Here is a 144,179-nt window from a genome sequence, read left to right on the forward strand (position 1 = left end):
GAGGTCTAGATGTATTTGGCTGAAGGAAGGAGATAAGAATACTAGATTCTTCCATATGTCGACAATCAAACATAAAGAGGCTAATAGGATCAACAAACTGATGGTTGACAATGTGGAGCTGGTTAAGGAGGAGGAGATAATAAATAAGGCCAAAAGTTTGTTCACTGATCTTCTTTGTAGGGATCAAAGCCTGGATGATGATGTTCAAAATTCCTTCCTTCAAAACATTCCTTGCCTTATATCAGTAGAAGAATGCCTTCCTAACTTCAATCCCTTCGAATTTGGAGATCAAACTTTTCTTTTGAAGGTAACAAAGCCCCTAGACCTGATGGCTTCCCTATGTTCTTTTTCCAGGAGTTCTAGGATATTGTTGGGAAAGATGTCTCTAGTGGGGTTAAAGAATTTTTTGGGGCCAGAAAACTTCTAAAAGAAATTAATGGCACCTTCATTGCTTTAATCCCCAAAATTCAAGGTGCTGACTCCATGGATAAGTTCAGGCCAATCAACTTATGCAACTCTTTTTATAAGATAATTTCCAAGGTCCTAATCTCCAAACTCTTGAAAGTCCTTCCATCTTTGATCAGTCATCAACAAAATGGTTTTGTGCGAGGAAGGAAAATTCTTGATTTCATCATAACTATCCATGAGAATATCCATTCCCTTGTTATGTCTAAGAAACAGGGTTTTATTCTCAAGCTTGATCTAAGGCCTATGACCGGGTTGATTGGTCTTTCCTCATGAAGGTCCTTTTGGCTTTTGTCTTCTCTAAAAAATGTGTGGGCCTCTTCAAGCATCTTATCTCCTCTTCCTCCTTTGTTGTTCTTGTTAACGGATCTCCCTCCTCCTTCTTTAAAGCCTCCAGAGGACTGAGGCAAGGGGATCCCATCTCCCCTATCCTCTTCATAATTATGGCTGAATGTTTTGGTAGGTCCATGGAAAGCATGGTGACTAGAGGTATTTTTAAAGATCTCCAACCCTCCTCTGTAGATCATACTTGCTCCCACCAGCAATTTGTGGATGACACCATCGTTATGAGGGACAAGCATTTCGGAAGCCAAAATCCTTAAGGACACCCTTTGTAAGTTTGCATCTACTTCTGTCCAACTTATCAACTGGGTTAAAAGTGAAGTGTCTTTCATCAACACTCCTGAGAGAAGACAACATAGAATCAGGAGAATTTTGGAATGTCAGATTGCTGATCTCCCTGCTACCTACCTAGGCCTCCCCCTGGGCATTGCTCCACCTGATCCTTATGAAGTTCTTTGGCGGATAAATTTCAAAGAAAGCTTGCTGGTTGGAAAGGTGCTCTCTTAAGTCAGGCTGGCAAGCTACAACTTCTTAAAGCATCCCTTCAAATTATTCCTATTTATGCCCTCAGCCTCTTTAGAATTCCAGTTAAGTATGTTGATGCTATTGAAAAAATTCAACAAAAAATTATGTGGTTTGGGGTATAGGAAAAGAAAAGAATGGCTTTAGTGGCTTGGGACAAGGTTTGTAGATCAAAAATTAAGGTGATCTAGGCCTGAGGAGAATCTAGACCCTCAATGAAGCTCTTTTGTCTAAACAAGTTTGGAGATTGTTCTACTCTAACAATGAGGTGTGTAAAATTTGGAAAAGTAAGTATCCTCTTCTCTTTTCTTCTTTTTTCTCTTTCATCAATTCTGATTTCAGTATTAATGGGTTTCACATTTGGAATCATGCCTCTAAGTGTAAAGACAAAATTTCTAAATGGGTGAACTGGAGAGCTGGTAATGGTAGGAAAGTTAGATTTTGGGAGGATCCCTGGTTGCTTGATAAGCCTTTGATGGAAATCCCTTATTGGGCCCCTTTTGCTGCCCCCTGTAAAAGAGTCTTCAGCTCCTTGGTTGAGGGGTATTGGATAGGTGATAAATGGCAGAACATTGAAGGTATTCACCTTGACCTCATCAATCTCAAGAAACACATGTCTTCTGCTTGGTTGAATAATGAGGAAGATACTCTTATTTGGAAATTTGAACCCAAAGGCAACATTATTGTTTCTTCAATGTATTGTATTCTATCTCCAGCCCCCTTAGAGAACCCCTTCTGGTCTAAAGCTTAGATAAAGGGTCTTATCCCAAAGATCAATATCTTCTACTGGACTATCCTCCAAAACAAAATTTTGACCTTAGACAATCTAAAGGTTAGAGGTTTTATCTTCCCAAGTAGGTGTGCTTTATGTCTTGAGGAGGAAGAGTCTATGGACCATTTGGCTATCCACTATTTCTTCACTGCTTCAATTTGGGAAAGTTTTCTTAAGAATTTTTGTATGGAATGGGTGTTTCCTAACTCTATCCAAGATTTGTTCCATTCTTGGAGTTATCATTGGTCTAACCCCACTTTGAGATCTTTGTGGCAGCTCTCACTCCCTCACATCCTGTGGGGGATCTGGAAAGAAAGAAACAACCACATCTTCAGGGACACTTCTCTCACCCAGGCTATTGTTTTTCAAAAAATTCAAAGGGCTATTGTGGAGAACATTAGGATCATTGGAGAACCATGCAATTTTGTCAACCCCATGGAAACTCACGTTCTCAACTCCTAGAATCTAAAAAGTGTTGTTAGTACTGATTCTAAACAAAGCCAGAGACTTGAAGCTAGATGGCACTCTCCCCCTCATGGTTGGATCAAAACCAACTTCAACAGAGCTGCCAAAGGCAATCCTGGCCCAACGGGATGTGGTGCAATTCTCAGAGATGAAAATGGCAGCTGTAAGGAAATGATTGTTGTTCCTATAGGTTCCCAAACTAACCACATGGCGGAAGCTATGACTGCTCTCCAAGGCATTCTCCTGGCTAAAAGATGGAATTGTCCCTATCTATGGATTGAGGGGGACTCTAACAACATCATCAAATGCCTAAAAGGAATTTCTAAGCCTTCATGGACTATCAACAACTTTATAAAGGCTGCTAGAGATCTCATCAACACCTTCGATAAATGTTTTATTTCCCACATTTATCGTGAAGCAAACGGCCCTGCTGATTGGGAAGCCAACATGGCATCACTCACAAGAATATGGCTACCTGGAAGGGTGAGGAGGGTCTCCTCAATGACGTCAAATCGATCATTTTCATGGATCGATATAACTGCACCCCAAAGATCATAAATGGACAAAATAATGATTAAAAGTATTAATTAGAGGGCTATTACTAATTATCATTGTGTCAGTACCATTAATGACAAGATGATTGCCACCTTTTCCCATGCTTTCTGGGTATTTGGGGTTGCTTCAAGAAATTTCTTTCCTGTAGCAACTCTTAGCTTTCTATTTTGAATAACAAAACTATGGGAGGAAACAGGTGTCGCTATGAGCCCAACAACTGTAAGGAGTGGAAACAAAAGGAGGAAATTTGGAGCATCTTGCAGAAGGGTGGGTTTACGAAGTATATGGAGAGACTCCATGGGAGGGATGCCAAAATCACTAATTTTTACAGCAAAAATTGGAGGAAGGGCACCCTGAAGATGGGAGATCAAACTATCTCCATTACTGAAGACCTCATTGCTTAGGTTATGGGTCTTCGTAGGGAAGGAAGCAATTTCTACAGGGACAAAAAACTTAGCAAGGAGGCCATTGAGTGATACCCTGAAATGGCAAAGGAGAAGAAGCACCTGGTTAAGCTAAGCAAGACCTACTACGCTCCTAGGGCATTTGTTAATCCGTGGAGGGAGGTTCTATTTGCTATTATGCGATACATAACCTTGGATGGCAGATTCACCAAGGTGTATGGCTACCATTTTGTATTGCTCAACCATTTCAAGTATGATGAAAAAGTTAACATACCATATGTCTTGATATGTTCAATGAATGCTATCATTAAAGCCCATAGAGAGAACCCTAAGGGAGATACAACCATGCACCAAGGTCTTATTGTTTTAATTTTTGACCATTTAAAAGCTAACCAAATTGCTCGTCCACAGCCTTCTATCTCTGAGTCTAAGGAGGAAGGGTCAGATTTTGATTTTTCTATGGGTGATGAGTTTGAAAGTGATTCAATAAGTGAGTCAGAGGAGAGTCTAGAAGACTTTGAAGCTGAACTTGGTAAGAAAATAAAATAGGTGAGTACTAAGCCATCCTCTTCTAAGGGTAAGAATAAAACTAAAGAAAAGGTTTTCCAGATTCACTCCTCCTCCTCCTCAGAGGTCTCTGAGGACTCTGAGAAAGACGAACCCCAGTCCCCTTGGAAAAAGAAAACTAAAACTTCCATTCAGATAAGGAACAAACAGAAAAGGCAGGACAATTTGGAATTGGAGGATAAAGTGTAGAGAAAGGATCTTGATGTCGACCAAAAAGTGGAGGAGGAGATCATAGGGGAAGGTTTTGATCAAAGGGTTGGTGGAAATGTCGAACAGATCACTAGTGGAGATGTTCCCAATAATGAACAAGAAAATGCTGGTGAGAAAAGCCCCCCTTCAAATCCTCCTATAGAGGGTTTGAAAGGGTTTGCGAACACCCTCGACTGGTTAATTAATAGTCACAAGAAAGTTGTGGAGGATAATAAGAAGCTGAGCCATAGGGTTCAAATTCTGGAGACAATCAGTATTGGTTAAGGTAAATCTATGGCTGAATATGTTGAGGATTTGAGTAAAACTGTTCCTAGACATAAAGAGATTAGAGACGCCTTCAACCCTATGTTTGAGAAAATTGAGAAGGCCCTGGCAGAGAAAAAAACCAATGACAATGCTACGGACCAGAGAATGGCGAAAACTGACAACAAATTAAACAAAATTGAAAAATGCCTTAAAAGCATTGCTAAACAAAGCCATAACATTCTGAAGGCCTCAGCTAACAATACCAAAATTCTTATCAACAAACTGGAGAACAAGAAGGATTCCCTGGAGCTAGAACCTGACACTAAAGGTATGGGAGAGGTGCAAGGACCTAGAACGAGGACCAGAGGCAAGAAGAAGGAGAAGAAGCCAAACAAGGAAATTGAAGAACTCAAAGTTGCTTGGCAAACTATGACTTGCTAGTCAATAAGGCGGCTGATATTCTTAAGTATTTGTAGTTTTTGTTTGTTATTTAGGTCTTTTATCTAGTTTTTCGCTTTGTTGTTCCTTTCTTTTGTTGTCCATTTGGTTTACTGGACTTTTGCCAGTCTTTTGTAAGTTGTTTCTATGCTGGTCTGGATGCTCTATGTTGAACTATCTTATGCTCCTATGTTAAAGGTTTCGGGTCCTTAAACCTATTTTTCATATTAATCAAAACATATGGACCTTTAAAAGTACCCCTAACCTAGCCTTAGGAGTTAGTTTGACCCTCTAGAAACTCACCTAAAGTTTACCTACAGGTCAAACTTGAGTTGACCATTCTAAAGGCTCTCTATCCAAGACTCTTTGGGACCGCACTAAGATATTTTGAAAAATGCATTGGTTATAAAAATTCTCTCCAAGAGACATGTCACTGCCAACTCACTTCACAACACAAGTGTCAAGTGACACCATAAAAATACATAATACTTAAATACACATGGCGACATTCCTTTTTGGAATTAACAAATTTAACAAATTCAATTTAACACACATTCAAGAATTCACATTTACAAATAACACACATTACACACGAGGTGTTGTCTCTCCAAATAGACAACCCTTGGCTTCACAAATGCACATAGGTTTAGCTTGATTCTCCAAATATTTTCTGTCGTGCCTATGAAGTGTGATACCTGTAGCTGCAACACAAAATACTCAATAGATCATTACAAGCATGGTTAGAAAATAAGAAGCAAATGAAAGATGAGCCATGACAAAGTGACCTATCACCTCCTAAGAGATGCGAGTATGAATTTTCTCTGAGATCTGGATAAGCAATCCCATTGACTTGACTACACAAAGATGGAGGATTTGAAATGATAATGATATGCAAAGATGAGATTGATTATGCTAGATCTATCCAAGAGACTAATTAATCTTATGATATTCATGATTAAGATATGATGATTATGCAATTAAGCTAGAAAATATATTGATTAAGCTACACGATTCAACAACTATGCTAGAAAATGATCAAATTAAGCTAAATCTAAGATGTAATTCCTTATAACAATAATGCTCAAATGATATGCCTATAGTAACAATGCCTAAATTGATAATGAGATGGGATCCTTTGTGCTAAAAAATGAGGGATATTTATAGGATTTCCAAGGCCAAGGGTGAGGTGGCAAGAATCAACGGTCAAGATTGAGTTTGAAGATATCAAGGGTGAAATTGGAGGAGGTTGGAGAAGAGGTTGGAAGAAGAGACACTTGTCATCTTTGTGGTGACAAGTGTCAAGGAGCCTTTCTCATAAAAGGGAAAGTGTCCAAGAGAGGAGACATGTGGCCAAAGTGGCATGTGTCTCAAGAAGAAAATATCCACACCATAGGAGGTTAGAAAGACTAATTAATTGTCAACAACTCATAAATTGATTTGTTTTAATTAATTAGGGGATTAGAAGAATTGATAGAAACGGGGGAAGATTAATTAATTTGAATTAATTAATCAAAGGGGACTATGGAATGAACCTATTAAATAAATCCTTAGATTTATTAATAAGTAGATGAAAGGGAGAATTTAATCAAATTGCCTAATGAATTTTATTAAATTAGGAAGGGATATTAATAAAATAATTGCTTATTTAATTAATTCTGCCCCTCTTTGAAGGGAGGTGTGATGATGCATTGATTCAAAGAATAATCTCATTTTGATGATGTTGATATTGGTTCGATAGGATGCCCCAGCTATTGATTGATAAATCTGGATACGATGATGCCCCCTCGGGAGATCAATTGAGATAATTGACCTTTGGAGTTTGTGAATTTTTGCGAAATTGATATCCCGATTAGAAATGATTTGATATCCCGATATAAGATTTTTGTTGGGTCAATAATATCTGGAGAGAGATGAGTCATCAGTTTGATTGCGTATACACTCATGATGATGCCTTGATGATTCCTGCAATAGATTTAACCTTGGATAAAATGAGCATGTGGGATCCCATGCAAGAATGAAATGCAAGCTAAATGCAAATGAAATGCAAAGCTACAACTAGACCAGTCACTGGGTTATTGCATTTTGTCATCATTGAGCTTTTTCAATGTAGGAATAAGTGCAAACATCGATGGTATAATTAAACCATGATGACCTGAGCATGACTTTCTTGGATTTTGATTTTGCAAGCTAGCACAAGCATCGAGGTATATTTGAACCGAGATGACCTGAGTGTTGCTTGTGTAAAACATGCAGTATTAATCATTTCAATACACAAATCAAAAATGTCTTCGATGATACTCTGATGATCATGTCCCAAGACAAATTTGCACATGCTAATGATTAATTTATAGAAAGCAGACAAGAAAAATATCATGTTCCTTCCTTGTTCCTCTAGTCAAAGACATCCTTGAGTCACTTAGAAATCATGATAGCAAAAATCAAGATAGAAAAGTTGAACAATCATACTAAAATCATTATCAAAAAGATACCATCCATTGAAAAGTGTGTGAATGTACTTAGACTGACATGGGATAGGTTGATGGTTGATAATTTGATCTCGTGTTCAATGCTGGATGTGTCTCAATTTTTGCTTGATAAGTGTTGCCTGACTATTGTTCTACCTGTTTGATTAAGCTCAAAATGATTGAAAATTTTGCCCCCAACTAGGTGTAGGATTTTGCCCCAAGCCTAGAAACAAATTTATTATGATATACCCAATGATCCAAACCATGGCAAGGAGCCACCCGGGATGCCTGCGTATGTACAAAGGCTTTATTATGGATATGAACAATGCTGATGGAATGCAAGCAGAAGGATGCATGAACTAATAGATGGAGGAGATAGTGGACAGATAGCGTAGTTTGGCCAGGTTTTCACCATCTGTTTTTATTGCACTTTTTCTCATATTTGATTTTTTTTCTTGATTTTCTGCTTTTTCACTATTTTTGGATTTTTCTGCTTTTTCAGTGTTTTTGGATTTTCTGCTTTTTCAAACATAAAATTTCTTCAGATGCATGCTATTGATGGGTTCCTCAAGCTGATCCCCATCTTGTGTTGATAGGTGATATGCTCCTGACCCAAATACTGTTGTGACAACAAATGGACCTAACCAGTTTGGTTCAAACTTTCCTTTGTTTTCTCGATCTACCTAGTTGTGTGGATTTTCTTTTAGTACTAGTTCCCCAACTTAAAATGTTCTTGGCTTGACCTTATGATTATAATTGTGGCACATTCTTTGTTGATATACCTTTAAATGATCAAAGGCATTTTTTCTTCGTTCATGGATCAATTCTAACTCCTGCAATCTAGATACTCGCTATTCTTCATCTGGGATAAGACTTTTTAATGATACTCATAGAGAAGCTATCTCTACTTCTATTGGTAGTATTGCTTCTGATCCATAAACAAGAGAGAAAGGTGTGGCACCTATTGATGTGTGGATACTAGTATGGTAGGCCCATAGAGCAGGGTTCAATTGAATATGCCAATCTCTACCAACATCATTCACTATCTTTTTGAGGATTTTTAGAATAGTTTTGTTTGATGCTTCTTCTTGCCCATTCCCTTGTGGATAGTTGGGTGTGGAAAATTTGTGTTGGATTTTGAATTTCTCACATAGCTCTTGTACATCTTGATTCTTGAATGGTTGGCCATTATCTGTGATAATGGCCATGGGTATTCCATAGCGACAGATGATGTAGTTCAAGATAAATGAAACAATTTGTTTTCTTGTGATATTTGTGAGAGGTACTGCCTCAATCCATTTTTTGAAATATTCTATAGTGACCAAGATGAATTTGTGACCATTAGATGAAGAAGGATTTATCTTTCCTACTAGATCAAGACCCCATTGACAAAAAGGCCAAGATGTTTCCAAAGCATGAAGTTCTTGTGCTGGTGCATGAATTAAATTCCCATGGATCTGACATTGTTTGCATGTTCTAGCTATCTGAAAAGAATCTCATTCCATAGTTGCCCAATAATAGCCCAAGCCTATGAGTTTTTTCAAAAGGGTAAGGCCACTTGAATGAGTGCCACAAATGCTATTATGGACTTAATGTAAGGCCTTCTCAGATTCTTCTTGTTCAAGACATCTTAAAAGAGTACCGTCTAGACCTCATTTAAATAGGGTATCTATAATGAGAGTATAACAGGAGGATTGATGAATAAAGTTTCTCTTTTGATTTTTTGATAAGTTAGGAGGGAGGATATTATCTTTCAGGTATGTGTAAGTTTGGCCATAATAGGAGGAATCATGCCCAATGAGGTGACAGATAGTTTGGGAATCATGACAATTATGAGCAGGGTAAAACAACTCTTCCACCAGGAATTCATAATGTTGTTGATTTTCCTGTGTCTGAAGGAGGGAAGCAAGTGTAGCCATGGAGTCTGTTGCTTTGTTGTCATTCCTTGGAATTTTCTGAAAAGTTATTTCTACAAAGTATTTCTTTATATCATCAACCATCTTTTTATAAGGCATTAACTTTTAATCCTTTGTTTGATAATCATCATTTATTTGATTGATGACAAGCTGAGAGTCTCCAAAGACCTGAAGTTGTGTAATGGTCCATTCTATAGCCATTTTGATACCTGTAACCAAAGCTTCATATTATGTTTTATTGTTGGTGTATGGAAAGCTTAATTTGTAGGCTTTTAGAATTGTATGACCTTGTGCTGTAATGAATAGAATACCTGCTCCTAATCCATGCTGTGTATATGAACCATCAAAGTATAATTGCCATGTTTTTGTTGTGACTGTTAGGATATCAACATCGGGAAATTCAATCTGCAAAGGATGATTATCCTAAAGCGGTGTCTCAGCTAGTTGGTCTGCAATGACTTGTCCCTTTAAATCTTTTCTGTCAACATACTCAATATCAAACTCACTCAAGATCATGATCCATTTTGCTAGTTGTTTCATTAATGTTGCCTTGCTGAGTAAATACTTCAACAGATCGATTTTAGCTATCAACTTGATGGAGTGAGATAGTAGATGTTAGGTCCCGGAGACAACTGAGAGGGGGTGGATGAATCAATTGTCTAATAAATTCAACCAAAATTAACTTAACCAAAACTTAATGCTTAATGCCGGTAAACCAAACTTTATGCCAGTAGATAGTTTTATCAGTTAATTGTAGTACTGGTAAAGATTAATGCATGAAATAGAAAGACAATAACATCAACAACACATAACATAAATATTTGTACGTGGAAACCCTATAAGGGGAAAAACCATGGTGGGAAGCCTTACAGACAATCAAATGATACTACTGCAGATAGTATGTGTGTACAATATGGATTTTGCACATGCAGAAAGGCCAGCTGCCTAGAGCTCACTGCTCAATCACAAGATGAGAGTCACACTGACTACAATTGGATGGTTAAATCCAATGATAATGTACTGCATAAAATAGCATCTTCATATGCTGGATTTAGTACCGATTTAGTTCTGATTGCCTTCACAAAAACCTTCCTTCTACCTTCAAATGATGTCTATGTGTATAGCTCTTCTTATTTTTGCATATACCTTATTATAATTCTTTTTCCCAATCGCATATCAATCTCACAAATGAGATCTTACATTTATACCATAACCTAAGACTAATTGAATAGGCCGGCTCACTAAAAGAAATGAAAATACAGATATAGAGAGTAATCAATCTCTCCAATATTCTCTCCCCAAAGTAACAATCTCTCCCCCAAGGGATAATGTGTTTTTCCATATCAATCTCTCCCCCTTTGACATCAAATTCCAAAGCATTACAAAAACCAGTTTCAAATACAAAATACCAACTACTCCCCCTAAGAAGTATCTCTCCTCATCAAAGCCAGAATAAAAGATTTCTCTATTAATTCTGTTGGTTGATGACAAAAATAAATTGTCTAAGTCTTTACCGGTGGGGGTAGGACTCCAAGTTTCTCTTTGAGATATTCAAAAGTCTCCTTAGGCAAAGGCTTTGTAAAAATATCTGCAATCTGCTCTTTAGTATTCACATAAACCAATTTCACTTCTTTTGCTTAAACTTTCTCTTTTATAAAATTGAATTTGATAGAAACATGTTTAGTCTTAGAGTGAAATATCGGGTTCTTTGATAAATTAATTGCTGCCATATTATCACAATAAATAGTTATAGGCTCCTTGTATTTTACCTTTATGTCCTTCAACATTTGTTTGATCCATAATACCTATGTATAGTTAATTGCTGCTGCAACATATTCTGATTCTACTATTGATAGACTTGTACAACTTTGTTTCTTGCTCAATCATGAAATTAGTCTGCTACCAAGAAAAAATGCTCCGTCGGTGGTGCTTTTTCTGTCATCCACATCTGCTACCCAATTAGCATCTGTGTATGCACATAAGTCAAAATTTTGATCTCTAGGATACCATAAATCAAGATTTGTAGTGCCTTGTAGGTACTAGAAAATCCTTTTCATTGCTGATTCATGATTTTCTTTAGGATTATTCTAAAATCTTGAAACAATACATACTACATTCATAATATCAGGTCTTGTTTGTGTTAAATACAGTAAACCTCCTATCATAGACTTGTATCTAGTTGGATTAACAAGTGTTGATTCATCCTTCAAAGATAATTTAGTAGTTGTAGCCATAGGTGTGCTTACCGGTTCACAGTTTTCCATGCCAAATTTCTTTAGTAATTCCTTCAAGTACTCAGATTGACATAGGAATATAGCTTTATCAGTTTGTAAAATCTGCAATCCTAAAAGATTTTTCTCTCTCCAATCATAGACATTTCAAATTCTTGCTGCATTTTGTTAGAAAAGTCTTTACATAATCCATCTTCTCCTACAAAGATTATATCATCAACAAAAACTTCAATAACCAAGATTTCATCATTAGTCACTTTGTAGTATAGATTGTTGTCAGCATTACCTTTAGTGTATCCAAGCTTCAAAAGATATTTGTCCAATCTAGCATACCAAGCTCTAGGAGCTTGTTTTAATCCATATAAAGCTTTCCTTAACCTGCAAACCATCTCTTTGTTATCTGTCAAATAAAATCCATTAGGTTGTTCAATATAAACTTCTTCTTCAAGATCTCCATTCAGAAATCCACATTTAACATCCATTTGATATACTTTATAGTTCTTGTGAGCTGCAAAAGCCAATAAAAGTCTGACTGCCTCAATTCTAGCTACCGGTGCAAGGTTTCATTGTAATCAATTCCTTCTTTCTGTGAATATCCATTACACACTAATCTTACTTTGTTTTTTATTACCTTACCATCTTCATTAAGTTTATTTCTAAAACCCATTTAGTTCCAATCACATTTTTGTCTTTAGGCTGGGGAACTAATGACCAAGTGTTATTCCTTTCAATTTGTTCCAATTCATCTTCCATAGCTTTAATCCAATATTTATCTTCACATGCCTCATTAATTGATGTAGGTTCAATTTGAGAAATAAGACATACCTCTTCATTTTCCAATCTTCCTCTAGTCATAACTCCTTGAAATTTGTTTCCAATTATCTGATCTTTAGAATGATTCAATCTTACATACCAGGGTGTTTTTGCTTGTTGTTGTTCTTCAGCGACTGCTGAGTCTCCAGATGATGTCGGTGTAACTAGATCACCATTACGTACCAGTGTATTCACAGTAGGTTCATTTGTGATTATCTTTATTGTCAGTTCAGAGTCTATGTACCTTGAATTTCCTCTAAACTATTCATCAATCTTCACATTTGCACTCTCAACAATTTTCTGCAATCTCTTGTTAAAACATCTATATGCCTTTCTCTTAGATGAATAACCAAGAAATATTCCTTCATCACTTCTAGGATCAAATTTATCAATATACTTATCTCTTCTAATATAGGATTACTTCTAAATATTCAAAAATATTTAAGAGTAGGAGTATTACCAAACCATAGTTCATGAGGAGTAATATCGGTTTCACCTTTGATGTGAACTTTGTTGAATGTATAAAATGTTGTATTGACTACTTCTCTCCAGTATATATGAGGTAGATTTTCTTCTGATATCATACTTCTGACTACATCCAAGATAGTTTTGTTTTTCCTTTCCACAACTCCATTTTGTTGGGGTGTCTAGGGTGTTGATAACCATCTTCTGATCCCATTCACTTCACAAAATGTATTAAATTCCTTATATGTGAATTCACCTCCTTGATCTGATCTCAAACATTTGATTTTCTTGCCAGTTTCATTTTCTACCATCACCTTGAATAGTTTGAATTTCCCAAGTGCTTCAGATTTCTCCCTGAGAAAAGTAACCCAACATATTCTAGAATAGTCATCAATGATTAGCATAAAATACCTATCTCCTTGTATACTTCTAGTTCTTGTTGGACCACATAAATCGGTATGAATTAAATCAAGAACATTGTTAGACTTCTCTAGAATACTCTTGAAATTTGCTCTAACTTGCTTTCCAAATTGACATTCCTTACATACCGGATTGTGAGGTTTAACAATCTTAGGTAAATCTCTTACCGCCTTAGTAGTACTGATTTTCACAATGCAATCAAAATTTACATGAAAAAGTCTCTTATGCCATCACCAACTTTCATCAATATGTGCAATCAAACATGCTTTGTCAATGTTGTTCAAATGAGAGATATTACATCTAGTCTGATTACCGGTTGCAATTACTAAACCAGTTCTATTTAAGATTTTGCATTTACCATTCTTGAATTGTAACTGAAATCCTTTCTCAACTAATTGACCAACACTCAAAAGATTACGCTTCAAACCTTCAACATAGTAAACATTATCAGTATTGTGCTTACCATCAAAAAGTATAGTGCCTTTTCCTTTGATCAAACAAGATTTATCATCTCCAAATCTTACTAGACCTCCATTGTAATCCTGAAAGTTTAAGAATTTACTCTTATCACTAGTCATGTGATGTGAACATCCTGAATCAATAATCCATTCATCCTTATCTTCAACTTTAGCTGCCAGGGCCTGCTCTATCGGTTGAATAGTAGGTGCTAGTTGATCTTCTGTTATAGCAACAAAATTCCATCCATTGTCTACTGGTTCTTCATCATAATCATCAGTAACTCCTTCATCAGCATAATAACAAGATTTGTCTCTATTTTTCTTAAACTTGTATTTTTGATAATCAGGGTTAGGCTTATATGTTCTTTTAGCTTCTTCTCTTAATCTTGCATGTCTATCAAGACACCTAGAAACCATATGACCAATCTTATTACAATTAAAACATTTAAAGGGTGCTTTACCTTCATACTTACTTCCAATTGGACCTTTAGGCATTTTCCTTGCAAATAGTGCTTCAAGTTCTTCATTTTCTCTCCCGCTTTCTTCAAGTTCTCTTGCATAGAAGGCTTTCCAATCAGATTTATGAGATGATGATGATGATGTTGCAGTTGATGATGATGCCTTGAAAGCTAGATCTGTCTTAATAGTAGTAACAGGACCAAATTCGTCAAGTTCAAAAGCTGAAAGTTTTCCAACCAAAGTGTCCCTACATACTGATGCATTAGGAATTGTTCTCAATTCATTTATAATAGTAACTTTCATTTTATATGTCGATGGAAAATCTCTTAAAACTTTAGAAATAATCTCATCTTTCACTTAAGGTTCCTCTACAACATTGTATACCCAAAACAATTTCATTTCCTCTTTCCATAAAAGCAAAAATTCTTTCTTCTTCTTCTTCCATTTTCAAACTTTCATACCTGACCCGGAAGCATTCAAGTTTTGCAATTTTGACTGTGGAATCTCCTTCATTCAATGTTTCTAGTTTGTCCCAAATAGCTTTAGCAATAGATCTATCTGATAATCCCATGACTTGCTGATCTGATAATCCCATGACTTGCTGATCTGATAATGCGCTCAAAAGTGCTTCTGTTTCTTTGCAATCATTTTCTTCATCTTTAGCCAAGGTTGGTCGATTAGGTTGACCTTGAGTAGAAGCAGTATAGCCATTCTTTGTAACATCCCATATGTCCTTTCCAATGTAATTCAAATGTTTCTTCATCTTCATCTTCCATATGCCATAGTTAGTTCCATCAAGTTTTAGACTGTCTCTCCTGAAATAGTTAGAAGACATTGGATCTCCTCAAGCTGTTAAACTTCTGCAAAAAGAGGACTAGGCTCTGATACCAACTATTAGGTCCCGGAGACAACTAAGAGGGGGCGGGGGTGAATCAGTTGTCTAATAAATTCAACCAAAATTAACTTAACCAAAACTTAATTCTTAATGTCGGTAAACCAAACTTTATGCTGGTAGATAGTTTTATCAGTTAATTGCAGTATCGGTAAAGATTAATACATGAAATAGAAAGACAATAACATCCACAACATATAACATAAATATTTGTACGTGGAAACCCTGTAAGGGGAAAAACCATGGTGGGAAGCCTTACCCACAATCAAATGATACTACTGTAGATAGTATGTGTGTACAATATGGATTTTGCACATGCAGAAAGGCCAGCTGCCTAGAGCTCACTGCTCAATCACAAGATGAGAGTCACACTGACTACAATTGGATGGTTAAATCCAATGATAATGTACTACATAAAATAGCATCTTCATGTGCTAGATTCAGTACCGGTTTGGTTCTGATTGCCTTCACAAAAACCTTCCTTCTACCTTCAAATGATGTCTATGTGTATAGCTCTGCTTATTTTCGCATATACCGTATTATAATTATTTTTCCCAATCGCATATCAATCTCACAAATGAGATCTTACATTTATACCATAACCTAAGACCAATTGAATAGGTCAGCTCACTAAAAGATATTACAATAAAACTAATTACAAATTAATCAATATCTGATGCATGATGTCGTCTCAATGTATTTACAATAATAATAGATCATCTTCATAACATGTCATGCTGATCTGGAATAGATATGCCTGTCGGTGCATATCCTGGACCTATTTGCCGGTAACAACAAATATGCAAACCTGAATAAACAAATAACCAAATTGCCAAAACCAAGTGATCGAATAATGTCTTCGACATAACCAAGTAGTCTCCAAGTCATTCCAAGTGTCGGTGAACAATATAATCTGTCGGTGAACCAAATATTGGTGATTGTGCATAAGTCTTTGACTTGCCGGTGAACATAACCAAAGATCTCCAAGTGATGATAAGTGTTGATAAGTGATGATAGGTGTTGACATCAATGACAAAACCATATCAACATATCCAAAATACCAATAGTAGATAGTGTCTTAATTTTTGAGAAGCAAAAAATATTGCCAAGCATGCTTTTTCTATTGGTGAATAGTTGATCTCATATCCAACTAATGTTCTGCTGATGTAGTAGATGACTCGTTCTTTTTCTTCATTATCATGTTGAGCAAGCAGAACTCCTAATGATACTTCAGTGGTTGATAAATAGAGTAACAACAACTTTCCTGGAATTGGTGACATTAGGACGGGTGGTTTCATGAGATATGCCTTGATCTTGTTGAATGCATCCTCACATTGATGGTCCCACTTGAAATGAACATTTTTGTGTAATAGGTGAGTAAATGGTTGACATTTATCTACTAGTTGAGCAATAAATCTTCTGATTGACTGGAGTCTTCCTTGGAGTGATCTGAGTTGACCGATATTCCTGGGAGAGGCCATTTCCATGATTGATTTGACCTTAGCTGGATCTACTTTGATACCTCTAACTGAAACAATGTATCCCAATAGCTTGCCTGAAGTGACACCAAAGGCACATTTCTTAGGATTTAGTCATAGCTTATACTATTCTAACCCATCAAAGATCTTTTCTAGTATTCCTATACGGTCTTCTCTATTGTATGATTTTGCCAAGATGTCATCCACATAATCTTCCATGAATGTATGCATCATGTCATGGAATATCATTGTCATAGCTTTTTGATATGTAGCACCTGCATTTTTTAGTCCAAAAGGCATGCCGTTCCAGCAGAAAGTACCCCACGAACATGTGAAAGCTGTCTTTTCTTGATCTTCAGGTGCTATTTTAATTTGATTGTATCTGGAGAAACCATCCATTAGAGAAAACATAGAGTGTCCAATAGTTAAATCTACAATGATGTCAATGTTAGGAAAAGGAAAGTCATCCTTTGGACATGCATTATTAAGATCTTTGAAGTCTATGCATACTCTGATACAATTGTCTAGTTTTGAAACAGGAATGATGTTTGATACCCATTGAGGACATGCTACAGGTATGATGAATCCTACATCCAGTAATTTCTTTAGTTCTTCTTTGACCAGGAGAGCGATATGCAGATTCATTTTCCTTAATTTCTATTTAACTGGTTTGGCTCCTGGACTGACATTTAAGTGGTGCATAATAAGCTCTGGATCTTGTAATACCCTAAAAATGGTCATCCAAACCATGGGCCCCTAATCTCGACAAAATCACCAAGGTCCCAACCAAAGGCAATTAAATCAATCTTGAGCACATTATTAATTCTTTAATCATCAAATGTTACATAGCAAATTAATTACTCAATATTAATTAAATATTTATTTAATTAATTGAATCATTCCAAGAATATCATTTTGATCAATTATCCTGTTTAATTTATTAAATATCCTAGCATATATAATTAATTAATAAATTTGCTATTTAATCATGCAAAAAAGGAATTAATTTATTACAAAAGAGGAATTAATCACAAAGCAAGAGTTAAATTGAAAATAAAATAAAAGAATTGAATTGAATGAGAAATCAAACTTGAGATATTATTTCTTCTTCTAAATTGAGAACTTGAAATCTGAAAAGCAATTAAAAGGAATTTAATCATTCTCTAAAATTAGAACTCAAAGCTTTTAAGAAAAGAAGTTCAGTTACATTGAAAAGACTCTTTTCTTGAATAAATCAAAGAATTACCTATTTTTATCTCAAGTGCATGGAATTAATTGAATTTTATCTCCAATGCAAACTCGAACCTATAATCTGAATGCATTTCAATTAAACTATAATTGGAATCTATCTCAAGGTTAATTGATTCTAATTTCTCAATTATTTTAATTATCCTAAATTGTGCTTTTTCTTGATCTCTCTTGTGATTCTCTATAAATTCAGCCTTCATCTCTAATTCAAAACACCCTGGAGATTTATTATTATACACTTTTTGCTCTAGAGTCATTGAATATATTATGCTTGCTTTTTGAGATTATTGCATCTTAGTTTAGCTTTTTGCATATTTAGTTTACTCATGATTGCTTGAATCCATTATTGCTTGAATTCATATTGCTTGACTCTTTCATCCATCTTGCATCCATTTAGTTTAATTACATGCTCATATAGATTAAATCCTTCATCTTGGTGTAGTCTAGTCACTGGTATTGCTTATACAAATTTGAGAGCAATCTTATACTCTCATCTTTTAGAAGACAATTGGTCAATTTGTTATGGTTTTATTATTCATGATTATATCTGTCTAACCATACATGTAATGACTTAATTGAAGTGTTGTGCCTGCAGCTTACAAACTTATTTCACTTATTCACACACACAGATCTAACCCCGACATGTCTGCATATGACCAGGCGAAATTGATTTGCCGTCATTTGAAGAATTCCATATATTGTTGAATTTCTTCATCTGATAGAGAAGTTGTTGGATGTAGGATCTTTGGTTGCTCTGTTGCCCCAATGTTAACTGCCTCTATTGGCTAGATCAAAATAGATGACCTTTCTTGATGGTGTGCAGGTAAAGTGTCAAATCTCCCATCTTCCGGCACTTCGAGGAGGTTTTCATCGTTAGATGTGTCCTTTCTTTTTACTTTTGCCTGATCTAATGTTGCCAAGAAATGGTTTTCAGCATTAGACCTGATATTATTTTCTTTATTTTCCTTTTTGCGACTAGGATATTTGGCACCCACTTGACTGGAAGATGCGTTGCTAAAATTCTTGGTGAAAGTTGTTGTGGGTTCAATTGCATTAAGATATATGGATATGGAGTGGTCATTTGGAAAGGTATCAATGGTAGTATGTCCTTCATTTTCCCAATCAATAAGTTCGGGGTGGATTAGAGGTAGGGGGTCCTTAGGTTGAAATGTTTCGAGGGTATCAAGGGTCATGATAGATATGTCAAAGTTTTTGATATGTATGTAAATGTCTAGAATGGTACCCTCATCAGAATGACCTCGGACAAGAAGCTCCTTATCGTCCTCAATTAAGTCCAAGTCAGTCGAATGTGAATCTAATTCAAGTGGGCTAGTTCTTAATGTTTTCCCTACATACGTGTGAACTACATTGATTCCTACATCTTCTTAAAATAAATTTTCTTCAGTTAATTCTTTAGAGTGATAGAAATCCCATTCCCATTCATTAGAATTTGTATCACTTGTAGTTTGCAATCTACATATTTGTTCATATAGTATTTGGTTTGTTTCTTCAGCTTTTCTTGTTATATCTTTTCTTATTTCATATTCAACCTCTTTGGGACTGAGATTGAGTTTTGTCAACCTTTCTATGAGCTTTCATTAATTAGTACCAGGTTTATACTTGTTTTGATTGAGATTTAAGGCTTCTTGAGAGGTGTTTTAGTTTGTTTTTCATGTTGATTTGAAGCTTGCTTCTTTTCCCATTTCATGTTTGCTTGTGTTTGTTGCTTAGCTGATGTTTCTTCTCTTTTAATTGCCAGTTGTTCTTGTTTGTTTTCATATTCCTCTTGTTGTTGGATAAAAGATGTGTCTTCTGGTAGAGTAACTTGTTCATACCCTAAACCTATTTTGTTTGTAGCCTGTTGAGTATGAGGTTGGATAGGTTCTGATATACCTTTTTTTCTTTTCCCTATAGGACCTGTTCCAGTGTATCCCATCTTTCTGAGAATGTTGAATCCTTTTCCATACTTTTCTATAGGTATGCATACATTGTTGATCTTTCGTTGAACTTCTTTGTCCTTGTATAGCCACTGTAGTACATCTTTGTCTTTTGTTTCCTCTGATAAGGTCCCAACACTAACAAATGCTCCATCAAATATCAGAAGATGTTTCACAAATGGTTGTTGTTTAGAGTTTGATGGTTTTCCAAAGGACTTAGGAGAAAGTGGTAATTGGGATATTGAATATTCTCCATTCCCTCGATCTCTAAGCTGCATTTGTTTTTCCATACTTGACAAAATTGAGGCAAATGGTTTTTCTTTAGATTGTGTGTTTGAAGATGATGCCTCCCTATTATGAGGAACAATGACTTCTTGAGCTGGTTTGAGATTACTACAATACTGAAATGGATTGGAATCTACTGAGATCATGATTGCCTACCCATTCTAGGGAAATTTTAGGCACTGATGATATGTTGATGGCACAACTTGTATGTCATGTATCTAGGGTCTTCCCAAGAGTATGTTGTATGATAAATCCAAGTCTAGAACTTGGCATGCTATGTCTTTCTATAAAGGTCCCACTCTAATGGGTAACATCACAAACTCCTGTAGAGGAATGTTCTTCTTCATCATATGCTTTAATGGTGATCTTTTTTCGAGGATCAACTGCATCTTCTAAATAACCTAGAGCACAAACTAGACTCAAAGAGAAAATGTTTAAGCCAACTCCTCCATCTATTAGGACACGTTTAACTCATGTCTTGTGAATGATGACTTCTATATGCAAGGGAACATTATGGGGATGTTGCAAGGACATGTCATCTTCTTTGGTAAATGATAAGCAGTGAGGGGTTGTGAGGTGTCCCACCATGGTTTGGAATTGATCTATAGCTAGATCTTTAGACACTGTTGTATCGACTAATTCTCTTTCTAGAATTTCTTTGTGTGCAAGTGAAAGCTTTAAAATTTCTAAGATGGATATTTGTGCGGGCATTTTCTGCAATTGCTCCACTAGATTATATTATTTTGTAGGGAATGATGTATTTATTGTAGGACCCGGCAAAAAAACTTTAGCTTTGCTTCTTGTAATAGCATGAGCAGGTTCTTGATTTTGTTTTCCTTTAACTACAATCACATTTACCACATTATCATACGTATGAGCATAGTTTACCTTCGCTTTACCCTTACCATTATTTGTTGTTGATGATTCACCCTTCTCATAGTTTGGAAGCAGAGTTTTAAAAGCCGTATGAGATTCATTTGTTGTATGTCCATCCACAGTTATTACTCCATTATCAATCAACTCTTGGATGACATGTTTCAACCGCTGACAATTATCTGTGTGATGTCCCTTATTTCGATAGAAATCACAATAATGGTTATCATTCCACCAAGGGGGTTTTACTTGAGGTTCATAGTTCCTTTCTTCTGGAAAAGTAATCAATTTGTTTGCGAGAAGTGTCTTTAGCGCTGACCCAAGGGGTTCACCAATGTTTGTAAATTGCCTTCGAAAGAAATTTTTGATAGTTGCTTTTTGGTGATGGTTGTTTTGCTGAGCCACTATTGAGTGATTGGATAAATTAAAAATCGGTTGTTTTGGCTTCACATTGTTGTTATCCACTATTCCATCATTGATGACATTATGATTTCTATTCCAGAACTTTGGATTAGCATTGTGATTGTTGTTATTGTTGTTAGGAGGATGAACTCCTTCTTTGTATATTTTCAACTCACCCTTCTTTATCATGGCTTCCTCCATTTTGATTCCATTATCAATCATCTTTTCAAAACTTTGATTTCCTTGCATTTTTAGATGATAACCCATTTTATCATTTAGGTTGTCGATGAATATGTCCATTTTTTCATACTCTGGCACTGTACAAGGATATCATGAAGCTAACCATCTCCATCACTGTAAAAATGTCATGAAAGGTTCTCCACTCTTTTGTTTGGCATTACATAGGTCTAGCATTGTTACATCATGTTGTATGTTATAAGAGTATTGTGAAACAAACTTATCCACCAATTTTGAGAATGATATAATTCCAAGTGTAAGTTTGGAGAACCATTCCATAGCTAGTTCAGTTAAACTTTTCAGAAATAATCTCATCAAGTAGGTATCCTCATGTGCAAACTCCACACTCATTGTGCAAAATTCTCGTATATGATCTTGAGGGTCAGTGCTTCCATCATATTTTTTGTATCTAGGAGTTTCACAACCTATAGGAAATTATATCATATTTAGATTTATGTCGAATGGATAAGGACAAATTTCTTGAAGTGAGTATCTTCTAACATTTCCTCTCTGCATATCTTGAATTTGTGTTTGCGGTGTTTGTATTTTTTGTGTGAGAGTTGTGATAGGATTATCAACATGATTTGTTCTTGCATAACCATGATTTTGCATTCTAGGAGGATCTTGATCTCTTCTTGTATCATCTCTAACCCTTCTTGTATCTTCATTGGATTGAACGTTATTTAGAATTTCTACGTCATCCCTTTTGGGAATGTAAGTTTCCTCATTGGTTCTAGTGTTACTAGGAATTGACATATCATTAGTTTTGAGACAAAAAATATCCTCATATTGTTCATTATTAGGGGGAGGGTCACTTCTCTTTTGTGTTAATTTGTTTACATCAAAATCGTGGGGGAGTGTAGCACCAGATTTTACTAACATTAGGAAATATTTTTCTTTTTCTCCTTCCAATAATTTTTGCATAAATTTATCGAATTGAGGATATTTTTTTATATCTCTGATATGTTGTTCTATTATTTCCTCTTCAACTTGTATTTCATCTTTGTGTTCCATGGTTCTGTGCACTTCAGTTATTTCCAATGTTTCTATTTTTATTTCTGCAATCTTTCGTCTCTAGGCCTTGGTTAAAACGAGCATACATGTGTGTTAGATATTGTGCTAGGATTGGATTGTCCAAAAGTTGTTTTGATAAGTGATCAACTGTCAATGTAAATGCAATAGATTGATATGACACAAAAAGTTGATTCAAGTGTTTAAAAGTTTGCAAGTTTTTGATCTTCGGTTTTGGAGTGCAATGATGATGATTTTGATAAAAAACAAGTCCAATAGGAACAATATATCCTATGATGTGGGACAAGATTATCCTGACCAAATGTTGTAGTTTCATGATAGAGGATGATAGATCCTGATGAGAAACTATGTTTTGAGTGATTAGTTTATCAAAGAGAGTGATAATGCACTTTGAGATGTTAAATACTGAACTTGTTGAAGGTGAATACTTGAAAATCTTGAGGTGTTTATTTCTAGAATCTAATTTGACAGATGATAACTCGACCAAACAAACAAAGGAGACAATCTAAGCACAAAATGACAGATAATGGGTGTTTATGCTCACTGTAAACTAACCAAGCAAATATGATAGATCTGAAAAAGACATGCAAGAAGAAAGTTTTGGGCAGACAGAGACATAAATTCGTATGACAGATTACACAACATCGAATGACAATTTAGATAAGCTAATATGAAAAACCAAAAATTTTGCACGACAAAAGACATAAACTCATACGAGATTTCTCATAGAACCAGACGACAAATGCTAACACAAAATTCTTTGCTAAACTGGCTCGTACGACAATTCCCACTGGACCAAATGATGAAACATAATACAAATGTTTCTGCTAGACTAGCTCGTACAAAAATTCTCACTAGACCGGATGATAAACTAGATGCCTTGTATGAAAAACTAACAAGCTCATACGACAGACGACAAAACAGAGACAAAAACTTTGTTTGGACAGATTTTTGATTAATGAAGTTTGATGTTTTGCTTCTATTTTCTAGTTTCTTACATGTCTAATTTTCTATTTTAGGGATGAAGACACAACAAACACATGATATGTTAAGTGACCTCAAGCATAATATGCTACCTAAGGAAGATGGTTGAGAGAGAAAACCTTTGCTTGCAAACTTAGGTACACACCCAATAGCTAATCAAAATATGGGCCGCTGAGTCTCACGCATTGGATTCTCAATGTCGTATTATCCAAGTCCAAACACTAATGGGGGCACAATATGGCAAGTGTCTTGGGAGAGTTACTATCTCTCTTGCACAAATATTATCCCCCTTTTGAAGGTGAATCAGGTAGCTTCTAATTTAATCAGAACTAGTAAAGGATTCATTCAGCGGGTTAGGGTATAAACTCAATTAAGAGGTCTCCCAGCCTTGAAAACCAAGGTTTGATATACCCAAAGGTATGGAGGTGAGCTATTCCCGAGCACTACTATTGACATGATTTTCATCAAATAGCGTTTATTTTATAGTGGGTTGGAGTACTTGGCATTAACCATTCCCACTTGGGTTGTTCCCCTCTCACCAACCCTAATGGCTTTGGCCTTATAGGCTCCTCGGGAGGGCAGGCCCGCTAAAGATATGCACTAATGAAAGAAAAGGACGAGTCTGGATTTCTGATCACCTAAGAAAGGTGAGAGCATACTCGCCTATCATCAAAGCACAATACATGTTTGTTGATTTCCTTTAGCAAAATTAAGTGTGCCTAGAAATTTTAAAGAAGACATAAAGTTTGGTTGAGTCCTCCTCGGCAACCTGCAAAATAGATACATTAGTAGTCATGATGTTTGGATGAAATGAAGCTTTGACAAGCGTAATCTTTGACAATTGTCCTGTAAAAACCAGTTAGGCTGCCGAAAAACTCACAAATAGACCAGGGCTAGCATTAGTAATAATCAAATTGAAGCATGAAAATCCTAAAATGCAATCTGCTTTGAAAACACAAAAATAGAATTTCGTACGACAATTCTCATCTGATCGTATGACAATTCTCCCTTCTCGTATGAGGACACAAAGGAACTCGTATGAGGCAGAAAGGGAACTTGTATGAAATTTTGAATCAGACCCGGCCAGAAACCTGCTAAATTGGAAATTTGATGATGTTTAGAGGCCAAAAATGAGCTTTCCTACCCCATGGTGGGCGCCAAAATGTCATGCTTGTGAAGTGTGATACCTGCAGCTACAACATAAAACACTCAATAGATCATTACAAGCATGGTTAAAAAATAAGAAGCAAATGAAAGATGAACCATGACAAAGTGACCTATCACCTCCTAAGAGATGTGAGTATGGATTTGCTCTCAAATCTGGACAAGCAATCCTAGTGACTTGACTACACCTAGATGGAGGATTTGAAATGATAATGTTATGCAAAGATGAGATTGATTATTCTAGATTGATCTAAGAGACTAATTAAGATAATGATATACATGATTAAGCTATGATGATGATGCAATTAAGCTAGAAAAGAGATTGATTAAGCTACATGACTCAACAATTATGCTAGAAAATGATCAAATTAAGCTAAATCTAAGATGCAATTGCTTATAAGAATAATGCTCAAATGATATGCCTATAGTAACAATTCCTAAATTGATAATGAGATGGGATCCTTTGTGCTAAAAAATGAGGGATATTTATAGGATTTCCAAGGCCAGGGGTGAGGTGGCAAGAATCAACGGTCAAGATTGAGTCTGAATATATCAAGGGTGAAATTGGAGGAGGTTGGAGAAGAGGTTGGAAGAAGAGACACTTGTCATCTCTGTGGTGACAACTGTCAAGGAGCCTTGCTCATAACAGGGCAAGTGTCCAAGAGAGGAGACATGTGGCCAAAGTGCCAGGTGTCTCAAGAAGAAAATATCCACACCATAGGAGGTAAAGATAAGGAGGTTAGAATGTACAAGATAGGATAGGGTTGGTTAAACCCTGGGTTAGGTGAAATGGGTTAGGTTAGATGGTTAGAAGTTAGGAGGCATGTGGGTAATTTGAATTTAAAAATTCAAATAATAGGAAAAGACTAATTAATTCTCAACAACTCATAAATTGATTTGTTTTAATTAATTAGGGAATTAGAAGAATTGATAGAAGTTGGGGGGGAGATTAATTAATTAGAATTAATTAATCAAAGGGGACTATGGAATGAACCTATTAAATAAATCCTTAGATTTATTAATAAGTAGATGAAAGGGAGAATTTAATCAAATTTCCTAATGAATTCAATTAAATTAGGAAGGGGGATTAATCAAATAATTGCTTATTTAATTAATTATCTTCAGGTCATTTTTAGGTGTATACAGTTTCCATGGTCACGTGGTAGTTTTCCTGCACAACTCACTTTGCACATTAGTAATCCAAAATAATCATAAGAAATATTAATATATGAAAATAATACAAATCAAACACTTTGCATACACCTTAAATCATAACAATCAAATTATGAACTTATCCATTAAAATCCACATGAAATAATATACTCAATGACATCATCATAATCATCATAAAATTCAATATCCATAAGGCATGCATCCATGTTTTCTAACATCATAATGTGGTACTGCAAATTCAGAGATAAATGGCATACATCATATCAAGGTTATCAACTCAGTGGATCGTATAGGATCTAAATCCATAACACATCAAAATATGCATTGCAAGGTAAAATGATTCCATAACATGGTTCAATTACTTTTCTCACTAATTTATCCATCTAACATAGCCCATCCTATTGAATTATAACATCTATTAATAAGGTCAACCATGGTCAAACTAGGTTAACCAGAGCTTGATCGGGGAGGGGCTCTACATCCTCCCCCCCTAGGGTTCGACTTACTCCTAGAAGTCGCATAACTAGGATACGAAATATGGACATAATATTTCCCACAATTTCACTAAATTACTAAAAATCTTGTTTTGCCTACAAGAAAGATGCAATACTAAAATCAACCTACTATCGTAACAGTTATTTCCTCCATAAGGTACTTATCTAGCATTTTTATTACATTTTCCTAAGTTCTACTTTACACATTCCATAATTACTTTGAGTTAATGCACCATCCAAATCATATCAATACAACACATTATTATCTTCCATTATCTAGGTTACACATATTAGTTTACTTATTAAATTTCTAGGAGTCATAGTTTGTTAAGGATTTGTTTAAAACATGTTTATCCCACTGCAATTCTCATCCATTGTATGTTACTAATAAAATTTGACATCATACTTTATCCAAAATGAATCTACTTATTTTTCATCAAGGTGCCTCATAAGGGGGTTAATTACATATTTATTAAACCACCTTAGGTGCATGATTTCTTCCCACATCATAAGGCAACAAGGTATATTCAAGTTTAAGTTCTTCAAATCCACCCATAAATAGGGTAGTTTTCTACCTCTAGGGTTTACAATGTTTAGACATTTAGGCACAAAGGTTTAAGTTACCTAGGTCACATTATTCACAACCCCAAATATTAAGGTACATAACAATCCCATTCTAAGGGAGTGATGAAAATAAATACACTTAATTTAGATAGTATCCGTGTAATCAACTCCATGCATGTGCCAACACATGAGTCTGCATCTTATTAACACTTTCACAATTTATTAGGTCTAGGTCACACTTTTTGTTATTAATTTTTTTCTTGCTTAAATTAATCATAAAAGAATTTCATCTAAGAGGTGTGTGTGTGAAAAAGTGAAATAAGAATCTGATAGTTGCAAGATACAACACTTCAATTAAGTCATTACATTTATGGTTAGATAGATATAAGCATGAATAATAAAAACCATAACAAATCGACCAATTTCCTTCTAATAGATGCAAGTATAAGATTACTCTCAGATTTGCATAAGCAATACCAGTGACTAGAATACACCAAGATGAAGGATTTAATCTATATGAGCATGAGATTAAGCTAAATGGATGCAATATGGATGAAAGATTCAAGCAATATGGATTCAAGCAATCATGAATTCAAGCAATCATGAGTAAAATAATATGCAAAAAGCTAAACTAAGATGCAAATAATCTCAAAAACCAAGCACAATATATTCAATGACTCCAGAGAAAAAATTGTATAATAATAAATCTCCAAGGTGATTTGAATGAGAGATGAAGGCTGAATTTATAGAGAATCGCAAGAGAGATCAAGAAAAAGCACAATTTAGGATTAATTGAAATAATTGAGAAATCAAATTCAGTTAGCCTTGAGATAGATTCCAATTATAGTTTAATTGAAATGCATTCAGATAAGAAGTTCAAGTTGCATTAGAAATAAGATTTAATTAATTCCATGCATTTATGATAAAAATAGGTAATTCTTTGATTTATTCAAGAAAAGAGTCTTTTCAATGCAACTGAACTTCTTTTTCTCAAAAGCTTTGAGTTCTAATTTTAGAGAATGATTAATGATTCATTTTAATTGCTTTTATGATTTCAAGTTAATCTCAATTTAGAAGAAAGAAATAATATCTCAAGTTTGATTTCTCTCTCAATTCAATTCTTTTATTTTATTTCAATTTAACCCTTGCTTTGCATATTGATTCCTCTTTTATGATAAATTAATTCCCTTTTTTACGATTAATGGAAAATTTATTAATTAATTAAATATGCTAAGATATTTAATAAATTAAATAGGATTATTTATCAAAACGATTTTCTTGGAATGATTCAATTAATTAAATAAATATTTAATTAATATTGAGTAATTGATTTGCCATGTGACATGTGATGATTAAAGAATTAATTAATTGTGTGCTCAAGATTGATTTAATTACCTTTGGTTAGAACCTTGGTGATGTTGTCAAGATTAGGGGTCCATGGTTTAGATGACCATTTTTAGGGTATTACAGTTGTCCCTCTTTGAATTAATGTGCGATTAGAGCGTTGGTTCAAAGAATAGTTGATGTCTAGGAGATGTCAGTTCTGAACTTGATTGATCACGAACCAGATGAAGAACGAGGTGTTTAGCTTGATTTGAAGCGATGAAGCTGAACAAAGTTGATTAAAGTGATACCGATCCCAAACTTGGGAACGATAGAGAGAAAAGATATCGAACTTAAACTTGATAGATCAAGAAGTGGATCTTACTGATCTAGAACTTGATTGAACTAGACATAGTGAGTGAAGATAAAATTGATCTTGAACTTGATGGATCAAGAAACGATGAGTGAAGATAAACTATCCAGCTTGTTTTGAAGTGATGAAACTGAACACCTCCTTAAATTGAGTGTGTGATCAAAGATACTCTTTAAACTTTTGATTGAGTTTAAATGAATAATCAGCTTGATGAAAAGTGATGAAACTGATTAATGTTAAGAGACTGATTCAGATGAAGACAAATATTAGCTTGATTTGAAGCAATGAAACTAATATGCCCCTAGCGATTGATTCAATTCAGATGATCAAGAGATGTCAACTTGATATGAAGTGATGAAGCTGAGATGCCCCTTAGTGATAAGAATTTGATATTCGTTAGTTGAAAAATATTTTCACTCGACTTTTGATGAAGATTTGAAAAATTTCTCCACTTTGAAGATGTGAGGTTATGAGGTCATGAGTATGCCCCCTCGGGAGTGAAATCGAAAGATAGCGGGGGTACATGGTGATTATAGGTAATTATTGGCGATGATGAGTTATTTGAGCCCGAATGATTCAGAGGATCATTTGAAGATTTAGCGATGATTGGTGAGAAATTGAGCGCGAATTGGAGAAATAATGAGCTTTTGATGAAAAGTGCTAAGTGGTCCAAATTGTATTGAAATTGACTAGGAGAATGATCTCGGATTTCGATTTCGATCCCAAAAATGGAATCAGGACAGGCAAATTAGCTAAGGGTACGATTTTCATGTCCATTGGAGCAAGTTGAAAAATTAGGGTTTTGGCTATATATGGGGTCAAAGTGTCATTTTCAATTCATTTTAACCTCCCAAGTTTGAAAATTCAAAAAGACTTCTGTGAAGAAAAATGGTGGTTCCCACACATGAGCATCAATTCAAGTGCTAGAGATGACATAATCGACCTTGAAATTATAAGCCAGTGGTAAGTGACCGATCTTAAGCATGTTAATCATTTCAAAATTGAATTTTTTGGTTGAGTTTTTCATTTTTTTGGCATGTTGAAGTCGAGCATTATCATTTTGGCATGCAAGATAGGATTCTGTCTTGTACGAAAAACTGATTGAATGGTTTTTATCATTTAAAGTTACTAGTTTTGTCGTACTGCAACTACCCTTCTATTGTACGAGTACCTTCAAAAGAGCCCATTTTGTCATCCTAGGGCTAGTCATGTGTCATATCAGACTGTTTTGTCATACTAGACCAATTCCTGACTCGTACGAGTTGTTGTCTCTAAGATGTTTTGTTGTTTGAAAATCAGTGAGTCTTTTTGAAGGTGCAAACTTGAAATTTTGATTTTCTAGTTGATGCAGTTGGATTTGCATGATGTTTTACTTCTCTTATAGGCTAATTTGAAATGTTTCCTGATGATCTTTTGTTTGATTTTGCAGGTTCGATTGCCCCATGTGTTGTTGAGATGTGTATATCCACCTATGATGACATTAGTTCATCAATTATCTGATGTTGATCGAGCACATATAGATTTGTGTGGATTGACTCATCTTCTCGAGTTGCCTGATATCCATGTGAATCATGGTATGCTCACTACATTAGTTGAGAGATTCCATTCAGAGCATAACATGTTTCATTTACCAGTTGGGGAGATGACAATCACTCCCGAGGACGTATACAGGATTCTCCATATCCCTTTTGTTGGGGGTAAAGTAGATTATGATGCAGCACAGTGTCCTGGGCTACTAGCTGTGAGATAGGTATTTAGGGATGCAAACATTCTGACATGTTCTATCAGTTGGGACGTGATGATGACCAGGTACAGTGAGGACTTTCCACTAGCTTGCATCTTGGCAGGTTTCGTCGGCTACTTTCTTATACCGGACAGGGGACAATAGGAGTTTTTATGTGGATGGGGTAGGATGTTAGAGAGACTTGTGGAGAACCCAGAGAGGTTAGGATGGGGTTCATGTATATTGGCACACATGTATCGCGAGATGCATGAGATTGTATATAGGGATGGGAAGAGTATGGCTGTAGGAGTTTTGATTTTATAGATATGGGCATGGGAGCATCTCCCAATATGTAAGACTGATTGTGGATGATGCCAGAGATCCACAACAACCTATTGTTTATAGATATTGTGGATACATTACAAAGCCCCATCTGGGCAAGACAGATTATTGGAGGTGACAAGAGGACAACTTGATAGTCATGACATGGAGACCGTACAGGGGTCTAGAGCCATGGGATGATTGAAGAGCTATATGCAGGGACTTATTCATGACCCGACCTCTTATCGATAGATCACAGATAGTTATTGAGTGCTTTGTTGTATCTCGGGTGATGAGGCAGTATGGTAGACCTTAGGGGATCTCGCAGGAGTTTACTGCATACGCGTGTTATGTAGATGAGGAGAGGCGGGGATGGGTGTCAAGGCTATCATACGCCATAGGCATGTAGGAGTTGACTGGGTTACAATGACTTAGATGGATTACATGGATGATACTGCAGATGCGGGAGTATTGCCCTAGTACAGGGATTGGTTCCAGCAACATTCATTCCCTAGGTTTACGGATCCAACAAAGCAGGAACCTTTGATAGAGGAGGTTGAAGATGATGCCTCGTGCAAGCATAGGGATAGGGATAGAGGTAGGGACTGAGATTCGAGGCTCCGAGGTGGATAGGTGGCAATCCTGCCACTAGCAGCAGCAAGGTGCCAGTTGGTGGTAGGCAGCAGCAAAGAGGAGAGGGTGGATCCCTAGGGGTTGTTGGGCTGAGACTGGGTGGAGCTAGGGTGATAGAGGGTGGAGGAGAGGAGGAGAGAGAAGCTCCCAGATAGGTCAAATAGAGGAGAGATGATTAGGGTGGAGCTGGAGGTGGAGATGGAGGCAGAGAGCCTATGAGGGAGCAAGGAGTAGCTGATGCAACACGCTCGATGAGAGCACGCTTGGCGGGTCTGCAGTCACAGTTGATAGTGGCATAGACTCAGCTGGTAGAGCGAGACCAACAGCTAGCAACAATGAGGGCAGAGTGAGACACTTTGCGGCAAGAGGTACTCCATCAGACGAGTCAGGCAGCCTACTATGTTGCAGTGTATAGTGTAGCAGTTCCAGTAGTGCAGCAAGTTGTATCTTATTCTCAGTATATGGCTCGATCTGAGGGATCTTGGGTACCTAGGTAGGATCTAGGTCAGTAGGCTCCACCTCCTCCACCACCTGGCGATGAGGGAGAGGCAAAGAGCTAGATTTTCTATGTAGCTCTTATATTTTTTGTAGACACACCCATTTTTTGTAGCCCTTACAATTCTTGCTCCGATGAGAGTTTGTATATGATCAGTTGACATTATTTTGTACCCTGAGACTTTATCATTATATATATGAGACCTTGATTTGACTTCATTGTACGTGTCAATTGATTTATGAGATCTTTTTCTTCTATATGCTTTATTCTATATGAATGCATATCTGTTCAGTATGGATGTATGTAATGCAAATGAATATGGATGTTTGTTTTTGTTTCTTTTGATATGCAAATAAAATAAATGAAAATGAGTAATGAGTAATGCATTTTTTATTTTATTTTATTATGCAGTAAGATGAATGCAAATGAATGATAATAAAATGTACGAATCTATATAAAATGCGTATGTATGCAGCTAACATCTCAATACACAAGTACTCGATCGAAGAAATGATGAAAAAGATACCACTTAGCTAAGAAATGGTGATGCTTCGAACTCTCATTCAGAAGATAAAGAGATCATTGTTACCATACCGAAATCACTCTAAATTCACAAAATGCAGAATGAAATGCAAAATGGGATGCAAAATGAAATGCAACCTAAACATAGTCACTGGATTTGAAATTCTTAAGTTTCATCACTGAGTGTTAACAAACATAGCAGGCATATTAGAGTTCCTTTCTTTTCATGTTCAATATTAATTATCTTGTCTGCAATGACCCTTTTTTCGTTCATATCCTTGGATAGATTTCGTAGGGACTCAGATTGCATGATAAAGAAATTCCCTCAAAACAGACAAAGAAATGATGTGAACCTCCCTATAGCATACAAATAAGAGGATTTGAGGTATGTGTGGCAATTTCACCTTAATGTGAAGGTTCTTATCACAGACACCCAACTAATTAGATGTTTCTAGATCATCAGAATCATTCCTACAAGCAAAAAACAAAGAAAATATTATGCCCCCAATCCTTGCTCCTCTTAGTCAAGATAGACTTCCTCAAGTTAGTCAGAGGGATAATAATCGAAAACCAATATAAAAGATAGCACATAAAGAAAGTTTTCATTCATAGCTCAAACTGTTTAGTGATTGTTTTCAGTTATGTTGTTTTTCTTGTGTACTCAGTGATAAAACTTTTCAGTACTCAGGAGACAGGTGACTGACTCGAATTGGACGACAAAATTTCACTGACATAAAGTTGACTTGGTTGATACCGCTTAGGACATGTAATGTGCTCTGTCGATTAACCTTAGCCTGGGACATTAATCAGTTTCAAGCCATGAGGGTCCCAAAGAACCAAGATGTCACAAAAGTGACTGAAATATGTACAAGCAAAAGCAATTATGCATGAAAGTGGTAAATGCCAACGTTGCGTTGATAGATGGAGCGCTTGAGTACAAGAGGCGCCTGTTTGCCAGGTTTTCACCTGCTTGGCAGAGATTCTTTTTTTTTTTACCAAGGTAGAGTTTACCAGGTTTTCATCGGGGCATTTTCTCTCTTTTTTATTTTTTTTTCTTTTTTTTCCAAGACTTTTTATGATTTTTATGATTTTTCTCAGGTATTTTTAGCTATACAAGTTGCTAGAGCAGAGAATGCTAAGTAAATAATTTCTTCAAATGGATGGTGTTAATCGGTTCACAAAGTTGTTCTCCTTTGGATGTTGAGAGTCGATAGGCACCAGAGCCAAAGACCACACTAACGATGTAGGGACCCAACTAGTTGGGTTCAAACTTCCCTTTGTTGTCTCGAAACTGTTGATTTTTAGGATTTTCTCTCAGAACTAGGTCACCAACCTAAAATTCTCATTGTCAAACCTTCTTGTTATATCCTCTAGAAATTCTCTTTTGATACACTCTTAGATGATCATATGCCACTTGTCGACATTCATCTAGCAATTCGAGTTCTTGCAATCTAGATATTGTGTAGTCTTCATCAGTAACAAGACCTTGCAAAGAAACTCTTAGAGTTGGTATTTCCACTTCAATAGGTAATACTGTTTCAGACCCATACACCAAAGAAAAAGGTCTAGCCCTAGTAGGTGTTTTGATACTTGTTCTATAAGCACATAATGCAGGATTGAGCTACAGATGCCAATCCTTCCTAGATTTGTTCACTGTTCTCTGTAAGATAGTCAACAGGTTTTTGTTAGATGCCTCAGCTTGTCCATTACCTTGAGGGTAATATACGGATGACCAGTGCTGTTTAATTTTGAATTTCTCATAGAGCTCATCTAGATCTTTATTCTTGAATTGTCCTCCATTGTTAGTCACGATGGATGAAGGTATCCCATACTTGCAAATGATATGGTTTAGGATGAACATAGCTACTTGTTTACCGATTGCTTTGATGAGCGGAACCGCTTCTACCCACTTAGTGAAATAATCAGTTGTAGTTATGATAAACTTGTGTACATTGGATGATGCAGGATATATTTGACCAATGAGATCAAAGGCCCATTGCTGAAAAGGCCAATGTGTAATGAAGGGTATGAGATCCCTAGCTAGAGCATGTCTAAGATTCCCATGTAGTTGACACTTCTCACAAGTTTTAGAAAACTTTATAGCATCTTTCTCCATGTCTGGCTAGTAGTAGCGAGCCCATACTAGTTTCCAAGCTAAAGTAAGACCATTTGAATGAGATCCACAAATACCTTCATGAACTTTTGATAATGCACGTTTAGACTCTTTAGTTTCTAGACACCTAAGCAATGTACTATCCAAACCTCACCTAAATAAATCATTAAAAATGATGACGTACCATGAAGTGTTTTGGGTTAGGTTCCTTTCTCATTGTGGGTAAGATTTTTTGGGATAATTTGGTCATGCAGATAAGAGTAAATGTGGTTGTAGCGGGATGAGTCATGTCCGATAATAGAACAGACTATCTGGGACTCGAGAGAATCATAGGCAGGGTAATATAACTCTTCCACGAGGAATTCAAAGCAAAAATTAGACTCTTGAAACTCTGGTATGGATGCCAAGGTGGCCATAGCATCTGTTGCTCTATTTGCTGATCTGGGAATCTACTGGAATGATACAAAAAAAAAACTTCTTGAGATCATGAATTGTTCTCTTATAAGGCATCAGTTTCTCATCTCGAGTCTAATATTTATCATTTATTTGATTGATGATTAGCTAAGAATCTCCATAGATGTGTAATTCAACAACCTTCCATTCGATAGCTAGTTTAATCCCATTTACCAAAGCTTCATACTCTACAATGTTGTTTGTACAAGGGAAAAGAATCTTATAAGCCTTTGGGATTGAATACTTTTGAGGAGTAATAAAAACTATTCCAGCACCAGAACCATTTTGAGTGAAAGACCCATCAAAGAACATCTTCCGGGATTGTTGAGTAAGGTGCATTATTAATTCATCTGGAAATTCTATATGCAGCGGTTGAGTGTCTTCAAGTGGAGCTTCAAAAATTTGATCTACAATTACATATGCCTTGATGGATTTGCATTCCACATATTCAATATCAAACTTTGTAAGGACCATGACCCATTTTTCCAATCTTCCGATAAGTGTTGCTTTGTTGAGAAGATATTTGAGCGGATCAACCTTAGCTACTAGCTTGATGGAATGTGCTAACATGTAGTGTCTCAATTTTTGTGATGCAAAGAACAATGCCAAGCATGCTTTTTGGCTCCCAATGTTCACTGGCTGAGTTGGCTCAATCAATATGGAAGACCTTTCCTAAAAAAAGACTTGGCAGTATATCAATTATCTCACCTTCAGGTGCCTCAGAGAGGTTTTCACCCTTATGTATATCCTTTATTTTCTCTTTTTTAGATTCTGACACCACCACAATGTGGTTTTTGCCATTAGATCTTTTATTTTTATTTTTCTGATTTTTTTGACTAAGATAGTTGATATCTATTTCAGTCATGTTTTCACTTTGTTTTCTCGTGGAAGAGTCCATGGGTTTAACTACGTTGAGGTAATAGGCTAGCATGTAGTCATTGGCAAAATTAGGTACATTCATGGGTTGGTCTTGTAGACTACAGTCAATTAATTTAGGATGTACCAAGGATAGAGTGTGGATAGGGTCGAGGGAGTTCATGGTATTGTCATAACTATGAATCAAAAAGTCGAGTTCTATAAGACTACCTTGCGTAAATTGTTAGGGTTCCCACAGATACTGAGAGGGGGGGTGAATCAGTATCTGACCGGTAATGTAATTTTCTTAAAACTGAATATGCAGAAGATAAAGTAACAGTATATCGGTATGCAAGAATTAATGTAAATAACAGAATCAAAAACATCCACATGAAAAGAACACCATAACACAGGATGTTTAACGAGGAAACCCGGTGTGGGAAAAACCTCGGTGGGATTTGTGACCCACAATATTCACTTATTGGCCAATAAGAGAATATTACTTACAATAGGGGCCTGCACATGCAGGAAGGCCAACTGCGTAGAGCTCACTACTCAATAAGAAGTCACACTGACTTACAATGAGGATTATGCAAATCCAATGATCTGTACTGCTTTACAATAGCATCTTCAATGCCAGATTCAGTATCGGTTCTTGCTCTATTCTTTACATATACCCTTGACCTACAATTCGCACATTAGGTCTACCTTATAATTTATTTATGCTTTCTATCCATATCCTACAAAAGTCTACAATGATCTCTTTTATATACAAGAGTCATTTTACAATTTGTCAAGTCGGCTTACAATAATAAACAAAATATTACATATCAAAAATCCTATCGGCCTCTGTGTCGATATACATATTTCCTTCTGTGCTGGTGTACATCTTCTATGTTGATGTCGGTGTAGATTGATCTTGCTGATGTCGGTGCACTGTCTTGTTTGAATAATGCTTTGCCGGTATAATGTCTTGTCGGTGCCATAGGATTGCAAGGTTGCCTGTGTAATGCTTTTGCCAGTATAATGTCTTGGCGGTGCCATAGGATTGCAAGGTTGCCTATGTAATGCTTTTGCCAGTATAATGTCTTGCCGGTGCCATAGGATTGCAAGGTTTCCTATGTAATGATTTTGTCGGTATAATGTCTTGCTGGTGCCATAGGATTGCAATGTTGCCATCAATGACAAAACCTTCAATCACACACAATGTCTCATTGGAGTGCCCATATGCCAACATAAATGTCTCGAGACCAGGAAAAGTCAGAACATGATTATTAAAGTGCACATTAATATTTAGTTGACCTAATCCAATAGACCTACTTGTAGCATCATTCTCTATGCCAGACTGGACTTCATATCATGGTTTGATAGTAATAAGATCAATAGATAGATTCTCATCAATTACATCAGAGGATTCAGAGTTTGATGCTGAGTAAACATTATCATAAATAGGACTATTGTCAGAGTCATCAGAGTCATCGGATGAAGTTTTTGAGTCTTCTTCAAGTGGTTGAGTGAACGTTTGTATGGTATCAACACCTACATCTTTAGTGCTACAAGTTCCTTCAAGATTTGGCTCATTTATCATTTGTATCTGACATACCTGTTGACATGACCTTGATGGTTCTATGAGTCCCTGTCATCTACTCCATTTAGCTTCCTCTGGACTAATGAATGGTTCTTCTTTTGTAGATTCTAATTCTTCTTGTGTAGTCCCATACTTGATTTGTTCTGTTTTATTAGAGGAGTATATAATAGATGAAAAATTTTCTGGTATTCTTCCTTCTTTTAGCTTTTGTTCATAGTCTGCTTGTCTTTTTAGTCTGATTTCCTGTATCTCCTTTTCTATCTTTAAGTGCATCATCTCTTGAGTGTCATCTGTGATATCACTGGACTCTTCTAGAGTTTCTGTAATGGATGTATCCGAGATGTGGTCTGGACCCCATTCATACTCATTTGAGTCAGTCTCTGAATCATCTACTTGTTGCCTACTAGTGTATGTGACTAGAAATTTCAGTGGTGCAAACAATTCTCTGATTCTTTCTACTTTGTCTCTCATATCTTTTGGAACTTCAACTCCCTGTAGTGTTGTAGCTGATACCATTGGAACTTGAGTACTAACTATTTTTTCTCTCTTGATTGGTAGTTTCTCTTTTTCTTTTCCACACTCTGCTTGAGTTTGTTGAGCGTTGACCTCTTGTGATGTTGAAGGCGATATTCTTTTCTTCCACTTAGACTTAGAAGCATGTTTTTGGTCTGATGTCTTTTTTGGACTGTACCCCAGTTCAGCCTTATCATTTGTAGATTTTGTTTGCAGCTGAATCAGCTCAATAATACCATCTTGATGTTTGCCTAGGGGACTAGTACCTGAATATCCCATGCATTGGATCATTTTGTAGCCGGGACCATATTGGGTTGGAGAAATATCACAATGTTGTACTTCCTTGTTTTGACTATCTTCCTTGAAAAGCCACTCAAGAACAACATCCTCTTCTATTTCATCTGCCAAGGAAGTAGAAGACTGTACAAAAAGACCATCATATATGATATTCGGAGTTGAAGTCTGTTTTCTCATAGCCTCTGATGGTTTGCCCAACTGTTTCGGTGATGGAGGGAGAGAGACTAATGAAAGTACTAGTTCTATCTTGTAGCCATCCATGCCAGTATTTGTAATCTTCAATTTCTTCAAAGCTTCTGGATTTTCATTTGTAGAGGCTGCCCTATTATGAGGCACAAAGGTATCAGCACCTTTTGTCAATGCATTGCAAGGGAGATTTGTATCAGCAGGAATACTGACTTCAACTCTATTATAAGGGAACTTTAAGAATTGATGGTATGTAGATGGAACTACCTTCATTTCATGAATCCATGGCCTGCCTAGTAAGATATTGTATGACAAAGGAAGATCAAGTACCTAGAAAATGACATCTCTTTCTACAGGTCCCACCCTGATTGGTAATGATACCAAACCTTTAGAGGTCCTTTCTTCTTCATCATAGGCTTTAATTGTTATTTTCTTGGCCAGATCAATGACATTTTCTGAAAATCCTAGTCGTGTAAACAGACTGTAAGTATAGATATTCAACCAAGTGCCTTCATCTATCAATACACATTTAAATCTGTGTTTATGGATCATGGCTTCAATATGCAATGGTTGGTTATGTGGATGATTTAGCGAGTTGTCATCTTCTTCAGAGAAGATAAGATAGTGAGGTAAAGTCAGATGACCCACCATAGACTAAAACCGATCAATATCTAAATCTTTTGGAACATTAGTTGTTAGCAACGCTTTATCGAAGATCTCTTTGTGAGTAGAATATATTTTGAGCAATTCAAAGATGGAGATTTGAGCATTTATCCTTTTCAACTATTCAACAACGCTATATCCAAAGGATGATGATGAAGTTAGTTGTTTAAATCTGTCAAATGTTGATTCTTTTTGTTTGTTTGATGAGGTTGGTAGGTTTGATGTTGTTTGAGCAGGAGTTGAAGAACTAGCTCCTTGGAGAGTGACTTTCTTTTGAGAACGGGTCATAGCCTTTGCATATTGTGATTCATTTTGTTTGTCTTTGATTATAATTGCATTGTAATATTCAGATTGGGAAGACTCAATCATGTTGATGATGTTGTCATTGCTGGTATAAGTGTAATTTACTTTGGCACCTCCTTTTGTTTTTGAGGAATCACCTTGTTCGTAAACATGTAAAGGATCTTTAAATGCTTTGTGATCAGCATTTGTCGAGTGATTCTCGACAACAATTTTACCAGCGTCTATGAGATCTTGAATCTCATGCTTGAGCTTCATGCAGTTGTTTGTGTTATGACCTTTGTTTTGATGGTAGTCGCAATATTCATTTTCTCTCCACCATTTTGGTTTGACTTCTGGATCATATGGCCTAGAATTATTTGGTAATGTTATCAGGTTTTTTGCTAACAAAGTTTTGAAAGCGGATTCGTATGATTCTTCCAGAGGAGTGAATTCGCATCTAGGTTTTGAAAGCCAAGGTTTCTATTTAAACCACTCTTTTACTTTCTTTGAAGCATTTTTTGTTGCGGTTTCAGCTGCTTTGAGTGCTTGTGTGTCACTAGCCAAGTTAAATATCATGGGCTTTGAGTTGGTTTTAATAGTGTCTACCACTCTATCATTAACAACGTTCTTGTTGTTTTCTTTGCCATACTTTCAATACTTGTTCTTCTCTTTAGAGATAGATCCTAATTGTGTTTCTTTCTAAGGTGAGATATCTCCTTTCTTTATAAGCACATCTTCCATTCAGATAGCATTATCTACCATTTTGTTAAATGATGGGTGCACTTGCATTTGGATACTATATTTCAATTCAGGGATTAGATTGTTGATGAATATATCCATTTTCTCAGAATCTAGAATAGGTCATGAATATCTAGAGAACATCTTTCTCCAATGTTGGAGGAAAGTGAGAAAAGGCTCCCCTATTTTCTGTTTGATATTGCAAAGCTCAATCATAGTAACGGGGTGTCAAATGTTATAGGAGTATTGTTGTAGAAATAGTTGGATTAATTCTTCAAAAAAAATTATTCCTTTAGGTAGACTTGAGAACCATTCCATAGCTTTCCCTCCCAAACTTCTTGGGAAAAGGCACATGAGATACGTTTGGTCATGCAAGAACTCCATACATAAAGTACAAAATTCTCTGATATGGTCTTGGGGATCTGAGTTACCATCATATTTGTCAAATTTTGGGATCTCAACTCATGAAGGAAATGGAGGCATGTATAGGTTTTTGTCAAAGGGAAATGGGCATATTGTCTCCAGAGAATATTATTTTGGGGATTTATCCTTGTTTTTCAGTTCTGTGATCTTAGTCCATAAGGCTTGTAATTGTATGTGTACCATTATTATAGGTGATTCTTCCTTCTTAGTGATGAGAGTCTGAACATCATATCCAATAAGAAGTTTGGCGCCTTGTTTTGCTAGTTCTAGAAAATAGTCTTCTTTTTCTCTAGCCATGATAACCTTCATCATTTTTTGGAAATCTTTATCCTTCTGATATCTATGAATATCTTTTTCTGGAGGTTCAGAGTCTTCAGATTCACTTGATGAGGAATCATTGTTGGTATCATGAATACTGAGGTTGTCTTTGTTATTTTGTTATGTTCTAAGTATAGTGGGAGATATAGGTTCATCATAAACTCGTATATTTGATGATGAATGTTTATCACTAAGCGGGTCCTTTACATAAAATGGGTTATCTTGATATGAAAAGGATTCCCCTTTGCCTTTGGCATATTTCTTACGAGAACTTCTGGTTTGAATAAGCATTTTTATTGACTGATGTGAGCTAAAGTTGTTTGTGATGCAAAAGTCAAGATCAAATTCAGAGCTAGTTGCTCGGTTAACGTATTGATTGAGAGAAGCAACTAAGATTTATTCTGGTTTCAAGAAAGATCTATCCTATGTAAGACATTTATCTAATATGATTCGAGAAAAGTGACTATGACTCAGTCTGGTTTTAGGAACGATCTATCATGTATAAGAAGTTATCTAAGTGACTTAAGTTTGATAAGTAGTTGATTGAACTAGCTAAAAGATGATCAATAAATCATGCAACACAAATGGCAGAGGTACATTGGTTTGATCTGTTTATGCTCAGGATGATGATAACCAGTTTTATGCTTGCTGTAGACTGTTTTAGGAAAGTTTGACTGTTCTGGATTGACAAAATCAGAGATTCGTACGACAAGTTTTACAAGACCAGACGATAGTTTAAAAGCTTTAGGATGATGAAAATAGTGTTTCGTAAGAGTTTTTGCCTAGTACCGTACAATAGATGGGTATGTTTGGAATGACAGACTAATCAGTAAAAAGGTTTATCATACAACACAAAATTTAGGATAAAACAAAAATTCTCAGAACCGGACGATAGACAATCAGGGCTCGTACGACACAGAATTCAGGATGAAATGACAATTCTTAGGACCAAACAATAGACAAATAGGACTTGTACAACACATGATGGAGGCTCAAATAACAGACTATCAGGACTGATGAAATTTTGTACAAGACAGAATATGAAGCAGCATGATAAATCAGAGGACTCACATGACAGTGTCTGGACAGAGGTTAAATTCTGAGTTTTCAATGATTGAGTATGACAACTGAGTATGACCAGTTTTTATGTGGACTGAGTTTTGACTAGGATAGACTAGCTTTGACATAGACAGAGTTTCAACTAGGATAGACTAGTTTTGACATGGACAAAGTTTTGACTAGGATGGACTAGTTTTGACACGGACAGGGTTTCGATCACTGAGTTGTTTCTTGTTTTCTCCAGTTTTGGTATTCTAGTTTTAGTTTTAGGGATGAAAACACAGAAAACACGTAATATGAATAATAACTCCAATCACAACATGCAAACCCTACAGAAATAGGTGAGAGAAGGAAACCTTTGCTTGTAGACTCAGGTACACACCCAATAGCTAATCAGAATATGCCCGCTGAGTCTCACACAATGGATTCTCAACGTCATATTAGCCAACTCCAAACACTAATGGGGGCACGAAATGACAAGTATCTTGGGAGAGTTACTATCTCTCTTACACAAAGATTATCCCCCTTTCAGAGGTGAATCGAGTAGCTTCTAATTTGAATTAGAATTAGTAAGGGGTATGTTCGACGCGTTGAGGTATAAACTCAATTAAGAGGTCTCCCAACCTTGAAAACCAAGCTTTAATATACCCGAACATATAGAGGAGAGTTATTCCTGAGCATTGTCATTGACTTTATTTTCATCAAATCATGTTTGTTTTATAGTGGGTTAGAGTACTTGGCGTTTAGTCATTCCCACTTGGTTCGTTCCCCTCTCACCGGTCGTAATGGCTATAGAGTTATTAGCTCCTCGGGAGGGTAGGCCCACTAAAGATAATACAAATCTCAAACTTAAAGAAAACACCTCAAGGGTCTAGATTTGTGATTGTCTATAAAGACAAGAGGATACTCTCCTACCTCTTAGAATTTTCTTAAAACACAAAATACAAATTTGTTCTTTAACTAGATAGCAAGTTAGGTGCCTAAAAAATGAATTTAATGAATACAAAATGTTTGCTCGAATCTCCTCAGGCAACCTGCAAAGACAACGAATCAATAGTCATATTGTCTTTGTGTGACAAGCATAGTCTTCAACAAACGTTCTGCAAAAAACTGATTAGGCTGTAAAAAATTCTTAGATAGACAGATAACAAGCCAGGGTCAACGTCAGTATAATCAAAATTGAATGAGAAAACTTGACAAAAAAAAATTACTTTTTAACCCAAAAATACATATTCGTACGACAATTCTCACCGACTCATACGATAATTCATACAGGATCGTATGATAATTGCAGTTTGTTGTTCTGGCATGTGGGATATGTCGTACGACACTTCGTAGAAACTGTACAGACGAAAATCCAAAAAAAATAAAAACCTGAAAAATAAATAAAAAATTAAAAAAAAAGTTAGTCTCTGAGGCTGAAAAAAAATGTAGTCTTCTGCCCTATGGTGGGCGCTAGAAATGGTGGAGAAAAAGTGAAATAAGAATCTGATAGTTGCGAGACACAACACTTCAATTAAGCCATTACATTTATGGTTAGATAGATGTAAGCATGAATAATAAAAAACCATAACAAATCGACCAATTGCCTTCTAAAAGATGTGAGTATAAGATTGCTCTCAGATTTGTATAAGTAACACCAGTGACTAGACTACACCAAGACAAATGATTTAATCTATATGAGCATGAGATTAAGCTAAATGGATGCAAGATGGATGAAAGATTCAAGCAATATGGATTCCAGCAATCATGAATTCAAGCAATCATGTGTAAAACAAATATGCAAAAAGCTAAACTAAGATGCAAATAATCTCAAAAAGCAAGAACAATATATTCAATGACTCCAAAGCAAAAAGTATATAATAATAAATCTCCAAGGTGATTTGAATGAGAGATTTAGGCTGAATTTATAGAGAATCACAAGAGAGATCAATAAAAAGCACAATTTAGGATTAATTGAAATAATTGAGAAAACAGATTTAGTTAACCTTGAGATAGATTCCAATTATAGTTTAATTGAAATGCATTCAGATAAGAAGTTCAAGTTGCATTAGAAATAAGATTTAATTAATTCCATGCATTTATGATAAAAATAGGTAATTCTTTTATTTATTCAAGAAAAGAGTCTTTTCAATGCAACTGAACTTCTTTTTCTCAAAAACTTTGAGTTCTAATTTTAGAGAATGATTAATAATTCATTTTAATTGCTTTTCTGATTTCAAGTTAATCTCAATTTAGAAGAAAGAAATAATATCTCGAGTTTGATTTCTCTCAATTCAATTCTTTTATATTATTTTCAATTTAACTCTTGCTTTTCATATTGATTCCTCTTTTATGATAAATTAATTCCTTTTTTTATGATTAATGGAAAATTAATTAATTAATTAAATATGCTAAGATATTTAATAAATTAAACAGGATAATTGATCAAAATGATTTTCTTGGAATGATTCAATTAATTAAATAAATATTTAATTAATATTGAGTAATTGATTTGCCATGTGACATTTGATGATTATAGAATTAATTAATTGTGTGCTCAATATTGATTTAATTGCCTTTGGTTATAACCTTGTTGATGTTGTCAAGATTAGGGGTCCATGGTTTAGATGACCATTTATAGGGTATTACAAGAGGATATTCCTTCTATTATCTTAATTTGATATAATACTTTTTATTTATTCCGTGTGCCTAATTTCACTCCTCGCGGTATTCTCCCTTGACACACTATCAGTGGTTCAACAAACATGATAGACATTACACTAATCACATTACTAGGGCTAGCTAAATCAAACATTCAAAATGACCACTTGACTCCTTAAAATATAGAAGTAAAAAGTAAAAACTGCTAAGTCCAATCAGAAAGAAGAAAAATGCCGACAATCAAAAAATATTAAAATTAGCAACATGGCAAGCGCCATAGCTCAAATGAAAAGAAACATAAATTTAGTGGTCCTTCCATCATAATAAAAAAAATATAAAAGAAATTACTAGCCCCAAGGTCACAATATACTATTCAAAAGACAGTCGAAACACCATCAAAATCAAAACTCAAACAAGGTGACCATTTTAGCCACACTATAGGGAGTAACCGCAACACATCACCCAAGATCACATGTCTTGAGTGCGTTAGGAAGTGATGAGTAGACTCTTAAGGTTATTAGATCATTTATATTGCTTTATTATCATGAAATATCTTATACACAAGAGATTACAATCATTATATAGATCATTATTCATGTGATTACTATTACAAGCAACACTTTTTGATATAATCCGCTATCCACTTAGGATTATCAACAACCATAGTTATATTCTAATGGATGGATGCACTAATTATATCATCCTTCATCCATTCTTCTTGGATTTCCATTAAATATCTTAATATGTCAAATCTTGGTTCAATGATACGTGGTAACTCATGCATCGACACTTTTATGTCTCACTTACTAACAGGGTAGATAGTTGAGTACAAAATTGATACTTGTATACTTAGAACCACTTAGGATTTGTATAATGCAATCATATAATTTTTACTAGGGACATCATCTGTTCTCTTAGCACCTTTTTGCTAGCTCCTTGTATTTTCATCTCTAATCATCCATTTGTTCCCGTCAAGTAGGAGCATGTTGCCAAATTACTGATAATTATGGTTAAGAACAACCAAGGGTGGAATAATTTGTCAAGTACAATCAATAACAGTTGACAACTAATTCCTACTCCACACATACTATGACAACAAGGGGGTGCGCACTCTAGAAGTGACAAGCATAGAAACCAACACCCTCCTTTTAATTAAAATACAACTAAAAGAAATTATCATTTCCCATATTACTTATTTTATATTTACTTGCTAGTCGATCGTGACATATCACAACTTTCGATTACCTTCAATCTAATAAAATCACCTTATTACCATAATATCAAGTTACCCCATTACGACATAACATAAAGGTGTACAATAATTACCAATGTCTTAAGACTCCCATAATTTTCAAGTTATCCCTTAGCTAACCACATAAATAGGCTTCTTAGCATTGTACTCATAAATCCTTGTATTAGAACAACATATTACACAACCAACTAATTCTCATTAAAACTTTGGTATTAAATATACTGTCATACTATCTCCTTCCATATGCCTTATCCAAATTTGCATGTTGACTCATCCATACCTAATGTTTCTCATACTTTCACACTTAAGTGCCATAATTTTTCAAACCTCCTTCGGTTGTGCCAAAGTAATAAAAATGTATTCCAAACTGTCTTGTATCTAGTTACTAGTCATGATTGGGTTGCACTTTTCTCCTTAGGTTTTGAATGCACGTAAGTTACTTTATTAACTGATTATCTGATCATGATTCTTCTACACTCCTTGTACTTTAGATAGGATTTTGCATGATTCCTAAACCATCTCTACTCTCTTCACCATTTACTTAGTCCTTTCAAGATTATTCATCACTAGCTTCTTGCATTGATACGAGAATTCCCTAATAGATGATCTCAATAGAGTAACCTAGCATGACCACATGCTTAAGGTACCTATCCATTAGGATAGGTTAATGCTTCTTCCTGAGATTTGTAAGAGTACCTCTTAACTCTTCTTCATTGGTGCCTCAAATGGCAGTCATGGTTTTCAAACCACCACAATTTTGCATAGTTTTAACTTTAATTATGAAATATCGAGAATATTTTTATATATACAAATATATTTTAGAGATTGCATACTCTTAGGGGTCTTATTATGCCATAACCATTATGACTAATAAGTTTCAAATTTTAGGGCTTTTGGTGACCCTTGGAACCCCTTGAATTGATGTATGTTTTGATTAAGTAAAAGAAGGTTTTTGAAAGGAACCCGAACCTTTTACAAAGTAGAAAATATAGAAAGAGCTAGAAAACACCGTGCCTGATCACTTCAAAAACTAAAACAGATCCCAACCGAACAAAAAGGGATCACAACCCAAAAAACATAACATTACATTAATAAACTAGGAAAAGATAGCATCCAAAAAGAAGAACAACAACAAAAAGACAGAAAATAAGACAATTGCCAAGACAAAGACAGAGACAATTATATACTCTTCATGATATCCTCAGCTTGGACAACCATCAGCTTCATGTTGTCTGCCAAGGTCTTTAACTCCTCTAGCTTATGACCTTTGATGTCACCCTTGATCCTAGTATTGGCTCTGGTCCTCTTCTCATGGCCTTTTTTGTCCGGTTGTTCCTTGTCAACATCCTTCTCAGTGTTGTTCTCAAATCTATTGATCAAGATGTTCATGTTATCCACCGAAGTTTTGAGGATCTGGAAGTTTTGTTTTGCAATCTTCTTAACAGTGAGTTCCATCTTATCAATTATGCTACCCAGATTGTTCATAATAGTGTTCATTCCTTTTCCCTCCTTGGTTTCTTCCATCTCTTTAACCTTTTTTTCAGTGGCAATAATTTTGCCCACCATGCTTTCAATGGCTTCCGCATTATTAATTGCAACTGCCAACTCTTTAACATTTTCCGTCAGGGGTTTCTTTCCAACCGTAGCTCTTTTGACAGTCAGCATATCTTTCTCCAAGCTACCTATATCCTTCACCATTGTACCAACAGTCTCACATAAACCCTTTATAGTCGCATTCTCACCAACAGAGTCACTAAGTTTACCGCTTTTGTCTTCTTGCTCCTCTTGAATTGATGTATGTTGATCCTTTGGTTAAAAATAATTTTCACTTATGTTTCACTTCGTTATTTCACAAGTTTTCACCTAGGTGTTATATTCTAAAGTCATAGTTTGGTTCAACTAAGTTATGAATGTAGCCCATGTTCTCCAATGTATGAACCTAGTGCTCTGATACCAAAATGTCATGCCCAAACTTTTTGGGCAAAAAAACAACAACAAATTTTGTTACTTTTTATTTTTTTATACACTTAATTACTTGCGACCTACGTTTAATTAGTTGCGACAACTTATCAAGTTGTACTAAAATAAACCTTAATTGGCATTAATAATGGGTTTGTAAAGTGAGTGATGAATTAAAATTTAACTAGAAGACTTAGGTCTTATCTCTAACTCCTAAGTGATCAAATTTTTATTCTATGTAATAATTACAATAATCACCTTTACTTAAATTGCTTCATTTAAGCCTTTAAATTCACCACAACTTTCTTAGTTAATTGATTCGCTCGATTAAATTACTTCAATTTTAATTACATTATGAATTATCATTAATCCCATACATTTTTAAATAACCCAAAAGTTCTTTAAATTCATTAATACAAATTAATTGTATTAATATTAATTAATTAAATAAGCAAATGAATACAAAGTTTCCAAATCATCATTACATTAACTAATCTATTAAATTAATATTTAATACAAATTTGTTGTTTCAATGCTTGTTAAAAAAATAAATAAAAGCAAAATACCATACACCATTTATTTAGCTAAATCATAAATAAAGTTGCCTAGAAGTTAAATCTTCCCTTAGATGAGCATTAATAATTAAATCAACCCCTTAGAAATATAAATTAGTCATATCCAATTAAATTACCCCCTTAGGGGATTAAATAAACATTATAATTGAAATACCCATTAATAAATGATAATCAAAATTATATATATATCCGTGTGTGTGTGTGTGATCATCTACCCAAAAAAATATAACTTCAATTATACTCTTGTAAAAGTCAATTAACCTATAATATAAAATAAAAAAACCCCTCTACATTAAAAAAATCTTACTTTATTTAAAATGAGGACTTTCCCCATTCTCTTTAATTCAAATTTCAAAATCTCCCTTAATATAATGTTGTTGTTTATTTATTTATTTTTATTTAACCCTATTTAGGGTTTTCTCTCTTTTCCAAACATATTCAACTTTACTCTTACCCTATTTTCCTAATATCATAACCCTAACCCGAAATTGGGTTAGGGTCTTCTTTTATTTTACTTACTCTTACTCACCCTAACCCTAAGTCAGGTTAGGGTTTTCTTTACTCAAAGAAATTTATGATTATGCTTCCATATTTCCATGGAAGCTTGCATGCAGGGCTGAATGAAGGGTGGAGATTAACTGTGAAGCCCAAGGTGAAGGGCGTACCCCTGAGGGTCGCATCATGGGGTGGCCGAAGCATCCCCTATGGGGCTTGGCCCACAGTGGCAGCCGAAGCTGCCTCTGTGGGTCATGGCCCACAGTGGCAGCCGAAGCTGCCTCTGTGGGTCATGGCCCACAGTGGAAGCCGAGGCCATCCTTGCGGGCCGCCGCCCACAGCACGGTCGAGCCACCCCCTGTGGGTGGCTTTGCAGCCCACAATGGCCGACGGCGTGATACAACAGTAGGGTTTCATTTAAATATTTTCTTTATTGTATATTTATTAAGGCGTTTATTTCCTCTAATATATATATATATATATATATATATATTTCAATGTTTATAAAATATTGTGCAAGCTACATTGGGATATTCATATTAATATATTTATGTATATTTATATATTATATATATAATATTTATATAAATTTTATATATAAATACACATCAAATATAGGGGCAAGGATGGAGATAAAATCTGATGTATTTATCAGATACACAACACAACTATTCTTTTTGTTTAAATCACTTTATTTATACTAACCAGTAACACTAGTTTTATGTTAATGAATAAATAGGTATAGATATATGGTTTGATGAAATACATATATTCACTGTTTTAAACACAATGTTCTATTGCAGATTGGTTGAGTTTAGCAGCACAATAATAATCTACTTATAATGCTTATATATATATATATATATATATATATATATATATATATATAGAGAGAGAGAGAGAGAGAGAGAGAGAGAGAGAGAGAGAAGTTAAAATCATTGCATTCTCATAGGGGTATGCTCACTGCTATTTTCCAGATTAATAAATGAAAGAAATTAATTGAATGCTACAATGTATTTTTATTTTCAGATTTAGGATATTACTAGTTAGTTTCATGAGTAATAACTGAACTTAATAACCAGATTTAAATACTAATCAAAATATAGGCAAAATGAATAACTATAAAGCTTCAAATGAATACTCTTAGATTTAACATTTCTAGCATAAAAAATTTCAATGAATCCTAATGTGGGAAAAAAAATATGAACTTTTAACTAGGAAATAACCAGAATGGTATATTATAACAGTAATGATTTTTATTTTCTTTAAGACTAACCCACAATATAACTTAGTGTACATAATGAATGAATCACTAGATTTAAATATAAACTTTAACTTGCTGATTTTACATTCTGCTAAATATTTATGTTCTACTGCAGATTTACTACTAACAACTTTTAACATGAGGAATATAAATAAATGCTTACAAATATTTTTACTCAACACCGCATATTCAGAACTTGTACTAAATTAGTTTACAACATTAAAACTGAGTAAAGAGATAAACTGCATTTTATTTAAATGTTTATTTACCCTTTTTATTTTTTTCTATGCATTTCTTTCTTTCAATAGACATTAAGGCAGAAATATGCTTACACTTCCTACTCCATTTCAAGATAATAAATAACAATTTATTGACACTATCTAAATGCTCCTTTGATTTCTTTATAATGAAATACAACAAAGGGTAAATATACATTTTCATTTTTAATCTACTTTACAATAATAAAAAAATTACATCCTCAAGCCTCTTACATTTCTACAAGAATGAGGGCTTGTTACAAAACATATTTCTAAAATTCTAAATAAGTCCAATAGGAGACCATTCACATGATCTTGACTTTTCTTCATCCTCTATTCCCAAAGAAAACTTGCAATTAAAACTTGTAGGTTGTGACCATGGAGGTTCACCTCCCAACCTAGGCTTACATGAAGCCACCTTGAGTTAGGATAACCAAGGCTAAACAGGTTACAAACAAACTCAACTACAAAAGCAAGAAGAACTCATCATCATATGAAATCCCAACCCAAGGATTTACAAAGTCACCAAATGACTACTTTTGTGGGGTGAAGGTGGACCAAGTACCTAGAGGATATTTGCAAGAAGAGGAACAATACCTTCACAAGGCTACCAAAATATAAATAACTTAGGTCACATACTTGACCCAAAACAACCTTATGTCCCCCATGGCTTAAAATCCCATAACTCCCCTTATGACCCCCTTTTGCATAAGCATAAAAATAATGTAGCAAAGGTCCCATAACCCTTGTGTATATCTCTCTTCCAAGAAGACAGTCTCTACATTCATAGGTTGTCAAGCAACCCTTTGCCCCCAAGGCTACTCTACCCTCCCAAGGCTGAGTATGGCCTTGAAACACCCAAAACACAAAATCATACAACTCACAAAACAAATGCAAGAAAAGAACTCCAACAATCAACTACACATATCACATAAACAACAAAAGCTAAATTCACAACCTTTTTTCCTTCACATTAACAATAGATATTTATTATGGTTGGAAGAATGCTACCAACCTTGAACCTGCAAATGGAATGAGGAAAAAAATTGAAGGAGATATTCCCAATCCACTAATCTCTTTCTTCAGAAAATAAAAATGCAAACTTTTACGATCCTCAAATTTTCAACAACTTTCTAAGTCTCTAAGATGGAGAGTGGGTGATCAAAATCCTAAGTTTGAATCCCTTCCCTAAGTAGACTCTTCTCACACTTTCCAATCTCTTGGAAAGGGTGTGAGATCTCATAGGTTGGTCTTCCCAACCTCTTATAAGATTTCTAAAAATGGCAACTGAAAAAGGTGAGAAAAGGTGGGGAAGAACAACTATCACTCAAAAGGAAGGTTGTCTAACCAAGGAGAAATCCTCAAAAGTTGGATTTCTTCCATCTTGGAAAACTCAACTTTTGAGGTGACTTGGCAGTCACATGTGAGTGGTCACATGGCTAAAATTGACCTTTATCCATAGGTATAACATATGGACCTTTAAAAATACCCCTAACCTAATCTTAGGAGTTAGTTTGACCCTCTAGAAACTCACCTGAAGTTTACCTACGGGTCAAATTTGAGTTGACCATTCTAAAGATCTCTATCCAAGACTCTTTTGGGACCACACTAAGATATTTTGAAAAATGCATTGTTTATACAAATTCCCTCCAAGAGACATGTCACTTCCAACTCACTTCACAACACAAGTGTCAAGTGACACCATAAAATACACAATACTTAAATACACATGGCAATGTCCCTTTTGGAATTAACAAATTTAACACACATTCAAGAATTCACATTTACAAATAACACACATTACACACGAGGTGTTGTCTCTCCAAGTAGACAACCCTTGGCTTCACAAACACACATAGGTTTAGCTTGATTCTCCAAATAGTTTCCATGGTCACATGGATTAGTTTTCCTGCACAACTCACTTTGCACATTAGTAATCCCAAATAACCATATGAAATGCTAATATATGAAAATAATAAATATCAAACACCTTAAATCATAACAATCAAATTATCAATTTATCCAATAAAATCAACATGAAATAATACATTCAATGGAATCATCATAATCATCATAAAATTCAATCATACATAAGGCATGCATCCATGTTTTCTAACATCATAATGTAGTACTGCAAATTTAGAGATAAATGAAATACATCATATCAAGGTTATCAACTCAGTGGATCATATAGGATCTAAATCCATAACACATCAAAATGTGCACCGCAAGGTAAAATGATTCCATAACATGGTTCAATTACTTTTCTCACTAATTTATCCATCTAACATAGCCCATCCTATTGAATTATACAATCTATTAATAAGGTCAACCATGGTCAAACTAGGTTAACTAGATCTTGATCGAGGAGGGGCTCTACATCCTCCCCCCTAGGGTTTGACTTACTCCTGGAAGTCGCATAACTAGGATACGAAATAGGGACATAACATTTCCCACAATTTCACTAAATTACTCTAAATATTGTTTTGCCTACAAGAAAGATGCAATACTAAAATCAACCTACTATCGTAACAGTTATTTCCTCCATAAGGTACTTATCTAGCATTTTATTACATTTTTCTAAGTTCTACTTTACACACTCCGTAATTACTTTGAGTTAATGCACCATCCAAACCATATCAATACAACACATCATCATCTTCCATTATCTAGGTTACACATATTAGTTTATTTATTAAATTTCTAGGAGTAATATTTTGTTAAGGATTTGTTTAAAACATGTTTATCCCATTGCAATTCTCATCCATTGTATGTTACTAACAAAATTTGACATCATACTTTATCCAAAATGAATCTACTTATTTTTCATCAAGGTGCCTCATAAGGGGGTTAATTACATATTCTTTAAACCACCCTAGGTGCATTATTTCTTCCCAAATCCTAAGGAAACAAGGTATATTCAAGTTTAAGTTCTTCAAATCCGCCCATAAATAGGGTAGTTTTCTACCTCTAGGGTTTACAATTTTTAGACATTGTGAGGCCCTACCCCGATTCAGTTTGACATTTTCAGTTATTTGCATATTGAGACTATTATGGATGCTTTATTTTATGCTTTATGGACTTAGAACTTATATGATTCCATGATTTGGATCACACTGACATATGTTGATGCTTTATTTCATGCATGATGAATATGAAACTTTAGATATGTTACTAGAATAGAGTTACATTGTGATGGTGAATGTCATTATTGGAAATTTGCAGGACTTCATTTTGATGATAGAAAAATGATGCTTATTTATGAATGGTTCAATTTTGGGAAATTATGTTAATTGCTTATGTGAAATTGAATTTGAAACAAATGAGATATTGAATTATTGTTGCCTAATGTATGAGTGTTTGATGTGCAATGGAATCCATGTATTTGATTATGTATAAATGTGATTATTTGGAATTACTAATGTGTTAATTGAGATGCGCAGGAAAATTATCCATGTGACCATGGAATTTATATGGAGAACCAAGCCTAGACCAATGTACGTTTGTTAAGCCGGGAGTTGTCTATTTGGAGAGACAACACCCCATTTGTAATGTATTTTATTTGTGAAGTGTATGATGCTTGAGTGTTAAAATTAATATATATGTCTATGTGTAATCCTACAAGAGACAAATTCCATGTGTGATTTTTATATTGTATTTTTATTGTGTCACTTGACACATGTGCTGATTAGTGTCATTAATTTGTGACTTGTCTCTTGGAGGGAGTTTTGTTTCTACCAAAGCCATTCAAAAACATGAGTGTGGTCCCAAATTTGCCTTGGGTAGGGAGTCTTGGGAGTGGTCAACTCAAGTTTGACCCGTAGGTAAACTTCAGTTGGGTTTCCCAAGGGTTTAATGGACTCCTAGGGTAAGTTTTAAGGCTTTTCCAAAGGTCCAAAGGGTATACCTATGGGTTAGGGGTATTTTGAAACATGTGGCTTCTCCCATGTGACTATGTAGTCACTTCAAAAAGTGGTATTTCCAAGATGAACGAAAATTCAACTTAGAAGGTTCCTCCTAGGATAGACAACCTTCCCTTTAGATGTCAAACTCTCTTCCCCATCTTCTTCCACCTTTTCCCTTTCCAATTTTGGTAATGTGTAAGAGTTTGGGAAGGGCAACCAATGGGAACTCACACCTCACCCAAGGGGTTGGGAAGTGTGTGAGAGGCCTTCTTAGGCAAGAATTGGAGACTTAGTGAGTAATCACCCACTCTCCATTCTTGGAGATTATGCTTGATTTGAAAAGTTAGTAGGAGAATAGAATTTTTGGTGGAATTTGGAGAAAGTTAGTGTGGAATTGGGCAGCTCATCCCCAACTAATTTTAGCATACCTTTTGGCAGAATAAGGTTGGTTACTTCTTACCTCCTCTTGTTTATGTTGTATGTGTTAGTTATGTTGTTTTGTTGTAGAAAAGAGAAGCTTGTAAAGAAAGTGTTTTATGAAGTTTTTGTGCAAGTAAAGAATGTGTAGTTTTCTTTTCTATGTGTTTTGTTATGTGTTCTTGTTGTTTTTGGGAGTGTCCAAGATCTCCTACTCTTGGGAGGGTAGGAAGATCTTGGGGTGGAAGGAGTATGACAACCTTGGGTGAGAGGCTCTCCTTATGGGGAGTGATCTCAAGGGTGTCCTTTGTGGCCCTTGTTGCATAGCCTTGTGTATGAATTTGGGGGTCATAAGGGGAGTAAATATGGCCTTGAGCCTTTTTGGGGGGGCATAAGGATTGTGGAAGTATTCTGTTGCATTTGTATTGCCATGAGGTGGCTTGTATTGTTTTTGGCTTGCAAATCTCCCCATTGGTACTTGGTCCACTTCCACCCATGGAAGAGTCACCATGAATGTGGTGAAAGTGTAGCTTGGGATGGGAAACTTGTATGTGAGTGTCTTCCTATGTTTGTTGTAGAGTTGCTTGTTTGTAACCCGTCTAGTGCTTGGTTCTCCAAGCTCGGGGGTGGCTTCTAGTAAGCCTAGGCTGGGAGGTGAGCTCTCCATGGTCAAAATGTGTTTTATTGCAGGTTGCATGGGAATGGGAAAAGAAGGATCAAAGGACTATGTTGTTGTTTTATGTGCAGAAAAAAAGTTAATATGTCAATGTATTCTCTTTTGGAGTTGTAAAGGAAAAGAAAAAAAAGAGCTAGATTGTGTTTATTTACAAGGAAAGAAGAATTTTATGTATTCGATATTAGCTTGCAAAAGAAAGAGAAAGTCATTGTTGTGTTTATTTTCCAAAAAGTAAAGCAATGTATTTCTATTATCATGGAAAGGAAAATGTAGTTGTTTTAATTTCAAAAAAAAATCCCTTTGTAACCATGCTCATTTGTATTTACATCTGTTAATGAAATACATAGTATTTTTCCCTACTTTGGTAGTATTGCAAAAAGAGAAAGAAAGGTGTTAGTTGCATTTAAATCTTCATGTTTTTCATTAAAAAAAAAAGAGAATAATATATATAGATGCACTTTTGTGTAATCTGAAATTAATATTAGTTGTAAATCCATATTTCTTTAGGTTGAACATGCTGCTGTAGATTTATTTAAAAACAGTCATTTATTTCCCATTTGTTGCAGAAAATGGAATTCTTACTATTTTGTAATCTATTTCTTTTAAAAAGGTTAACATTTAGTCTTAGTTATTGGCTTACAAAACAAGATATATTTCCCCTCATTATTAATTCTGCAAATCACATTAGTAAAACCCTTGAATGCATTTTAGGGATACACAAAATAATAATAAACTTAAAAGGAAAGCCTAAATGGATCTTAGTTTTAAAGAGTAGCAAAAAAATATATATATATATTTATTTATTTTCATTTATCTCCTTGCATGCTATTCTGTTATTCTGTTATATAACAGATAAAGAAACAAAAAAGTGCTTTACTAAATCTATTTCCACATTTTATATATATATATATATATATATATATATATATATATATATATATATATATATATATGTATATATATATATATGTATATATATATATATATATGTATATATGTATATATATATATATATATGTATATATGTATATATATATATATATAAAATAAACTGGATCATGCCTGATAAAAAAGTTTATTGCATATAAATCTGTTGAACATAAAGAAAACCCCATGAAATATTCATAAATACATATATATATATATATATATATATAATGATTGATTTTCAACCCTGTATTCATATTAATCACCTTATTAACATATTGCTAAACCCCGAAGGATTGAAAAAGAACCAACGTTTGAATAAACAAACGAAAAAAAAAAAACGTTTAACAAATATCTGCGCTAGGTTAACGCGGGGCCGCAGCACCCGGGCGGCGGCGGCCACAGCCTGCGGCACCCGCAGACTGCGGGCGGCGGAGGCACCGTCCACAGCCGGCAGTGCCGCAGCTGCGGTGGCCGTTCCCCGCTCTGCCTCCCCTATACTCCCCCCCTCTACGCTGCGTTGAAGATTAAGCACTCAGCCGCTAGCGTGGTAAACAAAGCAAAAAAAAACGCCCGGGTTCTTCCCCTTCCGCCATGAAACACGCATAACAAAAGAGAAGGGGTCGGCCCTAAAAGCCGATACCCCTCTCTGCCCCTTCACCTGCACACACTCACGAAATAAAAAAAAAGAAGGGTTTTCAAACATACCTAACTCACACACGCAAAAAATAGGGAAATAATTGATATCATCCCATTTGCCCTAACCCTAATTTCGGGTTAGGGCAAACACACACCTAGATTTTAAAATAAAATGGGTGTGGTGGGAAGCATGTTTAAAAAGGGGGAATTATTTTATCCCTCTCCTTTTGGGTATATAATCATAAACACATATATGTGAGGTCATAAGTAAATATATAAATAATTATATAAATATATGTATATATATATAAAATATATATATATATATATATATATATATATATATATATATATATATATATATATATATATATATATATATATATATATATATATATATATATAAGTAGAGATTTAATTGGTATTGAATTGGAATCAAATTGGTTAGTTGTGGAACTAAGTCTTAAAATTTTCTTGCAATATTTGACCAATGTAGAAGAAATTTTATAAGAAGGATTTTAATACTTAGGCAGATTAGATTTAAAATAAAGCGGTGTAAACACTAAGTTCCTTGTAGGGCCAAGAGGGCCAATTAAGTCTAAGGTTATAAAGTATTTTAAATAACGGGGGATTTATTTTAATAAGGAGTTTTAATAACGGGGATAATTAAACTTAGAACCCGAGTGGATTAAGGAAGATAAGATAAATTTTAAAACGTTTATATTCGAGATTAATCGCTATACTTGAGATTCTATTTATTTATTAATGAAGATTAGTGTTAAACCTTTTGGGAGAAAATTTAGCTCATAGATGATTTAGTTAACCTTATCGCTAAATTGAATTTAACTACCTGAATTACACAAATGTAGTTAAGACCAAACCAAAGTTGCAATATTTTAATTAAGAAAGTCGTTAATTAGTCAAGCGTTTTAAAAAAAAAAAAATTTCCGTTCGTGCCCAAAAGTTGGGCATGACAGACATCTAGACACAAAGGTTTAAGTTACCTAGGTCACATTATTCACAACCCCAGATATTAAGGTACATAACAATCCCATTCTAAGAGAGTGATGGAAATAAATACACTTAATTTAGATAGCATCCATGTAATCATCTTCATGCATGTGCCAACACATGAGTCTTTATCCTATTAACACTTTCACAATTTATTAGGTCTACGTCACACTTTTTGGTATTAATTTTTTTCTTGCTTAGATTAATCACAAAAGAATTTCATCTAAGAGGATATTCCTTCTATTATCTTAATTTGATATAATACTTTTTTATTTTTTCCTTGTGCCTAATTTCACTCCTCGCGATATTCTCCCTTGACACACTATCCATGGTTCAATGAACATGATAGACATTACACTAATCACATTATTAGGGCTAGCTAAATTAAACATTCAAAATGACCACTTGACTCCTGAAAAGATAGAAGTAAAAAGTTAAAATTGCTAAGTCCAATCAGAAAGAAGAAAAATGCCGACAATCAAAAAATATTAAAATTAGCAACATGGGAATCGCCATAGTTTAAATGAAAAGAAATAGAAATTTAGTGGTCCTTCCATCATAATAAAAAAATATATAAAAGAAAGTACTAACCCCAAGGTCATAATATACTATTCAAAAGACAGTTGAAACACCATCGAAATCAAAACTCAAATAAGGTTACCATTTTAGCCACACTATAGGGAGTAACTGCAACACATCACCCAAGATCAGATGCCCCTAGTTCCTTGTCCTTTTCACCTCCCTAGAGTCCAAAATGGCTTCAAGTTGTAATGGTTAAGATGGGGGTAAATATTTTACCCAATCTTCATCAACATTAGCACTTGTACCTGCATCCAAATATCCCTTAAAGCGGTACAAGTCAACAACATTAAATATAGGTGAGATAGCAACCCCTGGAGGGAGTTCTATCTCATAGGAATTTGGACCAAACTTGTGGACCACTTTCCAAGGTCCAATCTTCTTCATCTGTAGCTTGGTGTATTTTCCCTTAGGCAGCCTTTCCTTCTTCAATTGTGCAAACATCAAATCCCCCACTTTAAACTGAACATTTCTCCTCTTTAAATCTGCATGTGCTATGTATTTTTCAACACTCTTCTTGAGATTTGTTCTCACTTTCTCATGAATGTCTTTCATAGGTGCTGCAAACTCCTCTCCTTCAGCACTTTTTGTCTCCATACTTTTCATATCTCTAAGTTAAAATGCCCCTCTTGGGATCATTCCATAGACCACCTCAAATGCACTCTTCGCTCTACTCCTATTCATGGAGTCATTATATGCATACTCGGCTTGAGGAAGTGCCAAGTCCCATTGTTTCCCATGTTCTTTTGTGAGACATCTTAATAGGTTTCCAAGTGACCTATTAACCACCTCTATTTGTCCATCTATTTGGGGATGGTAGGAACAACTATATGACAAATTTGTCCCCAACTTCTTCCACAAGGTCCTACAAAAGTGGCCTATAAATTTGGAGTCTCTATCTGATACAATGGTCAAAGGAAGACCATGGATCCTTACAATCTCTTTGAAAAACAAACTTGCAATGTTAGATGAATCATTTGTACATTTGGAAGGAATAAAATTTTCTATTTTGCTAAATCTATCTACCACAACAAAGACACTATCAAATCCTCTTTGTATCCTAGGAAACCCTAAGACAAAATCTATTCTTATACTCTCCCAAGGTCTATTTGGTATGGGTAGTGGCTGATAGAGGCCTGCATTTGAAGTAGTTCCCTTTTCTCTCTGACATATGGCACAAATCTCCTTACTTCCACCTACATTTTGAGCCAAAAGTAAAATCTTCTAACCTGCTCCAAAGTTTTGTCAAGCTCAAAGTGTCCATCAAGACTCCCACAGTCCTTCTCCCTTATCAAATTGGCTCTCATAGAGAACCACACAACTAAGCCCCTTTGAAAATAAAACCATCTTGTAATATTAAATTAAAAAACTCATTGTGGAGAGTTTTGATCACTAAAAATGCTCCTAGGAAAATATCCTTATGGGAGACTCAGTGATGGGTGACCTGCACGTTTTCACTGAGTAACCTCCAAAATTTTAGAAGTCGATTCTCCATTCATTAGGGATGAAAAAGGGGAAGAAAGAAACATAAAAAAAAATCTACTCTAAAGTGATACGCTGAATTGGTTTCCCTATCAAATTAAAAAAGCATAGAGAACTTCACATGTATGTCATTCTGAGGCCCATTCAACAATCTACATGCCCTGAACACAAATCAAGATACATCCAAATATTTTCTCAACATAAAGCAACATACACCACACATCTACTAGATAAAGAGTATAAAAAATGATTTAATCAGTAGAATCTTAAGAATACATTACTAAAGTCATACAAGAATGTGAAAATACACAAAAAACTATCAATGTGCACTGAATAAAGTAATCTAAGAGGCCACAAGCATAGTCGATTATCTTAGTACAAGAAACAATAATAGATTTAAGGTTAAAATCCCATACAAATTAAAACCGTATGCTTCTTATAGAGTCAGGGCATAACAATCCAGTACTGGAAAACAAGAAAAAGCATCATGACAATGTGTTGCTGGCATCTCCAACATTAGCCATGAGAACAACAAGGAGAATGAGAGAAACACCACTATTGACATCTAGCACAAATACCCCCCAAACCACCTATTGATTGGATCAAAATATGGTTCGTAGTTGTTCCTCAACTGTTTGCAGCTTTTAACAAAATGCCCCTCTCTACCAAACACCCACAGGGGATCTCCCAACCGTAAGAACGAAAGACACATGGCAACAAGAGGGAGAGACCTAGGCTTCGGCAAGACTACAAAACAAAAACCCCCAAAGAGCTTTCATGTGTCATATTTACTTTATTTAAAACTATGGGCCCAACATTGTGAAGGAAAAGAAAACCATCACCACATGTCAAATAATCATGGCTCCCTGTCACAGAAAAGGGGAGGCTTTGAAGATGAGCACCACACCAACACATGGTGGGCACATGTTAATTGAGTAAAAAATTTATGAGAACAAGGAAAAAGGCCATGTAACTAACAAAATATAAAGGATACCCCCTTTAAGAGTGGCGTGGATAAATAAATCCACAATTTCTTGGTGACTTCTAAGATAATCATTCCTGCGGGATGTCGAGACCCAAAATTTCTAGTTTGGTGACTAGAACTATGCATCCATTGGGTATAGTCGATCAAGGATCTACTGCAAGGGAGTCCAATCTTTCTCTAGTGGATGATTCTTATATTTGAGGATCTGATAGTTCTAATCAAGGCCAATAATCTCATGGAAAGGAAGATCACCTAGATCATTGTGAGTTAACTCAAATAGAGTATGGAGTTGAGCTACGGGATGCAACGATTTTTCAACCTTGCTAGCTGAAGGCAAAATACTTAGAACCTGGGGAAGTGTTTTCCCTCGTTGTTGATGCTCAATCAGGTCCATGATTTTCTCATCTTTCAAAACTAAATTATTGGGGAGGAATGGGGAAAGTAAGTCGAGGTTTACAAAATACCTAAAACACTCCTTTATGTGCGAAGTTGAAGACCAAAGTGTACTCAAAGTGGATGTGGCTTGCGCCACTACTTTGTGATAATTTATAAAGACATTTTCCCTTCCAACCAAATGTTTGTGATCCCCAACACCTATGGTGACCAAATCTTGGTCAGAAGAAATATACAACCAATTAATCAATTTATGAGCATCAGGGATGTTAAGCGTGACAAACTGATTGACCCGGACAATAGTGTCATTTTCTTTGGTGCATAGAGATTGTGCATCTGTCAATAATTTCAAGGTCGGTCGCAGAGAGGGGCAAAAATATTTCACCTTTTCTCAGGAAGAAGAGTAGAGCTCTTGAAAGTTTGAGGCAATAACAGTTATGTGATGCCCTTAGATGTTATGGGCCGCATGCGCGCTACATTGATGCAACCAATGAGTTTTTCTCCCTGCCCTAAAAGGTTCAGGAAATATTGCCAAATTGCATCATGATGGGGATAGACCATTACAATTATTGATCTTAAATAAGGAATTCCTAGTAAGCGCAAGTCATCAGCTTGCATTGACTACGTCCCTGCCCTATGCAAGTCATCTTGAATTAGAGAGGTAAAATTTATAGGGACAACAAAGGGGAGAGAAGATGGCTTTGATAGGAGAGAGATCTCTTCATTTTTTGCCTCAATGGCCTCATGTAACTCTTTCTTTTTGCTTTGCAATAGATTCTTGGTGCTCTAAGGTTAATATTTTTCTACCTTTGTCCTATGCCACCTCCTGCATTTGAATAATTCTTTTGTGCTCGTTATCCAAAGATTGCCTTAAGTCTTGAAGCTCCTTATCGGATTGGACCTTCTTTTTTGGAAAATCCTGCAATGCCTTTTCTCTTTCTTTCTTTCCCTCTGAGAGGATTGTTTGCACGTTACTTAGCTCCTACACATATTTCTCTTAATCCCAAATGGCATCTTGTAGCTGGGCTTTCGGGAAGCTTGCTCGGAGTTGCCTTGACTCCTGCTCCTAATCATGGAGCTTCTTGGTCAATTCACTTTTCACGACCTGTTCTATCTGCAATTGGGCTAGTAGATTATTTAAGGCACTCTAGAGCTTTTCTCTTTCTGCCTTTTCTTGTTGAACATCTGGTTGAAGGTGAGTGATTTCTCCATTCTTTTCCCTTTCTTTGTCCTTTAAGTGATCAACTATAAGTTTGATATGGTTCAATTCCTCCGTGACTTTATCTAAATGTTGGGCACACTTTAGGAAGTTGGATGATACTACCCTATGTGTCTCCTCCATAATTTCAACTTTGTCTTGCAGACAAGCCTTTTTCATATCAATGCCAATAGCATGTATAGAGTAATATTCTGACTACATTTGTCTTGTTGGATGATGTTGGGAAACATGGATGTGAACAACAGGTTCTGATTCTCTACATTATAATGCATCTGTATGTTGGGATCGACATGCTTTTTTTAATCCTTTACTTTTCACTTTTGAGCCCTTTGTGCCCAAGTGAGTTTAGAAGATCTTTCCTATTGCATAAATGGTAATGGCAAAGGAATTGTCTACCCTGCAAAGGTAGCACCAAGCGGAAGAGAGAAAGGAATTGAGACTATAGGAGCTCTCAGCTACATCTGAATTGGTTGGGCTAGGGTGGCAAAAGAGAAAGGGGGCACGCCTATCATATCACTAGTAGAGGGAGATGAAAATGGATTAGAGCTTGACAATGCTAGAGGTGTGGAACTTGGAAATCCTAATACCCGCACCATAGAAGATGTGAACATAGATTGAGCAGGGGTCACGACAGATTGGGGAACATTTGATGTTGTGCTTATAGCAGCGCTACTATGTCATTGAGCATCTAGAAAATTAGAGAAAATAGGGGCTAACTGGGATTGCATTATAGTCATGGACGATGCTACTATAGCAGGGGACTAGCAATAAGAGCCAACAAGGGCAAAGAAATCAAAGATCAAGAAGAGAGAAGAGGGGGAGAGATGAGTACCTGAGCCAGAGATGTTGTCATCATCATTGAACTTTGGGCTACAATGGGTACTTGTGTCTGAGGAACTCCCTAGGGAATCTCCTAGGGTATGTTTCTTTCTTAGGGGAGAAGAACCAACATGCACTGGATTCTGAGACTGAAAAAGTCTCACTGGAAAGCTTATGCAATATTTATGAATGGGGCCTTCTAATAGCTTCACAATCATCAAGAGAGATTGTTGCCTGATGAGTTGGCCTGAGATCAACCTGTTTCCCTTTCTCTATTTTTTGACATTCTTACTGAGGAGTTGGTTCTATAGAATCAGTGCCACCCTCATGAGGCTCATAATCATCCTCTATATCTACATTGTATTTCTCCCATTCTTGCTCAAAAGTACAATCTAAACGACGATTTCCTAATGCCAGTCAGGGTTGTTGAATCTCTTGTCAATATGCCCAAAAATATAATTTCTTCTCCTCTCACCAACCATCTTCATCCATTCTCCTCTGTAAAATGAGAGGGATCTTCTTCACAAGATCTACTTTTCCAATTGTGGTGTAAAAATTTAGCCATGGTAATCGTCTTTTGATAGGGATGCATCTAAGTCTACATACAACCAAGGATCTTCTCTTGGCGGGTTAACCCATGCTTCCCAGGACTCGCGTAGATCATGCACTATATGAATGTTTTTGTTTAGCAGACAACTATCAAGATCATAACTCCATTGGTCATCAATAACCACAAAACCCAATTGCACCAACTTTGAAGTAAGCACGCCTTCAACCTAAAGTCTTTTCATTAGGACAATGGACTCTTAAAAAAATTTGTCATGGGTTATGGCAGCTTCATGTTTACCTGTACCTATGCGAAGTTAAATTATAACGAGTTTCCTAAAAAATTCTAAGGCCAACATTTGCCTAGTTACACAGGCATGGAGATGGGAAGGCTCCTCTACAAAATAGTGGAATCTAATGAAAGAAAAGTATTCTCCTAGGAACTAGTCACAATGGGGTTTGTATGTTGACATCCAACCAATTTTCTCTATCGAGAAGCGAGCAAAGGAATCAAGGTCTTGTCCTGCTAAATCTTGCATGGAAAGAGTGAGGAAGAAGTCAGAGAAAGAATATGCATCATGCATAGCAAATAAGATGGGAGTCCATGTGGTGATAGGCTTTTTCTTCTTTTGATCATCAAACACCAATAAGTTTATGCAATGACTAAAAAAGTCTACATTCTGATGTAGGAACATATGAACTAGAAAAGAGGTGTACTTGAACATAAATTGTGTCAGAAAGTTAATCAACTGGTTTGTCATTTCTTAGACAAGAACATTAGCAAAATCATACCAGAAAGCTTCACATTGCTTACAAAGTTTAAAGAGTAATCATATTTGGAAAGGATAAATGTTTAGGTCATTATTGAGGCCAAAAATATAAGCTAACATTGTGAAAACATCTTTCAAGTCCCCCTACTTCAAATCACTATACATCAATGGGAATTTTCGGAGCTAGGCGAGCTGATCTCCATTGCACCGTTGCAAAAACTTACAACATCTATCCTTTTTTGCCAATATGACTCCAATGCCTCCTGGTGAAAATTTTTTGTTTCACCTATCAGCACGAGAATTCATAACATGTCCCTGATGGCATTTGTGCATATCTCTACTTTTGGTGAACCGCCTAAAAAAATGGTGGGATTTGAATTGAAACCTTTTGCACACACCTCAATAAACTCAGTGAAATGGGGAACCATTGGGACCATATACTACAGAAGGCCGCAATTCTAGAGCTTGATTTTTGTGGAGCCTAAATCATTCTTATTTTTAATCATCCTTTCACAAGAAGCCTCTTGAAGACCCTTCGACTGCTTTTATAATTTGGGGTCATAGACCTCTTCAAATCTGTCTATAACCAAAGAAGGATTTTTTGTCGTAGTTTTCATCTTCAACTTTGTTCTTGGGTAGGTAGGCTTTAGGGGCATGGGATAGAAGTATAAGAGAGCTCTCCATACACATCCACCCAATAATTAGGCACCGAGGAACATAGCGCATCACTTGGACTTTCCATCTTTGTATAAAATTCTCTCTTGCCTCTTGCTTGAAAAAATTACTATCTCAACGTGAATATATATCTCTTGCAAGTTTAAACAAACTCTTCATGCAAACCTTAAAACCATTACTCTTCTTCAAGATGCTTCATTCCTCAATTTTTGTGCTCAATAACATATTAACTATGCATCCTACTTTGTGAATGTGAAACTTAAGATTTTCGTGTGAAATTAATTTCACACAATTCTTGCATAGCTACCACCTTAGCTAGACAGGAAAGGCTATTATGCTTTTTTCCACCATCATTTGAAATGTTTGAATGCTTACCTCAAAAAATGGATGTCCCTCATTTATTTTTGTTTAAAATGATATGCAACAACATATCGATGGAGGGGAAAAGTTCTACGAAAAGACGCATGGAAAATATTCATTCCCTGCACACTCTCTGAAACCCTTCACAGTTAGATTATGAACTTCAATCAATTCATTTCACTTGCTGCAAAATTTATGCCATGGATTAGCTTGCATAGGTTTCTTGATCTCTTAATACATCCTTTCAACCTGAAGTCATTTCTTTGCTATAAATATGGCTCAGACGGGTAGCTATTTCCATATTAGCATTTAGTCTAGTTGTAGAGTAGAGGAGCTATGGATACTCCTATTAGATTAGTTAGCAGTAGGCCATAGATAAATTTCTTAGGGAAAATCTTAGACTGGTGCCTACAATGCATGATTGGGAGGAGTAATATGATCTTAATTGCTGCCATAAAATGGGTGTTGGAAGAAGATTTTGTTGGTGTTGAAGACAGATACCGTGTAAACATGGACAAAAGTTCACGGTTCATAGCATCCTTGTTGGACATTGATATGAATGGATGGCTTGCTGCCCACCTTAGTGAAGTAGTCTTCCCTAAAATGTACCTAGGAGGGTTAGCGGAAGTGGTCAAGGTTGTTGTTCCTTTAGTGGGAATTACAACAGCTTCGGACCTTAGGCTTTTCGTCGATCATGGTGAGGTAGTTTCATGGCTCCCATTTGTCTCTAGTTTTAAAACCATGAATTTGACCCAACATTGGGACTGAGTCAAACAAGCTTTTGACTTTCTATTACAACCACATTTCTTGGTTCCTATTGATGGTGTCACCTAGTACACTGATTTTTAGGATTACATCTTCCTGAGGATCTTGACCCCTAAGGATCCTCCCATTCTCCAAGTAATTATGTTATTCTCTAATTCGGACTTAGATTATATGGAGGAAGACACTGAAGAAGAAGATGATAATGAGGAAGACTGAGAACATGCTATCAGTGCTTCCATTTTGCTTTATGTTTCTATGCTAAGAAAAGGCCTAAGAGCTATTTTGTATATGTATATGTAAATAAAATAATACATAATACAATATAATACTTTTCTTTTTTGTTATTATGGCTCTTTTCTTGATAATGTGTTTGTTTTCTTCTGTTTTGCTCAAGATTCTTAATTTTCAAATAATTAAAAGGGCTCAAGAACTTCAAAAATTCTAGACAAGGACAAAACAACTTCTTGGAAATAGGAAACATGCTGTTTAGAATATTTACAATTAAAAAACTCATAGAGCTTAGTTGAAAGGTTTAAGGTGGATCCCATTAACTGGAATCTTGATCTTTTTGCCTTTCATATCCTCTAGAGTGAAGGAATTGAATTCTTTGCATTTGAGGATACAGAAAGGACCCTCCCACTGGTTGTCAAACTTTGTGTGCTGACCTGGTTTAGCAGATCATTCATTATAATTTAAAACAAGGTCACCACACTTAAAACCTGGGTCCGAACTCTTTTTGTCAAACTACTTCTCAACAATTTGTTGCCTATTATGGAAGGAATTGAAAGATTTCTCCCTCTTTTCTTGTAATTCTAGGAGCTCCGCTAATATCACTTCCATGGGTTTGTTATCTTCTAACTCTAGAGATTTCAAAAGCTATAGAGCATGGATCTCTAGAGAAACTAGGAACTGAGCTTCCTTAACATACACAATTTCATATGGGGAGTTCTTCAAAATCTATTTAGGGGTCACTCAGTCTGCAAATGAGTGCTATCCTTAAGTGTTTGTGCCATTCTTTTTTATGCTTGGCTCCTATCCTTTTGATGAGTTGAATTAGGTTTTTATTCATCAATTTGACTAAACCATTTCCTTGCGAATAAAAATTGGAAGAATGTTTTAGGTAAATACCATTGTTGAGAGAAACTTGAGTAACCCGAGAACTTATGAAAGCTTTGGCATTATCTAAGATGATTATTTTTGGTGGACCAAACCTTGAAACCAATTCCTCTAAGAAACTAAAATTTCACTCTCAGTTGCATTTACTAAGGGAATTGCCTCCGCCTATCTTGTGAAGTAGTCTATCGCGGTGAGGATCCACTTGTGGCTGATCAAAGATGTCAAGTTGATCATCCCTATGAAGTTCAAGCTCGTTTAAATGAACGATTCATCTACCATTATGGGATTGAGTGGCATGACCGCATTTCTATGTTTCCAAACATAGAACTGACATTCCTTACATTTGAGAAAAAGAGCATGCACATCATTGAATAACAAAAGCCAATATATCCTGTTTGGGTTGAGAAATGAATTCCCATAGGGCTATTGTGGAAATCATGTAAAATTCTCTTGGCTTGTTGCTTATCTACACAATAGAATAGCACTCCATCAAAGTTTCTCTTGAGCATGATTCCTTTAAGATAACCATTGTTCTGCAACCTATAAAACCTCCTTTTTTCATAGGGAAGGTATGAAGGAAACATTTTGGTTTACATAAAGTCCTTCCTATCAATAATCCAACACCTTTCATCTTGTTTTGCATGCATTAACACTACTTTGTCTTGTGCCTCTCCTGGAACCTTGGGTTCCTAAGCTAATATTCACAAAGACCCTTCCTCTAGATTACTTTGGTAGGTCTAACATCAATGTCATATTCTAGGATTTTGGTAATCCAAATTGCTCTTTTTCTATTATTTCTCCCTCCATTATGTATTCATGGAAAGTTGAGTGAGAAACATAGACAATTGTCTTATTATAGGCAATGAAATGTCTGAACTTCTTTAAACCTTTCACAATAGCAAAAGCCTACTTTTCCATGAATTTATACTTGATTTCATATTCTTTCAGAGTCTTTGAATAGAAAGCGACTGGATGCTCCCATGTGCCTTCTATATCTTTCTATATAAGCACAATGGAAATACTAAAGTTGTTGGCATTAACATACATTAGAAAATCTTTGGACATGTCCAATTGACTAAGACAGGAGCGGATGAGATAGAGTTCACTTGAAGTGTAGGTACTTTTTCAATATTAAGGTGATGGGTCTAATCATCCTAGAAAAATCAGATATAAAACGAATGACAAAGTTGATTTTTCCCAAGAAAGACTAAACACCTTTCTTGTTCACAGGAAGGGGAAGCTCCTTGATGGCCTTAATGCGGTCTGGATCAATTGACACCCCTTGTATGGACACTACATGTCCTAATAACTTCCTTTAGGGAACTCACAAAAATATCTTTGGATTCAGGGAGACACCAAACTCTAGGTATTTCTGGAATACTAGTTCTAAGTGATCAAAATGGCATTCTGTATTTTTTGAAAATACCATCAAGTCATCTAGGTAGATGAGGATGATCTTATTTATTGGTTCCCAAAAATCTACATCAATGGCTCTTCGGAAAGTATCTCTAGCATTAGACAATCCAAATGGTATTTTATAATAGGAAAATGTTCCCCACTTTGTGGTGAACGTGGTTTTGTGTTAATCTTATGGTTTGACAAGGACCTAGTTATACCCAGAGAAACCATCAATAATGGAGAACATTCTAACCTAGCTACTATGTGTATAATTTTCTCCATTAGCAGGAGAGGATAATGTTCCTTTAGAGATGCTCTATTTAGGTCTCAAAAATCCACACAAAGGTGGTTATCCCCATTCTTCTTATGGACTGGTACCGGGTTGAAAACCCATGTACTAGATTTGATCGGATAGATAATTATGAGAGTCAATTAATTTCCAAAGTTCCTAAGACATTGGGATCTCAATCTTTGGATTAACAAAATGCTTATTTTATCGAACTGGCTTTTCCCCTTTAGTGAACTCAATGGTGTGTTGTATTACATCAGGATTATAACCCTTTAGCTCATCAAATGACCATGCAATCACTCCCATGTATTCATCACAAAAAAGGATCAGTTTGTCCCTATCATGCTGAGGGACATTTTTCCCAACTTTGAGATTTTGTCTGTCTCCAACCTGAAGCTCAATATAATCTTCTTTATTTGTTGTAAATTTTGTTTTGTCATTCCTTGCATCATCATAATCAAAAAGATTTTCCAATGTAATCATCAAATCCTTTGGGAGATAATTTGATTTTAGATGAATCACTTGGTCACCATATGCCTCAGCAACCTTGGGCTATAATTGATCAAAAAATTCACTAGATTAAACATGGCCACGTGTTCATCATTTTCAAAGACTTGCCAATATAAATCGTTATCAGGTATAGTTGGCCTGATGGTCACTAGATTCGAATGCTTATTTTCTAACAATTTTGAATAGGATCAAACTGAGATCCAATCATGGCCATACAATCAGGAGCTTTGTTTTGTTTTCAGGGAACTCTTTGGATGTTGAAAGCTTCAAAACTCTTAATCAAATCCCAAACTCGATGATGGTAGGAACGCATGCAGATTTTTTTCTGCTGATATTCCCCAAACTTGATGGACTACTAGCTCGAAATCTCCCAAGACTCTTAGTTGTTTGATGCCTAAACATTCTGCAAGGCTCAAACCATGGACTAAACCTTCATACTCTTTTTTATTATTTGAACAGGCAAAATTGAAGTTGAAAGATCTTAGGGTTTGTTCTCTGGAAGGAGAAGTAACACAAATGCCCGCTCTGGATCCTGTTTTACATCTTGCTCCATCGAAGTGCAAGGTCGAGAGTTTTGAAGTCAAGTCTTTCTTTTTCTTTTCTATATCTTGCAAGTCTTTTGACACTTTAGGAATTGTCTAATCTTCATCAAAAATCACCTAAGTTCCAATCTTGGTGGCATGATAATTCCCATAGGGGTCCACATCTATAAATTAATTGAGGAAAACCTCTTGATCTTGAGTTCGATCTCCGGTTATTTCTTCATCTTCAAGAAATTCCACACTTTTCATTTCATCTCCTGAAATGGATGTAGGGGTTGCTTCAAAATTGATCATAGCTTCATCAGCTATATGCTCTGAATGTAGAGGTTCAGACACTATTTTTAACTCAGCCCTATGCTTGGTTATGAGGATAAGGTGAGACCAATCTAAAGAGAGATATCCTCCTATTTTTGCAGTGAAATCTTTGGACAGATAAAGGCCGAAGACAAGGGGAATATCAATGGCCTCTGCCACTTGGGAGACAGTGATGCTCAGACAAGCGAACAAAGTGAATGGGAGATTTTTAATCACACTCATGGTTTCGACTTTATTACCATCAAGATGCATGACCCCCTATTTATTGGCTCATATTCTAATTTCAAAACCTTTGCTATTTGTTTGGGCATAACCATAGTGCTAGCACTAGAATCAATCATAAAGTTGTGGAGTAGCTTATTCCCAATAATAAGAGTTAAAAATAAAGGATTGGGCTTTAGTTTACCTTCCTTTATATTGGTAGGAGCTTCCGAGCTTTCATTTGTGAGCATTATTGATGTTCATGTCTGATCTCCTGCCTTAGGTCCTTTGTCCTTTGCATGTGTTATATTTTCCATTTGACTAGTTGAAGGCTTTTTTACTTCAACAAGCGCCTCCCGTAGGCAGTTTTTCTACTCTAGAATGGCAAGAATATCCCATAGGGACATGTTGGTAGGAGATTTCTTCAATTGTTCTACTACGTCAAGAATTGTAGGGATGGGAGATTTTGACTCCTTATCCTTGTAGGGTATGAATTCTTTAGACTTTTGAAAAGTGGAAAACACAACAAGTTTCTCTTGAGGTTTATCTAGGATTATCTTTGGCTACTAGACTATGGGTTCTCCTATGAAGTGACGAATTGAGTGGATATTATAGTTAGACTACACTTGAGGCATCTTTGATGATGTTGCAGAAGCATCATTTGTAAGAATTGTATCTTCTCCCTACATCCATGAAAAGGGGCATGATCTAGGGTGATTTTAGCCTCTTGTTCCATAGACATTCTCTACATTTGATTTGTAAGTGCAGCATATCCATGCTTGAGGAAGTATATACCCTATCATTAGGACTCCTTCCTTGACTTCTTTGATCATTCACTTTCTGCTCCAAGTTTCCCCTTGGGAAATTTCATGGCATATGGGCGTCGTTGTAGGGGAATCACCAAGAATTGGTATCATTTGCTAGGTTGTTCTGACTAGAAACTAACTCATTGTTTTGATTGGGAGGTATGATCTACAAAGGGGTTGGCACAGGTACAATCTAATTGTTAGGCTAACCTTGAGTAGTTCTCACACCTCCTTGGTAACTCCAGAAAGGAGATCTAATAGGAGATGCTTGTTGCCTCTTAAGGTTGATTATTTCATTTAAAAAAGCCTTGAGCAAATTCTTCATATTGTTTACTTTGACAACTAGGGAGGAAGGATCATAAGTGCTTGCTTGTTGGGTATTTGAGTATACGTACATCAACTGTAGAGAAGACATGCTTGGGGGTGATTTCTTAGGTGCCTGGCTTATGAATTCAACAAATACATGCATAGGCAATATTGGAGGGAGCTTTCTACTATTGATCAAGTTATTCTCTACTCGCACCGCAAGCTCATATGCGTCTGGAAGCATGTTTTCACCTAAAGATTGGATCATAATAGATATATCAAAATTTAAAAGCTTTTAGGTAGAACTCTAAAGCTATATCTGTAGGAGGTCAAGCAGATTTAGGTATTCTTTTCCAGGTTTTTTGGAACCTAGAATTAAAATCGGTCACAACCTCTTGAGGAGCCCACTTGATGGTTATCAGCTACTACAGCAGGGAAGATTTGTCTCCCTTTTTGGTTAAATGCTCGAAAAAACCATTCCCCAACTGATCCCAATCTCTTATAGAATTTGGTGTAAGAGATCTATACCAATATTAAGATTTCCCTTTAAAGGAAGCAGCGAGCAGTCTTAATGCCACATTTTGCTATGTGACATCGTGCACCGTTCATACATCGGCTACGTCTTGTAAGTGTTCTCTAGGGGTTTTATAATCCTCCCTGATAAACTTTGGCAACTATTTTAATGTGGAGGTGGGAATAGAATCCATCTAAGTAGGAGGGGCAGGTGGAATGAGGGGGCTATCCCTATTCCATGTAAAAACAATTCTAGGAGGGAATGCCATTGGAATAGGGATCTGGACTAGGATTAATGTTCCTCTTCCTGAACTTCTAGATTGGACTATCACTAGAGGTGGAACTAACAGGATCGGATTTTGAGCAGATTGACTTCTGGTAATAGGTCTATGGCTCATACACCCACTTTGAGTTAAGAGAATTTATGTCCCATCGGGTGTGCCAGAAAAAGAATCGTTGATCGTTAAAAATATTCCTAGGAAAACAACCTTATGGGAGACTCAATGATGGGGGACTTGTGCATTTTCACTAAGTAACCTTTGAAATTTTCAAAGCTGACTCTTCATTCATTAGGGGAGAAAAGGGGGAAGAAGGAAACATAAAAGAAAATCTACTCTAAAGCGATGTGCTGAATTGGTTTTCCTATCAAATTAAAAAAGCACAGAGAACTTCACATACATGTCATTTTGAGGCCCAATCAACAATCTACATGCCTTGAACACGAATCAAGATACATAAGAATATTTCTTAACATAAAGCAACATACACCATGCATCTACTAGATAAAAAGTATAAAACATGATTTAATCAATAGAATCTTAAGAATATATTAGTAAAGTCATACCAAAATTTGAAAATGCATATAAAAATATCAATGAACATTGGATAAAGTAATCTAAGAGGCCACAAGCACAATCGATTATCTTAGTCTAGGAAACAATAATAGATTCAAGGCTAAAATATTTCCTAGAGAACTTTCATTGTATCTCTCTTCAAAATAAGTTCAGAACCCATACAAATTAAAACCTTGCACTTATCATGATGATGCATTACTATCATCTCCAACATTAGCCATGAGAACAACAAGGAGCATGATATAAACACCACTTTTGGCATCTAGCACAACAGCCCCCCAAACTACCTGTTGATTGGATCAAAAAATGGTTCATGGTCATTCCTCATCTACTTGTGGCTTTTAACAAAATACCCCTATCTGGAAAATGCCCATAAGGGATCTCCTAGCCATAAGCATGAAAGACACATGGTTGTAGGAGGGAGAGACCTGGGCTTTGGCAAGGCTGCAAAAAAAAAAAACCTTGGGGAGCTACCATGCATTGTATTTACTTCATTCAAAATTGTGGGCCCAACGTTGTGAAGGAAAAGAAAACCATCAGCACACATCAGCTAATCATGGCTCCCTCTCATAGGAAAAGGGGAGGCTTTGAAGAACCGCCTTGTGCCAACATGTGGCGCATGGGAATTGAGAACAAAATTAATGAGAACAAGCAAAAAGGGCATGAACCTAAAAATATATAAAGGATGCCCCCTCTAAGAGTGGCGTGGATAAATAAATCCACAAAAAAAGTATTAGAAAATTTATTACAAATAGAAAAGGATTCCTTGAAATCATCATCCTCCTGATACATACCTTTCATAGCATCTATTCCAACACTTTGTAGTTGGATCTCTTGAACCATTAGTGACCTACTAAGGGTATCTGCAATCTTGTTTGCTTGCCCCTTCTTTTTTTTTATGGTGAAGATATAGACCTGCAAATACTCCACCCATTTCATGTGCCTATGGTTCAACTTGTCTTGGCTATTCAGGAAACTAAGTGCATGATTTTCTGTGAACACTATGAACTCCTTTGGCAATAAGCAGTGTCTCCATTATTTGAGGGCTTGAACCATGGCATAGAGTTCAAGGTCATATGAGGAATACTTTCTCTTGGCCTCATTCAACTTCTCACTAAAGAAGGCCATTAGTCTCCCTTCTTGACTCAACACTGCACCTATTGCTTGACCATTTGTATCACACTCAATAGTAAATACTTTGTTGAAATTAGGTAAAGTGAGTATTGGTTGTTGAGATACCCTCCTTTTCAAGTATTAAAAACCTTCATTTTCTTCATTAGTCCTTTGGAAACTACCCCTCTTATCTCCTTTAATATTATCAATGATAGGTGCACAAACATGACTGAATTTTTTTATGAATTTTCTATAAAGGCTTAAAAGACCATGAAAGATTCTTACCTCTTCTTCTATTCTAGGTGTTTGCCAGCTAAGGATAGCTTCAAATTTAGAATGATTCATCTTCAAACTTCCCTTTATTATGACAAAGCCAAGATACACAGATTCTTCTTTCATAAACTCACACTTTTGAAGATTGATCATCAATTTCTCTTCATATAGCCTTCTTAGAACCATGTCAAGATGCTTCAAATGATCCTCCTTATACTATCTAAATACAAGGATATCATCCAAATAGACAACAACAAATTTTCCAATAAAAGGTTTCAATACCTCGTTCATTAACCTCATGAATGTGCTAGAGGCATTAGAGAGTCCAAAAGGCATCACCATCCACTCATATAAACCCTCATTGGTCTTAAAAGAATTATTCCATTCATCTCCTTCTCTTATTTGGATCTAATGATACCTATTCTTCAAGTCAATCTTGGAAAATTAGCAAGCACCCCCTAGACAATCCATTAGGTATTTCATTCTAGGTATTGAGAATCTATACCTAATAGTGATCTTATTTATATCCCTAGAGTTAGTGCACATTCTCCAACCACCATCCTCCTTAGGGGCTAACACAGTAGGTATGACACATGGGCTTAGGCTTTCCCTAATGAGGCCTTTCTACAATAGTTCTTGTACTTGTTTCTTGATTTCTTCATTTTGGGCAGGGGTCATTTTATAAGTAGCCTTATTGGGTAAAGTAGCACCAAGGATTAGGTCTATGCGATGATTGATATCTCTGATTAGAGGCAAGTAACTTGGTAATTTATCCACTAAAATGCCCTTATATATGTCCAACAAAGTTGTGACTTCAGTAGGCATGACATCTATCTTGTTTGAGGATAAAATTGATCTATGCTTATGTTTGATAATCAGAGAAAATCCCTACCCCTATTCATCCTTCAAGGTATTCAAAAACTCCTTTTCCCCTACCACACTAGTACATTTGGAGTGGTTTTCCAAAGACTATTCATTGGAACTCAGACAGCTAAACATCAGAATTCTGATGTATTTGTTCGTCGCTATTTTTCCATCAGTGATCTCGACGACATGATTCACGTTGACATTCAGACGACACCACGTTGGAAATTTCTATGTTGCCACGAAATGTTTTTTTGATGAGGAGACATCAAAATTATGACCTCATTGCATCCTTTATCGTTGCAACCTTTACCAATGACCCTATATTTATCGTCGTAACCTTTGCTAATGCATTTTACTTTGGAAATGTCCATCGAGATAAGTCTTATCGATAGCCTCATCGGCTATCGGCAAGACAAGATTTCTCTATTGCCGCTAGGCAGCATATTTGTTTGACGAGGAGACATCAAAATTCCGACCTCGTTGCATCCTTTATTGTCGTAACCTTTGGCAAGACAAGATAAGTGCATGATTTTCTGTGAACACTATGAACTCCTTTGGCAATAAGTAGTGTCTCCATTATTTGAGGGCTTGAACCATGGCATAGAGTTCAAGGTCATATGATCTCAACGACAGGATTCATGTTGACATTCAGACGACACCATGTTGGAAATTTCTATGTTGCCACGAAATGTTTTTTTGATGAGGAGACATCAAAATTATGACCTCGTTGCATCCTTTATCGTCGCAACCTTTACCAATGACCCTTTATTTATCGTCGTAACCTTTGCTGATGCATTTTACTTTGGCAATGTCCATCGAGATAAGTCTTACTGATAGCCTCATCGGCTATCGGCAAGACAAGATTTCTCCATTGCCGCTAGGCAGCATATTTGTTTGACGAGGAGACATCAAAATTCTGACCTCGTTGCATCCTTTATTGTCGTAACCTTTGGCGATGACCCTTTAACATTGTAACCTTTTCCAATGCATTTTACTTTTGCCAGTTTCTATCAAGATAAGTCTTACTGATAGCCTCATCGGCTATCTGCAAGACATGATTTCTCCATTGATGCTAGTGTGTGTTTTGCCGATGGACCATCTTCAAGGAGATATCAAATTTTTGACAATTACAATGATGAACAAGGCTGCATCCTGTGACATTTTTATCGTCGCAGGTATGGCAACATCATCGGTTATCTTGTGGTGTTCATTAGAATTCTGACCTTCCAATGATAGATGAGGCTGCATCTTATGATGTTTTTGTCATCACAAGAATGGAAACATCATCGGTTGTCTTGTGGTGTTCATTGGAATTCTGACCTTCCCCAATATTTAAAAAAAAAAATCTTGACTACTTTTGTCTACATCGATGACCCTTTATCATCGTAACCTTTATCGATGCATTTTACTTTTGGCAGTTTCCATCAGGATAAGTCATACTGATAGCCTCATCAGCTATCGATAAGACAATATTTCTCTATTGTGGCTAGTGTGTGTTATGCGGTCTGTCAATGGACTTAAATAGTGTATGCTATCCCGATCACATGCTTCTACTTGTCGGTGTTAACATTGGGTTGACTTTTGCTAATTACAAAGGATTAATATCAGCAGCATTAATATCAGTGAGCTTACAAAGGATTAAGCGCAGTAGGTACTTCATTATCAGGAAGATAAAGATAAAATAGCTACAAGAATGCATGAAAAGACTTATCATAAGGAATCATAATAGTAAATGCCAAAAATGTCTTGCAGCCAGTACATAAAGCATTCATAAATAGTCATACAGATAGTCATATTGTTGTTTAAAAATACTATCAAAGGAGGATATTATAAAGATAGAGACCTAGAACTTAGTATGCAATCATTGATAACAGTGTAGGGTTAGGTATAGTCCTAGACCTTGTTTAAAGGGCAGCATGTGATAGTGCACGTTCCTAAGGAAAAATCTACAAAATAGTGAGCAGCGAGACTATCAAGAATAATATTTCAGTCTTAGGCATATAAGGATATAATGATTAACAAAGAAAGCACTTACAAAGATATATCTGCTCATAAAAGATAATCATCTAAGTTAAAGACATGAGAATATTGTAGAACACAAAGTAGACAGTGTCATCATAAGGCATAGACTCCATTTCAAGGCTCCAAACTTAAGGGCAATACAAGGAGATTCCATCTGTGCCAATTGTAGTCCATAAAAGCCTTGTCGCAAAGCAAATGAAAGACAAAGTACAGTCATAGAGAGATAAGAAGATCAAGTCTATCAAAGAAAAAAAGAACTCAAAGGCATTAAAAAATGTAATAGTCATAGGGCATGCACATAGGATCAATACAATGGTGATACAATGTTGCAGATGAGTAATGAGGAGTGAAGAATAAGGATTATGATAGAAATCGGGTTCTAAATACAGAGGCACGTGACAGTAAGTTTGAGATTAGACAATGCAACATAGAGATATGATCACCTTCTATGAGAAATCAAAGTGCAGTCATGATAGTATTTTTTAGTAGATTGGACTACCATAAACATGCACATGGAAATGACTAAAGGGTGGGAGTTTCAGTTAAGTGAACTTCAAGTTAGAATGCAAGTTCTTAGTATCATTCATCAATTGAGGCATTAGTTTTAGAGAAAATGTGAATTTCTAAGTTCATCATCAGTTTGAGGCTTGAAAAGGTGGAGTTTTGAGGATAATTTCATTAGTTCTACATCTGTTATAAGCCCCTCATAGGTCATACTTGAGACAAGATGGATTTTAGATAATTTAATAGCTAAGTTACCGATTTGGGTACACATACAGATATAGAATTAGGTACGGATTCATGGAATCGACAAAAAAAAAATCCTTGGGTATGGGTATGGGTACAGGTACGTCCGTACACACACACACATATATATATATGACAAAATCTACTCCAATGATATAAAAGCAACTGAGAGAAAATGTAATCTTGAATTTATTTAGTTTATGATAACTCTTTAGTCCCTTTGGAAGGTGGTCATTAATGCCTGGATGACCTTCACGAGGCATATAATATGTTAAAAAACTTAACAACAATGATCATCATCAATTACATCATTAGTAAACAAAACACAATATAAAAAATATAAATTCCAAACATAAACCATTAGATGGAATGATATTACCTTGACGATTAATTCTATTATATTCCAACTTCCATAGGCGAGGTGTCATTCTTCATGGACTTGATGTAGTCTCTTCTTTCCCATTGAAAAGATGTTTTTTAGTATTTTGATACTTATGATTTTTGCGGAGGAAGTGCCTATACTCATCAAACACCTGCTTTCCTAAACTTTTTGAATAATGAGATTTCATCTTTTGACCACAAAATGGACATGCAAATTTTCCCTTTGTTTGAAGACCTACAAGATCATGTATAATTAGATTAAATATGATGATTTTTTATATTTATAATTATGCGCAAGTTGATCACTATAACATACCACAAAAATGTGTTATCCCTGGGGCATCATGAATTGTCCATACAAGCATTGCATGGAATTAATATTATCTTTGCCCTATTGCTCTAGAGACGTCATACATAGTAACACCATTCCATAAATCCAACAACTCATCGATAAGAGGCTCAATATATGCATTCATATCTTTAACTTGGTACTTACCTAGTTGAATGAACAAAAGAATTACATAATTATTATGACCATTTTGCTGCAATATTTATAATTTAATGTGGATGATTATTAAATGAAAAAATACCTGGAACAATCATTGCCAATATTATGTGCTCCCTCTTTACTAACATCCATGGAGGAATGTTATTGTTGATAACAAAAACAGGCCACACCGAGTAAGTAGATCTCATCTCTCCAAATGGATTGACACCATACGTTGCCAATGAAAGCCTGAGATTATGAGGTTCTTCTTTAAAGTGTGGCCACTTTTCATCTATGTCCATAAATGTAGAACCATCTACAGGCATTCGAATAATGTCATCTCAACTTCTATTGCGTGCATGGTAATCCATAAATTGCACCAAGCTTTCACACCTAAATAATCGTTGCAAACGTGGAATAATGGGAATATAACGAACAACCTTATGAGGCAACTTTTTTGTTAGTTGATTTGTTCGATATCTACTCATATGACATTTAGGGCATTCTGTTGAAAATTCATGTTGTTTATGATATATAATATGATCATTGGGACATGCATCTATTGCTTGATACTCCATTCCAATATCTTTCATAATGGCAAATAATTCTTGGTATGAGCAAGGTAGAATTTTTGATGGTGATAACAAAAACTCACCTATCAATCTACAACCAAAAATATAATTTGTTAATATAAAGAATCTTAATGGTGCATGTTTTACCCTGTATTAACTATAATGACATAACAACAAAAATAGATGAAAAAGATGACATATATGGCATACGTTAACATACGTGAGATTGTTATGTTGGATAAATTGTTCATAACCTTCAAGTTCACCAACAACAATACAGTGGTGAGAAGAGTTGTTTAGGAGCCTTCATAAAGGGGCTTGTATTCCTTCTCAAGTAGAGGTACATCATGAACAACATCAAAGTCATCTTGATATGTAATATCCCTTGGTCTTGTTTGCCTAAAAATATGCTTATGAGACACAAGGAATATCGTCAAACACTACATGATCAACTTTCCAACTTTTTGGTCTTACAATTTCAAACTATTAGATCTTATTAAGGAGACTATTGATGGCTTCAATGCTTAGGAATGAACACCTCAATGCATTAATTGACACTTGGACCTTTAACCAATGCACAAGGATGACTTTACCATATAATATATGCACTTAAAGCTGACTGAAACTGTATCAAACAATTGGCATTAAATTAATTAAAAAACTTCAGACTTCAATGGACACCGAAAAATTCTTATTTTCATAGTAAGAGGACAAGTAAAACATAGTATGAATGATAAGGGATGACCAAAATACTACTTTCCCAATGTAAGATCATATGGCATTTAAAGTGTTCATGAATTAATGGAAAAGCAGTCTGACATAATTACAAACAATTGGAAAACATCTTCAGACAATGACACCAAGTGAGGCAGCCTTCTAATTGTTTATTCATGAGACCAATACATACACTACTGAGACATAAACATTTCTAGATTAATCTAAAGACATATGACTGATATGAATCATTATAATCAGTGAAAATAAACAATGTAAATTGGGTAATGAGAACCTAATGTATAATAGTGATGTTGATAGCTATGACAATAGTCAATGGTCCTTCTAAATGTTTAAACGTGCCTCAAAGGATGTTGTGATGTCTGTTGTAGGTAAATGTCTCAGAACTGATGTTGTAGCTGCATCAAATGTCTCTAGATCTACCTCTAACCTGATCGGATTTCACACCACATATAGAGCTCACCAAACAAGATGTCTCAAGGCTCATACAAGTGAAATTACCCAAATCGATGGGTTTCCCCTATGCACAGGTCCATCTAATCTGAAATAAAATTTTGATATAAAATCAGATTACAAAGCCTTCAACAAGCTAACTACAATGCCCATACAAGCCCATATACTGTAGTGGTATTGTTCACGGTACTGTAGCAGTATTCTTCATGACCACTGTTGACGACCACTATTCATGCCACCTTCAATCTTTGATTTGCCTCCAACAATTATAATAGGTATCTAGGTATTACCTAGATGCTCAAAGGAAATCATTGTCTTGTAATGCCAAAGGGATGCCTACACCATCCCTGAAAAATTGCAAGTCTGAAACCTCCATGATCTGGTATGAATAATTTTCTTAAGCTCAAGTGAAAGGACTAATTTTTCCTTCCCAACTATCATAAATTTGTTATGCATAATGTGGAAAACTAAGTATCTCCCACTCCCAAGAAGAAGCTAGGGTTTCGTCCAGCCCTTCCTCAATCTGCTGAAGGTTTGCGTCCTCAGAGAATCAACTAATGCCACCATGCATCGGTTCTTCAATTTCAAAGTCCAAATCTCCAATCTGCTTGATCCTCTAACATCCTCTTCTATTTATCCTTTTTCATCACCCTTCATGAGGTTCCTTCTAGAAGAGGGTAGGTACACTTTATTATTTAATATTATTTAAGTGACTTTTAATTATTTTTAATTTTTATACTGAAGTCACTTTTTAATTAAATTAATTAAATATAAAGTCACTTTTAATAATTAATTTATTTTAATGACTTATAAGAAATTAATTTAATTAATTCCTCCTTATATCACCTATTAGCCTAGTGGCTGAAATTGGCAACATTACAAATCCGCCCCTACTAAAATTGCTTGACCCCAAGCAATCTTCACTGCACAATCTCAACATTATGAAGAATATCACCTCCTGGATCCCAAATGAAATACTGAGTAATGTCCCTATGATCACTACACATGTCCTACATCATCAACCGAATCAACATAATCAAATCATATGCTGCAATAGGATGAATCTCATAAGAATAAATCAAATCATGTAGTGGATCCCTCTTGCCCTTAAAATTAACTAGAGAGAAGCCATCATTCTTCTTATGTACCCCCAAAAATGTCTCTATAGCAAATCATCAATGTGAGGATAAAATGTGTAACTATGAAGACTCCTCACTATGTACATCTATTAATTATGTGCTATGAAACCCTTAATGAATCTTTTTGACCACCTCATCATGTGTCACAGGAGTGCATGCCTCAGCCCTGATAATACCCAGATCCTAAACCAATCCATCAATCCTACCAAATATGATGAAGATGAGATGACTCCTCAAATTACTATGAATCACCCATCCATGAAGGTTGACAGTCAATGTTATGTGGAAATGAACTCCCACATGCCAATGAAACAACATAAACAACCCCTCAACACCTCTTAGATTATTTAGATCAGCAACATGAATGATGCCATAGAAGTCAACATACCATTGTAAATCAAAGAGATCCATCTCATACTTACTACCCTTCAAATAGGTATGTTTGCACACACTCTTGTGCCAATGAATAGCTGATGTAGTCCATGCCAAATCTGAAAATGCTTTGGAAAACAAATCATGGCAACCACTAACCCATCCATAATCAAGGAAGATTAAATCACCAATCAGAAAATAGATAGCTGCCATATCATAAGAAATAGGTGCACACTTCAAATTTGTAATGTAGGTGTCTTCCTTAACACCCAAAAGTATTTCATGTGTGGCTGATCTCATAAGGTCATTACGCTCATGTTTTATATGGTTGCAGTGTTCCTTGACCTTTTGTAGGTGTTGCTTTGTTTGGGAAGCTAGCAACTTAGCTTTCCTAGCTTTCCTTAACCACACTTCACACAAGCTTTCAGTCCTTTATACATCTTCTATGCTGTGATGCACAAAATCATACCTCTTATTATTAACATCAGCAATCCATGTCTCATTACTACCTTCCCAAACTTGAATGCAAATGTTAGGGAACTCTATATCATTGTCTTCTCCCTGATTATGAGTTGCATTACCTTGAGGATGAAGAGCTATAACAATGTTGTTATAACTATCAGCACAACTGTCATGCACTTGTGTTATGCCTTCAACTTCCATAAGCACTTATTCTTCTTGCTCCACACTTGTAGTCTCATCTTCACAAACTCTTGCAAGTGTAAAGGCTGAAATCTCATGAATATCATGGAACATAATGTTGTTGTCCTCAAATAAATCAGTGATGATATCATGCCATTGCAATGTGTCTCCTTTGTCATGTGTAGTCAAAACACTAGTGGTTGCTCCACTAAGAAGAGGGTCAATTTCCATATTTTTCCAAGTCTGATATATAAAATCAGAATGCTCATGATTTGAATTCATCCCTTCAAGCTCAACTATAATACCCAATTCACTTGACAACACTATAGAACCATCAATCTCATTTGTTGTAATTATTGTCTCATGTTGATGCAAAGGAACCTTACTACTATCATGAAAATCAGAATTGTTGTGGCTCATATTCTTCATGCATTCTTCATGTTTGACACTCATATCTTGTGTGCCAACATTCAAAGCTTCTTCCACAATATTTTATGCACTAACTGTGACATCTAAACCACCGACATGCTCTTCTTCATTTGTTGATACTAGACTGTTGATTGCATTCAAGAAATCAAAAGTATGTTCCCTTTCATCTATGCATTTGTGATTCATCTCTCACAGACCTCTACACGAGAAGCATAGACCTTGTCTTCTCATTTCATTCCTACTCATAGTATGCTCTTATCTAATTGTTTTCCCATTATCACTTGTAGGTTGAGAAATTTACTCCCTTTTCTATTTCCCAAACCTTCTTAGTGTTTTGTTTCTAGATCATTCATCAAAGCTTGCAAGTTCCTTATCAAATCAATAGTGGATTTGTCAAAATCCATCTTCCCTCTATACCTCCCCAACAAGATGGTAGGAAACCACTCTAATACCACTGTAATATCCCATGGTCCTATTTGTCTAAAAATATGCTTATGAGACACAAGGAATATCATAAAACACTTCATGGTCAACTTTCCAACTTGTTGGTCTTAAAATTTCAGACTATTATATCTTATTAAGGAGACTGTTGATGGCTTCAATGCTTAGGAATGAACACCCCAATGCATTAATTGACACTTGGACCTTTAACCAATGCACAAGGATGAACTTACCATATAATATGTGCACTTACAACGAACTAAAATTATATCAAATACTTGGCATTAAACTGATTAAAAAACTTCAGACTTCAATGGACACCAAAAAATTCTTGTTTTTGCAGTAAGAGGACAAGTAAAACATAGTATGAATGATAAGGGATGACCAAACAATACTACTTTCCCAATGTAAGACAATATGGCATTTAAAGTATTCACAAATTAATGGAAAACTAGTTTAACATAATTACAAACAATTGGCAAACATCTTCAAACAATGACACCAAGTGAGCCAACCTTCTAATTGTTTATCCATGAGACCAATGGGCCTTACAACTTAAGCCAATTTATACCAATATATACACTACTGAGACATAAACATTTCTAGATTAATCTGAAGACATATGACTAATATGAATAATTAAAATCATTGAAAATAAACAATGTAAATTGGGTAATGAGAACCTGATGTATAACAGTGTTGTCGATAGCTATAACAATAGTCAATCATCCTTCCAAATGTTGAAACATGCCTCAAAGGATGCTGCCATGTCTGTTGTAGGTGAATGTCTCAGAACTGACGTTGTAGCTACATTAAATGTCTCTAGATTTGCCTCTAACCTGATCAGATCTCACACAACATATAGCGCTCACCAAACAAGATGTCTCAAGGCTCATACAAGTGAAATTACCCCAAATCGATGGGTTTCCCCTATACACAGGTCCATTTGATCTCATATAAAATTTTGATATAAAATCATATTACAAAGCCTTCAACAAGTTGACTACAATGCCCATACAAATGCCCATATACGATAGTGGTATTGTTCATGAAAATGTAGTAGTATTGTTCATGACCACTATAGGGCGACACTATTGATGACCATTGTTCATGTCACCTTCAATATTTGATTCGCCTCCAACAATTACAATAGGTATCTAGGTATCATCTAGATGCTCAAAGGAAATCGATGTCTAGTAATGCCAAAGGGATGCCTACACCATCCCTCAAAATCTGCAAGTCTGAAACCTCCATGATCTGGTATGAATAATCTTCTTAAGCTCACGTGAAATGACTGATTTGTCCTACCCAACTGTCATAAATTTGTTATGCACAATGTGGAAAAATGAATATCTCTCACTCCCAAGAAGAAGCTAGGGTTTCATCCAGCCCTTCTTCAATTTGCTGAAGGTTTGCATCCTCAGAGATTCAACTAATGCTACCATGCATCAGTTCTTCAATTTCAAAGTCCAAATCTCCAATCTGCTTGATCCTCTAACATCCTCTTCTATTTATCCTTTTTCATCACCCTTCACGAGGTTCCTTCTAGAAGAGGGTAGGTACACTTTATTATTTAATATTATTTAAGTGACTTTTAATTATTTTTAATTTTTATACTTAAGTCACTTTTTAATTAATTTAATTAAATATAAAGTCACTTTTAATAATTAATTTATTTTAATGACTTTATAAGAAATTAATTTAATTAATTCCTCCTTATATCACCTATTAGCCTAGCTGCTGAAATTGGGGACATTACATGATCATCATGATCAGATGCGCTAGCACTAAATGTGTCATGGATCAATGTATTTGTACCATCATCTTTAATTATGTTTTTTGGCACATGATCATCTTCTTCCATAGGATCATTATCTTTAGCTTCAATATTCACACCTCCATGTTCCTCCACTTGAAAAACCACATTCTCTAGGTTGTGGTAGTCCATATTATGTGCCCTAGGATTTTCCACCTATATAAAAATGATCGACATAAATAAACCATGATCATGATCATGATCATGATCTCATCATCAAGTGATTTCTTATGTATATAAATTGTTAAAATGATGTACAACCTAAGTTGGCCTAGTGGTAGAGAACTTGTGTTCTTAAAAGAGAGGTCACAAGTTCAAATCCCAAAGGGGTAAGGTATGTACACCTCATCGGCTTTGGCCCATTACCTATCAAAAAAAAATGTTGAAACAATATAATGAACAATTTACCAATGGACAATAATCATGCCCCCCTTCAATGTGACCATGTTGCCTACAATGTTTCTCAGTTGTTGTGATTAGAAGTCTTCTAGTATTTAAGCCCTTACAATTTTTGCAGGGACAATAACATTTTTCATCACCTATTCTTTTCAAGCTAGACCACAATCTAGCAATTGTCTCCTTATTTTGTTCTTTGTTGATATTATCTGGCATGATCTTTCTTCACAGGCAAAAAAAAATGGGCTATGGAAACTTCGGTCTATAACCTTCACAATATAACCTTCACAAACTAAGCAAAATGATGTCACAAGTACATAAGTCTTCTTAGAACTAGTTATAAAGAACTTAAAATGTTTGTTATGAAATGATGTTTTAGTATAATATACCAAATTGAAATAGTTAAACATAGAAAAATTGCAAAACTAACCAAAACCATTGAACATTCAACACAGTAACATCATGAATAATAGTCATTGACATATCACAAAAGAAACAAATATATTACAACAATGTCAAAGAACTCTGATAAGATCAAATAGTTATAAGGTCAGGAAGGTTCACAAAGATTTGAGGGATCCTATAGCCTCTCTGCATCACTAGGATTCTCTAGAGTTTGCAAACTAGGCCAAGCAGTAAGTCAAGAGTATCTACATTTAAAGGAGCTTGAAGGTGACCATCTCCCATCCATCTATGATTTGGCTCCTGTAAACCAACCATCAACTGGGCAGCTTGAAGGTGGCACTAAGATGAGACAAGACAGACAAAGATCCCCTCAAGGTGCAGATTGGAGGATAGAAAGCTTATCAGACATTCCTTGGAGTGATAAAAATGCAAATGTGATTGTGGCTACTTATCAAATGGCTTTCAAGATTCCTTTGAAGCAAAAACATGTGTTGTTATCAGACGGTAGATATGGATGAGCTTTCACTTTGACAAATTTTGCCAAAATGTATGCTTCAAAAGTATCTTAAAGAATAACTAGGAATAGAAGAGTCCATTTTTGTGTTAGAGGTTTTTTTCAGTTTATATTGAACACAATAAGAAAATTATAAACATTTATATTCATAAGGAAAACCAAAAGTTACAAAAAAATTAAAATCTGCACTATCGACAAAAGCCAACCTGATGGTAACACTTAATATAAGTAGAAGCATGTGATTGACATAGAATACACTGATGGATTCCATCGATAGAACACACACAAGCAGCAATGGAGAAATCATGTCTTGTCGATAACCGATGAGGCTATCAGTAAGACCATTCCTGATGAGAATGTTGCCAAAGATTATTTTGAGGAGAAATAACATATTGGAAGGAGCTACACCAAGGGAAAAGATATCAGGGAAATTATGCTCATCAACTAAATACATTTTAAGCTATCTTGATGCTTGATGAGACTAGCGAGATAACTCACACCGATCAACAGGAAGAGAGGTCATCGACTTATATTATCCCGATGAGTAAGAAGAAATTAGGAGGCTGTGAAAATCATCGGACCAACATATATTGATCAATAGGTCATCTCAATGTGTCAAAGAAAGGGAGAGATTTATGCCGATGACGCCAAAATAAAATAACATCGGGGAGACTCGTGCCTATGAGCCATTGTCAAATCAAATTTTAAAACTGAAGCAGAGGACTTATTAAATTCTTGCATCAGGTTCACACGAAGCCAATTTATGGGATGCTAATCATTGTGAGTTTGGTATTGAATAAATTTGTTATATAATTGAAGTTGCCTGACATAAATCTCACACAGTGAAGGAAATTGGCAGGATAAAGACTTCTAATTTGTAAAGGGTAGAGAGAAATTATAGTTGCAGAAATGGAGGTGTCTAGTTCTATAGGGAAAAAGAGATCAGCCAAGAGTTTGAAGTTAGTAGACAAGAAATCCAAAACAAGAGAAGATGCCCCAGTTAGAAAATATAACCAAGATATGATTGATCAAATGCAAGCACCTAGCTCTAAGTCTAGAAGATCAAAACAACATCTACCTAGCCAGGATCAATTGGAAGATAGATACAAGGATGTCGAGGAGTTTTGGACTAGGGTAAGGGGCTATGAATTTTTTTTATTCCATTCCTTGAGGAGAAATAGGGAGGTATCGCTCTGCAACCCCTGGGATACAAAATTAGGTAAGCTAATTTTCCCTAATGTATTTGCAAATTAGAAAGTTTTAGAGATTCTAGTGAGAAATTATAATTTTGTGGGCAGATACATTCAGACTCCAAATGGAGAAACCTTCATAAGGTTTTTAGTAAACACTATAAATTAAGTGTTTAACCTAGATTCTGGTTTGATAAACCTCTATCTTTTGGGGAATTGGAAGAGGAATATCAAAGAATGGACACTAAATACCTTGGGTGGAAACTAGTTGTCCATAAAGAAGAAGTGAGAGAACTTACAAAATAGGACGGCCCACCATTTAACATTGATTTGTTCAGACATTACCTTCAGTACACCTATATGTCTTGTGGGCAGTTAGGAGGTGTTGAGGTTCCAGACCTCATGAGTATTGGGCTATTAGTTTTAACTTCAGACATTCAAATGTATGAACCAAGGTCGTTTGATTATGTGTCATATTTGGTGGAGAGATTACATGAGGGTTTTTTGAACCTCACAGATAATAATTACCCTAATTTTAAGTTTTACTCATTATTGATGCATTTAATCTTATTCTATGGACGTTTTATGGGTATGTGGCCTAAGGAATTGAGGCTTAACATAAAAAACAAGCAAGGGGATGAGCAACCTGTTCAATTATGGACTTCTATTTGGGATTCTCATTACACAACACCAAATTATATCAAATTTGAGGAATAGATAGTAAAGCCAATTTATCGGATGTATGGATTTCCTTGTGATGGATCAATCTCAGATGATATTAAAATATTTTTAAGACCTAAAGATTTGATGATAGGAAGATAGTGAATCATAATTGGGGAGATTGGTATGTCCATAAGGACTTCACATGTTTTAGGATATATGGATTTGAAGTAACTCCCTATATGTTACCAAAATGTGTTCCCGACTGAATAGCATACTTGGAGATTGTAAGACAATTGAGTGTCTCAAATGCTAAAAACTTTGGGGATCTGCGTAAGTAGGATTCCATGCCAGGTACTCTCATCTTTGGAGATTTCATAATTGTTTCAACAAAAGCCTATGATGTAATTGACAAGAAATTAATAGAATAATTTAAGTTATTCAAACATTTTGCAAGAAAGAATTATGATCTGGAAGGATATATCCACTGCTGCAAGAAAAGGCAAAATCTAGGTGATTATTTGCATGAGTCTGGAAGCAGAAGATATATTTAGGAACATGGAAGATGCAGAGGCTCAAGAAGTGATTGATAACCTAAACAAAAAAATTGGAGGAGAAAAGACAGAGGTTAATGGAGATGGAGTCAGAAGAAGAAATGTCAGAAAATGAACCAAAAGACACTGAAGCCATTTCTAGGCCACAGGCAAAAGATGTGGAAGAAGAGTTCAATGAAGATGATCAAATTGTGACTAAAATGGAAATTTATAAAGGATGCAAGATTGGATGGACATGCTACTTTTGTGGCAGATGATGTATTTGTTAGATCCAAAAAATTTAAGTCTTTTCTTTATAATTTCAAATGCAAAAGGCTGAGGGAGTCTATCCCAAATGTGACACCTAAAAATGAGGCAGAATTATTGAAGAAACTAAAAAAGGATATAGAAGAAAAATTGGTGAAAATGACTCCATAGACAGGGAGACAATTACTGATAGTGGCTAGAGTAATTCTTTTTCTAGGATGGGATCTGAGTGCCTCTTTTATTTTTGATAGTTTATTGCACTCTAATAATAAGGAATTCAAATTGGATATTTAGGGAGTTAATGAAATTTTTATTGGGTCAAGGTTTGATCTAGATGAGGAAGATCTAATGCTATGGGAACTATATCCACCAAACATGAGACCAACAATCATTGATGTGGATAGGGATTTTGGACACATGATGAAATTAAAGGTGTGAGAAATTCATCCTATAGTCTCAGTAGATATAGGAGTAGCTATTTCCAAATTCAACAGGGCACAGATGGTTAGAGTGGTAAGGGAAAGGAATCAGTACAAAGCTATGTATGAGGAGGCCATCAAAAGAAGTGGACAGTCTGAACCCATGTTGCTTTCTCCTAAAAAATCAAAATGGAAGAAGAAATGTGAGGAATTACAACAAGAAAATCAAAGAATTCTCAAACATATGCAAAGTGTAAGAATTGATATTGATTTTTTCTTATTGAATAAAAGATTTGAAAAGTTGTAGGGTCACTTGGAAGACTTTTGGGTTGTGTTTCAAAAAATGTGGACAATACGGTATCACATAATAGGATCAAAAATAGACTGAGGGTCAAGCTGCATGATAAGAATTTGGAGGGAGCAGATGCCAAAGAGATTGAGAAAATTGAAAGGCTACTTGCAAAGCATGATAAATTCAATGCAGAATTATAAAATGAAATGATGAGTGTAAAGATGTAATCCAACATGTTATTCCTATGTTAGTTGACCAAAAATGTGAAAATTGTTGGCAATATTGCATTATAACAGACAATGAAAGATTGTTGGCATTTCATAAGGATATTGAGAAGGTTGTTGATGATTATGGATATAACTGATTAAGGATGTTTTACTGTCTTGATATTATTATTTTGTCATTGATGTCAAGAAATTGATTTTCTAATTCAGTATGATGTTGCCATATCATGAGAAGTATGGTATGAAGAGTATAAAGATGTTGGTAAAAGACACAAGAAAGAATATGATGAATAAGGGGATGAATAAGGTATTCAATGGGTAACTAGTACCGAGTCAGACAATAATGAGATCATGATTTTTTAGATTGTTTTAACATCATACATATGTTGTAAAATGTAAAGGTCAATACTATACTATGTTATCAAGCAAAGAACCTAGTCGGTAAACCCTAAGGAACCTAGTCGATAAACCCTAAGGTTATCACTATCGGTTAATGAAAGTGTAATGTCTACCGAGTGAAGTTTAGTATTCATTGAGTTGTTACCGAGTTGTAACCGAGCTATAACAGAATGCATTAAATGTTTACATGCGTTATTTAATGAAGGACGCTGATGAGCTGGAACTAATTAAATGATTGGTGAGCCATGGAAGAAGTTTGTTAATGAATCTAAGGCAAAGGAAAGTCGGCATGAAGATCTATAGCTCAGATTGAACCACAATACCCTGACACAAGTTCCAAGAAATGTATACAAGTTCCAATGTAGGGTAAAATGATTTCAGATCGAAAGATGCATTGAACCTGGACAAGATCAAAGATCTGATGGCTATAATTGATCATGGGAAATGTGATCAAGGAGATGAAGCGGTTACCTAATTGTTTATAAATAGGTAACTGTTGATAAACAATGTATGCGGGCAAGTGTATGCATAGGGATGCTACATAGTGATTACCGAGCATAGAAGCTTGAAGACCTGTTAGAATAATAGAGTATAGAAGCCCAGCAGATAGACAAGATTAGTTCTATGTCTAGATTGTATTGAACAAATAGGAATCTGCTTTAGCATTTTAGATGTGAAGTTGTAGATAGATTTTATTACTATTATTTTGTGAAAGTGACAGAAAATCTCTTAACCGAGTGGACTTAACAGTCTTATTTGTAAAACCCTCTAGCAATTTGACATTTTGATTGAGTGTTTGAAATCCTTTAACAAGGTCACTTCTAACAAGGTGAAGATCCTAACAGATCTGAGGGAAATCCCTTAATCGGGTCACATCTAGCAACGTGTTTGTAATCTTTAACAGGATTTGCTTTTAACCGAGCATACTCTAGAAGAGTATATTTCTTAGTGGGTCCGAAATCCCACAGTGGTTTTTCCCTATTTGGGTTTCCACGTTAAATCTGGTGTTATGAGGTTTATGATGTTTATATGCTTTTGAGTTTGCATGTTTGACAGTTTTGGTTATATCACTGATATATATGTTACCGAGGTTGAATCTGATGTTTTTATGGATGATTAAGTTTGTATGATTCACCGCCCCCCCCTCTCATCTTGTTGGCTATTGGATCTGTACTTATATTAAGTATCAGAACTATCAATTGGTATTAGAGCTTTGGACTCTGGAAGGAAAGTTTAAAGGCACTTGAGTTAAAGATCCAAAGATGTATAAGAGGGATGCACCGAAGGTAAACAAGTCAAGTTTCTCTACATAGCAAAAATGAATGAAGTTACATCTATCAAGAGTTGGAGAATATGTTGTATACTATCTGGAGAATGATTTTGTTACACCGAGCACCTATCCATTAACTATGGAAGAGATAAAGGCAAAGCAAGAACATATTCAAGCAACGTTTGAAATAACATCTGCATTGACTGATTCAGAGTTTAATGATCTAGAAGACTGCAATGATGCAAAGGCAATGTGGAATAAGCTCATATCAGTGTATGGAGGAGATGAACATGTTCAAAGAGAAAAATTAGATAGTCTAAGAGGATAACTTGAATCTATGAGGATGAATGAAGGTGAGAACATAACTCAGTACAATACAAGACTAAAGGAGATTGTCAATCAAATCAAAGGAGCAGGTGGAACTATTGAAGAAAAGGATATAACAAGTAAGTTGTTAAGAACCCTTCTACCAATCCGAGTCTCTGCAATCAATGAATTAAGGTCTGTACCTAATATGCTAGTTTCTTTAGATGCTACTATTGGTAAGCTACATGCATTTGAGTTAAGTAATTTTGATAATAGTGGATCTTTGGTAAATAAAATTGAATCTGCATTTAGTTCTTTTCATCTTGATGAGTCTAATGACTACAATGAAAGAAAGTATAAGTACTCTGAAGGAGATCATAGTGGAGCAAGTGAAAGATTTCAGAAGAACATGGAAGAAGTACACAAACTGTATGAGGAAATCAGAAAGCAAGAAGAGTTTGAAGCACTATTAGCCAAAAGGTTACCGAGAGGCAAAGGTAAGTATAAAGGAAAACTACCTTTGAAATGTTTCAATTGTGATAACATAGGACATATGGCTTCTAACTGTCCTGACAAAGATTTTACTGAAAGGAGACATTACCGAGACTTCAGAAGAAGAGATAGAAAGACATGCTTAATAGCTGATGAGGAATTCAATCATGATAAATCAGATGATACTGATATAGAGGAAGTAGTTTATGTGGCTATCAATGATCCATTAGATGAAGAAAGGTATAAAGAAAAAGCCCTAATATCTCACATAAACACTAATGATTCTTGGATTATAGATAGTGGATGCTCACATCATATGACAGGAGATAAACACAAGTTTGTTATATTAGAAGATTATGATGGAGGCTATGTTAGATCTGGTAATGATGCACCATGTTCGGTAAGAGGTAAAGGATATATAAAACTTCTTGATAATGCAAGATGCAATGATGTTTATTGGGTTGAAGGTTTGAAATAGAATTTGTTGAGTGTAGCATAGCTAAACAACATAGGTTGCCGAATAGAATTTCAGAAAGGAATTGTCAAAGTTCATGACAAGAATGGAAAGTTAGTTGCTACCAGGACACAAACAAAAGGTAACACATTTCACCTTGACTCAACTCAGAATAAGTGTTTGTATGCAAAGATTGATGATACCTAGCTATGGCATAAAAGGTTTTGTCATGTAAATTTTGATAATTTGATCAAAATAACTAAGAAGCACAGAGTAAGAGGTCTACCGAATCTTCAAAAACCTGAGAATGCTATGTGTCGAGGATGCCAGATGGGTAAGATGACAAGATCAAGCTTTACAAGTAAGTCTTACACTTCTATGGGAAATTTAGATCTAGTGCATACTGATCTTTGTGGTCCTATGAAAGTTCAAAGTTATTATGGTGATAAATACTTCATATTATTTGTGGATGACTATTCAAGGATGATGTCAATAATGTTTCTAAAAGAAAAATCAGAAGCTTTTCAAATGTTTAAATGGTACAAGGAAAGACTTGAAAATGAAACAGGAAGACAACTAAAAAGTCTTAGATCAGATAGAGGAGGAGAGTTCACATCTGATGAGTTCAACTTATTTTGCAATGATCATGGTATTAAAAGACAAGTCTCTACACCGAGAACTCCACAGCATAATGGAATAGCTGAGAGAAGAAATAGATCTATTATGGATTGTGCTAGAACACTGATGATTGAAAAGAAGGTGCCACAAATATTTTGGAGAGAAGCAATAAGCACTGCAATTTACACCTTGAACTGAGTTCAATTCAAGAAAGGTACTTTGAAGACACCATATGAAATCTGGTATGATAATAAACCTAATGTTAGTTATTTTAAAATCTTTGGAAGTAGATGCTATGTTCACAAAGATGATAGAAATGGCAAGTTTGATCAAAAAAGTGAAGAAGGAACATTTCTAGGTTATTCTTCTAGAAGAAAAGCATTTAAATGTCTGATCAAATCATCTAACAAAATAGTAGAAAGTGCAAATGTGAAAATTGATGAATTTGCAGAAAGAAAAGATGAAGGAAATTCCAAGGAACTAGAAGACTATGATGAATTTGTCTATGTTCAACTGAGAAGTCTTACCGAGAAGATTGTTGAAGAAAATGAAGAAAATATCCAGTTACCGAGTGATGATGAAGATCATACAGAGCCTACCGAGCCTGTATTAGCCAATTATGTCAGAAGACATCATGCACCAAGTCAGATTATAGGAGATAAGGATGATCTAGTGATGACAAGGAATAAACTAAGACAAAACACATGTCTGATATCTGAATTTGAACCGAGAATAGTGAAAGAGGCATTTAACAGTGAAGATTGGATAAATGCTATGATAGAAGAGATTGATCAAATCAAGAAGAATGACACATTGACACTAATTCCAAGACCGAAGGACAAAAATGTAATCGGTACAAACTGGATTTTCAGAAACAAGCTAAATGAAAAAGGTGAGGTCATTCGAAACAAAGCAAGACTAGTTTGCAAAGGTTATGCTCAAGAAGAAGGAATTGATTATGGTGAAAGTTTTGCACCTGTTGCTAGACTTGAAGGAGTAAGAACATTGTTGGCCTATGCTGCTTTCAAAAACTTCAAGGTATATCAAATGGATGTTAAATCTGCATTTCTGAATGGAATATTAGAAGAAGAAGTTTTTATTGAACAACCTGAAGGATTTGTTGAAGACAATAATAAAGATTAGGTATGTAAATTGAACAAAGCTTTATATGGTTTGAAACAAGCGCCAAGAGCATGGTATGAAAGATTGCACTCTTATTTGATTAAGATTGGTTTTATAAGGACAAGTGAGAACAACAACATGTATATGAAGAATGATGAAAATGGAATATTGATCTCAGCCGTATTTGTTGATGATATTATATTTTGTGGCAATGACTCTCTATGCAAGAACTTTGGAAATGAAATGAGCAAAGAATTTGAGATGTCATTAATCAGTGAGATAAAGTATTTTATAGGTTTACAAATACTGCAAATGAAAAATGAGATTTTTATTACCCAATCCAAGTACATAAAGGAAATCTTGAAGAAATTTGGAATGGAGGATTCAAAACCAGTAAGTACTCTTATGACTACCAATTGTAATTATCAAAGAATGATGAATCTGCATCTGTTGATGAGACACTTTACCGATCCATGATTGGAAAGCTACAATATGTTGTTCATAGCAGACTAGATATAGCACATGTAGTAGGTATAGTTGCAAGATTCTCTATAGATCCTAAGGAAACACACATGACAGCAATCAAACGAATTTTTAGATACTTGAAAGGCACAGAGGATTATGGCTTAGTATATCAGAAAGGAAATAATTTTGATTTAAAAGTTTATACTGATGCTGATTGGGCAGGCAACATTGATGACAAAAAAAGCACAAGTGGAGGAGCTTTCTTTTTAGGATAAAGACTAGTGAGTTGGCTTAGCAAGAAACAAGGATGTGTTTCACAATCAACAACAAAAGTTGAATATGTTGTTGCAGCATTGAATTGTACCAACATTGCATGGATCAAACAACTATTGGAAGGTATAAATGAGAAAGTTACCGAGCCAGTAACTATATTCTGTGACAATACTAGTGCCATTAATATTTCAAAAAATCTTGTTATGAACTCTAAGACAAAGCACATCTCTATCAAATATCATTATCTTAGAGAAGAAGCTCAAGAGAAGAAAGTGGTGTTGGAGTATGTTAGCACAAAGGAACAAATAGTAGATATCTTCATCAAGCCACTACCAAGGGACACTTTTGAATATCTCAGAAGTAAGTTAGGGGTCCTACCCCTATCTTCTACTCACTGACCGAGTTTGGTGAAAGCATCAATCCGATGACTCTATCACATATCTTTTAGGAGTTGATGTCGATTTATACACTTTAGGATGTTTTCTAAAGGTGTACAGGAAATAATATAGGAAACAATACAAGGAACAGGAATTGAAGACAAATGCTCTGACCAAGACTCAGTTGATACACAATAGCAGGAAATAACTTCTTATAGAAAGAAATTATGTTTTAGTTCTTAACTTTTTGGCATTGTTGTCAAAGGGGGAGAAGACTACTATAAAGAGGAGAAGACTGAGAAAAGACCTATCAAGGGAGAAGACTAAAAGAAAACTAAGCAGACTATAGATTAGAAAGAAGACTGAAGAAATGAGGAGAAGACTAATGTATGGGGGAGAGCATTTCAGCATTTCAGAATCACAGCAATTCAAATCTTTTAAGGTCAAATCAATTGGTTTTGTCATCAATGCCAAAGGGGGAGATTGTTGGCAATATTGCATTATAACGGACAATGAAAGATTGTTGGCATTTCATAAGGATATTGAAAAGGTTGTTGATGATTATGGATATAACTGATTAAGGATGTTTTACTATCTTGATATTATTATTTTGTCATTGATGTCAAGAAATTGATTTTCTAATTCAGTATGATGTTGCCATATCATGAGAAGTATGATATGAAGAGTATAAAGATGTCGGTAAAAGACACAGGAAAGAATATGATGAATAAGGGGATGAATAAGGTATTCAATGGGAAACTAGTACCGAGTCAGACAATGATGAGATCATGATGTTTTAGATTGTTTTAACATCATACATATGTTGTAAAATGTAAAGGTCAATACTATACTATGTTATCAAGGAAAGAACCTAGTCGGTAAACCCTAAGGTTATTGCTATCGGTTAATGAAGGTGTAATGTCTACCGAGTGAAGTTTAGTATTCACTGAGTTGTAACCGAGCTATAATAGAATGCATTAAATGTTTACATGCGTTATTTAATGAAGGAAGCTGATGAGCTGGAACTGATTAAATGATTGGTGAGTCGTGGAAGAAGTTTGTTAATGAATCTAAGGCAAAAGAAAGTCGGCATGAAGATCTACAGCTCAGATTGAACCACAATACCCTGGCACTAGTTCCAAGAAATGTATACAAGTTCCAAGGCGGGGTAAAACATTTTTAGATCGAAAGATGCATTGAACCTGGATAAGATCGAAGATCTGATGGCTATGATTGATCATGGGAAATGTGATCAAGGAGATTAAGCGGTTACCTAATTGTTTATAAATAGGAAACTGTTGATAAACAATGTATGCGGGAAAGTGTATGCACAGGGATGCTACATAGTGATTACGGAGCACAGAAGCTTGAAGACCTATTAGAATAATAGAGTATAGAAGCCCAACAGATAGACAAGATTAGTTCTATTTCTAGATTGTATTGAACAAATAGGAATCTACTTTAGCATTTTAGATGTGAAGTTGCAGATAGATTTTATTACTGTTATTTTGTGAAAGTGATAGAAAATCTCTTAACCGAGTGGACTTAATAGTCTTATTTGGTCTAATTCTGATTTTTTAGAGGAGGAGGAATCAGACAATGATTCCTTGACTGATAATGAGGATAGCTCTGATGATTCAGGGTATGAGAGCAGTAAGAAGAGGAAATCAAGACCCTCTTCTTCTAAGAGCAAAAAACATCAAAGCAAACCCTTGATCAGTATCTCTTCGAAATAAGAGTGCTCTGATTTCTCTAAAGAGAAGAAGAACCCTAAGGGGTTGTTGAAGAAGAAAAGTAAAAACCAAGCCCAGACCCAGAAAAAGCATAAGAAAATAGAGGAGACTAGCAAGGAACCGAAGGAGACTGGCAAGGAACCGGAAGATGACAAGCAAACTAGGACCCTGGAAGCCGAGCATAGATTGGAAATGGAGACAATGGAGGAGACTCTCAGAGCCGCTGACACTATTTTTGCCCTCCATATTCCTAAAAACAAACAAGTAACCCCTAGAAAAGTGACTCCCTCCTTTGGCCCTCCTCTTGAGGGCTTGAATGGTTTTATGAAAACTATTGAATGGCTTATTGATGGGTATAAGAAAGCAGCGAATGAGTATAAAAAACTTTGCAATAGAGTCCTGATTCTGGAGACCATTAACATTGGTGAGGGGAATACAATGGCCGATTATATCAAGGATCTGAAAAACACTATTGCTAAAGTGGAAGACATCAAAGATGCTTTTAACCCCAGGTTTGAGAAGATTGAAAAGGAGATGCTGGACAAAAAAACCCTAGCAGAAACTAGTGAAAAAATGCTCTCGGACATAGTCATCAAAGTGGAAAAGATTGAGGAGTGCCTTAAGAATATTGTGGACTAGAGCCTCGGCATTCTGAAAATCTCGGCCAACAATACCCATACCCTCATCAGCAAGCTTGATGATGACAAGGAAATCCAGGAAATTGACCTAGACGCTGAAGGAACAGGGGAAGCCCAAGTTCCCAGAACCCACACCAGAGGCAATAGGAAGGAAAAGAAAGTGAATAAGGATCTGGAGGATCTGAAAGCAGTTGGGGCAACCTATGATGAGTTGGTGATAAAGGCAGAGGATCTACTAAAGAAAATTACTATGTAGTGTCTCCTTGGTCTCTTTGCTGTGTTTTGTTGGTTTGTTGTTCTTTCTATTCGCTGGCCTTTTGGCCAGTCATTTTGTATGTGGACTTTTATTCCTTTTGCTGCTTTCTATCTTTCAATGATGTAATGGTTTTGGGTCCTTAAAACCTATTTTTCAATCAATCAGAACAGTCTTATTTGTAAAACCCTCTAGCAAGGTGACATTCTGATTGAGTGTTTGAAATCCTTTAACAAGGTCACTTCTGACAAGGTGAAGATCCTAATAGATCTAAGGGAAATCCCCTAACTGGGTCACATCTAGCAATGTGTTTGTAATCTTTAACAGGATTTTCTTTTAACCGAGCATACTCTAGAAGAGTATATTTCTTAGTGGGTCCGAAATCCCATAGTGGTTTTTCCCTATTTGGGTTTCCACGTTAAATCTAGTGTTATGAGGTTTATGATGTTTATATGCTTTTGAGTTTGCATGTTTGACAGTTTTGGTTATATCACTGATATATATGTTACCGAGGTTGAATCTGATGTTTTTATGGATGATTAAGTTTGTATGATTCACCCCCCCCTCTCATCTTGTTGGCTATTGGATTTTTACTTATATTAAGTATCAGAACTATCAAAATTAAGGATAAGGATAAATGAATTGTTGAATGCCAGAGTCTCCTCAGTGTTTCCCTTGATGTTGCTTGGACAAATGGAATAGAGTTAAAGGAAATCACTGCACATATGGAGCGGTTTGTCACATTGGAGATCATTGTCAGGGACGTGATTTATGACGTGGATACCTATAAGTCAGAAAATTATTTGGAGCATATTAAGAACTATGGCAAAGTTCTTGGCAATTAGCTCTTGTTCCAAATGTTTCAAATTGTTGTCTTTTAAAGTCTTTTGTAATATGTTTGTTATGTTGGTAGTTGTCTTAGGGTCAGTTAGTTGGTTTTTTTAGTTAAGATATTAGTTAGTGTAATTTTGAATGAAGGGGTATGTCCTTTTATTTTGAAACCAAATCCTCGTCTGTATATATAGAGGATCTTTTTATGAAATGAGAGATAGATTTGGAGATGCAATTATATACAATACTCTCGGGGTTTATTTTCTAGAAATACCAAACTAATGAAAATACATTGTGCTATATGTAATCAGCTGATTATCTTATGTTTATTTCAATACAAAGATCAAGTGTTTTTCATATCTAATACTATTAATCTCTTTGACTGTTTGATTAGTTACCTGTGATAAATATATTCATTTAGATTGTTTCAATGTTCTATCCTATGTTATTATATTTTGGGTTAAGTTTCAGTTTTGTTATCAATTTGAAGGATTGGATGTCAAGCTTCATTCTATCTTATTGGTCTTTCAAAGCAAAGTCAAATTTAGTAAGACTAACTACAACATTATGTCAGGAGTGAAGGTATTGGTCTACTATTGTTTGAAGATAATTTAATCAGGTGTTTTTAAAGTAATCTCAATTAAGAAATCATACTTATAATAAAGTAACCTTTTATTTAAAGCATTCATTTACAAGCAAGCGATTCAAAGTTTTCGGTAATTATTTAATTGAAGTGACAATCTCAAGAATCATTTTCCCTCTAATGCACATAAACCTTGGAAACATTCAATTCCAATCAGGCATACTTGACAACAATGGGATTAATACCCATCAAAAGTCTCTTCTCAATCTTCAAAACACCCTTACAAGACAACAACTTAATAGACACCAACCATACTTTGAGGAAGACAAACATGACAAAGTTTGTCCTTACCTTGTAATGAAGCCAATCGCTCCAGCCAATCTCTTGATATCATTGTTACAGACTTATCCTTTAAGTTATAGAAAGACCCAACAGTTCAAATGAAAGTTATGATAATTCTTCCAAAACTGCTACAGGATACAAGAAAGACAATATTAAGATAAAATATACAAGATACACATTATGAAGAAAACTTGTCAAAATTATTGATAGCATCAAATGAAATATAGTGTTTAATTAGATTATAATTTCTTTTAAAGTTCTATACAATACCCAGATTTCTATTAACCCATAACAAAATACACAACTAACAAATAAAATGAGATAAATTATTCATATTTCAAGCCTCCAACTCAAAATGATTTTGCATGAGAGAACCAATATCCATTAGGAATTGTTTCACCTTGTGTTTTATGATGATGAATTCAATGTGCAGGAAAAAAATTATGGGTTAGATCACTCGATAGCATATCATTTTGATTTAAGGCTAGTTGATAAGAGGATGATAGATGGCATACTGGTGCTTGGAATTGGGTAGGATGAATTTTAGTAGGCACATGGTCATCTTTTAACACTTTAGTAAGGATCTCTTGATGGATAGATGATAATTTTAAAATATCAAAAATAGATCAATCAATCCTTCTGGGAGAAGAACATCTACAGTAGGGATTGTGAGGCGTGATGTGGCTCTTGGTCTGTATCTTCTAAATCCATTGGCCATGGTTTTAGCATTATGTGGTCATGGCAAAGAGATATTATCATTGAAGCTTCATTCACTGGAACATTTCCTTAGTCTAGATGACAAGTATGAAGTTGTCGAACAGGTAATGGTTACAGTAACCAACTAAGTTGGTATTGGCATAAACCCAACAGCATCACATATAATGGATGTTTTCTCCTCTACAATTTGAGGGCTAGAAGGGTTTACAGTCATAGAGGTTGAGGATCCATATTTTGCAGCCCATGTGGTGGGAGTGCAGCCCCACATTGTGGGTTGCAGCCACCACGTGGTGGGTCTAAACACCACATAGTGGGTTGCAGTCCCCACTAAGTGGGCTTGCAGCCCCACTTCGTGGTGTTGCAGCTCATGGAAGGGAAGGGGGCCAGCTATGGGGTTGAGCCACAGCTCCCCCTCTGCTCCCCAATTTTGACATTTAATTTTTTTTTAATTTAATTTTTTTTAAACATTTTTCCAAACAATTTTTTTTATAACTTTTTTTAATATAAAGCTTTTGAAAGACCCAGTTCAATTCAAACATAGAACTAGTAAAAAAAAATTAAAGCAAAAAAACCTTGTCATTTTAAAATGAACTAGTAAAAACAATTTTTTTTTTAATAGAGAACCCCCAATTTGATGAAATTTGGTCGGCATTTCCCCCTTATTTTTGCTAAAAGTTTACAACAGCAACCCAGATTTTAAAAGAACACAGGAAATTAATTTTCATACTATGAAGTTGGAAGAGGGAGTAAAATGCACTAGATTCAACCTCTAGAGAGAGATTGAATCATGAGTGATGGTAAGTGAATCCCCTCTTCTAAGATTGAGATTTGAATTGATTGAATTGTGTACTTATGATCAAGTATAAAAGTGACATATTTTGCCAAAGCGGGTACCATTAAACAATGGAGAGGTTAAGGAGGTTGAGGATCCATATTTTGCCAAAGTGGATACCATTAAACAAAGTGAAAAAGAGAATGCAAGGAAAGCAAAGGAACTTGCAAAAAAATCTTGATGACAAGAACGAAAGGACCAACGTCTTGTGCAGTTGTTGTCGAGCATCTATCTATAGTAATTGTGCCTGATTCCTCCCAATTTTTGCACCCTAAGCCCGCGTATAATGATGGCACGTAATTACTTTTATTTTTAATTTTAAATACCACATATTCATCAGAATTCCGATGTGAAATATGAAATCTGCACTATCGGCAAAAGTCAATCGATGGTAACACACAAGTAGAAGCATGTGATTGGGATAGAATACATCGATGAAGTCCATAGGCAGAATGCACACTAGCGGCAATGAAGAAATCATGTATTGCCGATAGCTGATGATTTTATCGATAAGACTTATCCCGATAGACACTAGCAAAAGTAAAATGCATCGGCAAAGGTTATGGTGATAAAGGGTCAAAGCTTATGCTGAGGAGACATAACGTATCGAGAGGAGCTACGTCGAGGGAAAAGACATCAGGTAAATTATACCCATCACCTGAACATATTTTAAGCTATCCCAATGCCCGATGAGACTAGCGGGATAACTCATACCGATCAGTAGGAAGAGAGGTCATTGACTTATCCTGTTAAGTAAGAAGAAATCAAGAGGCCATGAAAATCATCAGACCAAAATATGCTGATCAACAGGTAATCCATAAAATTTTAACATGTCGGAATTCCGATGAACATGAGGTAATTTAAAAAAAAAATTAATCTGATAAAGAAAAAGAAATCCCATAGCTCATTGGAAATGCTCATTGGAAAACTGCTCCAAATGTACTAGTGTCAAAATTCCAATGAACGCGGGCAAGGTTTAAAAAAAAAAGGAAATTTGACACAAATTACGTTGTAAAATCCGACAAAGAAAAAGAAATCCCATAGTTAATCAAAAATCTTCATTGGAAAATGCACCCAAATGAGTTAGTGCCATCATGACACTAGATCCAATCTGCTTATCAATTCCTTCATCTTGCAAAGGTGTCAAAGTGAAACAAGTATCACCTTTCTCTATTACATATACATTCTTGTGGCCATCATGCTTGGCCTTTCTATCATACTGTCAGGGCCTTCCTAGCAGAAAATGACAAGGATCCATAGGGATGATATCACAAAGGATGTTATCCTTGCAACCCTGAATGCTAAATTCCACCCAAACCTACTCATTCACCAAGATTTTTTGAGCCTTACTTATCCAAGGCACCTTATAGGGTGTGGGATAAGGAATTCTTTTCATTTTTAGTTTCTCAACCATTTATAAAGATACTAAATTATTAGTAGATCCCAAATCCACAATTACTTTTCATACTTTACCATGTGACTTGTAAGTAGTCCGGAACAAAGCCTTCCTTTGTGGTGGTTCCTTAGTGGTAGGTACCTTGAGGATAGTCCTCATCATATTTTCACCAACTTCAGGAGAAGCATGTTGAGAGGGTGAATTCACACTTTGGAAATCTTCTTCTTGCACCATTTGAGTCTTCCTTTTTCCACCATGGGAACTTGATGCTTGTTTGTCTGGGCACTTGAAGGCTAGATGGCCAAATTGAGTACAATTGTAGCACCTTCCAGAGAAGGTGTTGGAGCCTCTCCCTTGTCCATTGAATCGACCTCTCCCATTAAGCCTTCTTCCCCTAAAGCTTCTCCGTTGATTAGTGTTTTATTCATGGCTGCTACTAGATTCTTCTTGTTATTTGGAGGACTATACTCTTCCCCCAAATGATCATCTACCTCTATAATGCTTTCCTCTTCCTTTGGATTGTTGTTCTTGTCTCCTTTTGATCTTCTCTTTTGTCCTGCATGCTAATTGGAAATACTCCTCAACTATCCTAGGAGTGGTTAGGCTTATCTCATTTTAGATATTGAATCTCAAGAAATTCAAGTACCTGGCCACCTTCTCCTTTTAATTCTCCACATGAATAGACCTTATACTGAACTTATAGAATTCCTTAGTATAGGCTGCAACATCCAAAACTCTTTGCTTCAAGTTCTGTAATTTCCTAAACACTTGTATTTCATGCTCTGTAGGTAGGAATTGTACCTTCAACTTGGACACCATCCCCATGAGTTTATCATTTATTTGTTATTCTTCACCTTCTCTCCTTTGGTGTAATTCCACCATGTCAAGGCAGATCCCTTCAACTTGTTCTTGGAAAACTTGACCTTCTTGTCCTCTACTATCTCTTTGTACTCAAAGTAATTTTTTAGAGAATCCACCCATTCTATTGCTTCTTCAGCTTTCATCTTTCCACCATACATAGGCAGGTCCCTCTTCACATAATAGGTCTCTCCCCTCACAATCTTCAAAGCATTCAAAAGCCTTCTCTCTTTAGGAGCCATCTCCTCTTCTTGAGGTCTTTCAAGAGGGTTTCCATCTTTACCCTCTTCATCTTCTTCAAGGTCACTCTCTTCTTAACTTCCCCTATTCCTTCTCTCTGTATCCTTTAATGCTTCCAAATCTTCTCTTAGGGTTTTCAACTCCCTAGCCACTATTACCCCAACCTTTGGAGGCACCTTCTCTTCACAAGTTCAAACCGCTTCTCTTCACACTTCCAACTTTTTTCTACCCAATCAAAATCTTTACTCTAATACCACTTTGATGCAAAGGTGAGGTACATTTTTAGGTTGATTTACAAATAGGTTTTTAAATCACCAAGATAGATACACATTTAGGGAGATCTTTCTCCCAACTCACCTAACAAATTAGGCTACCTAGACCTAGGAAAATTGATCAATCCTGGCATGGGCTCACAACACATTTGGTTTCTCAAAGTCAGGATTCTCAACCACTTTAGGACTTTGATACAAACCTCTTTCATGCATTAGAAATCACCCCTAACATGTAGAATGATGAGTTGCTTCACAAACTGCCCTAATGCCTAGTAGCCCTCTTAATAGGATTTAGGGCCACAACTTGCTACACAGTGATGATATACACCAAGAAATGCATTTTAGGGTACCTATTAAGTATCTTTAAGACATATGTGACAACCACCATAATATTTTTGGGGACACATGGGCCAAAAGTAGGACTATCACTATTTTAGGGGCATAATTAGCCCTCTTTTCCAAAGAAACTACCCTTAAAACTCACTCAAATTCCAAACCAACACTTCCAATAATTGTAATTCAACTCCAAACTAAAATTTCAATAGTTTTTTGTTTTCCAAAGTCTTCAAATTAACATGGGTTCACAAATTTGTGTTCACAATCCAAAACTAGGTCTGTCACATAGGGAATGCTAGGCCTAAAACCCCAAATTAATCCCACTAACCATGATCTCCTACCTTAAAAGTAACAAGATATTAAAAATCAAACCTAACCCTAACTTTCTACCCAGTTTGAGGATTTTGCCACAGTGGAATGTGAAGAAATTCACATTTTTGTGTCTAAACCCTAGGTACCAAGGGTTTACAGATTGATTTTACAAAAAACCTTGTATCTCCCTTAACACTAGATGAAAATGGACCAAATAAATGAAAAATAAAATTAGACTCATCCCTCCATTTAACCATACAAGATTTAGAATCAAAGTACCATCGTACAAATCCGTACAATTGACTGCAACGTGAGAAAAAACAGTGAAAAAGCGAGAAAATCATGATTATTTCTATTGAATCTCCTCCAAAATTCACCAAAGGCCTTTTCTCAACACAAAGGAAGGATATTAAAAATTTATAATTTATTTCCCAATAGCAACAACTAATTTTCAAAGTGGGTGATCGTTGGGTTCCATTTTTACAATTTTGCAACTAAAACTTGCAAAGTTGCAAAGCAACTTTTGCAAGATTTGACAACTTCTTTTCAAATTTGGTCTAATGACCCCAAATGATTTTAGATAAACTTAAATACTCCTAAATAGGCCCAAATAATCCTTTTTACATCATTAGTCCCCCTAGGTGATACTTTGACCATATTGGACAACAATATGACATTTTCCCAAATAGGGCCAATGACCAATCTAACTCATCCATTGAATTCCAATTTATTACAAATGGTCCATAGGACCTTATTGAATCAAAACATGACAATAAAACATGAAATAACATCAAAAATCTTCATGGAGATATAACAACCATTGAGTTCCATTGGATGCTCCTGCACCCGAAGGTTACAAAATTGCCTTTATAGATTAGGCATAACTCAGATAGAACATTGGGTTCAGAAACCCTAACCAACTAGGGTTAGGTTACAAAAAGAGAAAGAAGATTAGATCAGACCAACTGATCTGATGGTGTGTTTGAAATATCTCCCTTTACTTATAAAAAATATCAATCCCTACATCGAAAGCATCTGGAAGGTGTCTGCATACCAAAAAGTCCTCATTGCACAATAAATGGGCATAGGTCACACCTCGAAATACTTCTGTAAATTTATGGCGAACATCCTTGGGACTCCTGAAAGTGATTGAGAAGAATTTTATTGGATGTAGGTCACCAATGGGGCAAAAACTAATTTTCGACCATAAATTCAACAACCACCCTTACATAGTTGTTTGAATTTTAACGTCCAACCTTGATTTGAATTTGGACCATTGGACTTTCCTCCTTGTATGTAGGTGGATGACTGAGAGCGCGCCATGAGATCTCCAAAGGGGCCCATAAAAGAGTTTAAAATAGGGTCGTCAATCTCCCCCTCAAGTGAAATCAAATGGTTGAGATTGCCCTAAAAACCAGTCACCCCCACTAGCCTCATCACTAGCATTATCATTGTTTTGCAACTATGGATAACCTCTTTACATTAACTGTCACGAAACAATGAAAACCTTTTACTTGGCCAACATCTATCACTATATCGTAGGGGTCAAGAAGCGGTTAGCCATAACCACTACGACCCCATGATATCTATATTTGCTCTACATATTATCGGTCATCATTGTTTCACAAGCTTGATCGAGCAGTTAGCCTTGACCACCACGAAATAATGATAAACAATACTTAACATCACCATCGTAATCCATATCGCTATTTCACAAGGTCAAATGTAAAATTGTTTCCGACCACTGCAAAATAGCGATAACCAAAATGGTTATCGCAATATCATGGGGGAAATAAAAAGGTAATTTCCCCACACTATGATATTGCGATAATATTAAAGAACCTCCGCCAGCTAGTAGCGGGTAAGAAGAGACCAATCCCGAGATGAAAAGGGAACCCTTTAGCCGATAGAATTAAGTGAACTTGACTGCCATGTCCAGTCAGGGATGAAACATAATTAAGGCTAAAAAAGGTTTTAAGGCAAAAAGCCTTAAGGGTTTAAGGTTTAGGCCTTAGAGATTTTAATTGGGTTTTAGCCATTGAAGATTTCTCAGATTAGTTGTTTGCATGGCTAAGGTTGACATAAAAATGGTCAATCAATAGTTAATTCTTTACTAATTAAATTATTTTCATAAGTAAATATCTCTTCAAAAAATAATATCTTGTGTTAATAGGCAAACCAAAATAGTTAAAACTAATACTGAGATCATATTGCAAAAGTAGTTAGTAGTTATTTCTCAAATCTTGGAATTAATTTAATCTGTGAAAGTGAGTAGTACTTATTAAATTACAAAATCGAAGTGTGAAGATATCATTTTAAACCTCATAGATTCAACTAATGACTTTTCAAATTAAGAGAGGAATTAGGAAGAGAAAACCTTTTTTACATTAGTTTGTGGATCTCAAATTAAATACTCATCTTTTGTTTGTAAATAAATAATGAAACTTAGTTTGGAAGTTTAATAAAAGTTAAATTTTGTTGTTCTAGATTTTTGGAGTCTTATCTTAATCAAGCAAAATGATTTTTTGAAAACCTATCTCATGATCACTTAAAAATTAAATAATAAATTTAGGAGCAAAGCATTAGCTCATTTCTAAGAAACTAAAATTGGTAAGGTTATCATTTGTAGAAAATATCTATAGATAAAGTTGATGTTACTTCAAGTGGAAAAATTAGTTAGTTTATCAATTATAATTTTGCAAAATAATTTGGCATTATTCCAAGGGCAAGTAGAAGTAGATTGATTAGAAATTATGTTTAAGAAATGAAATAGATGAGTTTTATTTGCAAGAATTTAGCCTTTACCATTTAAAAATGTTTAGTATGTACATATTTAGACACTAAGTTTTAACTCGTTTTTAATTCGTGTTAGCCTTATTTTCAAAACTTTACCTCAAAGAAAGTAGAATTCCAAAAGTAATTAGATTTTTTACTAGCATTAACAAATAGTAGTTTTACAAGTATATAGATTCACCTTTCAAGTGATTACTTAATATTTCCTTTCAAGGGATCTCATTTTAGTATTAGTTAGTTTTATTTTTTAAACATATATAATTATTTATATTTATTATGAACCTTATTATTATTTACATTGGCTAACTAGAAAACAACACCTTACAAGTATTTAAACTCTTTTCTAATCTTATTTTCAAACGATTAGTATTTAAAAATAATTCGGTTATTTTCAAGCTTATTATTAAATAGTTTTTCCCTTCAAACAAGTATCAAATTTATTTCCAAAGTCTTGTTATTTAATAGTTTAATTTTCTTTCAAACAATTTAATACCTTTCTAGTATTAGGTTTCATATTTGAAGTTATTTGTTTTTCTTTCAAAACAAGTAGTATCTTACAGGTAATTAAAATCATTTTCATAAGCTATCTCTTACAAGTATCATAGTTTTCAAGAAATCAGCACTTTCATGTATTTAGTTAAGTTTTAAAGTCTAATTATTATCATAATTTTATTTCAATACAATATTACTTTCCAAGTAGTTGATTTTCTTATTTTCATTCTCAAGCAAATTTTACTTTCAATTACTTAAAATTAAAATCTTAGTTTTAAATTTCAAGCAATAATTATTTGCATGTAATAGTTTCATTTTCATCGTTGTTCTAGCATAATGCTTTACTTAAAATTTCATGAATTTATAGTTGAAAAATTAGTTAGATAACTAAATAAGAGGAGATGAAACCAAAAAATTAGTAGCGTTCGGTATCTATGGTGCCTCTGGGTCACGCTTATGGGTAATGTTGTGTTGAACTACTGCACTTATCGCCTAATAAAACTGCAATAATGACATATGTGGCATCGTCCCTATAAATCTCTAGGGAGAAATAAGGGTTATTTGGAAGTTAAAATCCAAGGGGCGGGTAATCCCCCTTGGATCGATAACCTGAAAAAGATAAATTTTAAAGGAACCAAGATTCATTCAATTAAACTTTAGAAACTCGCATTAGGATTTGGTTGTGTGTGATGATTTTTGAAATTATTTATCTTGATGAAAATTTCACAAATGATAACGGATAAAGGGACGTAAATTATAGGAAATAGGACTTAGTTGTTTTAGGCCATAAGGAGAAGGCCACCTCGAGCCCTTTTGTTATAAGAGCTACCATCATGGGTAGAAAATGTAGAGAAACTATCTATGCCATTGACCCTAGAAAGGGTTGCCTACCCACCAAAAAGATTACATTAAACATAGATGGAAACCAGAACTACATATTTTACGCCTTGGTCTTGTGTTGAAATGGATATGTAGGCAGTCTAGGGATGAAGTTGTCCCTAGTACTAAGGCATTCAAGGATGGGGATTAAAATTTGGATAAGGATGAGTTGTTATATTTTTGAAGCTCCATGGTCATTTAATCAAAAGGTCTAGATTATACAAATTGAAAGATTAAATTAACTTAATGCATACTCGGAAGGAATCTCATATGTATTCGCTTGACTTCCCAAGGCTTTAGGCTAAATTCTAAGGCATAACTCAAGATTATTTATATAATTATTTTCATATACTCCTAAGTACAGCGACCTCGGTGAACTACTAGTAGGGGAGTGTATTCTTTGGAGAGTGACTCGAGACCCGAATGGTCCCGATGAGTATAAGTCTTTGCCCATATCATTTCCTATTCTTTATGAATAGATGGTACCCCATTTGGGTAGATGCCTATCCCTAATTGGATAGATGAAATTCATGTCCCATATGGACAAATTGCTAACCCATATGGTTAGATTCATATCTCGAATGGATGAATGCCTATCCCATTTGGATAAAAGTACCTAACACTAATAGTAAGTGAATAATAAATCAATTAAACCCTAACCTTAAATTTAAACTAAAATTTACCATAAATGTTAGAACACTAACCAAGTTAAACCCTAACACTAAATTAAATCGAACAATAACCTAAACTCTAAACCAAGTTGTACACTAACTCTAAACCAAATTGAACTCTAAATGTAACACTAAACCAAAATAAACCCTAACTTTAAATGGTATTGAACAAGAACAATAAACCAAAATAAATACTAACTATAAACCTCTTGCCCCCTTTTTTAAATTTGGAGTCACTATCCATTTTTTCCTAAGTGTTCCTTATCGCTTCATGTTCCAAGCTTTCCATTGTCGACTTTATGAGTTTCTGAACTCACGTCGCGCAATGCATTCCTTTTCTAATCTTGTCACGAGGCTAGAAAGTTTGAAAACTTCCAATCACCCAAACTTCTATTGTCTTGTGCTTTGGTCACTTTAGCGTGGGTTGTGAAAATTTTGTAAGTCCCTACTGTAGGTTCTTAAGTTCATATTTTCCCCGACTGAGCAACTTGTCAAGTTTCACCTAGGTTTTGGTGTATCGCCTTTGTGTCAAGTTTTTGTATGGACTAATGTTGTTTCCCTTGTCAACAGGAATAAGTTGAATCAAAGGGTCATTTTGAAAGGCAAAGTAAATGCAACATTTAAGGCATGTCACATAACTCAAGGACATAGATGGGGTAGCAGATGATTTTTAAACCAGCCTTCATTTTTTAGTTTTCACAAGGTGCATTATCTAGATTGTGTCCATGCAGAGTGTGATACAAAATCACTGGGTAGGTGTGCGAGACATGGAAGTACAAAAATTGAACTTAGAGACTTTTCTGCAAGAGCTTGAAAGAAGTGAGAGAGATCCATTGCGGGAAAGAATTGTTCAGTGTGGCTTGGCTTTTGCAGCTAGTTTTCCATCTGTTATTCCCTATGGGGATTTAATTTTTCAATGCTGTGAAAGATACAACCTAGAAATACAATAAATCCGAGCAAAGGGTGGTAGGTTTGTTGCACGGATTAACTCTGAAAGCGTCTCTCATGCTTTGTGCCTTCCTGAGAGAGAAACCTTAGAAAACATGTTTGTTCTAGCTAGCGAAGAGTATTTCCGAATGCATGGGGATTGGTGTATGAATGACATTGCCAGGAATTGGCTAAAATCTGAAAAGGGAGGTAAGTCTCAATTTCTCGCCAAATTAAAAAGGATGCACTTTAAGGATGAAGTTGCAAAAATTATAGCCCTCTTGCACCATGTTGTAGGAAATGCTTACACTAATTCTTTTGAGTTTTGGATGTGTCATTTCATTTCGGCAATTTTTGCTCTTGGGAGTTTTATTGGCTGGGTCTCTATTATTAGCTATTAGTTGCATGAACAATTGCAGAATTTTCGTCAGTCCCTAGTTTTTCATAAGTGTTCATATCTGATTTTTGTCCTAGCTAGTCAAGAGTCTGCTTGGTCAATTTTGGAATTGCATCATCCTCTCCCTGCAGTCACACCCATCTATCGAAAATTCCCCCATCTCACCATGCGTAAGGGTATGCAAGTTTTTTCCTATGTCAATGATGTGTTCTCAATGAGTATGGTTAGTAAATTAGAAGGAAACCCTACCCTATGAATTTTCCATGAGTTTGCTACCTTTGTGACTAAATTTGGGAGTTTATACATCCAATTTGACAGGTTAACATACCTTAGAATTAGGGGTTTTGAGAAGGCCCTGCTGAAATTGCCTATGTTCCCATCTGATTACACTTCGCCCCCTTCAAATAGTAGGCATTACCCCATTTTCCATGTTAACCCCTACTATTCTTAGCAAAAAAGAGAGCATGGGTTGTCATTATTCTTCAAGGTGACAAATGTGATTTAATATAATACTTGGGGTATTTCACAATATAATACCATGGCCCAAGTATTATGTTCCTTCCCTTTCAATGATATTCTTGTGTTTATGTAAGTTCGATGCCAGATGGTTGTTGTAAATATTAAATATCTGAACATGGGGAAGAAAGGATACTCCTTCCCATTGTCCACAACTTACTTCTCTTGCAAAACAGGTAGCATTGCTAAGACCATGGGAACAATTCTAAAGAAATCTAATTTTCTATCCCTTCCATCTAGAAGTAGTTTTGACAACAAAGAATATGTGAAGGATCATTTGTATGGAGTCAAAGGTTACATGCATCAGTTTGAGATCAAAGATTTTTGGGAGGATTGTCTAGACAATGCTAAAGTGTTTAAGAGAAGCTTCATGAGGCTCTCTCTGCAACAAATTCACACTTTTGGTGTTCCCTTTAATGTTCCTGATGATGTGGTTGAATATGAGGTCATTATTGACCAATAGTATCATACTCTTGCTGACATGGCCCCCACAAAAATTGATTGGTCCAAAGAAGAGGTCTCAGATCTTATGGTTCATACTGCTCCAGTGTTGAGGGGGACATCTGCCTAGTTAAATGGTAAGTAAAAATAACAAGTCGACTCCTCACAAATCCAAAAGTCATCATCCCGTAGAGAGCAAGGGGCAGTTTCTTCTTCCCCCATCCTAGCATCAACAACTAATTCTATAGATAGGTTACTAAACCTAAGCTCTCAGTCAAGTGGCAATGGAGAGAGACCTAAAGAAACCACTGCCAGACTGAAATCAACCCGTGAATGGGATGATGGGATTGTACCACCCAAAGCGAAATCACCTCTCGTTGACTCTAAAGATATTTACCAGCAGATAATTGATGATCATTCTTTTTCTTATTTGCTTGAAATCCCCTCCTCTCCTATGCAAAATACTCCTAGCACTATTGATAAAGGATCAAGACTTGAAACAACCTCTCCAGCATGGTTGAAGACAAAGGTAGAAAAGAAAAGAAATGAAAAGTGTCCACCCCTGTTTCTAGTGAGGTAGATACAGTGGCTCTATTGTTACAAAGTTCTTGCAAGCCTAAAAAGGCTAAGCGAATGTCTCAGATCATTTCTGACTCTGTATTTGGTCATCAGCTCCTAGAAATTGTTGACCATATTAGGGACATGAATGCAAGTGACATAACAAAAAAGGATAATAAGATCAACCATGTGGATATGGGACCTTCTACTTTAGAAGGGGATTTCTACCATGCTGACTTCTCAGTTTGTGCGTTGATTAAAAGTGCCCAAGAATAAAAAAAATAACCTAGAGCTGCAATCCCAAGTGTAGTCATTGAAGGATTTCATTTCATCTATCATAAGTCTTGCTACTAGGGAGGCTTCAAGTTTGCATGTGTAGGGGCTTGATCCGGATACTGTGGAAAAGGTCAAAGGTAATTTGGGGTATGCTAAAGCTGTCACTAAGTGGATAGATGAAATGTATGGAGTTAGTGTCAGTTAGATCACTAAATTTAGAGTGATATACGTGAACATTTGGAATAAAAGAAAGGAGTTATTAGTCGAGCTACAATAGATCAGGAAAGAGAATGGAAGCATATTTGTTCTTTCAAATGAGTTCACAGAGCTCATGTCATTGAATCATGCCACGCTAATGACTAAAAAAATAGTAGAACATCCTAAGGAAGTTTATCCTACCTTACATGAAGCTTTGGATTGGAAAGAGATGATCTATCATGATTATATCAATGAAATTAATGATGCTTTAAAACACTACTTGAATGATATGCTGAAAATAAAGAATAACCTTGGTACTCTAGATGGTGACCTCATGGACAACTTTGAGGAAAATGTACTGGAACTTAGTGAAATGATGAGCCAGTTCAAAGATAATTATCAGAAGAGCCTCAAAGATCCTCAAAATATTTCTTTGGAGTCAATTAAACGATTGTGTCACTTGCAAATGCATACCACTGCCTTTGATTCTGAGATGGATGAAATGCACAAGAACATGGCCACTACTGATGGGTTAAATTTAAAATGTTGAACAAGACTACGCATCACAACAATACCAAAGGACCCGAATATGGAGTCGATCATGAACATGTATCGTGAGTACAAGAAAAAACTCAAGGCCCAGGAAGTGGCATGTGTTGGATAGGAGGTGGAGATCATTGGTGATAATGAACTGGAAGCTGAGTAGGCGATGACAATTTCATGTTTTTATTGTTTAATTGCTTTTCTTAACTATTGGTTGGGAGGCCTAAAGACTTATTCTAGATAATGGTTGTCTTCAAGAAACCATTACTTTAAATGTTTTAAATAGCTGGACTTAGTTTCTTTTTAGGATCTTTTGGGAAAACTTTGTTTTACTCTTAAGAACATAAAAACTTCTTTAAGCATTTTTTTGTTCTATGGTTTTGAATATAGACAAATTGATGGTGGCTTTCAAATATTTGTAATCTTTGAATTATGGTGTGTGGATGCTTTCTATTTTTTTGAATGGTTATCAATGGATGAATTTATATTTGAGATGGTGAATGGTTTAAATTTCCTATTTCTACAAGAATAATATATGTGAATGATATTTTATGTAAGCTAGTTGATTCAAAATCTGAAAAATTTAAAAATCGTGTTTTGTATCTTATGCATTCCTTTGCAAATATTATCTTTCCTTATTTTCTTTTGGGTTAAAATCATTTTGATTAATTCTCTATTCATTGAATATCATATGAAGGCAGTTGTCACCTTGTAAAATAAGCAGAGAATCAGTCAGTTTAGACTAGTTCAACTGTGGTTACATTTGTCACCTTTGTGGGTGTGAGAATATAGAGTTAGGTGATAAATATATTAACCAACAAAACCTAATTGAATCATAAACCAAACTAAATTGTAATCCTAACACTAAATTAAACCCTAATAGTCAACCAATTTGAAGCCTAACCCTAAACAAAATGAACACAGATCTTTAACCAAATAGACTCTAACCATAAACCAAATTGATTTGCAACATTAATAAATCATGAACTAAGAAAGTAAACCTAAGACTTCTCAAGAAATATATAATAGTTTATATATGATAACCATAAACGTAAAGAAAAATCTACCCTAAACCAAATTGTAGTTTGAATAATATTTTAATTATCTTAACTTAATATAAACATGTCAATTTAATTAAGCAAATATTACATGACAAATTGACCAATTATTAATTATTAATAATAATATAATATTATAATTGATATTAACTTATTATAAAAATAACAATTTCCTAAATAAATGATGGTTTTTTAAATTATTAATTCTCTTACATAATACCCTATTTAAAATGTTTATATTAACTCTTATATGTTTGGGGGTCGCACTGCTACTAGCATATATATCTTTAATTTTAAGATATATAAATTACACCTATATATATTGAGACATTTAATTTTTTCATTCAACTTAAATATAAAATGAGCTTGTTCTCATTAACATATAAAATTACTTCTTTTTTTTTTTTATCAGTAAAAGGCCAAGGCCTGAAATTTTTTATTAATTTAAAAATAATTACATCCTCCATTCAGTGTGGGCACCAATAGGAAATAATAGAGGAAGAAAACCTCCTGTCTTTCCTAGATCCCTTAGGGGATCAGAATCTAATGATACAAAGAGTAGGAGAGACATAACAGAGGAGAGGTAGAAGAGATGCAGATACAATGCTCCTCAGAGGATCCCACCAACTGAGCTATAAGCCCAAGCAACAAGTTTAAATCTTAGAGAGATATACGAGCCAAGAAGAGAACTGCTATGCTAATAAAGGCCTGTATCTTAACCTTAGGAAGCCCGATGCAGTAATTCTGAAAGAGAAATAGAACCCAGGTTCTCTTAAGAATAGGCCCTGCCAGGCTAATCAATTCCAACCTGCAAAATACCTTGAAGAAAGTACTTAATGAGAGGTTAGCAGAGAAGGCTAACCACATGTAAATTTTAGCCTTCAAGATGAAAAATGCATAACTCCCTGAAAACTGAAGGAAACATTAGGAACCTGCAGACCATATATGAAAGATATGAAACCAACAATAATACTCTCCCCTCTTCTACTGAGAAATCTAAGGAGAATCACTAAGCCGAGTCATGCAAAGATGCTACCAAAGACCATTTATAACCTTCCAAATATAGACAAGGATAAACATTTGACTAATAATTCACTAGCTTTTTAAAAGAAAATATCAACTGCGAGCTGCTAAGAAGGAGACAAACATCAGCCTTAATATTCATAGGAAAGAATTGATCATAAGAATCCTATTGTAGAAAGTGGATAAATACCTCTGAAAACTATAAGGACAAATGAGGAGAGAATGTCTATATATAAAACATAAGTAAATATATATACCTATATATGTATAGAAACATAAATATATATATATATATTATATATATATATATAAATATATAAATATATATATATATATATATATTTATATATATATGTTTATATATATATGAATATAGAGAGAGAGTATCCGAGTAGCTGAGGATATTTAAATAAGCTAAGATTCTCAAAACATAACTGGATGAAAGCTTAGACAAAGGTGTAAATATCAGTTATCCAAGAAAGAGCAAAAAACTTAACCCCAAAACCATAACCAAGTCCGAATTTACAAGAGTATCTATAGTTTTAGAGAGTATCTATCGATAGCCATAAGTAAAGTGAGATAGATCTCCTCAAGAAAGGGAGCAAACTAGATAGATATTATAGACAAAAAGGAACCATACTTCCAACAATAGAAGCCTCATCCTCTCCTTCCCCACTCCTGAGGAGCCATGGCTCCCGAGCTAGCTAGAAAATCTATAGAGGGGGAGGCAGGGGAGGGAGGAATTGTCACCTCATCTGGGATCACTACAATATTCTCATCTTTGAGATAGTTAACAAACCATTTGTTGCATGAAGGCTTTTTAACCTATAAGAGCCATAAAAAGAAGAAAAAATTCCTTCTCCTAACTAGACTATAGGCTTCAAAAGCCATAGGATCTTCTATAGTCAGGATAGGGTATCGTGGCACCAGATTATTCATCCAAATAAGGATATTGTAATCATAAGGCTTCAAAGTTGTGAGGTCTTCATTGATATTGACCACCACCCGCTCTAATTCACCCAACAGTTCTTTCTTAAAGACCTTTTTGCAGAGTTTCACCACTACATTCCTATCTTTCTCAAGATGCATTGCCACTACCAAGAACATTGCTACAATATCAGGATTAGCTCTAGTCCTATCATCATTTTAGATATAATCCCTCCCCAAGGTTTTCATAATAGCTCCGATAACCAGGGGATTTGGATGACCCAAAATACCTTTCATTCTTTCCTCTTTGATTTCTCCTACAAAGGTCATCTATTGTTTGAGCCCTAGAAGTCTTAGCAGAGTATCCATTAGAGCTAAAATGAAAGATAAGCCAAAACCGCGGCCAAACAAACTTTAATAGAGAAAGAGTTTTAATGAATCGAGAGATACAACTCATCTTGCCATAGAGGAATGCAAGATATAGGTAGTTGATCGAGATTGGAGGATCTGGATGCATTTGAAGTGATCTCCATGATCTAAGTAATAATTAGCGCCACCTCTAGGCAACCAAGCAATAGATAAAAAGATTTAAATTGCAAAAGGAGAGTCATATCATCATTACTCAAATACCATCAATTGGTACTAATCGAGGGGAGTTTCTGACAAAGGACGTCCAAAAAAGGGAAGCAACTTCCTCTAAAATTTGGCTAAAGCCTAAGATAAGATAATCTAGATTGTGACTACAAGGCGAGAAAAGATAGATAAGGCAAACCGTTAAGAGAGTCATAATCTTTTATTCCTTTTAGTATAAAATGTCTATATAAACATTAATACCTATATATCCATGCATATATATCAATAGTAATGATATATATGAATGCATGTCTATATAGATATGCATATCCCTATATACATCTACATACTAAAAGTCATAATCTTATAAGGCTCGAGGAAATAATCTGAGAAGGGTTCTTCTATTAACTTATAAACTGACCATTAGCTCCAGCATTAACCAATGCATCCGCTCAAGAATTTCCTTCTCAATAGGTATGGTTGAAGGTCAATTTATCAAAAAAAATTAGGAGACAAAGAGCTCTAGTCAAGAGTGCATTTAGCTTCCAATCAGAAAGGGAGCCTTTTCTAAGGCCATTAATGATAATGGTCGAGTCTCCTTCAATAGCCAATTTGTGAATGCCCTTGTTTTAGTAGAGAAGAAGACCTTCAATGAGGGCTAAAATTTCAGCCCTATTGTTGGACACAAGCCCTATGAGTTTAGCTACCCTAGCCAATTCCTTCCCAACTTCATCATGCAGACAACAACCAATACCTGAAAGACCTGGATTACCACGAGATGCTCCATCAAATTTTAACTTAAACCAGCCCCTTTTAGGGGCTATCCACTTACAAGCATTCATCAACTCTTGATTTTTGGAGCTACCTATACCAACGAAGGAAGGGATCCTCAAACCAAACCATCTCCCTCTCATCTTCTCATCCCAATAGGTCATTTCTGAAAGGGCACTGGGGAATTTATAGATTCTAATATTTAAAAGCTCAACTATTGAACCTTCTATTTTGATTACTAAAAGGAACCAATCCATCTTCTTTTCCTTAAAGAGCCTCCTATTGCATTCCTTCCAAAATTCCCAGATAACTAGAGAGGGAGCTAAGATACACAACCCTCCATAAAGGAAATTATTAAAAAGGTTTAGCCAAGCTTGAAACATACCAAGGACAGAGTTAGGAAAGGTAGAGGACCATCCTAATTTATTGCACAACCACAACCAGCATTTAGATGCATAGTTGCAGTTGAGAAGGATATGATCTTTATCTTCTTCCGCCCCTTCACACAAAGGACATCTACTAGGACCTTCATAGCCCATCTTTTTAAATCTATCTGTTGTGAGAATCCTATCTTGGAGGGCTAACCAAGAGAATACCCCAGCTTTTGGTAGACACAACTTATCCCAACATAAGGCTACTGGGACCGGGAAGGCAGAGGAGAGCTGCTGATTAAGGAGGAGATTATAGCCATTCTTAGAGAAATATTCCCCTGATTTTGAACCATCCTAGACCATAGCATCTGACCCTAAATTGAAAGTGACCATCCTTTTCCTATGGATATCTTGAATCAATAGTTTCTCCCTAGCCGGGATGTTTACCTGATCAAGGGATCTGCATGAACAGCCCATGAATAAGTCAACCTCAAAGGGCGAGATATAGTCCTTGACATACCTGCCCCAAATAGATTCCAACAATTCTCTTGAAGAATCCAAGTTAGCTTGATGTTGAAGGACTGGAAAACCCCCCCAAGGGTTAGACCAAAAGAGGGCTTTATCACCCTTGCCCATATTCCAAGTCAGTTTGTCCGAGATGATTTTCCTACAATCCAACATAAAGTTCCAAATATGCAAGCCTCTCAGAGGTGAGGGATCTCTGAAGAGGCTCATATGGTCTTTACCTCAAAGATACTTATGAAAGAGGATTTGGGCCCATTTTAGACGGGGAGACCGAAACATTTTCCAAACTAATTTAGCTCCTAATGCCTTGCTCTGAATTTTAATATCCTTAATCCCAATACCCCCTGTAGACTTGGGCCTACAAATCTTATCCCGGGCCATTAAGGAGATATGTTTCTTCTCTTCCACCCCTTGCCAAAAGAAGGATCTTAGATGTCTATTTAATGCTTCCTTTTTAGACTGAGGCAGGCTAAAACATGAGAGCTGATAGATAGGCATAGTTGTTAGAGCCAATTTAACCAGTGTAGCTCTCCCCACAGAGGATAGCCACCCGCCTTTCCAGGTTGATATCCTATTTTTGATCTTATCAACTACTCTATCCCATAGATTAGAATACCTTGAGCCCTTATCCAAGGGAAATCCAAGATATTTACAGGGGAGGCTTCCTAGATTGAAATTTAGAATACCACAAATACTAGTTTGTAAACTTGCTTGAGTATTAAAAAAGAAGACTTCAGACTTAGCCGGATTGATTTCTTGACCAGAGGCCTTAGAGTATGAATCCAAGATAAGCTTGAAAGCCTAGGCCTCACTTAGATCGCTACACCCATATAGCATAGTGTCATCAACAAATTGTTGGTGCATTATAGGATCAAGGTTACTAGTAATTCTAATCCCTGCTAACAGACTAGCCTCCCTATCTCTGGAGATCAATCTACCCAACGCTTCAGCCATAATAATAAAGAGAAAAGAGGAGAGGGGTCACCCTTCCTCAAACCCCTAGAGGAGATAAAAACACCTTAAGAGGTACCATTGATCAGAATAGAGAATTTAGGCATAGATATACATTCAAAAATCAGATTGATCCATGTACCTGGAAAGCCAAAAGCTTCTAAGCATCTACATAGAAATCTCTAGTTCACCTTATCATAAGCTTTCCTAATATCTAACTTTAAGAGCATACTAGGGTTCCCATTTTTCTGGACATAGTGGATAGCCTCCTGAGCTATAATGACAACATCATAAAAAGATGTCCCAGGGATAAAACCTGTCTATTCCTCACTGATCAACAGAGGGAGGAGTTTCTAAAGCCTCTTAGATAGAGTTTTGGTGAAAAGTTTATAAATAGTATTGTAGAGGGCTATAGGTCGAAATTCATCAAAACACTCTGGTTTGTCAAATTTAGGGATAAGGGTCAAAGAGGTGTTGTTGATTTCTTTGAGGATGTTACCTGGGTTTCTCATTCCTCCTAGAGCTATCATAACTTCCTCACTAAGGAAGGGCCAGCATACTTGGAAGAAGCTAGTAGGGGATTTATCTGGGCTCATCTGCTTAAGAGAAGCTTCAACTTCTGCTAGAGAAAATTTAGCAGTTAGAACATCAAAATGCTCTTTATTTAAAAGCCTAGGGATGCTCTTGATAAACATGTCTTGGTCAGAGTTGTGAGGGCTCCAATCCAAGTTTAGGATAAGAGAAAAGAAATCAACAGCCTCTTTTACAATGATTATAGGATTAGCCACCTTAGAGCCATTACTTAACTTAATTCTATAGATATGGTTTCTAACTCTTCTCATCCTTACGCTATTGTGGAAAAATTTGGTATTCTTATCACCCACCTCCAACCAAGTCTCTCTATATTTTTGTTTCCAGAAGACTTCTTCTTTGGCCAGAATAGATTCATGGTCTATCATCAGTTTCTTCTCTTTGAGAAACAAAGTCTCATCAATCCCATATCTTATTACTTGCTCATTAACTTCTACCAACTCAACTTCCACCTGAGCTTTCTTATCGAAGATATTGCCAAAGCGCTCCCTATTCTACTGAATGAGATTCTATTTGATAATCTTAAGTTTATTAACAACCTTAAAAATCCCAGACCTTGAGACCATGCCCCCATTCCACCTTTCTTTTAGAATCTCCAAGATATGATCATCCTTAAGCCACATATTCTCGAATTTAAAAGGACATCTCTTTGGGCTAACTTCCCCCTGAAAGTCTAGTAAAATGGGATAGTGATTCGATCCTAAAAAAGGTAAAATTGAAGCTTCCAGGGTGAAGGGAAAGTTGATGAGACTTCCCAAAACAAAGAATCTATCCAGTTTCTCTGCAATGTTGCTAAATCCTAACCTACGGTTATTCCAAGTAAAGGCATCCTTGACCATATTGATTTCTAGCATACCACTCCTACGGATCCAATCTGTGAAGTCCAAAGAAGCACAAGAATTAATGCCTAAGCCTCCCTACTTCTTATGTTGATGTAGAATTGCATTAAAATCCCCACCTATAAAACATACTTGACTAAGGGTACTCGTGAAATTTTCAATTTCCTCCCAGACTCTTTTTTTATCATCATTAAGGATTGGCCCATACACATTCACAATGAAAAACTCTAGACTGTTCTTGAGACAAGTTACCCTCCCACTTATCCAATTATGATTAGATGCTAGGGGAGAAAGAAGGATACTAAGAGGATCCCATATAATAGCTAGACCCCCAGAGGCCCCAACACCTAGGGTTCCTATAATCTGCCTAAAGCCTAAAAGTTTACCAAAGGAAGATAAGTCCCCATCTCCCAATTTAGTCTCTTGAAGAAAAACTAATTCTGGGCTAAAAGAGGATAGACAATGTTTGACTAGCCTCTGCTTGTTAGGGGCATTTAAACCCCTAGCATTCCATGAAATGACCTTCATGAGTCCTTGGGAAGGATCTTCCCCTTCCTAGCATAGAACATGTCTGTGAGTTTTACTTGACCTTCCGTGGAGCCATCGTTAGCTCAAAGCTCTAATAGGGATTTCCTACCCCTCTTTTTGAAGAGCTTAGCACAAACCGAGGTGGTTTTTTCAGCTGCCCAAAGCTTGATACCTAAAGTATCATTTTCCTTATTATTCAAATCTAGAAGAATTTATTCTATATCCGAGACCACAGGGGGAGGGGAGAAGGTTATAATATCTTTACCTAACAACCTTTTTTGAAGATCAATCTCTTCCTTCTCAATTATTTCATCCAACATTATATCCATGATTTCCTTAGTGACTAAGTCACACAGATAGTTAATAATGTAGTTGACCTCTTCCTCTTTGCGGGAATGATCCTCAGCTTGAACTACCCTCTCCTCGATGGTAGAGCTTGCATTCCTAAAGGGAGAGCCTTTGGAGTTTATGCAAACCTCCACTCTTGTAGCCTAATTAGAGAGAAGAGGGAGAGCATCCATTACCCCACCCTTCTCATCAGTAGATGCAGGGGAGGTTCTTCCCCTAAGACAAGAAGAGTCTCCAGCTCAGAAGATACGCCTAGTGTATCTAGCAAGGGTTTTTCTTGGAGGTTGGGAGAGGAAGGGATCATCTGGTCTTCCTGTATCTTGTTAATGATAAATTCACCTTCTTGAATTTCCTCAATATCCCTAGTTTCCTCAATATGCCTAGATTGCAAAGGAATTTCCTTAACCATAAACCCTCCCTTTTCTATATTGAAACTAATGTTGACCCCAGGACTCCTACTAGATCTCAATTGAGAAGGAGGCTGAGCTAGAGTCAATACAGGGTCTAGATCGAGAATCCATTTATAGAATTCAGGATATATAAGGAAAGATGAAACCCCTGATTTAATCTCAATAGGTTTTAAGGTTTTAACATTAATGTCCATATTAATTATCATAACACAGTTTGCAAACTTCGTATATTTATCACTAATTTCTACAAATTTACCGATGTGATTACCAATCTTCCTAATAATTTCAATGTCCATTAATTCGACTGGTAGGTTAGGAATCAATACCGGTCTATCTATCTTAAGAGATTGCATATTATTAGGGTTAAAATCTAGAATCCAATCTAAAAAAAAAATCAAAACCTCTGAAGGTAGGAGATTTACCTATTAAGAGTTCCTCCTTATGTCTTGAATTACCACAATTTATATACAGAATTCCTTCGGACAGGATAGCTATAATTACTATCCAATTGAAGGACGACATAAACCAACCTACAATAGCCTCCGATGAAATTCCAAGACCCTGCCATCTGGCAAAAACTTCGAAGGCCTTGCAAGATTGTTGAATCCGCTTAACCAGATTCTCATTAATCTCTCAAATGTTAACCAAGTTTGAATTAGGGTCCCTGATTGAACCTGAAACCACCGTTAAGGGTTTAGGAGGCATCAAGGTTGTCTTTCCCTTGCCTAAAGAGGAATTAGGTATGGATTGAGTTGCAACTGGCCTTTTGAGATTTTTAATTCTACTTCTTCTATTATTTTCAGAAAAAAGAGTAGCCCGAGGTTCTAGTTTTAAATAACCTTCCTCAAGATTTTGTAGCTAATTAAACCTGTTGGTGGTGGTTGGCATAGGATTACCTTGGTCACATTCCTTGCTATTTGCAACCCTTGGATGTTTTTTCATAGCTACCCTACGAGCCCTCCTAGGTTTCACCACTTGCCAATCCATCTGCTCCTGAGGCAGGGGAGCCCTAATCCACGAGTTGCCAAATCTAAGCACATATTTAGTCCGCTTGAAAAACCAATGTTGGTGGCAAATATCTAGCTATTTCCTCTGAGGAAATTAGGATGAGAAAAACGCTCGATGCCTTCCCTGCCAATTTTCACACATTTTCGCTCAAACTAGGTTTAAATTTAAATTTGTTATTAAAGATTTGAAAAATATATAAAATTACTTTTTATTTAAGAACATTAATAATAATTTCCAAAATAAATTAATTCCTTATCACTAAGATTGCATATTAAATTTTATATACATAATAACTTGCCTTAGTGAGCCAATTCTTTTGTGAATCCCTTATTGTTATGGAAAATTCACATAAATCTATTATAATCATACATAACATTTTATTTTATAGGATAACATAAAAATAACTTTTCATTTCGTATTTATAAAACAAAATTATGTTGTATTATGGAAATGATTTTCTTATCGCTTCCTAACTGTTTTATAGAGTAAAATATGGAAACTTCCATTTTACTTTCTATACAACAAAATTACATTCTGATGCCCTGCAAAATGGACAAGGTTAGTCTAAGAGAAACAACACAAAACACACAAGAAACCATTAGTGTTATTCAATCAAAGACTAATCTAAACAAGCATATCAAGAGAGACACCAAAATCATGCTAATATATCTAACTAATGAAACAAAGACAATGAGGCATCTCCAAATGCCTCTTAGCATGGTCTTAGCTCCTTCTCCCTTGTTCCTCTCCTCTCCAAGTTCCAAAATAGTGTAGCTCTCAGCAGCTTTTTGCACTATGGATGCTTATGGAGGATTGAGATTGAAATATTGCTCTAAATGTCAATAAAGAAGCTAATATTAAGCTATTGATGCTAAAACGATTGATTTTATCCAAAATGACAAGATATTAGTTAATTATGCTAAAATGCTCTCTTAAAATGCCTATAGCTTAAATGCATACAAGTTTTCAGGATCTAGATTATGAAGAAATGGGCTCTATTTATAGGAAAAATGGAGCAATGGATGGTTGAGATTGAGCAATCTCAACAAGGGTCAGGATTGAATGATTTCAAATCCATGTGAGGGCTTTCAAACCAATCCTAGGATGACAAGTGTCAATGTGAGATAGGTTGAGAGGAGAGGGAATAAGCATTAAATGCTTGACATGACTTTCGGAGTTAAAGTCAAGGTTAGTTGAATGAATAAACTCTTTATTCAAAGAATAAAGCTTTTATCCAATGGATAAACTCTTGTGCAAATGTGAAATGGAGGAATATGGTCAAAACAATAAATGTTTTGGGAGACAAGTTTGAAATAACCATAAATGGTTATGTAAGAGCCATCAATGGTCATGTAAGAGCCATTAGTGGTCTTGGAAGACTTTGGGGGTTAATTTGTTGAACACACAAAGCATTAAATGCTTTTCAAAGACTTTGGAGTCTTTGAGAAGTGACTCCATTTTGCTTAGGAATGTGACAATAATTAGGGGATGGATTAGGCTAATTAGGAAGGGGTTAGAAGAATCTAGAAGGGGATTAGATTTTGCAAATGGATTTGGAGGGTGAGGGAAAATAGGATTTTATTAAAATAAAAATTCATTTATTTCAATAAATGTGTGCAAGTTGCATTTGTAGGAAAATGCAAGGGGGGGGGGGAATAAATGATTTAAATAAATGTTTTATTTAATTTATTTAAAAGAGGAAAAAGGGGATTTAATTAAATAAATAAATTTTATTTATTTAATTGATTTGAATTTGATTTAATGAATTAATTAAAATAAATTGAATAATTTATTTAATTAATAGAAGAATGTTTGAAGATGAATAAATTAAATATTAATTTAATTAATTGATGGCTAGTGGATTTTTAATCAAATAAATATCAAATATTTATTTAATTAAGCTAGACAAATTTGTGTGACTACATATATAATATCATATATTAAGTCAAAAGGGTTTAACCCAAACAAACCCTAACCGTTATTTATGTTATAATAAGCCTTTCATATTTTATTTTATCTTTTTATTAACCACTTTCTACCCTAGCCCTAACTGGGCTAGGGTTTCTTTCCATTTTTTTTTTGTTTGGTTTCGTGCAGGGCCAAATGGAGTCCACGATGGCGGCCATGGCAGATGGGCGACGGTTTTGGGGAAGGTCAGGCGCGGTGGTGCACACAGCTCCACTAGTGGGTCACCCCACTGTGGGGGTCGTGGCCCACACAGTGGCCTTGGCCACTGTGTGAGTCACGGCCCGCACAGTGGCATGGCCCACTGCGCCTAGCACGGCCCGCACAGGGAGTCGTGGCCTCCTGTGAGGGTCGTGGCCCACACAGAGGTTGTGGCCTCTGTGAGAGTCATAGCCTACACAGGGGCTGCGCCCCCTGCGCGGTTGGAGCTCCGCAGAGGTTCTAAAACCTCGCTACCCTCGATGCACAATCTCTTTTTTTTTTTGCTAATTTTTTTTATTTTTATATTTATCTTAAAAAATATAGTTATATATATATGTATATAAATATATATATATTTATATGTATATAAATATATATATTTATTTATTTTCATAGGTATTTATTATATAAATATATTATATATATATAAGTATATACATGTAATTTGTATATATATAATTATATATTTATATATATATTTTTTATATAACAGAAAATATATAATGAATAGACAAAAGTATTTTGATTACAAGTATGTATTTGAACATAGAATCTTACTGTACAAAATACTGCAGTATTATATTATTTTTTTTTATTTTTTTTTTAAAAATCTATAAGTCAAGGATAATCCATGTGACTTTAGATGAAATTTATTGAATAGGATTGATAGAATTTAATCAAACTTAAGCTGCATCTAGACAAATATTATATTACTTAAATTAATTAGACTATTTAACTCTAGATTTACTTTCTGCAATAAAAGTAATTAACAGAATTAACTAATCGTAAAACAGCAATTATATTAAACTTAGAAATAATTAAATTCAACTATAGAGATGGTTATTTTAACTTTATAGACTTTATTTTCTGCAATTAAAATAAAATCGCACATGAAATAAAATCATAGATTTAAATAAAATAACTTTTACATTTCCACGCATAGATCTAAATGCTTTTATCTTCAGCCTCCTGTATGCATGCAAATCTAATTCCTTTCTTTTCTAATATTTGTTTTAAATACAAAATAGGAATGTGTAAATCACTTGCTTTCCAAATATCCTAAAACCCAACCATGTTATTTTTTTTTTCCAGCCCTCTACATGCATGCTAAACTATTTCATTTGCTTCCTATTTTATTTCATAAGCATAGTAGGGTAAAATAAATTTCTTGCTCTTCCAACAAAATATATTATATTCAACAAATATTAATTTCTAAACTTTAGGAATTAAATCCAGAAATATATATTCATTAAATTCAGTATAGCATAATAAAATATTTCATTACTTTTAAAGAACATTTAAAATACAATATATCCATCAATACAAATGGATCTCTCATTTCTATTAAATGAGGATCTTAAAAATAATAGATACATTTCTTTTTTTTTTAAAATAGATACAACCCAGTTTCCCATTACATAGCTGCAACTTTAAAACATAAATTGTCCATTCCCAAATCTTTTCTGTAACGAATACAAAGCAGGAACTTCTACTTGACTCTTTTTTTTTCTTTCTTCCAACAACCTACAAATAAAATATAGGCTAAGACCATGGAGAGCTCACCTCCCAACCTAGGCTAACTGGTAGCCACCCCCGAGCTTGGAGAACCAAGCCCTAGATGGGTAACACACATGCAAACACAAAAGACAAGGGAAAACACAATCTCAAACACAATCCCAACCTGGCTACACTGCACCACACATTTGTGATGTCTTTTCAAGGGTGGTAGCGGACCAATTACCCTGAGGAGACTGCAAGTATGGTAAAACATATAGCCACCTCATGGAAAACCAAATACATCAAGAATAACAACCCCACATTCCTTATGCCCCCCAAGGCATTCATGCATTATTTCCCTCCTTATGACCCCCAATGCATAAACAAGCCATGCAGCAAGGGTCACATAAAATCCCTTGTGATCACTCTCATAACAAGAGCCTCTCATTTGAGGGCTGTCACTTCTACCACCCACAAGACCATCCTCTCTCCCAAGAGTAGGAGGTCTTGATTACTCCCAAAACACATAAATTGCATAAGTACAAAACACCAAATAAATTTCCAAGGAATACATGCAAGGAAAACTATCCTTTAACACAAGCAATTCTTTCAATACAACATGCAATAAGAAAACATTACAAGAAAGGTAGAACCAACCTTAAATTGCCCAAAGGTATGCTAGTTTTGTCGAGGATGAGCAGCCCAATTCCACCAGTCTTTCCTCTCTACCCTTCGCCAAATTCTTGATCCCAAATCTATCTTTTTCCTTTCAAAAATTTTGTCTCCAAAAATGGAGAGTGGGTGATTACCCACAAATTTTCTAATTCTTGCTTAAGAAGCCCTTTGTGAGAGTTCTCACAAGTTTCTAAAACTGAAACAGTAAGGTAAGGCGAAATGGGAAAGGGAACACTCATTCCAAAAGGAAGGTTAACAATTTAGTTCAAGCCTTCTAATTTCAATTTTCGCACAACTTAGAAAAGTCACTTTTTAGGGTGTCTAAAAGGTCACATGGGAGTAGAAACTTGCCTAAAATTACCCCTAACCCTTAGGTATACCTTATGGGCTTTAGGAAACCCTATTAAACTACCCCTAGGTGTCCATTTAACCCTTTTTTAACCCCTCTAAAGTCTATTTTCGGGTCAAACCTATGTTGACCATCCCAAAGATTCTTTACCCAAGGCATTTATGGAATCATATTAAATTAATTGAAAAAGCTATAGTTAAACAACTCCCTCCAAGAGACAAATCTAAAAACTCAAATATAAATCAAAACATGTGTCAAGTGACACAAAGAAAATACTTTTACACAATTATACGTGAAATCTTGTCTCTCATTGGATTTACACAAATAATCAAAATTCAATTTAACATTCATGCAACAATCACTTTCACGAATAAAATACGATACAAATGGGGTGTTGTCTCTCCAAATAGACAAACCTTGGTTTTACGAATGCACATAGGTCTAGGTTTGGTTCCCCATAATATTTCTATGGTCACATGGATAATTTTCCTGTGTATCTCAATTACACATTAGTAATTTCAAATAACCTCATATAATGTAAAACACATGATTAAGAATACACATCAAACACTCTGCATACAATATACATTTAAATCAATACATCTTGCATCCAAATAACTCAACATAAGCAATTTTCATAATTCTCATAATTTTGATCCACACATAAAACGTACATCCTATTTCTATCATCATAGTAAAGTCCTGCAAATCCAATAACGACATATATCATTGCAAATTCATCCTATTCAAAAATCATGTAGAGTTCTATATCATAAAGCATATAAATGAAGCATCAACATATAGCAATGTTATCCAAATCATGGAATCATATAAGTTCTAAATCTATAATGCATAAAAATAAAGCATCCATAATAGTCTCAACATAAAAATCACTGAAATGCTAGACTATCAGAAGTGTCAAGAGCTTGAGAACCGAAGGAAAGCTGAAGATCTGGTAAAAGACAAAGATCATGAGATCTCCAAGCTGAAGCAAGAAATTAGTGCTCTTACCGCTCATCTCCAAGAGAGTAAAGTGGAAAAAGAAGAAATGCAAGGTGAACTAAACATGGCTATTTCTAAGAATGCAACCTTGAAAGAATCCAATGCTACTATTTACAAAGAACTCACTGAGTCAAAGGAGATAGTTGCCAAATTCAATCAGAGTACTACTAAGCTAGAGCAAAAGCTTGAATCAGCAAAACCGGTAAAGAATACCACTGGACTTGGTTTCTCTAGTTATGAGGAAGGTGAGACCTCTGGAACAAAAGATGTAGCATCAAAGAAGCAACCAACATCAAAGGATAAAGGTAAGCACTAGTTTAAACCTGTTTGCTTTAATTGTCTCAAGGAAGGACATACTGCTAATGTGTGTAGAAATAAGGCTTACAATAGTTTTCCTTATTTTCTAAACAATAAGCCTAGATCCAATAGATTCAATGGAAAATGTTATGCATGCAACAAGTTTGGGCATAAAGAATTTGAATGCAGGTCTGATTTGCACAACACTGGGAGATACCCTCCAAGGACTCAAGGAGTTATCCCGGAACCCACTGTGAACTGGAATCCAAACTAGTATAATGCCTATGACCATCAGTTAGGTGGTGGTGGCTATCAAGCGGCAACTGGCTGGAGAGAAACCTATCTGATCTATCATGGTAGTGGTCACACTGCTGCAACATGCAGAAGGAAGAATGGTAGTATGAACAATGGACCATGAAGAACACCTGGGATGGTATGCTATCATTGCAACAAACTGGGACACACTACTAGAACCTACAGAATGAGAAAGAACCTATCAGATGATATACCGATCACTCTAAAAGGGAAGATTGATGTTGAAACCATTCAAGAGGGAATGAATAAAACATGGAAAAAGAAACCTAAAGAAGTGTCACAAGATGAACCTATTTCTGCACCTAGTGTGGAAGTCTTTGAACCAACAAACTGAGCTTCAGAAAAGATTAGGGGAGCATATCGGTAAAAACCTTAACCATTATGTTACTTGTCAATCGGCAGAAGATTTTGAAGCGGTAAAAGGCAAAATTAAGGTTTGTACCCTAGCGGTGGAGCATTTATTATGGTAGGTGAAAGATTGTTTAAAAAGGATTTTTGACGCCATTTTCACTTATTTGTTTTTGAGCAAAGAATTTTCAAGTGCAGAGTGAAAAAGAGAAATACATCAAGCAATTCAAAGTGAATTCAAAATCTTGCAGAAGAATCTAGAGATCATTTTCAATCAATCAGGTGAAGAACATCAAAGCGGTAATCCAGCAACCAAAGTGGTTTGTTGTGAGCGACATTGCAAAAACCCTAAATTTCAAAGTGTGAAGGTATTTCTTGAAATCTTTGTCTATCATTTAATCATGGCTTTTTCATCGCACTCCAGTCCTATTGCACCTGTAGACTCAGCAAATTTCATTCAAAAGAAGTTGAAATACAATGCCCTATCCCAGATACCCACTGGAGTCATAGTTGAGGAAGATATTTCAGCTTATATTGATTGCAAATTGGAAGACCTAGGATCCCTAGTGATCCATTCTTAGCTAGGTCTATTCTGTGGGGATGACAAGAAAATCAAACTAGAATATAGCATCTTAGAGAGGAAGAAGCTACACAATGCAGTTTATTTTCTTGAAGAGTTCATGGAAGACCACATTTGCATCATCTTGAGCAAAGTACACAGTAAAAATGTACCTCGAGCGGATGCATGATATCACACCAGAAGCAATTCACATCATCGCCAGTTTTTGTAACATTGGTGAGGTGTCATCTTTAAGGAAGGTCATCAAGACTGAAATGACTAAGCTCACTAGTTCTCTAAGCAACCAACAGGGAATGACTGTCAACCCCATCAAAGATGACTTGGTTAAGTATGCTTGCATGGTGATCGGCTACCGGGTATTTTATGCCAGCAGAATAAACTCTCTCCCCATTGCTGCAAAGAATGCCGCCTACAAAATGATTTAGGAAGATGCCTCTTTTGACTTATGTACTTGTTTGTAGAAACAACTTCTATTGAACCTGAAGTCCATCAAATAGGACAATGCTCTAAGGTTCAGGTTTGGATAGCTTTTGATCAGCCTATTTTTTTACTTTCAAGGCTATTTTCCTGGAGTAGGTGATATTCAATGATCTGCTGACCAACCAGTCACTAAGAAAATTAGGGAAAGTCTCCAAGTGGTGGGAACCAAATATCTTGAGGTTCTGAATAAATATTTTGATGAATTCAGGCAGAAAATGAGCCAAAGGATGAGGATTTTAGGAGATATTGTAAAGAAATATGAAGATGACATCTACTTTATCATAAAGGTAGATGAATGCATAATGGAAGCGGTAGAGCCAAGAAAGGAAGCAATAGAACCTATGGGGTATGAAGTAATGTATGACATGTTGGATGGGTATGCCTCTACCCTAATTGCCTCACCTTTAGAAGCTAAGAAAAAGCAAACCGACACCGGTTGAAGATCCTACAGTGAAAAAGGGAAAGGTAGTGCCATCGGTATTGGCACCGGTTACCTCAGCCAGCCCAAAAGTGACCAAGCGGTCACCTGCCAAAAAGAAACCGGAAGTTGCACGCACTAAAGTATTTGAGAGGAAGCAGAAGACCAAAAAAAACTCACCGGAGTCAGAGGATACCGAATCGGAAGTGCAACCTAAGAAAACCAGGCAATCAAGCAAGAAGGCTAAATCTACTGGTAATGCACCTGCATCATCAACACCGGTAAATATAGACATCTCTTATTATAAGCCTCTGACACATTGTCAAAGGACTTTAAATAATATTAAGAAAAAGGTACTTGATGACTTAAAATAATATTTTAATGATTTTTTTGATAATGAGAATGAAGAAGTAGAGCAGGAAATGATAAAATATCTATGTGTTAATGACTGGTCACCATCTGAAATTAGATTGGTGACACCTGATTCTTTATACAATTCTTTGGACAATAAATGGTAAATTGCCATTGAGAAAGAACAGGAAATAAGGGAGAAATTCTTTGCTTAGTACTTTCCTGATGCCTTTAATTCTGAATTGTTTGAGATAATGGACAAGAATAAAGGTCTCTTCTTCATGACAAGAAGAAGACTTAGGCTGCTAGAAGGCAGAACCTCTGAAGTGGATAAGGACACACATCTACATGCCAAAGTTGTTGTCCAGTTACATCAAGTGTCTGAGGCCAACAAGAAGACCGAACAAGAACTTGACCTATCCTCAGCCAAACTGGATGAGGTATTTGATGGTGAAGGAGAAAGAGTTACAAAATAGGTTGACACTATTGATGTTGATGCATTGGATGTTGAAGATGTCACTCTGAATGAAAAGAAGGAAAAGGCTAATAAGGAAAAAGTAGAGAAAGAGAAACAAGACAAGGAAAAGCATAATAGGAGAAACTGGACAAGGAAAAGGCTGATAAGGAGAAAGTGGAGAAAGAGGTAGAGAAAAAGAAAGAGGAAGAGAAAAAGAAAGAGGAGGAGAAAAGGAAAGCAGAAGACAAGAGGAAACAAGAAGAAGAGAAGAGACAAGAAGAGGAAAAGAGGAAAGCAGAGGAGAAGAGGAAAGAAGAGGAGAAGAAAAGAAGAAAGAAGAGGAGAAAAAGGAGGAAGAAGATAAGAAGAAGGAAGAACTGAAGAAGAAACAAGAAGAGGACCAAAAGAAGAAAGAAGATGAAAAGAAAAGAGCAACCGAGGAGAAGGAAGTAGAAAGAGCCAAACAAGAAAAGACTCCCAAGGCAACCAGCGATCAAGCCAAACCAGTTGACATCACCAGTCCTATTGATCTCCAATCTACAGATGAATTGGAGCTGCTTCAAAGCATAAAGCTTGCACAGGAATGATTGGAAGCATTGAGGAGGAAGAAGGAGCAAGATGTGATTCAAACTGTGGTTGACACTCTTACCAGTTTGATTCCCGATACTAACCTCCCTAGTACCAATTCCTCTCTGTCAAAGCTTAAACTTCTATGTACCATTGTAGAGGACTAGGTCCAATGCCTGGAAGAAGTTGCTAAAGAAAATGCAAAGAAGAAGCATGAAAAGGCACTCAACACTGCCTTAGTCAAGAAACTGAATGAGCTCCAGTCTCAACTTTAGAAACAATAGAAGGATATAATTATTGCTATGGATGAGGGAAAACTCCTGTTGATCAAAATCAAACAACCCCATCTATTTTGCGATGATGTGCTCACACAAAAAGATAAACTCCAATTAGATTTGCAGGCATACATAAAAAGCTTCAAGACGCCATATGATTCCTTCACTACATATGGGCAAACAGTTCATTGTTATCAGCTTCAATCTGCCAGAATAGAAGTGGAGACCAACAACCAGTCAAGAGATTTGCAGGAGCTTCAACTAGTCTTATTACCTAGACTACACATTCTTCAGAAGTGCTTTCTCAATCTGGAAGCCTTAACGGTAACTCAAGAGATGAGTAGTATTGATGCCATGGAAGAACAAGTATCTTAGATGCAGATAGAAAGTGAGGTTGCTCCTCATTACTTGAGTCATGTTCATTAGCCATGAAGACTTTTTTGCAAGATTTTAAATTGACAAGTTTCATTCCTTATTGTCATAAACATTTACTCAATTTTAATGATAATGAGAAACACAGGTTATTTTGTAGTACTTTGTCATTGTTGGCAAAGGGGGAGTAGTATTTAAAATTTTGGTGAATGTTACCATTTCATGTATACTTTCATGTTACCTCTTTAAGGGAGTAGTATACATTGTAATTTCTACAAAAGGGATAGTGTATATGCTTAGGGGGAGTAATTTTTTATATGGCATATTTTTTATTGTAAAAACACTTAGATGTCAAAATTTTCCTAAGTGTCCATCAATGCCAAATGGGGAGATTGTTGGCATTTTGATGATGTTGTGATTGTCATTGATGGACACACACTTGCTTTGTGTACACTTTCTTGATGTATGAGTTATGCTCAACCGGTATTTGTTCCAACCAGTATTATGTATTATAGTCTTTAGACTATCGGTGTTTTGCAGAAGATGTTTACTGGTCACAATCTTACTGATGACCTCAAGCGGTATGAAGACCTCAAGAGGTTTGAGGATCTCAAGCGGTATGAAGGAACAAAGTGGTAGTTAACATTTTTCTAGTCTTCATTTTTGATAACCGGTAATCGGTAAATTGTATGAACCGGTATTACTTTGTGATGAGTTACCAACTGGTATGCCTGTGATGAGTTATCATCCATCGACACTTTGGTGGTGATTTTGTGTTGTGTTACCAAATGTGTCTAGATGCACTGAACCTAGGAACTTGTAATTTAATCCTATTGGATCGACATGAAATCAGACTCCTTTATATGGACATCATGTCTAAGGTTTTAGATGATGACGAGGGTTTGTATGTGCGATCATAGTAGAGAAGATTAGGTCTGTGTGAAGAGTAGGAGTGTGGAGATATTGAAGACTGAAGTAATGCTTAAATGCATTAACAATGAGCTATCAAGGATCTAACCAAGCATACTGTGCTAGTATCTAGATCACTCACTTGTTGATTACTCACATCTTCGACAAGTCTAAAACCCTTAACCGGGTAGGCCTAGCAAAGCCTTTGTAAATCCTCTAACAAGGTGGTTTACAAATATGAATCTGAAATCCTCTCACAAGGTTGTCTTTAACAGGACTTATCTCCTAACAGAGATCTAGATTCCTAATAGGATCTATTCTGGTGAAGAACATTGTATGACCTTAACTGGTCTGGTTTCTATTTTGCAGATAGTTGCTTGTGAGTTTCTGCTCATCGTGGTTTTTCCCATTTGGGTTTCCACATCAAAACATCTTGTGTTATGGTGATTGTGCTCCTATGGGTGAATGCTTTGTTTTCTATTTGGTTTGCATTTATCTTAACCAGTTTATTGGTGAATCTGTTATACTGGTTATCTGGTAAACTATTTATATACTAGTTATCTACTAAGTTGTTTAGAAGTTTGAGTTCAATGATTTTTGGTATACTAATTCACCTCCCCCTCTTAGTATTCATCAAAATGCCTATGCATTCCAATATTGTAATATCATTTTGCTACTGGCCATACTGGAATAATATTGTGGGTTCAAATCCCACCGTGGTTTTTCCCATTCGGGTTTCGACATTAAAATATGGTGTTATACTTTTGTGGTTGATTGTTTTATGTTTCTGCATTTTAGTTTCAACTATTTTTTTTCTGGTGGTTTAAAGTTAAGTTTGAAAAATATGCAAACCGGTAGATCACTGATTCACCCCCCCTCTTAGTGATCCCTGATTTAAAGAATTGGTATCAGAGCCTAGTTCCTCTAAGGAAAATTGACCTGTTGAGGAAGATTCGGGAGATTGAATCAATGGATTATGGTTTTCAGAGACAACTTAGTGTAACACTTTAGGATCTTAATGCAACTAGAAATGAGATCTGTGTACATTGAAGAAAAACCTAAATGTTGCTGATGATTTCATTAATGACTTGAAGGATCAAGAGAGCACTTCAAGAGACAAGAGGAAAGAATTGATGGACAAGTTGAAGGAGAAAGAATATCAGATCTTGGAATACCAGGATAAAGAAGAACAAGTTAACAAGATTGAAAGAGAGAATCTTTCCTTGAAGAATGTTGCAATCCATTGTGATGAGGTTGACTAAGGAGATTGAGGACCGAAAGAAGAATGAAGAAAATTTGGCATAATAATTGAAGGAAAGAGCTGATGAATGCTTTAGACTTACCTATGAGACTGATCAGTTGAAGCTTGAGTTGACACAATCAAGAAATAATGGTCAAGAACTTGAAAGACAGATTGCTACCTTGAGAGATGAACTTACTACCACTAATAAATACAAAGACAAACTCAAAGCTAGCTCAATAAGGCTTGATGAGATGTTGGAAAGTCAGAGACATGAAAAGAACATGAGAGGACTTGGATTTGAGAAAGGTGAATCCTTCAGATCTAGACAAAGCAATACAAAACATGATTAGAAAAAGAGAAAGAATCCTCTAGTAAGACAACCTAATGCTCATAAATTAAATTGTAGATGCTTTACTTTCAATAAATTTGGTCATATGGCGAATCAATGCAAAAGTATGATGAATAATGGAATGAACAACATGAATAATGCTCCTACCTTTACCAATCAGTGTTTCATATGCAATAATTTTGGTCACAAGTCAAATATGTGTAGAGCAGTAATGAATAAATTCTAAAATAAGACATGCTATGCTTGTGGAATGTTTGGACATATCTCTAACCAGTGTAGGATTAGACCAAATCAAATGAACTTCAGACCAATGCAAAATAATTTTATTTGTCGCGCATGCAATAAAACTGATCACATTGAAAAGTACTACAGAAGCAACAATAGTGTTCTGGTAGACAAAAGAAAATCATATGAGAAGGGAACAGTGAAGGTAGAAGACATAAAAGATAAGCATGAGAATATGTGGTTTAGAAAAGATGAATCTAAAGCAGAAAATGGGTCTGCACCCGAATCCGGTGCAAGATCTTCATCAGGCACTAGGGCTTTATGCCTTAAGGAGAACTCTTCATGAAAATTATAAGAAGTCCCTCTTCAGTGTTCTCAAATCAATTCTGGAAGGTTGCAGAAGGCTTGAATCATATGTGTAGATGTTATCTAAAAGTTTCAGAGAAGATTCGATGCTCCGGTAAGCGACTCTATGAAAATCATGGTAACTAGTTGTAGTATTTATTATAGTGAAGAATTAGGTTTTTGAAGGATAAAAGTGCATTTTGAAGTTTCATTTGTCATAATGCGATCAATTGAATAGTGCAGAGAAGAAGAGAGAAGCAATTTGGTGATTTCCTTAGCAATTTTAGCAAATCTAAAGCGAATTTTAGCGTCTGGTTGTGAATCAAGGTATTTATCTGTTCAAGCTTTCAGTTTCTGCAAATCCTAAATTTAAAATGGCTTCATCTTCTGGTGTTGCTACCCCTTTGATGATCAAGATTAAGGATAGGGCTAGACTTGTATTCAAGAAACACCCTTTCAAGTTGGTTGAGGATGATCTGGAAGGTGCATTTTCATCAGTACCCTACAACGTGCTCCATAATAAAGATATTAGGGCTTACATACACTGTGATCTTGAGGAGGTTGGAAAAATCAATATGCTGGATCTGTACAACAAATACTTGGCAAAGGGTTTGGGAAATCTCAACCCGAAAGGGTTTTTCAAAGTTCATCAATTTTCCATTGTTCAACGAATCTGAGTGGATCTGGTACATCCTCTATCAAGTTTATGATGATTTTATATGGTTTGATAGGCCCCACAAGATCACCAAACAAGAAATTTGAGCCATGAGATGCCTCAATGAAACCGGTGAAGTGCCTAGCCTCAGGAAAGTATCGAATGACATGGTGATAGAGAAAACTACTTCCAAATTTGATAGCAGGGCAATGACCATAAATGACATTTTGGAGAGTGATGTGAAGTTTACATCGATGGTAGCTGGTTACAAGGTTTACCAGTCGAGAAGATACAACTCTGTCTTTGGTATTGCCATTTACTCTGCCTATCAGATGCTGAAAGATGACAAAAGGTATGACCTGTGCATAGTCCTCCTGAATGAGTTATTAAGCAATTTGAAGAAAATTAAGAAAGATAAGAAGCACACCTTCAAATATGGTACTCTTCTTATTTGCTTGGCCTTATACTTTTTGAATGAGATACCCAGTGTGAAAAGGAAGGTCTAATGAGCCTATGATAGACCGATGGTGATGCAAATTAAAGAGGGATTATGGGGAATTGAAGATGAAACAATGAGAATATTTTCTCTTTGGGGATATTTCAAATCTTTCCACACAACAATGAAAAACAGAGAGAGAATCCCTAAAGAGATTGTTGAGAAGTATGAGCAAACCATTTTCTTCATGGTTGACAAAGATCAATGCTAAATGGAAGCAGTGGAACCCTGAATAGTATGGATCATGCCCATGGGGTATGAAGTTGACTCCATTACACTTGAAGCATATGCTCAACATTTACTGAGTCAACTATTGGACCCTAAGGAAGGGAGATTCAGAACATGCAAGGAGAAAGACTTTGAATTGCATAAAGAATTCACTGCACTTGCTAGGAAAAGGAAAGTTACTAAGATGGATGAGGAGGTGGAAGCTTAGAGAAATATATGCACAGAAAGAGGCCAAAGAGGAAACCAAAAAGCCTAAGGTTGATCTGGTTCCCTCCAAGGTCAAACCTAAAGAAGCCAAATCTGCTCCTGCTCTGGTGGCACAATCTGCAGGACCTAGCCCATCCAAGAAAGGTGTATTGAACTAACAAAAGGAGAAGCCCAAGAGAATTTATGTTATTGTGACTCGGGTGGCTTCTGAAATAGAGTCTGATGAGGAATTCAGAAATGTAAAGAAGAAAGGAGAGTTTGTGAGAGTGGTGAGGAAGCCGCAAAGTCTTATCATGTTCCTGTCGGAAGACCTAAGAGAGAAAGAAAGGTTAAAACTCAACCTAAATCCGATGATAAGCAAGGTAAATATGCAACTATTCCTTCATTATCTATAGATCAACTGATTGATGAGATAATTGTAGATGGTAATCTGAAGAATATTGGAGTGTGTTATGCAAACTTGAATGAGGTTGATCAAAGAAAGGTAGAAGAAGTAGTTGTATTATATTTACATAATTTTAGCAAAACATTAATTGAGTTGGGGAAGAGAATTCCAAAGGATTTGTACAATATTATGGATGCAAGGAGAATGGTAGCAAGCAAAATAGAAAAACAAATGAAAGAGAGACAACTAATAAATGTTTGCACCTATATCACTCATGAAGAATCCAAGAGGCTTATTGAGGAGGCTAATAAGAAATAATTTAGAAGCAAAAATAGAGTGAAAAGATTAATGATTGGGAAGGTGGAAGAAGTGAGGAAAGAGACAGAGGATATATGGAGAAAATCATTCAAAATGACCCCTTCTACAAGGATGCATTTAAGTTCTCTCAGCTAGAATAAAAGCAAGGTGTTTCTGGTGGTCAAAAGGATGAAACTCAGACTAAGGGACATCCGAAAGATCAAGGTAACACAACACTTAATGTTGAGACCGATGATACTCCTCTGGTGGTAGATAGCTCAACAACCCCTGATATCCAAAAAGATGACACTACACCAAGTGGCAACACCGATGCAAAAGATAAAGAGGATGGAGAAGAGAAAAAGAATGCTGGGAGTGCATAGGCTAAGGTCACTGAGGTAGATAAAGGTAAAGGAGTAGTTGATCTGGCAATTGTCACTCCTCTGATTACAGGGACCCCACCTCAGATCCCTATCAATCTTGATAGTCATGTCAACCTTGGACAAATGTCTCCTGTGGAAAAGCTCATGCTCATAGCTATTGTGCAAGCTCAGGCTAGCCAAGATCTAGTGAAATCTGAATTTGAAGACAAGAAGCTTATTTTGATGTTAGTTGATGTTTTGTAGAAGGTGGCTCCAAATGTATAGTTAGATTCAAATAAAATCCCCTCCAGTAAATTGTTGAAATTGATTAACAATGTAAATACAAGTTTCGATTCCTTAGAGAAGTTTGCTACTCAGAAATTTTTGGATAGATTTAAGGATGTCAGGATGCAGACATTCTGAAAGATGATTGAGGATGATAGAATAAGACTAAATAAGAGACTATAGATTATTTTTGAATTGTCAGAAGGCAATAAATTATATAAGTCTTGTCTAATTTTGCCTAAATTCACTGCAGATATAGACAAGCAGATAAGTGTTTGCCAGGGAAAGCTTACTAGTATTTCACAGTCCTTTGATCCAAATGTGGCTCTAACAAGAAATGTTGAAGGGTAGATTATAGCTCTAAATAATCAGATATCAAGCCTCCAAGCGGACAAGGACAAAATTTTGAGAAATGTTGGTGAGCTCTGGAACCTAATTGCCTCCTGGTTGGACACCATGTTGAGTAATAAGGTAGATTGTATGAAGGAAATGGCCCAGTTTGTGCCATCTGATCTAAAGAAATTATAAATTCATGCCACTATATTTAGTGCATTCATCACAGTTTTGGACAACTTGAAGAATGGGTGGGATACTCACCTTGTAATTTTGAAGACTATTTATGTTGACATCTTCAAGTATTTGTAGAATATATCTGACAAATATCTTTGTATATAAGTTTTGGACAACACCCCATCTTTGGCACTATTGTCAAAGGGGGAGAGGCAAGGTGAAAAATATATAGTATAGAAGAGTGGAATTATTTGTCTAAGGGGGAGCCTTATAAATTATTTTGATTCTTTTAAACGAGTGAACAGTGCTTAACACTTAGTCATTTTTCTCGAGTGTTGCCATCAATGCCAAAGGGAGAGATTGTTGGCAATTAACACTCATCTGGTGGTTTCTGGTGGCTGATTATTGGTTTAGGGTTGTCATTGATGGCAAAACTTCTTAAAGATTTGATCTGGTGATCATAATTCTTCTTATCCAAAAGCGGGTGTTAACTAGTAGCTAATTAACTGATATTTCAGGAAGAACATAACATTTTTGGTCTGGAAGCTTTCTGGTGATTGTGGTGCATTGAATCATGTTTGGGATGATTGGGTCGACAAAGATGCATCATTTTATTATTGTTATGCTGATTTGCATTTATCCTTTGTGATCCGGTCAAGCTGACATGAGACTACACATTACACTAGTAGGCTGACATGGTGGATGACCTATTTTGTGATTGTCGGTATATAAATTTGGTGTGGATGATATTTTTGGTGGATGATGAGATTGTATGTGAGCAAGTAGTGATCAAGAATCAATTTTATCATAGTTTCACATGCACATTCTTGATCCGGTAGCTGACTAAGATAGAGAACATGGTAGATTAGAGCATAACATAGAAGGTGATCTAGTCAGTATATTTAGCACTCAACCGGAACTCATCCAAGCATTGTAGATACTATTTTAGAGTTCATTCACTATATTTCATCACTGTAACTAATTTGTAAGGTAGTGATCCTTCCCTGAGGGTTGTAGCCTTCTGGGTTATTGCAATTAAGCAATGAGCTCTAGGAAGTGACCCTGAATGCATGTGCATTCCCATATTGTAATATTGTTTTCCTACTGGCCATACAGGAATAATATTGTGGGTTCAAATCCCACCATGGTTTTTCCCATTTGGGTTTCCACGTAAAAATTCAGTGTTATGCTTTTGTGGCTTATTGTTTTATGTTTCTGCATTTCAATTTCAACTATTTGCTTCTGGTGGTTTAAAGTTAAGTTTGAAATCTGTAAACTGGTAGATCACTAATTCACCCCCCCTCTCAGTGATCCCTAATTTCAACACTTTTTGCCCAGGGAGTATGGTGCAGGAGCACCTAGTGCACTCATGCCTCCATGAGACCATTTTGTGTATATATATACATACTTGTAATAATGTATTTTAGACCATTTTGAACTTGTTGTCTCCTTAGGAAATCATGTTTGGGTCATATGTCAAAAGTTACTAAAGTTGCATTTGTTGTCAAGCAACTTTTATTGTCAATTTTTTCATAATGAACAAAAGGTGGTGTTTTGTTAGTTGTAATATGTTGGTTAACAGATTTGTCTCCTTCTTGAAATTTTAATTATTATCTTCTTAAGCAAAATGTGACTCTGTTTTACCCTTTTAGAAAGAAACAAACATACCAATAGTTGGAAGAATTACTGATAATACAACCTCTGCATTAGAGGGTGGCTCCTCATATGATTTACAATGAATTAATTGTACAATTGATTTCTTTTTATAACACTTTTAACCAAAAAGCATTGAAAAGGCATTAGCATTTATCCATCCACACAAATAAATGCGTAAATTTTTCTAAGAAATTGCTCAAAGAAGAGTTCACAGACTCTGATTAGCATACATTTACTACATACATTCAAAACAAAATGGGAACTCAACATGAGAAACTAGCAGCTTAATCGGGACTCTCTCATGCCTCACAGGCCAAGGGGGATCAAGCTTATTAACAACATGTGAGTCATCCAACAATCTATAATAAATATGAACCCAAAGGAAATGCAAAGATAACTGATTATCAGATTAAATTATGCCCACATAACAACCTAAGAAGAATTAAGAATCTCAAAATGCACAGATCCAAATATGTCTCATCATTTCATTAATAATCAGTCATTACTTCATTTTCCACAATTCGTATCAAAAACTCTTCTATTGTTTCCAAAATCACAGTTTCAAAACCCATTCAAAATTAAGCTTTTCAACTTAAATAGCCACCAGGCCATAGTTTATACATAATTAACAAATAACATTTACTTTCACCTCAGTGAAAGAAACCGTTTAGATGAAACAAAAGAAAGCTAAACTAGTAGCCACTGAAAGGCCGACATTTCATTGTAGCATAACTAAGCAGCATCTTCCATAACTGAGGAAGTTATGGGCTTGTCCTATTTTGTCACGGATCCTCGCCATTCAAGGTGTGCAGTCAAAAAGTTTAGGATAACTTGAAAATAGGGTAGGCCAATGTGTATGATCCTCTGCTTCCACACTTCCTTGTCCATATTCACCTGCGTGACCTTTTCCTTGTTAACCTCCAAGTGATCTGAACAGACAATGAGCATTGATTCAATCCTTTCTACTTTCAAAAAATCATCGGTAGTCAAAGATTTAGTGGTCTGAATGGAATGAACTCTATCTTGAAACACTTTGATCATGTCTGCAACTTCCTCAATCACCTTAGCTCCCTCCTTCATGAGTTGGATATCAATACATTTAAGGTCCTTCTGTATAGTGTCAATCAAATCAGTCAGTCCCTCGAGTAGCTTAGTGGATTCTTCATCACCAGGCCCTATGATTGAGTTGCACCATTCCACATTTTTCTTTGACACATATAGCACATTATCATCTAGGTTCTTTACTGGTTTCTCAACTAAGAACTTCATCAATACATACCTTTGAACATCATTCATTTGTGCGAGAACCAGTACCCACTTGACCCTTTCCTTTTCCCAGGCGACTATCTCCAGCTCAAGTTCTTTACTCACAGTTTCTGCATCTTTATAAACCTTGACCAGATTAGTAATATATTCTGATCCTTGTTGAATTATTAGA

This window comes from Cryptomeria japonica, chromosome 3 (assembly GCF_030272615.1).
Source record: "Cryptomeria japonica chromosome 3, Sugi_1.0, whole genome shotgun sequence".
Classification (NCBI taxonomy): domain Eukaryota; kingdom Viridiplantae; phylum Streptophyta; class Pinopsida; order Cupressales; family Cupressaceae; genus Cryptomeria; species Cryptomeria japonica.